Below are 144179 nucleotides of genomic sequence, written 5' to 3' on the forward strand. Positions count from 1 at the left end.
TTGAGCTGCTTGTTGTCAAGGAAGAAGGAGTCTCTCTCCTTCTTTCCCTTTTTCTCTGTCTCTTCTCTCTCTCTGTCTCTCTCTGCTTTCCCTTTTGTTCTATTCTTTTTCCTAAATTAATAAGCAGAAGGCTGAATGGGGTGGCTCATGCCTGTTATCCCAGCACTTTTGGCAGCTGAGGCGGGAGTATTACTTGAGGCCAGAAGTTTGAGACCAGCCTGGACAATATAGTGAGATCCCGTCTCTACAACAAAACAGGACGAAAAATAAAACAATAAGCATGTTTGGGAGGCTCCAGAAAGGCTGTGTCCTAGGCAGGGCTCTGGAGGAAATGGGGTCAGGAAAAGCCCTCATTTCTCCACTCTTTTGTCCCCTTTCCTCACCGCTCCTCTTCCAGCTGGAACGGTCTTTCCCACGGCTCTGTGCTTTTCTTTATCTTTGTTTGTTTGTTTGTTTGTTTGTTTTTGAGACAGAGTCTCGCTCTGTTGCCCAGGCTAGAGTGCAGTGGTGCAATCTCGGCTCACTGCAACCTCTGCCTCCCAGACTCAAGCGATTCTCCTGCCTCAGCCTCCTGAGTAGCTGGGATTACAGGCTTGCACTACCATGCCCAGTTAATTTTTGTATTTTTAGGAGAGATGGGGTTTTGCCATGTTGGCCAGGCTGGTCTTGAACTCCTGACCTCAGGTAATCTGCCCGCCTCAGCCTCCCAAAGTGCTGGGATTACAGGTGTGAGCCACCGCACCTGGCCAGCCCTGTGGTTTTCTAAGGGTGCGTTTTTTTTTTGTTTGTTTGTTTTTTGTTTTTGAGATGGAGTGTGGCTCTGTTGCCCAGGCTGGGGTGCAGTGGCCGGATCTCAGCTCACTGCAAGCTCCGCCTCCCGGGTTTACGCCATTCTCCTGCCTCAGCCTCCCGAGTAGCTGGGACTACAGGCGCCTGCCACCTCGCCCAGCTAGTTTTTTTGTTGTTTTTTTTTTTTGTATTTTTTAGTAGAGACGGGGTTTCACTGTGTTAGCCAGGATGGTCTCGATCTCCTGACCTCGTGATCCGCCCGTCTTGGCCTCCCAAAATGCTGGGATTACAGGCTTGAGCCACCGCACCCGGCCTCTAGGGGTGCTTTTTTATGTCATTCTGAGCCCTTTGGATGGAGAAAGGCTTGTGAAGTGGCAAGCAAAGGAGCATGCTGATGGGCATTCTGGTGATGAATCTTTATGCCGTGTAATAGATCCCTGACGTCAGCGGTTTAAACACACTGTCATTTACTGTGCTTAGGGATCTGAGGGTAAGGACTGTGGCAGGGCAGAGTGGGGAACAAGGCTCTGTTCCCCATGGGGTCGGCTGGGTCCAGGGTAGTCACTCAGCTGCGCTCAGCTAGATGTGGGACCTAGCTGAGACCCTGGGACAAGTGACCCCTCCTACCCTACGTGGCCTTTCCAGCAAAACAGGAGGGTGGGCTTCTTATGTGGCATCTTAGTGCTCCCAAGAGTATAAAAGCGGAAGCGGGCCAGGCACAGGGGATCATGCCTGTAATCCCAGCACTTTGGGAGGCCAAGGTAGGAGGATGGCTTGAGGCCAGGAGTTTGAGACCAGCCTGGGCAACATAGTGACCCCTGCCCCCGATCTCCATAAAAAAATTAAAAAATTAGCCAGGTATGGTGGTGCAAGCTTGTGGTTCTAGCTACTTGGGGGGCTGAGGCAGGAGGACTGCTTGAGCCCATGAAGTCAAGGCCTCAGTGGGCCATGATCACACCACTGCACTCTCCAGCCTGGGTGACAGAGAGAGACCCTGCCTCAAACCATAGAATCAAAGTAGAAGCTGCTAGGCCTTCCAGGCTTAGGCTGAAACCGGCAGAGCATCACTCCTGTTGTATCCCATTGGTTAAAATGAATCTCTGGGCCTGCTCGAATTAAAGAGGAAGGGGTAACCCAAGAGTGTGATTAGTGAGAGGCATGTTTTAGTGAGGTCACCAGCCTGGGCCAGGTCTAGGAGGAAGACGGGGAAGAATTACCCCAGGTTGGACATGACCCCTTTGTCCCAAAGCTGGGGCTTCTGTGTTAATCAGAATTTGGCTCCTGTCCTGGCTCAGTGAGTTGAGCTTCTGCATGGGCCCCTGCACCCTGGTCCTCCTGCCTCTCCAACCCCCAGTGCTGCTCTTTTCCCATCACAGGTGGGCAGGCAGCTGTGTGAACACCTGCCCCGGAGACATGTTTCTAGTCCTTTCCTCCCTCCCACTCTTCTTGTGTCCTACCCTTACCCCAAGTCTTTGCCTGCCTCTTCCCAGATCCCCCAGACTACACTAACCTTCCCCACCTCAGAGGCCTTGTCATCTGCCCCTTATGTGCCCCCTAGGCTGCCTTGCGATTTCAATTTCCTCGTAACATGTCCCTTCTGTCTGTCGCCATCTGAGCAGCAGCCCTCTGGGCCTAGGCTGTGAGCCCGGGATAGTAGGGAAGGTTGTCAAGGGGGCACCAGGTAGGCTGGAACCAAGAAGGCTGGACAGATGGCCATGGTGGTGACTGCACCTGCCCCACCAGGGGGCCCTGGGGCAGTGGCAACTATAGCCATGCTGGTCTTTTGCCAAGAGGCCATATGCGGTAGACCCAGGAGTTGGCTGGTGAGGTGAGCAGCCGGTAGGGCATGCGGTTTGGGCGGGGAGGGGCTATCTTTTGGAGAGGATGCTCTGACTCTACAGGGGCACCTGTCCCTGGGTCCCTTTTCTTCTCATTTCACAGATAAGGTCCCGGGGTAGGTGATGGGGGCAGGGGCCAGCTAAAGCCTATGTGACCCCTGGCCCCCCCTTTCCCACTGCCCTGTGCCGCCTTCCTCACCCCCCTCACTGGTGGAAGGGACGTCATCTTTCCTGTTCCGAGGGAAGAAGTGCCAGGGAGCTGCCACACCATAGCGAGGGGAGAGGAGGGCAGACACATGCGGCTCTAGAGAGCGTGAGAAATGGCATTCTTTATTCATAAATAAAAACATAAAATTGCAACAAATAGTTTACATGGCCAAAAAGTGACATCAAAAATAAAATGAAGCTGTCAAAAGCAAACCAAACCCAACAAGAAACCACAAAGAGAAAAAACAACTATGTACATCTTCCAAATGCTGGTCTGTCCCAGCCTGCCTCTGCTGGGGGCTCCAGCTCTGTCTGCAGGCACAGCACGAAGCCCACTTTGCACAAGAGGTGGGTGAGCAGCCTCGCTGGCCCAGGGGTACAGCCTCTGTCATGGCAGCACCCACTGCATGATGACTCGAGGTCTGCAGGGAAATCCCTCTCCCAAAGCTGCTGCTCCTACAGCCCGGCCTGGCTTAGTTTCGGGCAACTGTCTCACCTAAGACATGGCCCAGGATAGGACCAGACACAGGAGGCTCAGCGAGTGCCTCCTTGGGGAGAGATGCCCCCCACATCCCAGTCTCGTGTGAGCTCAGTGCTATAGGGGCTGCGAGTGCCTGGCAGGAGTTCACCAGGAGAGCTAGGAGGGAACCCCGTGAGAGTCCAGTCATTCCGAGGCCCAGGAGCAGAGTTCGATCCTTGGTGAGGTGGTGCGGAGCACTGCTCTCTCCTGCAGAGATCTATTGGGGACACAGCAGGTTGGTCCATTCGAGTGGGTCAGCGTGCCAGCAGGCGTGCCCAGAGGGAAGGGCAGGAAGCCCACCCCATCTGGGGCCTGGGGCCAGGCTCTGTGCTTGGAGGCCTCTGCTGTCCAGAGCCTCTTTCCAGAGACGCAGAATCTGGCATAGTCCAAGAATAGTGAGGGCGCTTTTGGACAGGGCGGGAAAGAACACCCACAGGAAGATGAGGTTGCGAGGTCGCCGGACACCTGCATTCTAGTGCCACTGTGGGCCACTCTGGGGCCGGGGCTTGTGGCAGCCCAGGGAAGACATCTGCCACCTTGGATGTTGGACAAAGCCTGGGGGGAACACATCTGGGCCGGCCTGGGACAGGGCCATGGAGATACGGAGAAGGCTGCGCTCCCCTGTGTATGGAGGGCACCGGGACACCATGGCAGAGCACAGTCTCATGCCTCAGGGCCTTCCCCTCGGTGTGGCAGCCACTTCTTCTCAGGCAACGTCTGAGGGCAGAGCACTGGACTCTGGCTGCTCTTTCCTGGGGTGGGGGGGGGGGGGGGGTCTCCAGCCTGGGGAGGGGGAGCCAGCCCTTTCCTTTCTCTCCATGGGGCAGTCTCACTGGGAGGAAAAGCTCAAACAAGGCACCGCCTGGTGGAAATGAAGGAAATGAGGGCGGGGGCAAGGAATGGGACATCTCTGACTTGGGTCTGAACTGTGCCCAATGGAGGGTACCGCCCTCAGGCAGGGAGGGACTTTTGGCTTGTAGATTCCAGGTTTAAACCTAGCTTGGGACTAAGAGCAATGGTTTGAAATTCTAGAAAACCTCCTCTGTCATTTGAGGATGGCAGGATGGCAGGCTGGGCAGCGTTTAACCCCAGGGACAGGAAGGTAGAGCCAGCCACAGAAAAGGTGACTCTGGCCTCAGCCCACACTCAGGGAAGGGCTAGGACCCATGAGGGCGGGGGGCAAGGAGAGAAGCATCGCCCCACCCCCACCTCAGGGTCTCTAAGGGCCAGGGGTGGGCGAGGCAGAAATGGGGACTGGCCTCGGACTCGCAAGTTCCCAGACGCTCCCCTCCTCATCTCAGCAGGCAGCAGGCACAGGCATGTGGGAAGGGCTGCTGTCCTGAGAACAGCAGCTGTGGCTACAGTCAAAAATAGAACATGGAACAGCCTGCTAGGTCTGGCTTGCTTCTGAAAAGACAAGAAAGCAAAAAAGAAAGAAAGAAGAATAAAAGAAAAATCTGGCCAGGCACGGTGGCTCACATCTGTAATCTCAGCACTTTGGGAGGCCAAGGCAGGTGGATTGCTTGAGGCCAGAAGTTTGAGACCAGCTTTGGCAACAAAACGAGACCCCGTCCCTACAAAAAAAAAATGAAAAGTTAGCCAGGCATGTTGGTGTGCACCTGTAGTCCCAGCTAGTTGGAAGGCTGAGGCAGGAGGATTGCTTGAGCCCAGAAGTATGAGGCTGCAGTGAGCTATGATCATGCCCCTGCACTCCAGCCTGGGGGACAGAGCAAGACCCTGTCTCATAAAAATAAAAATAAAAATAAAAATAAAATCCCTGAACCAAACAACAGAGAAACTCCCTTTTATCCTTCTCCACCACCTCCAGCTCTGCACATCTACAGAGAAACCCTGGGCCCCCTGGGGCACTGCCCAAGCTCCTGAGAAAGGGAGCTGCTCTCTGGGTCCTTTAGTCTGGGACAAATAGGGGCATGAGGTGGAGGGAGGATGGCTGGTGGCCAGGCTATGCACACTGCTGTGTATATGCCTCTTTTCCTTCCTGCTTGGGGCTCTGGCTCCCTGGCACTCTGAGGAGCCGTCCTAACCTGTAGAAACCCAGAACTCAGCCCTGAAGGCGCTAAGGGGGAAAGGTGTGCCGCCGAACCTGGCTGTAGGCAGAGGAGGAAAATGCCCAGATCACACATGTGCCGTCTTAGTGATATGGGCTCTTCTGGGTCAAGGAAAAGCTTGATTCTGGGGAAGGAAAAACATTCCAGAGTAGCAGCTGGCCACTGTGAACCAGGTAAGGACTCCCAGCCTCTGGCTCCAGCTGGACAGATGGGGAGGCTCCCCGAGGGCAACTGGAAAGCCACACCCTCTGGTTCATGGTGGCTTCAACCCTCCCTTCCCAGCACCCAGCCGGGGGTCTCAGGGTCTATGGCTTAAAGAAGAATGGTCACTGAGGTCAAAGGCCACTGGCTGTCCAGAGGCTGCTCAGCTCCCATTCGCAAGAACCAGTAAACAAGGACTGGGCCCCAGGGGTTGGCCATCACCCGCCACTGGTTCCTAACCCTTGGATTTTCCCTCTGCCCTCCTCTGGCTGTGGCAGCGTCTCCACACTGCGGGCTGCCTGGCTCTTCCCTCCTTCCTGTGGCTTGCCGGGCCCAGGACAGCCCTGAGGTTTCAAAGCCAGCTTCACCACAGCTCATTTCACCCCCACACCTCTGCGGCCAGAGAATAGCTCAGGTTCTGATGGGGCCAGTTCCAAGGCTTCTGGTCATATATGGCTTCTTTCTATTTCCAAGGCATTCCGATGTGTCCAGGAGGAAAAAGAGGTTGGGATGAGAAGCAGAGGGGAGCCCCTGTACTTGCTGTGGCCACCTTCCCTGGAGGAGGGGGAGAGGATATCTATTTTGAACAAAGGCCAAAGTTTAGGGAACCCTTAACCAAAGCAGAGAGACCCCTGGACCCATCTCCTGGGAAAGCCAGAGGAGTCAGGGCCTGAGGCCTGGTGGGCTGCGGGGCTGGTGAACACTGGGAAATCAGAGAGGGAAGGAAAGGCCATCCTGCCCTCCCTCGGGGGTCCTGGGTCTGTGTCCCAGGGAGTGGTGTCTCTCAGAGGGGTCTGAGTTGCTGAGCAAGGGGGAGGCACAGGAGAGCCCTGTCTCCCAGTGCCAGGTCCCCAGACTCGCCTTCCCAGGCAGCCCCTCAGATCTCGGTGGCTATGATGTCCTCGTAGGGGATGTCAGCCCCTTCCAGGTCAACCTCCAAGGGCTCCCCGGCGCTGTCCCCGCGTGCCAGCTGCTGCAGGGCCTTCTCCAGGCGCTGGTTCCGCTGGTACATGGCCACGTAGCTCTGCTGCAGCTGCTTCTGGTACTGAATCACCTTCTCCTTCTCCTCCTTCCACACCAGCCGCTCGTGCTGGAAGCCCGAGGACATCTGGTCATGGCCTTGCCTCTCCTCCCGCAGCTCGGCCCGCAGCCGCTCCAGCTCCCGCTGCAAGGCAGGGACATCCTCGGGGAAGGTGGGTGGCACCATGTCACGGGCCAGCGCGGCCTGGGCCCGCAGCTCCTGCAGCTCCTGCTCCAGCAGGTTCACCTTCTCCCGCAGCAGCTCTGCCTCGTTCTTCTTGCGCTGCAGCTCATTCTCACAGACCTCCAGCTCCAGGCCCTTGGTGCGCAGGGCCCCCTCCAGGTCCTGGGTCCTCAACTCCAGGCCCTCCAGCTTGCCCCGCGTGTCCTTCAGCTGCGCCTTGAGACCCAGGATCTCGCTAGCCTTGGCGTTCACCTCCGTCTGGGACTCCTTCAGCTGCTGCTTCAGGAGGGAGATCTCGCCTGACTTCTGGCACACCTGCCGAGGGCGGGATAGAGACAGAGCGCCAAGAGGTGAGTGTTCTTACCCAGGGAGCTGAAAGCTCAGCTGCCTAAAATAACCAAGCCACTCTGGATGCGGTGGCCTGGTGTTAGGCATTCCAGCCTTTGTCCAATCTGAAAGTAAGCTGGACATTGTTGTGACCCTTTCCCCAGGTTATCGAGCTAGGCTATATAGTAAACTGACAAAATAATCGTCATCATGTATAATGACACATAGTATATAATTATTGTTGCTATTTGAGAAGTCTCACTTTGTCACCCAGGCTGGAGTGCAGTGGCGCGATCTTGGCTCACTGCAACCTCCGCCTCCCCTCCCAATTCTCCTGCCTCAGCCTCCCAAGTAGCTGGGATTACAGGCACCTGCCACCATGGCTGGCTGGTTTTTGTATTTTTAGTAGAGATGGGGTTTCATCATGTTGGCCAGGATGGTCTTGAATTCCTGACCTCAAGTGATCTGGCTGCCTTGGCCTCCCAAAGTGCTGGGATTGCAGGTGTGAGTCACCACGCCTAGCCACACGTAAGTATATTATAAACATACTTTCACTAATAATTTATAGTGTTATTAAGCGCCAAGCCCTACATTTGCTCATCTATTCCTTACAACCCGATGAAGTAGGTACTATTACTAAGCTTCAATTTACATCAATGAAACTGAGGCACAGAGAGGTTAGAGAGCAAATAGCTGGTGAAGTGACCAGCCTGAGGGCATATATATACACACACACACACACACACATACATATATATATATAATATATAAAGTATAAGAGTAAGGGTCTGATCCTAACAGTTTAATCACTACACCCCATTGCCACCATGGCTAATGTATTTAGAATCACCTGGATCATAAGCGGTCAAGCTGAGGTTCAAAGCCAGGCCCATGCCTCAGCCATGACTGTGTCACTCCCTTCATGACATGAATACAGGGTTGGCCTTGGAATGAAATTCTTGGTCCCAAGCAGGCATCCTGGGTAGGGTCGGATTTTCTCCAGGACTGTGCAGTGTTTCACTGAGGGCAAGGGGACATTTCTACTGGGAAAGGAAATGTGAAGGTGGCTTCCAGGCTTGCTCCAAGAATCCATTTTGTAGAGCCACATGCTCTGGCCTTCATTCACTCCTACGATTCAGCCAGACTGGCCTTGGTCTCCCATGACCCCAGATGGCCAAGATCCAGAGACACACAGATCTAACCTGTGGCTTCGGTTTTCATCATTGCTGTTGGCCAAATTTTGATGGGGGATAGGAGTGGAAATAGAGAAGAAGAGCAAGAGGAGGAGACAATGATTCCTCGTTTGGCAGATGTGGACTGGGCTCTGCATCCAAACCGGCATGGTACTAGTCACCGGGTACAGCAGTGAATTTGCAATGTAGTCTTTACCCCAGTAGAGAGGAGAGAGGACGGCTGGGCTGGGTGCATGCAGGGGTGAGGTCAGAGGGTGTGAGTATAAACATGGATGACAGATATCAAGCTGACACAGAGACCAATACAATTGGTGTTAAATGGGGGTGATACAGCTGCCAGCAGTGGGCAAGTTAAACCACTGGTTGTTGACTTGCACATAGACAGGAGTTTGCCTGTAGATTGAGATTTGAACTCTGAACGGGGGGTGAGGCAGGCACGTGGACGGACCAAGCAGGGTGCGAGCATGTGAAGAGCCTCAACGATAGACTTGAACTCCATGGGTCATCCAGACCACCGGGCTGGTGAGAAAAGCTGGCTTCCCGCTAATAGGATGCAGAGGTTATGGGGTTCTCCAGCACGGTCAGGTCCGGATGCCTCATTTCCAAGTGTGACCGGGTGAGTATGTGTGAGTGTGTAAATGTGCGAGCGTGTGACTCTTTCCTTCCTCTCCTACGTTTCCATCTCAGCTCACCAAATAGAAGTTCCACATACATTTCTGCAAAGAGTGGCCACTTCCATCAGTGAAACCTGCCACCAATAGGGTGTCTCTTCTTAGTGGGTGCAGTCCCTCCCTCCAAAGCAACAAATACATTCTGTGCTCTCTTGGGCTCCTGGCCCTGCGTGAACTCAGGCATAGCTTGTGCTTCTTCTGAGCCTCCTGTGAGCAGATTGAAGGGAGGATGGCCCACAGCCTGGCTGAGCCTTGGTCATCTGGCTTCTGGCTTTTTGGTTCATGGCTCACTTGGGGAAATTGAAATCTAGGGGCCATGAGGGTGATGGTGGGGATAGAAGGAAGCTCAGAAGTAAATCGATCCCCCAACATGGTTTGCAGGGAACCCCTTCTTTGGGTGATAAAACCAGCACGTTAGCCTCACTTGCCTACACGGTCTGTGTTTGCACGCTATTGGTCAGCACCAGAAGGAGGGGAGGGGGACTGGCGCCAAACCGCTAACCACCCAAGCCCGTGAGCGCTGCGTGGCCTCACCTCCCACTGGGTCTCCTCCAGCGCGGGGCCGAAGCTGGTCTTCTCCCTCTCGTAGGACCTGAGCTTGGTCTCCAGCAGGTCCTGCTCCTTCATGAGGCTCTCGAGTTCCTGCCGGAGCTGCCGCTTTTCCTGCTGAAGCTGCAGTACCTGCAGATGCAGGACCTGCTGTGCGCGCTGGCTCTTCTGTGAGGCCTGCTTGAGCTTGCTGCCGCCTTTCGGCTCCGGGCCCTCCAGTTCGTCCCTGCAGCGCCGCGGCCGCTCCTCGTAGGCCAGGCTGGAGAGGAGCTCCTTCTCCTCGAAGCTGCGCTGCAGTTTCTGGAGTGCGCCTTCCCTCTCCAATAGCTTCTGCTCCAGCTCCTGGATGCTGCACTCGTCCGTGGAGATGGGGGAGCGGACGCACGAGGGGCCCTTGTCTGCCTTGTTCGGGTGGCCCAGCTTGCTACCTCCGTCAGAGAAAGACAGAGCCTTCAGGCTCATCATGTTGCTGTCCTGGAGGATGATGCCCTGGGTGATGTTGTGGGCAGAGCCCCCAAAACGGCTGGTGGGTCCCACGGGTGTGACCAGCGGGTCCAGCTGGTAGCTGCTGCTGGTGCTGTGTGTGGGCAGGCTGGACATGGAGTTCCGGCCGGAGTCAGACAGCGCCCCAGAGCACAGGCCAGGCTTCAGCTCCTGCTCCTTGGGCTTGTCTGGAGGGGCGGGGTGCAGCTGGTGACTGGCACTCTCCGGGGAGGAGTGCAGGATGGCTCCTGACCGCGGCAGCACAGGTTTGAAGGCTGTGGGCCTCACTGCACCCTTCTCGGAGCCCTGTAGAGGAAAAGGACTGCGGTGATTCATGCCTCCCCTGCACGCGCATTGCACCCTCCCTCCCCCAGCACGTGTGCCCACCTTGAGCCAATCTGGGTTCTCCCAGCACATGTAGAACCCCTCTCGGTCACTTGTCTTAGCATACCTTGCCTGTTGCTTTGAAGCAGCTGAATGTGATAAATCTCTCTTAGGAAAGAAAAAACCCTAATGGTGACTTGGGCACTTTGTTCCATGAAATAGCAACCTGCCACCAGCTTGTTCCAGCCCTCCCGAGGTGATAAACACCATCTTGAAGCTCTAGGTCTCTGTGTGGAGCAGGTTAGGGCATTAGGCTGGCCCAGCTTGCTGTCCCTCTGTAGGTCCGTCCCTTCTTCCTGTTCACTGCTTCTTCCATTAAGCCTGGAGCAAGGACATGGACCTGGTCTCCTTACGGGGTTGGGAGCCTCACTCCAAATCACAATCCTTTCTTAAAACTGTAATTTTCCCTGGTAAAGTGCTTTGCAGTTTACAAGCCCCTCAGTTTGAAAAGCTGGATGCTCTATGCAAACATAAGAGGCTCTTTCCTAGTAAATCAAAACCCGTGATTCATTTCCCCAGGGCAAGGGGCAAAGGACTGAATAGGAAAATGGATTTCAGGGTCCACTCGTGGGACGCATGAGGGCTCGGGCTGGTGTGAGGGCTGGATTTCGGAATGCCTGGGCCTCTTTTGCCCTCATCTCTGGTAAATGGATGACAAAATTCCGGCCTGTATTCAAAGATGCCTCCAGGCGCAGCTTGAGCAAGGAGCTAATGCACACCAGGGCAGCAAACGGGAAGACCCCACCCACCCGCACGAGTCTTCTGGGGAGAGAAGTGGTTAACTCCCCGCCTGCATCCTCTTCATCTGTGCTTCTAGATAACAGGGCTCCCTCTCCTTCCCGAGGCGTCCTGCGCTGACAATCCAGCTACATTCCAGTGGGACTCCGGACAGCTTACATGTCCCCTGTGCTCTTTGCTTATGGGCTGACCTGAGACTTCTGCTTCAGGGGACTGAGCAATGCTCTGATTCCTTTGTGCAACCTTTGATCTCTGCGGTGTGGCCACAGGCTTCTGCCACACCCCTGCCGCTCTGGCTTTTTGGAGTCTAAATGCTCAGGTCACCACTCCCCCTGAACCCCCAGGCTCTCCACCCCCATTTTGCTTTCTCCTGCCTTTCCAACCCACTCACCCTTGCCAGCGACCCCCACTTACCATTTCTAGCTGATTGGAGAAGGGCATGAGCTTGGGGGGTGTGGACGGGTCAAAGTCCACCCCAGCCTGGCCCCCTAAGTCCCCGCTGGACAGCGCTGTGTAATCTGGGTGGTGCGAGCCCCGGGCTTTCTGGCTGACCTTGATGTAGAAGAAGTCTTCGCTCTTGCCCATTTTGGAGCTGGACTTGCCATGACCCGAGTCCTGGGAGAAGCCAAACCTCAGCAGCCCGTCGGAATACCGGTTGAGCTTCTTGAGGTGGGAGGACTTGCGCAGCTTGTACTGCGAAGCCCGGCAATGCTTGCTGTGGAAGCTGTGGCCGGAGATGAGGCTACTGACGCTGCCCATGGTGACCCGGGGCTGAGGATGGGGCAGGGCGAGGCGGGCAACTGGAGAGGCTGCGGCAGCAAGGGGCAGTCCTGGCTCCGCGAGGGGACTGAGGTCATAGCAAAGCCCTCACAGAGCCTGCGAGAGCCGTAGACCTGGAAGAAGACACGAGACAGAAGTCAGCGTGGGTGGGAGTGGTCACAGCACAGTGCTTATTCCGACTTCCAAATCTGGGCAGTAAAGAGACACATGTCAGAGCCCAGCACTGTCTCCACCAGCGGGTGCTCTGTTCCTTCTTCCTTTGTCTGATAATTCAACAAACATCCACCAGGAGCCCCCTTCAGGTGAGCCTCTACTCTCAACACTCAGGACCAGCAAGTGACTAAAACAGTCACAGCCCCTGCATTCCTGGAACTTAGGGTTACAGTGGTATGGAGAGGCCAAGAGCAAACCAATGTATACTATAGCAAGTGGTACCAGTGCTGCGGGGGAAACTGCAGCAGAGAGAACAGAACAGAATTCTGGGAGGCGGCTGTTTTATGCAGGAAGATCTCTTTTGTTGGGGTAGCATTTTAAAAGGCCTCAAGAAAATGAGGGGGGTGCCAGGCATGGTGGTTCATGCCTGTAATCCCAGCACTCTGTGAGGCTAAGGTGGGCAGATTGGTTATGTCCAGGAGTTCGAGACCAGCCTGAGCAATTCAGAGAAACCCCGTTTCTACTAAAAATACAAAAATTAGCTGGGCATGGTGGTGCGCACCCGTCATCCCAGCTACTTGGGAGGGTGAAGTGGGAGAATCATCTGAGCCCCGGGGATCAAGGCTGCAGTGAACCACAATCGTGCCACTGCACTCCAGCCTGGGTGGACAGAGTGACACCCCGACTCAAAAAAAAAAAAAAAAGAAAGAAAAGAAAATGAGGTGCAAGCATATGAAAATCTCAGGGGAGAAGGGTTACCAAAAGAAGCCCAGGTATAAAAGCCTGAGTCCCTGAGGCAGAGGGAGCTTGGCTGTGTGAGACCCACACGGCAAGCAGACTGGCTGGAGAACCATTAGCAAGGCTGGGAAGGAGAAACAGAAACCAGGAACCAGCAGACTCTAGACAACAAGGACGCTGTGCGGCCGTAAGAGCTCTGGCTTTCTTGGGTTGAGACAAGGAGCCCTTGGATGACTTTAAGCAGATGACACCTGGATCTGCCTTAGGTTGGGGAAGGTCACTCTGGCTTCCAGGTGGGGAAGAGGTTTTGAGGAGATGGGGATAGAAGTGTTGGCCGATTACAGACTAATAGAGCTAGTCTAGGGTGGCAGTTGTGGATTAAGTTTTAGATGTGGCGGTGGCTCATGTCTGTAATCCCAGCATTTTGGGAGGCCAAGGCAGGAGGATCACTTGAGGCCAGGAGTTCAAGACCAGTCTGGGTAACAGAGTGAGACCCTGCCTCTAAAAGGCAGTTTTCAATGTAATTTTGAGGTTGAGCTGATAGGACTTGCTAAAGGATCAGATGTAGGGAGTGAACGAAAGAGAGGAGTCAGGGACGATGCCAAAGAGAGGAGTCTGGTTGAAGCCTTCAGTTTGCAAACCCTATCTGGCATCCAGGGAGTGACGGAGAGTAGGCAGGAGGGAGAGTGGGCAGCTGCTGGGAGCTGCAGATGCACTCGTCAGAGCTAGGAGTGTGGAAGTGGCTATGAGACTAGATGGGGTCACCAAAAAGCGGACGCAGAAAGACAAGAGAAGCCTGAGGATGGTTAACGTGGAGTACTCAGCATCCAGAGGTCAGGCAGGTTAGGAGAAGTGAGGAAGAGCAGCAGAGATTTTCAGGGTGATGCGGATATAGAAGACCTAAGAAAGCCAAGTCAAGAAAATGTTTCCTAAAAATGGTGTCAAATGGTCAGACGCAATGGCTCACGCCTGTAATCCTAGCACTTTGGGAGGCCTAGGCAGATGGATCACCTGAGGTCAGGAGTTCAAAGACCAGCCTGACCAACATGGTGAAAGCCCGTCTCTACTAAAAATACAAAAAATTAGCCAGGCAAATTGGGCATGGTGGCATGCACCTGTAGTGCCAGCTACTCAGGAAGCTGAGGAACCCAGGAGGCAGAGGTTGCAGTGAGCTGAGATCACGCCACTGCACTCCAGCCTGGGCAAAAGAGTGAGATCCTGTCTCAAAAAAAAAAAACAAAAAACAAAAAACAAAAAACAAAACAAAACAAAAAAACAAGGTGTCAAGTGCTGTTGAAGTCAGACAACAATTGAGAATTAGTCAATGCATTTGGCCATGTGGAGCTCTTTGGTAACCTTGACAAAAGCAGTCATTATAGCCTGAATGTTGAGAAGTACCCAGCCGACTTGGTGTGCGTTCTAGTTACATCACCTGCCAGCTATGACATGGAAGGTAAACTGTTCAACATCTTTAACCTTCAGTGTTACAAACTAATTCTAATATACCCTTAATTTTTTTTTTTTTTTTTTTTTTTGAGATGGAGTCTCGCTCTGTTGCCCAGACTGGAGTGCGGTGGTGTGATCTTGGCTCACTGCAACCTCTGCCTCCTGTGTTCAAGTGATTCTCCCACCTCAGCCTCCCAGGTTGCTGGGATTACAGGTGAGCACCACCATGCCTAGCTAACCTTTGTATTTTTACTAGAGACGGGGTTTTGCCATGTTGGACAGGCTGCTCTCGAACTCCTAACCTCAGGTGATCCACCTGCCTCAGCCTCCCAAAGTGCCAGGATTGCAGGCATGAGCCACCAGACTGGGCACATTTTTTTTTTAAGTAATAGGATAGCATCTAATAATCAATGCTTAAACAATAACAACCTTGTCAGTCACCAGACAGGAGAAATTGGGATGTCAATGCCAGTACATGTGCAGATTCAGGCAAATCTCTAAGGTTAGATCACACAGTTTTCAAAGCTAGAAAAGGTTGTGTGATTGTCATGCACTGTGAAGTATTTCTTAGTTAAAAGACAGATGATCCAATTAAGAGGAGGAAAGTCACAAGTTTAATAAACCAGGAGATGCGGAAGGAGCCTCTGTTCTTTGCTCAGCTCTAAATTATACCATCCATCCTAAAGGGGCTAAAGAAATCCCAGGTGGAACATGGAGAACCGCATGGACACAGCTGAAAGGGAGCCAGAAACTCTCTGACTCTGTTTTTTAATTTTAATTTTATTTTACATATATTTTGTACAATTAGCAGTTGTGCATGGAGACTCTCTGACTCTGAATATCTAGGCTTTGATTCAAACTTGCATTATTATCCTGAAGAATAAATAAGTTATGTTATGAATGAATATGTTCTATATTTCATTAGGAAAAGCACAAGATAATGAAACTTCATCGTATAAGTTTAATATATGTTTTGATGTGAAAAGCTTTTATTGAATTGATAGCTTTGTAGACTCAAGGAAACACAGTGAAGCCTACCTTATAGGATCATTATGTGAAATTTAAGAAATACCACCATAAGATAACAGCTCTGGAACATTTACTCAATACTTAGTACATAGTAGGCACTCAATAAATGCTAGGCATTCTTGTTGGTATCTGTTATCTATTGTCCTTGCCAGCATCCATCATCCCTATGGATCTTGGGATCTTCAATGTCCACACTCACTTTCCAAAACTAGTCCTTTCCTTCTCAATGGAACCTTTCTGCCTCCCATTCCTGCGAGGAGTGACTTAGGAGCACAGGGTAGCTCTGCTGAAATAACTTGACACTGCCAAAATGTGTTTTCATCCCCCTAGGTCATCCATCTCTAGCTTAGCTGAGACCTCTAGGTCCTATGGGGAGAAAATACTACTCTGGTCCACATGCAGGGGTGTCATTTTGGGTCAAAAGGCCCTCCCACGCCCTGCGCAATACGCTCAGCTCCTTCCATTTTTGTCATGCAATACACATTGACGAGCAGCTCTACCTGCAGTGCTATACAATACACATTGACGAGCAGCTCTACCTGCAGCGCTGTGCAGACTAGACCATAGGCTGCGGCATGGGCAGGAGTTTGATTTGAAAATCAATCTCTCTGAGGTTTCTTCATTTACAAAATGAAAATATTAATATTAAATAGGAACATTAGGGAGATGCAACAAAGGAACAGAAGGAAAATACAATGCCTAGCACGTGGCAGGCGGTCTTCAGATGTGTGCACGGTAGGTGTTGCCTTCAAGCCTGTGACACCGCTGGAGGCTATCGACAACATCGGTGCTGAATGGATCTGTTTATGGCTCTCATCCATCTCCTCTCACCTGGGCCTTTTCCCAGGTGTCTTTCCCCAGTCTGTTCATCAGACACATCTGAAGCGTCCAGGTCATAGCACTTCCTAGTGGAAACCTTGCAGGCTTCCCACTGTGTTAGAGTACAATTCGGACTCCTCACCTTGTCCTGCATGTCCACAGGGACAGCCACACTCATCTCCTTCCTGGTGGGTGAACACACAAAGCCTTGACCCATCTAGAAGCCTCTGCACTTGCTGCTACTTCCCCTGCCTGGAATTCTCCTCCTGGGCTCTTCACATACATCAGCCTTCACATACATCATTTTCTAGTTCTCCACTTGAGTCTCACCTCCGCAAGGTGGCTTTCTCCAGTTACCTTGATACCCCTGCATCCCTCCCCCTTTACTTTCTACCAACCTGTTTATTCCCTACGTAATGCTTGCTCTCACCCGTACTAAACTTGTTATTTTTTATTTATTTTTAAATTTTACAAACAGAGTCTCATTCTGTCATCCAAGCTGGAGTGCAGCAGGTAACAGTGATCACAGCTCACTGCAGCCTCCAACTCCTGGGCTCAAGTGATCCTCCCACCTTAGCCTCCAGAGGAGATGGGATGACGGCACATACCATTACTCGTGGCTAATTAAAAAATTCTTTTGTAGAGATGGGGTCTCTTGCTCTGTTGCCCATGCCAGTCTTAAACTCCTGACCTCAAGCTATCCTCCCACCTTGGCCTCCCAAAGCACCGGGATTACAGGTGTGAGCCACCACATCCAGCCGTATCTTATTTATTTATTTATTTATTTTTAATTGAGACAGAGTCTCACTCTGTTGCCCGGGCTGGAGTGCAGTGGCATAATCTCCGCCTACTGCAAATTTAGGGTTTATTGTGTGTATCTCTACCAGAAAATGAGCTCTCTAAGAACAACGGTTTTTGTGTCTTAGAACAAAAAAAGGGAGGCTGAGGCACAGACTCAAGAGGTAGGATGGCGTGTCCCTGGCCACTCAGTGACCAGTGACAGAGGTGGGATTGGAACCCACGCCCAAATGCCACAATCTCCAAGCTAAAGTCACACGCTGCAACTGGGGACTGTCGGTGAGACCCAGAGATGTCAGGGCTCCTGTTCCAGATAACGAAATGAGCTTCCTGGGTTAGGGAAGAGGAAGCCTAGAGGAGGAATCAAAAGCAGACTTCTCTAGCCGAGCTTCATTTCCCTTTTGGGCCAATGCCAGCAAGGTTGTGGGTACTGGGAAGCTCTATTATTCACCTGGGCAGCTGCCCTGTGCTGCGTCCTAGAGGGTCAAGAGGAAGAAGATGGACAATGCCAGGAGCCCAGGAGAGGGGTGGCTGAAGAATGGCCACCTCCAGGCCTCCTGAGAGCATTTCTATCCCTCAGCCCAGACACCCAGCTTGCCACTCCCCAGGTCTCCACACACAGAGGAGTTCTGAAGTTTGCGGCGACTTTGGGATCCACTTGAAGCTAAGCTCATCACCTTTAAGTGTCTAGACTTGTTTCACTGTCAACTTGGAGATAGCATTACACAAAACTCAGCTGTGTTCCATCCTGGTTCCCAAATCCATCTTCTCACCTGCCCCCATCCACCTTGCTGTCTCTGCCCTCCATAAGAACAGGGTCAACAGACACATTTTTATTTCTGGGAAACAAATTCCCATTGACTGGGAGTACCTATACTTGGGGTGAAAACAAGACATCACATAGATGTTGGGGATTCGGGAAGGGGACAGGAAGAGGGAAGGATGGAGAGAAGGCAAAGGAACGGCAGAGCCTCACACTCCACATGGCATGGTGACCTGCTACGTGAGTTCCTATGGAAGGAATCCAGCTAGAGTTGGACTTTAGACCTTAGGAGAAGAGAGAAAAAGAGAAGAGGAACCCAAAGCAGCTGGTGGAAAGGGACCATCCAGCCTACACTTCTCAGAATCCAGCCCCAGGACCAGTCCCAGCTGACACGATCTCCCCTCTGCTAGCCCACCTGCGCTGTGGGTGGCTGCTCCACCAGAACGGGGAGGGGCCTGGGATATGGTGGGAAGCCCTCACTTTTGAGCGGCTTCTACTCAAAAGTAGTGTGAGCACCTGAGCTGCCCCGTCCCCAACCCCATTCTGCATTTCCCTTCCCAAAAGAAACCAAGGTTCAAGGCAAAGGGACAGCTGCCTCGGAAGGTCCCTTTCTGGAATGTGGAGACAGAGGCATGGAGTTGCAAAGTGTCTTTCTGGATGCAGAGAGGTGTGAACTAACCTGACTCATCCTCCCATCCCAAACCAACAGTCTCCCTTCCCATGAGTTGAAGCAGCTCTGCCTTGGCCCACGCCAAGTCCCGGGTTCTGGCTGGGAAGGAGAGTGGAGGATTCACACAAGCCCTCCTCCTCCTCTGCCGCCATGCAGTGTGAAGAGGTCACTCCCCAAGCCGGAGATGCTCAGCCTCCAGCCACCCTGCCTCCTGCCTCCCACTCAGCTTCTGTTATTTCCCCTCCTGCTCCCTGACATCCTTCCCTCCTTCTCCCCCTCTCCGTCCCACACCTCCTCCCCTAAGCTGTAAGGAGCAGGGGGAAAGGCTGCCAGCACTCGGTGGTGAGCTCACGGCTGTGCTGTGCTTCTGGTATCTCTGCAGTCTGCACTTGCCCCCTCTTTACCCCATCCATTCCCCCCAACACTTTTGCCCTTTGCAGGCCCACAACGATGCAAGTGTTGTGCTGGCCGCTCCCCAAGCCCACCCAGCCAAGTGTGTCCTCAATAACTGCTGTGCCAAGTAGGCTGTTGGCAGGACTGAGCTGATGGGGCTGCACTGTGGGGGTACATTTTGTCATTTATCCAACAAATATTTATTCAGCATCTGACATGGGCTAAGTACTATGCAAAATGTACAGGATCAGGTGAGGAAGAGGGGAGGGGAGAAGGAAGGAGAATAGTTACCAAATGGTAGATAAAACAAAAGCCAAAGAGACAGGGAGGACAGGTGTGTGTGTGTGTGTGTACGTCTCTGTGTGTGCATGTGTGAACGTGTGTGTGTATATCTGTGCATGTGTGTCTGCTACTTTAGATGGAGTGGCCAGGAAAGCCTCTGAGAAGATGACATTTGAGAAGAGCCAACCTGATAAAGTGGTTTTGTAAAATGATCGGCTCATCGGGAACAGCAGGTGCAAAGGCACTGAGGTCTGGATGAACTTGGGCTTGGTGTCAGAGCAGCAGTTCTCAAATGGGGGTAGTTTGGCAGGACCTGGAGACAAGACATTTCTGCTTGTCATGATAGGGGTGCTACTGTTATTCAGTGAGTAGAGGCCAGCGATGCTGTTAAACATCCTACAATGAACACACACGATAGCCCCAAGACAAAGAATGATTTCACCCAAAATGTCAATGGTTCTGTGGTTAAGAAACTTGGTTTGGGGGGAAGAGAAGGAGAATATGAGTTTAAAACCCCAGCTGAGTCACTGATTCAGTGTGACCGTGGGCATGCTATATAACCTCTCTATGCCTCAGTTTCCTCACTTGTAATATGAAGGTAACCACACCGGCTCTGCTACACGACTTCAGTAGGGAGAGGAAAGGAAGCAGGAGCTTAGAAAGCATTTTGAAAAGTCCCCAGTGCTGGTCATTGTTAGTATTCTTTCTCATTATTAGTCCCCAGGAGAGCTCGCTGAGATGCTCTTGATTTGAGAAGCACTGCGGGGCTGGACTCCCAGGGCAGAAGCTGGCCTGGCCATAGAGGTCTCAGTGCCACTGCCTGTACCACGACCACATTGAACTTGGAAGCAGGTGGAGACTGGGCAGGGAGATGTGGGTCTTCCCTTCACTGGTGCAGAGCTTCCAGCCCCCTCTGGGCTGTTTCCAACCACAGCACAAGGGTCTGGATTCATTTCAGTCTTTTTTTTTTTTTTTTTTTGAGACCTCTTAAGAATTTAATGAGAGCTGTCAACCCCCTCTTCAGAAAAATGCACCCGCCTCCAACATTTTGGCTCTGACTTCTAAGGGTTCCCTGACCCCTAATGCCCCTTGACTGACCTAGTTTAAAAACGTTAATACATCCTGCTCTGGGGGATAGAATATGAACTTTGGAGAGGAACAAATAACGTGGTTTTGGATTACTGACTTCACTTTAAGGACTCCCTGCTTCCCTTTAGGAACTGGAGACCATTGGAAGTGAAACCAAAGTAAATGTGTTGCATCCTCCCAAGGCAGCCCTATCCCTCCACAGACTCCAGCCTGCAGCCAGTCCAGTCCCCAAGAGGTGGGCGGACCTTAGACCACTCAAAGTGGGGTACGAGGTGGAAGAAGGGGTCTGGGCGGTCAGATGGGCAGGCCCTCTGGACTAGCAAGCAGGGCTCAGGGAACAGTGTCTCCGGAAGGCTCGCCCCATGCTCATCGGACATCCCTCAGGGCAGCTTCCTTTTCCTTGTGTTTAACAAAATAACCCAAGTACCCCCGGGCAGAATCGACAATTGTTAAAATGTTGCCATACTTGTTTCAGAAATGAAACAAACATCTCGGAGTTGGAGTCCCCATTCCCTATTCCTTCTCCCCGCTCCTAACAGCAATCTCTCTCCCTAGGGGGAAAATTCTCATTATTTGAGTGGGAACATTTTTGGATCATTAAACATATTTTAATGTCTATGATACTATACGTTTTTCACTTTACATAAACGGTATCGTGTCATATGTATCATTCTGCAACCTTGATTGTTTTACTCGACCTTTTATTTGATACTTGGGATCCATTCATGTTGACAGCATGTAGAGCTAGATTTCCCATTTACCCACTGTGTCATATTCCACCTCATTTCTTTTACTATTCCCTATTTAGATGTTTCCATTCTGTTGCAAAAACTCTCTTACATATGATTATTTGTCCACATGTGAAAGCTTCACTAAGATTTATTTTTATTAGGGTCACAGAAGCTGTCAGTTTTCAAAGCCGCCTTCCCTAAATTGTCCAGGTGAGGTGACATCTAGGACCCCTATTAGCCAAGACATCAAAGGAAGGCAGCAGCAGTGAGACAGAGAGCCCCTGAGTCACACTTGGCTGTGTTACCCTAGAGGAGGGGAGGGGAAGTTGCTGTTACTCAGAAGAGTGGCACTGGCAGAATTGAGGCCCAGGGAGGAGCCCTGTGACCAGGTGTGGTGAAGGAGTTTGGCCGAGCAGAGAAGTTGACCTGCTGCTGGTACAGAGGAGCCCGCTGCTCTGCGGCAGCCTGGAACCCGAGGCACAACCAGCCAAGCAGGACCTCGGCTGTCCTCTGCCCCAAATGCTTCACTACACCCTGAGGCCAGAGCGGAAAAGGGATTTGCCAAGCTCGTATCACAAATTCCAGGCTCCAACCCTCTATTCTGTCTATTTGACTAACAGGACAGGGCCCACTGGGTTTCATTTCCAGCTGAGAGGAAGAGGGAGAGGGGAGAAAGAGCAGCCCCTGATCTACCTGGGCACGTGTGGAAAGCGGGGGTGTGGGGTGTGTACGCGTGTGCGTCAGGTTGTCTGATACAAATGGGAGTCCAGCCTGTTGGGCTCACCGTGCTGCTCCAATCAGAGACGGTCACCCTGTGGGTTCAAGTGCCTGGAAGGCAGAGGTGGCTGCAGCTGCAGGCCCAGGTCAGGGAGCAAGCTTTCTCCAGGAATGGCCGGTGGTTGCCGGGCAGGGATCAGAGTTCTGCCTGTAGCTCTCTCCTTCCCACTGGGGCAGCATCACCAGCCCAGGGTGATTTCTAATCTTAGCCATGGGAACCACGCCTTTGCATTTTCATGCTCAGTTCCATCTGTGCAACCTGGAGAACTTCACACTCACTATTATTCATTCACATTGTCCCTCAGGGTAGCGGCATGGCAAGCATCATGTTGACTGCAGAGAAAAAGAGGAGCAAGGCCTCTCATAAAGAACTTGCATCTCAACTAGGCATTAGTGGCTTATGTCTATAATCCCAGCACTTTGGGAGGCCAAGGCAGGAGGATGGCTTGAGGTCAGGAGTTTGAGACCAGCCTGGGAAAAATTGTGAGACCCTCCCTGTCATGTCTACAAAAGATTTTTTTAAAAAAATGAGCCAGGCACAGTGTCACAATGCCTATAGTCCCAGCTATTTGGTAGGCTGAGGTAGGAGGATTGCTTGAGCCTAGGAGTTGGAGGCTGCAGTGAGCTATGATCATGCCACTGCACTCCAGCCTGGGCAACAGAAAGACTCTGTCAAAAAAAAAAAAAAAAAAAAAAAAGCCAGGGAGAAAACAACAAACAAGAATCTCATCATGAAACCTCAGCTTCCTTTCCAAGAAAGAATACAGCCCTGTTTCAGGCCTGGCTCCCATCTCCCTGCTCTGGGCAGAGGGCAGGAAATTCCCTCGGCCACAGTTGCTCCTTAGTGCTCAGCTCCCTTGGCCCTCAGCCTGCAGACAGCTCTTGCATCATCTAACTTTTCAGGGGTGAAAGTCTGTCATCTCACTTATCTTTAAACCCTCTTGAAGGCAGAGATAGGGCTAAAGCTTATTTGTATCACACACAGGGTCAAACACAGTGCTAAGAATACAATAGGTGCTCAATAATTTTTTTTTTTTTTTGGAGACAGAGTTTCACTCTGTTATCCAGGCTGGAGTGCAGTGGTGCAATCATAGCTCACTGCAACCTCAACCTCCCAGGCTCAAGAGATCCTCCTGCCTCTGCCTCCCGAGTAGCTAGGACTACAGGTATAAGCCACCATAACTGTCTAATTTTTAAATTTTGTGTAGAGACAGGGCAGTGCTTGCTATGTTGCCTAGGCTGGTCTCAAACTCCTGGGCTCAAGTGATCCTCCTGCGTTGGCCACCCAAAGTGCTGGAATTACCAGTGTGAGCCACCATGCCTGCCCCTCAAGAAATATTGTTAATAAAATCAGCTCATAAGGAGGCACACTGACTACTGACCTCATTCACAGAAAGGAAGCTGAGGTCCCGGGATGGCATGTGACTTAAACTGAGGTCTCTGTATATGTAGATAACGAAGGCAAGTCTTTACTACCAGAACCCAAATCTGGTTTTCGCCTGAACAGTCATCACTTAGACTTTGAGACAACTGGTCACCCGGGGGGAAGTGCATCCATCCCCTTCCTCAACAACCAATCCTGTTCAGAGTTTTGGACCAAGACAAAAAAAAAAAAAAAAAAAAAATACAAGCAGAGTTTCTGTTTTGGAGGATTTGCTTGAGAGATCTGACAGCTATGTACACCTAAACAAAAAGGGTTTAAAAAGCACCACAAATTTAACTGAAAATACAGCTTTCTTAGGAATTTGCTGAGTTAGAGCCAGTTTGTCTCTGCCTCTAGCAGGTAAGTGGTTTTTAATTTTTTCTTTTGTAGAAAAGGAGCTAAAAGTTACTCTCTCGGCGAAGCGTGGTGGCTCACACCTATAATCCCAGCACTTTGGGATGCCAAGGGGGGCAGATCACCTGAGGTCAGGAGTTCAAGACCAGCCTGGTCAACATATCTCTACTAAAAATACAAAAATTAGCCAGGCATGGTGGTGCGCACCTGTAGTCCCAGCCACTCAGGAGGCTGAGGCAGGAGAACTGCTTGAACCTGGGAGGCAGAGGTTGCAGTGAGCCAAGATTGCACCACTGCACTCCAGCATGGGCAACAAACTGAGACTCCATCTCAAAAAAAAAAAAAAAAAAAAAAAAAGGTTACTCTCTTATCTGCCTCACCTCACAGGTGCCCTGGTGGAAGATGCTGTCTGGGCTGTCAGGTAACCTGGTTTCTGGCATTGTCCTTGTGTTCTTTTCCTCCAGGTTCTTTGTCCCCAGGGTGCTGAGAGCCCAAGAGTGCAGACCTGCTCTCCATGTTGGGAGCTGGATAACAGAGAGGTGCGGGAGTCGGGGGTGCTGCAGTCAGGGAACCAGACACAGTTGTAGGTCCTTAGGAGGAAACCATCAGGCATCATTCATCAGAATTTACACTTGGTTTTTTGCTTGTTTGTTTTTTGAGATGGAGTCTCACTCTGTCGCCAAGCTAGGTGCAGTGGTGGCGATCTCAGCTCACTGCAACCTCTGCCTCTCCGGTTCAAGTAAGTCTCCTGCCTCAGCCTCCCAAGCAGCTGGGACTACCTGCGCGCACCACCACACCCAGCTAATTTTTTTGTTTTTAGTAGAGACGGGGTTTCACCGTGTTAGCCAGGATGGTCTCGATCTCTTGACCCCGTGATCCACCCGCCTCAGCCTCCCAAAGTGCTGGGATTACAGGCGTGAGTCACGGCGACCGGCCCAGACCTCACACATGGCACACACTTTACTTGCATGTTCGCATTAGGCCCTAGACAAAAGATACCAGACCGATGGATCTGCTGTATCATCAGGCATACGATTCAATCTTTCAGGGTCTCCATTTCCTCATGTGTCAGATAAGCACAGTTGATACCAACACCCAGCCACTGACGGGATTAAATGCAATCACAGATATACAAATGTTTGACCAGTGAGAACAGTACAGGTTGGATGCATTGAAACCGAAGTGCACGTGAAATTATAGAGCAGTATGGAAAGATGCTAGAATTAGATCCCCGCATTTCTTGAAGTTAAAAGTGCAGGTCCTTTAGGAAGGACTCCCCACCCCCATCCCCACCCCCACTCCCATTTCACCAGACCTGCCTCTCGGTCTCCAGGAGCGCAGCTGCTCTTGCAGAGATGTGAGAGCCGTCCCCAGGCATCTGCCAGCTGGGGCTGGGGGGTCCAGGCTGCACCAGACTGGTGGGCGGGCCTCCAGCCAGCTCCCCAGCAGAGGTCTCTCTGGGGCTGAATGGGGCACGTGCCCAGGGCTAATTGACTCCCCTCTTATGATGATTCTCCCCGTTCCCCCTCCCCCCATACATACTCTGCCCGATTCAGCTTTCCTTATCTGGAATTCCTCCTCCTGTTTGTATTCCTTGTCCTTGACCCTTCCTCCCATTTGCTGCTCTAGATGAGGGGGAAAGGGGTCGGGGGGCCAGGGCTGGGGCAGGGGTGAGCCTTTGAGCTAGTTAATCATCTCAGCCCAGGCTGCAAACCTCCCCGTGCTCAATTTGCAGACGCCTGAAGGGCTATATGAGCAAAGCTCGATACAGATTTTCTGAGTGAATGCATGAATGAAAAAGAGGCGAGAGTGGAGGAGGAAGGGGGTGGGGGAACGTGGGCAACATGAGGAGGGGCTGAGGTTGCTGAGGTGCTGGGGCGAGAGGCTGCTGGTGGGTTGCGAGCAGGGGCCCACGCAGCTCTCAGTTAAGTGCACTTGGATTCCGTGGAAAGGCAGAAAGTGAAAGGGAAATCGCTGGCAGGCTGAGTCATTCCATCGGGTCGAACAATCGGAAGCAATTCGGCTTCCCACTGCTCTGGAGGAATCAAAAGCCACTCTGCCGGGCGGGCTTTTGTGCGCAGGTTGTCAGCGTTCAGCTGCCGGGGAGCCTTCCTCCGTCCCGGTGGGCAGCTTGTGTCTTAGCAGCGTTGATTGACATTTCTCCCCAGGAACAAGATTACCCACCAATCCCAACCTGCCCTTCCCCCTTCCAAAAATAAAGCCACAGTTACATGCAAAGCTCATGCAAATTTCACCCTGCTGCTGTTTGTGCTGCGGCTGGTCCCACGTGAGAGAGCAGAAGGCAGGCTCATCCGCATTCATGGCTTGGACACCAGGGCCCAAGTGAGCCGGGCACCGCCGGAGGAAGGGAGCCTCTTTCGACCACCCGTGATACGGACCTTAAACCGGGGAGTGGGTGTAATCTCGAGGAAGGCTAGGCGTCTGGCTAGACTCCCTCCCATCTTACCTGGACAGACAGAGACTGGAACCTAGGAGCAGATGGGACTCTGGAGGCCAGAATGTTGGGGGCAGATGGCCCCCTGCCTGGCAGGTTTTTAATACCCAGAGTGGAGACTAAGTGGGCACCCCTGGAAAGTGAATTTAAAGATCCCAGGTCTGAGTCTGAGTGATGAACCGACATGAACCAACAGGGCCTTGGATGGGAATTGAAACATAGGTTTCACCCATTGACCAACTCGGTATTCTGAGGCCAGGTTCAAGTTCAGTAGGGAAGAATCAATGGAAACTGAGCGATGGCATGCATGGGCAAGGAGAAGGGGAGTGGAGCTGCTGTGAGCTCCCTAGGCAGGTTGACACCTGGTTAGCCTTTGGCAAATCCGACAATCCCAGATTGGGTGGGAACTCTCTCAACGGATCTCTGACTTTGTGGGATGCCTTTGTAGCTCCCCTCTCTCCAAAATTCTGATCTTCCTTCACCGTCCCCAGGTCCACACTGTGGTCCTCTTCACTCTCTAGACCAGGGTCTTCCATGGAAAGAAGTACAGCAGGTGCATGACTCTCCATTTCATGCCAGGAGATGGGATGGGCACAGGAGCCTCTCACTAATGGGCACCCTTAAGCAGACAGAGGGTGTTGGGGCCCCTTCAGGGCATCACAGAGGTACCCACCTCCTTACTCCACCTATGCCTGAGGCCCTTCCTGAGCGGGCAGGACCAGGCGTCCCAGGCAGTCAAACGAGTTGGCACCAGATCACAGATGGAACCACAGAATGGAGAAAAGCTGTTAAGGCCAGCGATGCTTCAGTGCTCCACGAGGCCCACAGAGGGTAGGTGACGTGTCCTAGGCCACTCAGCAAGGCAGGGGCAGAGCTGGGCTGGAAGCCTGACCCCCCCTCTCCGGCTGCCTCCCCAGTACTCTTTCCTCTTACATCGTTCTTTCACAACAGAGCAGGAAGGAGGCATAGGTGGAGGGGGAAGATCATTCTATGCTGAGAGGCATTGCTACAAAAATACTCCCATCACCAAGGATGAAGCCAAGTCTCCCGCCCTGCACCCCAGCAGCCTGCGGCTTCCTGTGTCATCAGCCATCAACAGTGGCTGAGAGCAGGTGATAAGTGCTGTCTTTCCACGGAAAATCAAGGGCAATTTGGAGCTTGCGAGTTTGGATGGGGCAAGAGCATGACGAAGGACAGAGGTGGCGAGACAGCGTAGGAAAGAAACAGGCAGCCTGGAAAGCCCTCTGACGCCTCTGCCACCCCTGGAAGGGCTCTGCTTTGGGCAGGGAAGAGGGAGAACTTAGGACTAAAGGCGCAGACTCCTCCAGGAAGTGGGCAGGTGTGGGAGAAGATGAAGGGTGGAGGAAACACAGCACGTTTTAAAGATGCTCCCTCCCCTTCTGGCCTTACCCCTCACCCCTACTGCAGTGTGGCTCACCTTTTAGATGTACTGAGTGTGTGTGGGGGGGGGGCGGGGGGTGAGGGGTGGAGCAGGGAGACCTGGTTGATTTCAGATTTCTGGGTTTTGGAACCCAGAAAGGATTGGAATCGAGGAAGTCCCGGCAGGAGGCACAGCTCAGATTCCTGAGTTTGGGTGCTGGAAATGACCTGGTATGGCACGAAGAGTTTAACCTGGTCCCTCAGCGAGGGCAGCTTTGGGTACCTGGCACTGTCTGTGTGTGCCTGAGTGTATTTTTGTGTACTCAACAGCATGGGAGTCTGTGTGCACAAGCCAGGAAGCCTGTGGCCGTTCCCAACGAGTCTCTGCCTGTCCTGAGTTAAAGCTCTCTTGGTACCCTTTGATGTGTCTGGCTGAGGAATTTTGACTTCTGTGTCACCTCTGCCCTGATTCCTCAAGCTCCCTGCCTCCTCCTCCAAGGCTCCTCGGTGAACTAGAGGCTCACATTTAGTACAGGAGCCACTGAGCCTGGGTTGAGCATCCAGCCATGTCTCCACTCTCCTGGAGCCTGCAGACCCCACAGCCCCTGACAGTGAGATAATTAACCTCTTGTTGGAAGCCCAGGGCTCCTGCAGTGTTGGCCCCCAGCTACCACCTAAGTCACTCAGCTGTGCCCTCTCTGTCTCCGTGAACCTTCCTGGTGAATGTTACCAGCTGGCAAGGCCAGAGGTGCTTAAAGAGGCTCCGAAGAGCCACCTGTAGATGCCAGCACGTCAGGGTCACTCCCGCTTTGCTCCTGAACCTCCTTGCCCTTCTGGCCCCGGTGATGCCAAGTGGCTTATAGGCCCCACATGCCATCGTCTCAGTACTTTCCCACCTACTCTTCCCTCTGCCAGGAACAACCTCCCTGACTGTGGCTGCTTCACCAGTGCAGGGATGGTGGGAAAGTACCTTTCCCTCCCTCTTGCCTTCCCTGACTGTGTCTGAATAAAGCAATACCAGTCTTATGCTCTGTTAAGAATTCAAACCCAAGACTATGCATTTCCATTGCCTGTGGTTTGGTGGGTGCACAGCGGCTGCTGGACAGCCTAGCCATAGGCAAGCAAGGTGAAAGCAGGGCCAGGACCCGGCTTGATGTGCCTGGTGGGGCAGGTGCAGCGGGTGGGGGGGGGGTCATCTCCCAGTACATGTGTCAGCACTAGCTTTGACAGGTAGAGAGCAGCCACTGGAGGGGTGAGCTGCTGGGAGCACCTGTGCATTTTTTCAATATTCACAAGTACTTATGGAACATTTACTGTGCACAGTCTCCATCAGGGCCCTGTAGACACAGCACTGAGTAGAACAGAATCTGCCTTAATAGAATCATGTCATGAATCATGTCAGAGAATGAACACATTCAACTTGGCATCCAAGGTCCGATGCAATCTAAGCCCAACCTGTCTTCCCAGGTCATCCCCCACTATTTCAGGCTAGAATGACTAGGCCTGCTTCTTGACTGGTCCACGACGTGCAGTCACTGATACTCTGGGTCACATCTGACCTCGAGAGTGACCTTACTGGTGTCCCTTGACCACCCTCAAGGGCCTGTCTTGCTTTTTCCCTCCCCTGTGGCTTTGCTCATGCCAAATTTTCCCTGCTGAGCCCGACCCCCTTTCCCAGATCAGGTCCTCATTGGTTTTCCCTGCTGGGTGGACTTTGTATTTTGAAGTGGTGCCTTTGTCCACTAGATGTGGAACTCCTTTTGAGCCCCGATGTCGATGGGGATCCAAGAATCAAAACCTCCTAGCTGACCTGTGCTTCTCTTGCTCCCTTTTGCATTTCTCAAATCCTATCAATCATTTGCCACTTACCAAGCCCTGTACCCAACTCTGCTGCCACACTCCCTGCAGACAACTTCATCTCTATAATACAGAGATAAGCAGAATCGTTGGGAAGAAACTCCCTCAATTCCCTGAACTCATAAACCTGCAACTGACGTGACTGCTGCCTCCTCTGTGCCTGTCACCATGAAACAGAAGTCTGTCTTCATCTCAGACTAATCCTTCCAGCCATGGCGTGACTCTCATCAACGCCAACCTTCTCACTTCCAGTTTTCTATTATTCTCTCCCATGAGCATTTAAACGTGCACAAATCTCCCAGTTCAAAAATAACACACAAGCTCCTGGACTCCATGTTCTTCTCCAGGGACTGCTGTCTTTCCTCCTGTTCACAGCCAAACTTCTCGAGAGACACAGAACATCATACTCACTATTGCTGCTCGCTCATTTCTCACTGGCTCTTCAATCCACAGAGGCCCTGGTTTCTGTCCTCACCAATCCGCTAGAACTGCCCTCCAGGATGTTGCTAAATCCAATGGACCTTCCCAATAGTTCGCAAACTTGACCTCTCAGCGGCTCTGTCTCTTTCTTTTTCAGTCTGTGTTTTCTGAAACACTGCTTCCCTGGCTTTTATGATACTATGATTGCCTGGCTTTCCTCCTGTTGCGCAGCGTCTCCTTCTCTGTCACCTTTACCTCTTTCATTCTCTAAATGTGGATGCTTTTCAGGCTGCATCTGAGACCCTGACCTCTGCCCCTTCTGCACGGCTTCAGCTGCATCCCCATGGGGATGATTTTCAGATAGGTATCTGAAGCCAAATCCTCTCCCCTGAGCTCCTGCCCTAAACATGCAACTGCTCTTCCCTCGGAGGAGCCACATCTCACCCTCGCACATCCACAGTGGAATTATTCATTCTGTCTTCCTTGCCAGGATCCATCTGCCTTCAGCGTGCTCCTCCTTCTGGAATCCCAGTGTTAGTGAACAGCACAACTGTGATCAAGCCAGAAACCGGTCCCACGAAACCTAAGCAAACCAGGAACTTTGGATTCCCACTCAGCCCTCAGCCTACTTCTGACCAGCCACCAAGCCCTGTCTCACCATCGCTTTTCCTCCAAACCAGCATTTCCCTGCGATTCCACAGCCACTGTCTTAGTCTTAAGTTGCTATCATACTTCCCTTGGGAAATTAATAGACCTGTTATTTGGTTTTTTTCTTAGTTCTCCCAAGGATACCCTATGGCCCCCAAAATAAAGCCCAAATGTCCTAACATGGCAGAGAAGGCCTTCATGACTGGGACTCTGTGTATCTTTGTATCTTCATGTCATCCACCACCACTTCCTCTCCTCCTCTCCCCAATCCTGCCCTCTGTCTATTCTGAGACTGGAGTGTGTAAATCTGTCATTTTCTCCCTCGGACCCGGCCCCAGGTTTTCCCACACTCCTCTCTAGGCCCAAAGCCCCTGGGACTTTGCTCAGAAGGCACTCTTCCGCTATGAAGCCTTCCCGTGTCTGTGAGGCCCCTTCTGCGTCTTCTTACAGTGGGCATTAATCACTCTGTAGCACAGCTGCTCTCTACTTTGAGCTCTTTCTCAGTAGATGGCAAGACTGTCTTTCACCCAACACTGTACTCCCAGCCTCGAGCACAGCACCCAGCCCAAGACTCAATGCTTGTTTGTTGAATGAATGGATAAGCATGTGTTTATGCATCATATTTTATTTTATGGTGCCTGGGTTCTACCAGCTACCCTTTCCCAGCTGCAACATCACAAAACACTCTACACGGTGGGTGTTTATGAACTTTTCATCCCTTCTCCCCATCCTAGGGAACCCCTTGGAATACACTAGGTAGCTTGGAGCACAGCGGCAATCATCTCCATCCCAGTGTGTGATGAAGGCTTCTCCATGTGGGCACTCAAGCCTCAGACGCACCCCGGCCTGAGCATTGGGTTCAGGGCTGTGGACGTGTTGGAGTCTGTGGGCCTGAGTGTTAGACCCCCTTTATGTGAAGATAAGATCACAGCTGGACGATGTTACCCACTGGGGTGTATGTGCGTGTACCAGCGTCAACACTCCCTTGGTGTTGAGCTTTTCTGTACTCCAAGCTCCACTTTGTGAAAAGATCTGCCCGGGACTGTGGGAATTTCTGGGACGTGGGATGTCAGTGCTAAATCACCAGGAAAGTCCTAGTGAAGTGGGATGTGTTGGTGGCCCCACCTAAAGTGGACGTTAGGATTTGTACAGAAGAAGATTGAATTAGTTCTCAGTGACCCCTTGACCTAACCCTTGGTCCCTCACTCAGTGGGCTCCCTGGAGCGCTGTGATCAAAAACAAAGATAGAGTGGCTGCCATGAGACTGTGTGCGTGTGTGTGTGTCTCAATGGGATTACCTCTCAGGAGTGTGATCTTGGCTTCCTGGAGGGAAATGTCTGAAGGGCAGTGGGCGGGGGAAAGAGACTAATGTGTGTGGAAGAGATGGATAGGTCATTAACTGGGGACAGAAAGAATTATGGCTGGGCACCGCGGCTCACACCTGTAATCCCAGCATTTTGGGAGGCTGAGGCGGGTGGATCACCTGAGGTCAGGAGTTCGAGACTAGCCTGGCCAACCCCAGGTGAAACCTCGTCTCTACTAAAAATACAAAAATTAGATGGGTGTGGTGGTGGGCACCTATAATCCCAGGTACTCCAGATGCTGAGGCAGGAGAATCGCTTGAACCCGGGAGGCAGAGGTTGCAGTGAGTCGAGATCACGCCACTGCACTCCAGCCTGGGCAACAGAGCAAGTCTTCATCTCAAAAGAAAAAAAAGAATTATGCATGTGGGTTAGCTCCCAGCCTTACCTCCCCTCACCTGGTAGAAGCTTTCCTGTAGACCCCAGAGAGAGGTGGGCTGGGAGTTGGGGAAGGGCCTGAGCAGGAGGAAAAGTCTAAGAAGGCATAGGCGAGGGACTCCTAAAGGGTAAGGGGCAATCTGGGGGTCGTGGAGCAGAAAGAGAAGGAAACAAGGAAGGGCAAGGAAGCTGGAAAGTGCTGTGGGTCCAGTCCTAGCAGCAGAGGGAGGGGTGAGACTTGGACTCCGGAGAGGACCTCCGTTGTGATGTAAATGAGTGACTGGGCAGAGGGAAGGGGCCGTGTGGGAAGGGTGAGGGTGCAGGGCAAGGACAGCAGTAAAAGCTGAATGCGGCGACTGTGTCATAGCTGCTGGTTATGAGGATCGGGTTTCTTTTCTGCAGATGTCGTGCCAGGGTAAGCTGTTATTAACTAAAAGAGGTTAGGGCTTAGCTGCAAGCAAGGAGGTATGTGGTTGAGTGCATTTCAGCATGGGTAGAAGAAATAGTGCAGCCTGCAGAAATGAAGGCAGCTTTTTGGGACCGGAGCACATTTTAACGGGAGGAGAAGTCTATAAAGCTACTAGCCCCCTAGCTACTCCCCCATTATAACTACTTCCAAAAAATAAAGAAAGCAAGAAAATATGTAAGAGGCCCTTAGGTTATCAAGAAATAATGGAATCCTGGGATAGATTCATTTTAAGATATGATGGTTTAATGAATGGATGACTATGATATTATAAAATATATATTTGGTCTTTGACCCCATTTCCTGGCATCCTAAAATCCTTAAGAGTCTCCAGAGTGATTTTTTTTTTTTTTGTAGGCTAATGGTTGACTGTTGGCTGGTAGCTTCAGAGTAGGGCCGGTCACCAGAAAGACCAAGGCAGGATTAGATGGTTGGGACTTTCAGCCCTTGCCCCTAACTTCTGGGGAGGAGAGAGGGGCTGAAGGTTAAGTTGATCACCAATGGCCAATGGCTTAATCAATCATGCTTATGTAATGAAGCCTCCATAAAAACCCAAAAGGACAGGGCTCAGGAAGTTTCTGGATAGTTGAACACCTGGAGGGTCTTGGAGGGTGGCGTGCCCAGAGAGGGCTTGGAAGCACCCCACCTCTTCTCCCCTGCCTTTCTCTATGCATCTCTTCATCCGTATCCTTTGTAATATCCTTTGCAATCAATCAGTAAGTTTATTCTGTGAGCTGCTCTAGCAAATGAATCAAACCTAAGGCTGGGGTCATGGGAAGTCCAATTGATAGCCAGTCAGAAGTACCAGTGAAACGACCTGGTGAATTAATCTCCAGGCAGGTAGTGCCATAAGTGAATCGAATGAGAGGACATCAGAGGGTCCTCTGCAGAGCTGATTGTTTTCTTGTTGGTTGGGAAAACCCCACACATGTGGTAATATAAGTCTTCTGTGTTGTTAGGTTGTGAGATCAGAGGAAAATCGTTTGCTTTTTTCCACTCAATATTTATTAAAGGTGTTCCCAATACTGGACATTAGGATTAACGGTAAGCATGTCAGAGGCATTTGAACCAGAGCAGCTCCATGTTGAATAGGGGCTGGGTAAAATAAGGCTGAGACCTACTGCGCTGCATTGCCAGGAGGTGAAGGCGTTCTAAGTCACGCGATGAGACAGGAAGTAGGCAGAACACACAGGTCATAATGAGACAGGAAGTAGGCAGAACACACAGGTCATAAAGACCTTGCTGATAAAACAGGTTGTGGTAAAGAAGCCGGACTGAACCCACCAAAACCAAGATGCGATGAAGTGACCTCTGGTCGTCCTCTCTGCTCATTATATGCTAATTTAATGTATTAACATGCTAAAAGATATTCCCACCAGTGCCTTGACAGTTTCAAATGCCATGGCAAAGTCGGGAAGTTACCGTATAATGGTCTAAAAAGGGGACGAACTCTCAGTTCTGGGAAGTGCCCACCCCTTTCCCCAAAAGCTCATGAATAATATACCCCTTTTTTAGCATATAATGAAGAATTAATTATAAGTATATTCAGCTGAACAGCCCATACATACTGCTGCTCTGCCTATGGAGTAGCCATTCTTTTGTTTCTTTACTTCTCTGGTAAACTTGCTTTCACTTTATGGACTCGCCCTGAATTCTTTCTTGAGCAAGGTCTAAGAACCCTCTCTTGGGGACTGGATTAGGACTTCTTTCCAGTAACAAGCATATAAGGCTGGTATTAATTCCAACAGGACAAACCAATAAATGGTTTAAGAACTGGGCCTTTAACTGTGGCTTTTCACTTTGTAGGCTAATCTATGAGTTGGAGGAAATAGGGTGGGGTGTCAGAAAATTCCAGCAACTCCAGGTGGGCGAACTGTCCTAAAAGCACCCTTTTCTCTGTTTCTACGCACCATAGTGCCAGGAATCTGGTGCAAGATCCAAAACAGCAGGATTTGTCAGCCTCCTGGCCATTTCCCAGTAGGACTCGCTGTGTCTAATGCCAATTCTAGCTTGGTGTGGAGCTTGGGAAGTCTGGGACTGGAGGGAAGCTGGGAACAGGAGAATGTGTGTATGGAAACAGTCCCATCTACTATGAGCACCTTGGAACGTCTTGCTCATCACTGTATCACTTAGCACAGCGCCTGGCACATAGTTGTGTTACAGTAGGTAATCAGGCAGGCATGAGCAGGGCAGGAGAGTACCCGACCCAGGAAGGCCAGGTGACCATCAGATGGTCAGGCGGTTGTTACAGTGTCTCTCTAAAATAATAATTGGTCACAGCTGGTGCCAGGGAAAGGCCGTCTTCCAGTAGGTAGAAACACCTGAAACTGGTGATCAGCAGTTTCCTGATAGGATCTCAGGATTTAGGTGTGTGGGTTCAACTGCGCGGACTAAGAGGCAAAATGGTACAACTGGTATATGACCTTCGTCTGGGAACGAGACAAGTAAGGAGAGAATTCCTCAAATAAGCTTGTGCACAATGTCAGTAAACACACGGTGCACGCACAGCATTTGCCCCTCAAGTGCTGGCAGGCTGCCGTGCACGTGGACAGCGCACTCCAAGGGAAGAATCAGGGAGGAAATCACACAACCTGGGAAGATGCCAACATAAGACCCCAAGTCAAAGGTCAAACCGTGCACTTGACTCTCTCAAGCCTCCCACCTGGCTCTCTTACAAGCATATTTCACTTCCTTTCATTCCTGCCCTGACACTTTTTAATACACTTTCACTCCTGCTCTAAAACTTGCCTCAGTTTCTCACTCTGTCTTAGGATTCCTCTGTCTAATTCTTTCTTCTGAGGAGTAAGAACTGGGGTTGCCGCAAGCCTGTATGGATGTGCCGCTGCTAACAGCTGGAGCTCAATACATGTTCATCAAATGAATGAATGAATGGACTTTCTACCTTAGTTCTCTCCTAGCTCAAATAGATCTTCCACATTGCAGCGACTGGGCATTGCCTTTCTAAAACACAGACTTGACAGCTTCAGGTTCTTTTCCAGCCTCTCCTCTCTCCAAAAATTGTCTTCATTTCCTTCCTCGGGGATCTCTACTCATTCCCTGCAGTACATTCAGGACCCTTTATGCCCTGGGTCCCAAGTCCAATTGCCAGTTTTGTTTGTCCTGTCACCTGTCACTGCTTTCTCACCATTTCTTCCAAATACCACTCAGCACATAATGCTCTCATGTGCCGCTGGCACAACCTAGAATCTCTTTCACAAAACTTTTCCCTGTATCTCCAGCCTTCTGCCTGTGAAAACCCATCCTTCAAGGTCCAGCTCAAATATCACTTCCTCCAGGAAGCCATCCTACGTTTTCCTTGCTGCCTTGTCTGTCATTGTACAATGGTGGACTGAAACTCTTAGAGCATTGATTTCATTCTGCTCCTTAAGTAGCCTGTTCTTTATCTGTCTATCCCCTCTACTAGTCTTTGGGCTTCTCGAAGACTAACACTGTTTCATTTGTCTCCATTTACCCAGCTAAACAGTCATCCAAGGAAGGAGGGAGGGAAATCAGAGAGGCTCAAAGAAGTTGGAAGATGTGTTAGTGGGCTGGTGACAGGAAAATAAAAAATAACAGACATCTAGCTATTTGCCTTAGAAATTGCTGGACTTTAGAAGTCTGAACTGAGAGGACTGCCTGAGGCCAAGGGTTCGAGACCAGCCTGGGTGACATAGTGAGACACCCTTGTCTACAAAAAATTTAAAAATTAGCTGGGCATGGTGCCATGTGCCTGAAGTCCCAGCTACTTGGGAGGCTGAGGTGGGAGGATCGCTTAAGCCCAGGAGTTCCAGGCTGCAGTGAGCTACAATCGGGTCACTGCATTCCAGCCTGGGTGACAGAGCAAGACCCTATCTCAAAAAAAAAAAAAAAAAAAAAAAAAAAAAAAAAAAAAAAAAAAGAGGCTGAGCATGGTGCCTTATGCCTGTGTAATCCCAGCACTTTGGGAGGCCAAGGTGTGCAGATCGCTTGAGTTCAGGAGTTTAAGACCAGCCTGGGAAACACAGTGAGACCCCATCTCTAATAAAAACAAACAAAAAAATCAGCCGGGCATGGCAGCACATGCCTGTAGTCCCAGCTACTCAGGAGGCTGAGGTGGGAGGATCACCTGAGCCCAGGAGGTTGAGGCTGCAGTTGGCCATGATCTCTGGGCGACAGAGAGAAACCCTGTCTCAAAAAAAAAAAAAAAAAATGCTGAAATTGCCAGTGAATTTTCTTTTCATGATTTCACTTCCATCCCAAGAAGTAGAATTGCTACTGACCAAGAAAAGAGAGGTGAAGGAGGCCTTAGACCATCCTCCTACACAGGAGACAGTGAAAGTGCTCTTATTCCCTTAGGCACCACCCCAACGCCAGATGACGCTGGATTTCCCTCCTTTGCTCAGTTCTTTCTTTCGAAGACTCGGCCCTGATTTTCTTAGAGTAGCTCACAATAAGGGTGCACCCTTCCTTCTGCTTTCATCTGCCCAGTAATAGTGCTAATTGGAAGGACTTTGGCTCTTCCCGCAGCCTGGCTTTGTCAGGCGTAACAGTCCTCTCTCATTCTCTGGATGTGGCTCGTGTTCCTGCTGGCAGTCTTCCTCAGAGTTCACTTGTCATTCAGGCCTCTGTGAAAGGCCCCCTTACAACTTGCTCATTCACTGTACCTCATTGTCCCTGCCCATTCATTGACATTCATGGGGATAATTCCTCCCACTGCCACATGCACAGAGGCGCGTGCACATGTGTTCAGACCCCATGTCCCATTAGCAGTGAGGACACTTGAAATAAAAAGCAGCACCGCCTGAATGCGGAACTGCTTTCCCATTTAATAGCGGGGGAGTCGATTGCGCTAATGTTATTTCGAGAAGTACCAGGAGAATTGGTGGGCACGGCAGAGCAGGGAGGGAGGAAGGGGCCGGGTGGTCTTAATAGTTCCCTTCCTTAAAGCACTGTCAGCGACATCACTCCAGACGGACACAGCTCTCCTCCTCCCATCCTTCCTCCCTAGATCCAGCTAGTTCTGGGAGCTGCACTCCCTACCTTCCACCTGGACATTAGCCTGGCATTCAAGGCTCTCTAAAAAACGCTCACAAGTACCTACCAGACTCACCTTCTACCTCCTCTCTAGGCGGAATTCTTCTCTAACCAGCCAGGTCTATGCCTATGATGTGCAGCTCACACTTTGCTTACATATTCTTTCAAATCATTGCCCAGGGCCTGGGTGGTTGCAATGGCAGCAAGAACAGTTGTTCTCCCTGAGCTACTCAGCAAAGACGGTGTCTACTCAATATTTTGTAACGTAATGGTTAACGAGATGTTGAAGAAAATCATTACAGAAGCAGGATTAGGGTAAGATTGTGAGATGGGAGAGGATATCATTTGGATGTTTGTCCCTTCCAAATCTCATGTTGAAATTTGATCTCTAAGAGTGGAGGTGAGGCGACAATGTATTACCATCTTTTATTCCAAAAATGCCAATGGGGCTGGGGACAGTGGCTCACGCCTGTAATCCCAGCACTTTGGGAGGCCGAGGCAGGTGGATCACCTGAGGTCAGGAGTTCAAGACCAGCCTGGCCAACATGGTGAAACCCAGTCTCTACTATAATTACAAAAAAAAAAAAAAAAAATTAGCTGGGTGTTGTGGTGGGCACCTGTAATCCCAGCTACTGGGGAGCCTGAGGCAGGAGAATTGCTTGTACCTGAGGCGGAAGTTGCAGTAAGCTGAGATCACGCCATTGCACTCCAGCCTGGGCAATAAGAGCGAAACTCTGTCTCAAAAAAAGAAAAAAAAAAAATGGCTGAGTGCCCTCCTTTTTTTTTTTTTTTTTTTGAGGCGGAGTGTAGCTCTGTTGCCCAGGCTGGAGTGCAGTGGCCGGATCTCAGCTCACTGCAAGCTCCGCCTCCCGGGTTCACGCCATTCTCCGGCCTCAGCCTCCCGAGTAGCTGGGACTACAGGCGCCCGCCACCTCGCCCGGCTAGTTTTTTGTATTTTTTAGTAGAGACGGGGTTTCACCGTGTTAACCAGGATGGTCTCGATCTCTTGACCTCGTGATCCGCCCGTCTCGGCCTCCCAAAGTGCTGGGATTACAGGCTTGAGCCACCGCGCCCGGCCTGAGTGCCCTCCTTACAGTTGTGAGTGAGTTCTTGCTGAATTTGTTTGCACAAGAGCTGGTCATTGAAAAGAAGCTGGCACCTCCTCCTCTCTCTGTTGTTCCCTCTCTTACCATGTGATATGTCTGTTCCCCCTTCGCCTTGCACAATGGATAAAAGCTTCCTGAGGCCTCACCAGAGCCGAGCAGATGCTGGGGCCATGCCTGTATAACCAGCAGAATTGTGAGCCAAATAAACCTCTCTTCTGTATAAATTACCCAGTCTCAGGTATATACCTTTATAGCAATGAAAAAAAAAAAAATAGACTAATACAGGAGATAAGAGAGAAAAGAGTTGGTGGAAGGATGGAGCGATCATTATAGTTGAGTCTGCTACCAGCCCCCCAAAGTATAGCTCCTGGCCACCCCCGACCTTCGGGAACAGGCTCCTTTCTCTCCGATGTTAGGACCTGAACTTCTCCTCTGAATACTGCAATCCCCCCACCAGGCCTTCCAAGATTCACTTTAGTTCTGTCTTTCCATGAAGAGGGCCTTCCCTAGTCACTACGAGGGTCCACAGTCCTTTGACAGCCATGGGATTCTTGGCAATACCCTCACTGGCACTTACAAGGCCCTTCATGTGCACATATCATAACGACTCATTAGAGACTTCAAGTTTCAGGGAGGAAGAGGCGGCGGCTCATGCCTCTGTAGCCCTCCAGAGCACTGGTGGGAAAGGCTTGCCTCTGAGCAGCTGCTCTCTGAGCCTGTTGGGCCTCTGATCTGGCAGATGCAGAATGGTGTTTGCTGGCCATGTGGAAAACAATAGAATGCGTTATCTCACAGATATGACAGATATGACCTGCGGGCAGTTGCTTCTGAGCACCAGGAGCATTTGGTAACCAAAGAAGCACAGGCTCTAAGGTCAAACAGATGAGGACTGCAATGTGGCTCCTTCTTGACTGGCTGTAAGAACTGCTACCTAATTGCTTTGAACTGCAGTTTTTCCTTTTGCGTTTAAGTTGTGCTTGGGCTTCTCCACCTTGGCATTATTGACAAAGATTAGGTAATTCCCTGTTGTAAGGGGCTGTCCTGTGTGTGGTAGGACTTTTAGCAGCATCCCTAGCCCCTACATACTATGTGCCAGTTGCACTCACTCCCCTCTTCCACCGGTGGTAACCTTTAAAAATGTCTCTAGATGTTGCCAAACATTCCTTAGGTGGGTGGGTAGGGGGCAAAATCTTTCTCAGTTAAAAATCACTGATCTTTACACCACCTTGAGGTTTTAAAGATGAGAGGATGTGATAGCACATGGGAGTTGTCTGATGATATCTAGCATATAGTAGTAGATACTCATACATGTTGGCCCCACTGGATATTTCAAGAATAGAATTCTTTGAATAGAATAGAATAGAATAGAATAGAATAGAATAGAATAGAATAGAATAGAATAGAATAGGACACTTTCTCTTCCATCCTTAGGCACCATGGAGCATCCCTGGGGGCTCGGAAGTGGGATGGAGCCTGACTGGGCCTGAGTAGAGCTCTGGAGGAGGTATCCCCACCCAGTGATCTCCCCAGTGGCTTCACTGGTCAGGACTGAAAAGAAGACATTTCATGGATGCTCAGAGGTGTTCTGGAACTGTCTCATGGGAAAGGGATGTTCTGTAGCTCACTGTGGTCTGAATGTTTGTGTCCCCCCAAGATGCATATGTCAAAACCCAGTGACCTATGTGATGGTATTAGGAGGTAGGGCCTTTGGGAGGTGATTAGGTCATGAGGGTAGAGCCCTCATAAACGGAATGAGTGTCCTCAGAGAACTACCTTGGCCCTTCTACCATCTGAAGACAGCAAGAAGGCACCTGCTATGAACCAGAAAGTGGGCCCTCACCAGACACTGAATCTGCTGGCACCTTGATCTTGGACTTCTCAGCCTCCAGAACTGTGAGCAATACATTTCTGCTGCCTATGTGCTACCTCGTTCATGGTATTTTTTTTATAGCAGCCAGAACAGACTGGAGTCTGTTCTAGAAACCTGGAGAGGGATGCAATTTCAGCAGTTTACACGGAGAGCCATTTCCAAGCAGACAGCCCGTTTCTACTTCAGTTCTTCCTCCACACCTGGTTGTTCTGGGAAGACAGATGGTCCATTCTAGAGGAGGGAATATGAGTTATGCGGAGTAGCAGCTCCTACCAGCAAGGAGAGAGTGTGAGACACACTGCTGAGATGTCAGCTTGGCTGGAGTGCAGGATGGAGGGACTCAGGGTCTTCTGGCTGCAACTTCAGGTCACAGAGGAGAGACTAACCAGCTGTGGCCACTGCACATCTGGCCTGAACAGCTACAACATCCTGCCTGCCCAAATCCAGGCCTCTCCATTCCTTCAGGCCTAGGATCAATGGAAATCTTCCAAGTCAGCAAATCAGGCTTCTACCAGAGGCAAAACCAACTGAATATAGGAAATTTCAGGGTTGCCCAAGCAATAGATGCCCCAACCCCTCTTTCCTGATGGTGGAGTAGAAATGACAATGGATGGGAGGTCAGGCATCTTGGACTTGAACTTGCTCTGCTGGGCCATTGACTAGTTGTGTGGTCTTGAGTGAGTCATTCTCTCTGGGGCTTCCTTTCATCATCTCCCCTTGGGCAGCTTCATAACCGCTCTTTCCAACTGAGAGACTCTGGCTGGATCAGCAAACAAACACACTTTGAGAAGAGAGAAAGGATTGTTGGCAAATGCCCACCAGCAAGTTCAGCCTCATGTTGAGAAAGCACGGGCCATGCCAGGGCCATTTAAAAGGGAGTCACTGGATGAAGGACTGGGCTAACAGGATGAGCACAGACCAAGGCGGACCATTTCTGGGAGACCAGAGCACAGCTACCCTTCTGAAGATAACCAGATCAGTGTGGAATAAGAGCTGGGAGCCCGCAGCCATCAGAGCAGGGGATGAGAAAGAAGGAGCTTAGTGTTTGTTTTTGTTTTAATCACAGGATTTAGAGAGGGTAAAGGCATGCACATTTCACTTTTTTTTTTTTTTTTTTTTTAAATGGAGAGGGAGTTGAGAACCAAAGCCCAAGGGAGTGTGCTTCACTCATACATGTACATTGTCCATGGATACCTGTAGACCTGACCTCGGGGTACCAGGCCACGCTCTGTGGTTCTCAGCTCTGCATTTGCTCGTTTTCACCCTCTCTGCTCCCTACCTTGGGGCCTGCAACATCTCATGCCTAGCATGTAATGACAACCTCCAAGGCGGCTGGCTTACCTCTTCTGCCTCCAACCCATTCTACACAAAGGTCATTCTAAACACAGATTTCAGCACTTGGGTCACTCATCTGCCTGATAACCTTTTCCTGCTTCCATAGCCTATCTCATCAAGAGTCATGCTCCCATCTGAGAGTCTTAGAAAACCTCTTCATTAAGTGGTGAAATGAAAAGTCTGTGATCGAAACTGATCTTACAACTACTTCCTCATGGGGAGAACTTGGCCAAGCCTCTTTACCCTCTGAGCCCAGTTCCTTATCTCTGAAAATGACATAAAGAGCTCACAGCTGGTGACCTCATAGGCACACAGTGAGGATCAATGATACAAGGGATGCAAAGCGCTTTACAAACTCTACAGTGCAGTACCAACATTCCCATCCATTCAAGTCTCTGCAAGATGGCTTTCTTGTGGTTCTCCCATTGTTTCCCTCTGGAGAGATTCTCCCTCCTTTCAATCATCATGAAAATCCTGCCCTTGTGAGCTCACCAACTTCCACACCTTGATGCCTTCCTTCACCGACCATATCCTTTAGGACTGACCTGCCTCAGTTCTTCCAAGTGTAGATACGAGTTAGTGAGCCCCACTATGTCTCTGGGGCTTACCCATAATCTCATTTACTTCTCACAATAAATTAATATACAAAAACCAACTGAACTTCCATATACTCGCAACAAATAAATCAAAAAAGATATTGAAAAACATATAATTTACAAAATGTGTATGCTTGGGAATGAATATAACCAAAGTGGGGTAGGACCTCTACCCTGAAAACTCTAACGTATTATTGTGATAAATTAAGTAAAATCTATATTAATGCAGAGATCTGCCAGGTTCATGGTTCACAGACTTGATAATCTAAAGATTTACATTTTATACACATTGACCTAGTGACAATACAATCACAATCAACATCCTAGCAGCTTAGACATTAAAGTACAAAGGGGCAAGAACAACCAAGATCATTTGGTAAAGAACTAAGCTGGAGGGTGTAAGTCAACAGACAGCAAGACTTAATGGTAACTAAAACAATGTGGTATTGATACAGGTAAATAAATTGACCAATGGAACCAAATAGAATTCAGAAACAAACCCAAATACATCAGATCACTTGATTTATGAAAAAAGAGACATGGCGGGGCAGTGAGAAAAAAAAAAAATGCTGCTGCGTCAACTAGTGTCCATTTAGGAAAAAGTAAATATTGATTCCTACTTCCTACCACACATGAACATTTCCAGATGAGTGTAGATATAAATGCAAAAGGTAACGCCCTAAAGCTTCTAGAAGAAAACCAAGGATAATATCTTCTTGACCTTTGGATAGGCAAAAATTTCTTGGCCAGGTCATTAAAAAAGCATTATTCTAGAGGAAAAATAGTAATAAATTAAGAATTTCTCTTCATCAAAGGTCTCCACTTGGAATGAAAAGGCATGCCATAGAATAGGATATATCTACAACACACACACCTGACAAAGAACTCATTATCAGAATATAGAAAACAATTCTCGTACATCTCTAATAGAAAAACAGAAACCAAATTTAAAATGAGCAAAAGATTTGAACAGGCACTTCATAAAATAGGACATGCTAATCGACAAAAATATATAAAAAGGTACTCACTGTGAGTACTGATTAGGAAAATGTAAATTAAAATCATAATTAAATACCTACCACTAGGCCACCATTCAATGGCAAAATGAAAAAGTCTCATAATACCAAGTGCTGGTGAGGATGTGAAGCAGGTGAAACTCTCATACACTACTGGAGGGAGTGCAGACATGCTCAGCCACGCTATGAAAATGTTTGGCTGTGTCTATCCAAGTTGAATATAAGTCCAGCAATTCCACTCGTAGATGTACACCTGGCAGAAATGGCCACATGTGTTCAATTAAAGACCTAACAGTTTTGTGAGTAAGAGTCCCAAACTCAGAATGTCTGGAGAACTAAATGCCTATGCACCGTAGAATGAATGGGCTGGGATTCATGTGTAGAGTGAATCCCAGGGAGCAAGGGGCACGAATGACAGCATTGCTGCTACAATCACAACATGGACCAGTTTCACAAATGACATGTTCTGTGCAATTCCATTCAGTAAGTTTAAAAAGAGGTAAAAATTATGGTGTCAGGATGGGGAGTAGTAGGGATTAGCAGAGGAAGACAAGGAGTTTCTGGGGGTACTTTTAATGTTCTATCTCTTGACTAGGCTTCTATTTATATGAAAAATTTGCAAACTTGTCTAGTTGTTCACCTATGGTTTGTGCATACCTCTGTATGAATATTATACTTCAATACATGGATTTTAAAAGATTATCACAATAATCCTACAAGGTGGTTCTTTCTGCCCAATTTACCAATCAGGAAACATGTCTCAGAGAGGACAAGAAAGGTGTTCAGTGCCAGTCACTTGGAAATGAGAGACAGAGCGAGAATTCAAGCCCATGCTGTGTGAGTTCCTAAACACTATCTCCTGACTTATATGGAGTACTGTCCACCCTTTCACGGGGCCCAGCTCCTCACTGGAGCTTCGTGCCCCAGAAGGCAGGGACTCTAAACTCCCATATGTTTGCTGCCAGCACAGAGCTGGACACTGCTGCTCAGTGGATGCTCAGCAAGAAGTAAAAGGTGAGAGTGAAATGTAAGCTCTTGCCCACCTCATTCTTCTTTCACTCTCACCCTCTACTCTCTTTCCCTTCCTGGCTCTAGAGAGGGTCTGTGAGCTTGCCCTGGCTGTTGACCCTGCCTTGCTCCTCTGCAGAATCTGAGCCGTCTCCAGGACAGGGAGACCACAGCAATGCTCCCAGAACTCAGTCCAGAGGGAGAAGAGTGAGTGAAGGGGAGAAAGAATGCTGCTGCCCGGGCCCAGGCATGGTGGCTCATGCCTGTAATTCCAGCACTTTGGGAGGATGAGGCGGGTGGATCACCTGAAATCAGGAGTTCGAGATCAGCCTGATCAACATGGTTGGTGCAACCCCAACTCTACTAAAAATACAAAATTAGCCGAGCATGGTGGCACATGCCTGTAATCCTAGCTACTTGGGAGGCTGAGGCAGGAGAATTGCCTGAGCTTGGGAGGTGGAGGTTGCAGTGAGCTAATTGCGCCACTGCACTCCAGCCAAAAAAAAAAAAAAAATGCCGCCTGGCTTCTTCCCCTCCCCTAGGCCAGCCCACCTGCAGATGGGCCATCCCCAAGCAGAGGGTGGGGTCCTCTACTCCTTTGCTGGGGGTGGTGAATCCCAACTGTGGATCTGCCCAGCCCCCACCTCCTGCCTCTCTCTGCCCCACGTGCAATCCTGACTCCCGCTCCGTCTCAGCCTTACAAGCTCCTTCTCCTTCTCAAAGAGGAGTGAAGCTTTCCTGGTGTTGTCAGCTCAGCCAAGCAGAGCTTGTCTTCCCACTGTCTCCCTCCCTCCCCCACACAGCTGGGAGATTCTGAAATTACCGCCTCCCTGCAGAATCAAGACCTGGATGTTGTCAGGAGCCTCTGCAAAGGCTGACTGCCAGCGTCCCACGTCTCAGGAAGGGGGTGGCCACTGCTCGGGAGAGGCTGCCTAGAGACAGCCTCCCTCCCCCGCCATCACCTCTGGCCAGAGGCGATGCCCAAGTGGAAACAGCAGTGCCCAGTCCAGTGGGGGAGGACACTTTGTCTCGGGCTTCCATTCACTGTGTGTGTCCTGTGCACTAGGTACGGGACTACGTATGACACACACATGATCTGGTGTATGCCTCACCCCAACACTGAGGGGGGGCACTGTTACTACCCTATCTGATGGATGCAAAAAAATGATGCCTCAGGTTTTATATCTGGCCAGTGGCAGTACCCGGCTTCAAACCTAGGTTTTGAACCTACTACTAGGTTGTAGTCAACAGTAGTCCAGCAATACACACAGAGGCATCGAATACATGGCTCTCCCACCACTGGGGCCCCTGGCACCCCTCTCCCCACAGCTCCCCTGCTCCTCTAGAACTCACCCCAACTGTCTCCAGCCCTCCAGCCCTCCCCTCCTCTGCCTCCCCTGTGTCTTCCAACCCTTCCCTCTGGGTTCAGGCAATCCCTTCATTTAATCCTCTTCCCCCAAGTCTTGGGCCACTACTTCCATTTCCTTGTCTGTAAACTGGAGCTACAGGTAGTATCCACCTCATAGGGTTTTGGTAAGTATTGACTAAAATCTTATTTGTAAAAGAAGATATAATTAAGAGCTTAAAAATAGCAGCTGGTTGTTTTTTTTTTTTTTTTTTTTTTTTTTTAGACATATGGGACTTGGTGACTTAAGACACAGTGGGATTGCTGGGACTCAAACGCTTTTTACATTTGTCTCCAACTTCGCAGGGCCCTGGGCTCTATTTCTTCTGGCTCCTTATCTAAAGAACTCACAACAATGCCATTTGGGGGCTTTAGAGATTAGATTTAGCAAAACAGATTCGTAATCACGTATCGATTGTTTGCGGGAATTGCTCTTAAAGTGCTTGGAAGTCACCAATCTAACCAACAGATGAAACATTTCCTGAGGACAGACCCTCCCCTCTGGAGGCATCCTTCTATCATTGGGTATGGAAACAGATTTGCCTGCAAAGGCTGAGCCCTCCCTGATCCTTAGGAGAAGTGAGCCAGGCTCCTGCTACCTCCTCCTGCGGAGTTCTGTCCTGCCCCCTCAGAAGCTCGGGTCTGGGCAAGACCCCGAGACCAGCACTGCAATTAAACCACATCCACAACTGGCAGCTGCCAGTAGATCCCCACCCACCTCCTGGTCCCTCAGCTGCCCCAGGGTCAGGCAATGGAGCACAGTTCTCAGCTGCTGGCAGGAAAGCAGGGAGGGCTCTGGGTTTGCGTTGCCACTTCCTCTTGTCTTCTGTCCTGGGACCTCCCTAAGACCCTCCCGGGTGGAGGCTTATTAAGCAGGGACCCTATCGCAGCACCATGATTTCAACTCTTGGCAGGCTTCCCTGAAAGCATTTTATGCCAAGGCGAGTGAGGCCTAATTCCAGGCTGCCTGAGTTTAACAAGTTCCCCATCTCTCATCAGCTGCCGACTCCCCAAAGCAAGGTCAAGTGGGAGTTTAATAGCTGTTCCTGGGACTGTGCAGAGGGCAGCCCTTTGAACTCGGTGTCTCAATCCCATAGGTGGGAGGTTCCCACCACGGCGTAATTTCGAGGGGGAGGGCCGAGACTGCCTGAGGGGAAGTCCCACGGCTCCTCCGGTTCCAGGCAGCTCTTTGATATCTCCTGGAGCACTCCTGGTCCTAGAACCACACAGCTCTCAACTGAACTGGCACAAATAACAAACGCAGCACCCCCTCTCCTAGGCATTCCTACAAGCCATGCGAGCCCCGTGTTGGTGGAGACGCTGCCTTCTCCCCGGCAGATACCAACATGTTAGGATGGAGAAACCGTCTACGGCCCTACCACGCTGAACACGCCGGATGTCATCTCATCTCGGAAACTAAGCAGGGTCGGGCCTGCTTAGGACTTGGATGGGGGGATGGATAAATCACTGGACTTTTGACGATGCAGGTTTTAACATCAGATCGGAGCCCTAATAGCTGTGTGTCTCAACTGTCTGTAGCTGTGTGTCTCAACTGTCTGGGCCACGGCATTAACAGGGAAAAGTTTCCTCCACTTTAAGAAAGAAAAAGACAAAGAGGAGAAGGAAGGCGATGCAGAGCTCTCCTGGAAGGTACATTAAACCATTAAATGCCAGCACGCCTGCTTCACGTAGGAGGACTCGTATATGTATTCCTGGTAGGGAATGTGTGTCCAAAACACCAGCATCTTCTTCTCAGCCCACCCAGGCTGCCCCCATCTAGTTTGATGCCGTTTAGGCAGAATAACTATTTCTCCAATTTTCCAGTGCAGAATTAGACTATTTAACTTGACTTCTGCGTTCTCCTATGTGAGACTCTGATGGATCTATGTCCTCTCCCACGTGTACAACCCCCATAAACTGAACTAAGGAGAAGTTTCATTGTATTTGTTTTTCTTTCTCTCCCTTTCCTGACCTTATGTGCTACATAATCCAGAAAATGATCCAGATGGGAAAGACATTGGCTTTGAAGCAGGAGGAAGGAGGAAAGAGGAAGGAATAAAGGAAAGGAGAATAACCCTACTTCTGTCCAGCCGCTGACCGTGGGGAGAAATCTCTCTCCCCTAAAGTCCGTCCCATGCACGGGCTCGAGATGGTATTGTGGGGTCCTTCCCGAGGGAGGACAGAAGCCCAGCCGACTTGGATGGCCTCCCAGCCTTCTCCCCTCACCTCCCCTACTCCTGCAGCACATCTGGCGTAAGTCAATCTGAGCACGACACCCACTTTCAGCGCTGAGTCCTGACCTCAGGACACTGAATGGTGTCACAGCCACCTGTTCTACATAACTTCATAGGCTTTCAATCTATTTTAACGTAGTCAGATTGACCACATTGATGGAGATTCAGAGTTATCTAGGTACAAATGACTCCTTCCCATAATGTTTCCAGTTAAACCATCTCCCTTTGCCAGAGTAAGCAGATAACAGGATAAAGGGGTAGCTCCACAGGCAGCACCACCTGACTCTAAAGTTGTCCCTCCCTGACCCCCTGGACACCTGCCTCTACCAAGCACTCATAAACCTCCCGCACAGGCAACTCAGTCGCATGCATGGTTTCCTCCCTTCGGAACTGAGGGGAAGAGGGTGAGACTAATATTAACTGAGCTTCTACTATGCTTCATGTGCTTTCACTTCTACTGGCCACGTAATTTTCATAAAAATTCTATATGAGACACAACACATTTTACAAATGAGAAAATTGAGGCTCAGAGAGGCCAAGTGACTTGCCTGATGTCACACAGTTAACAGGTAGCAGAGCCAGGATGTCTCTCGCCATTGTTCCATCTGCCATTGAGCACCCTTTCTGCAGAAAGTAAAGATTGCCTTGCTGAGAGATCGTCTGTCTCCGTGCTGACTTTTCTTTGCAGCACCAATTATCTATTTCTAACACATTTTACACATGAGAAAACTGAGGCTCAGAGAGGCTAAGTGACTTGCCTGATGTCACACAGCTAACAGGTAGCTGAGCCAGGAATAGGAACCCTGATCTATCTGATTCCCAAAATCATGTTTTTTTCCACCATCCACTCCCAAACTTGGCCTCAAGATCAGCTCACAGGAAAAACCTCATGCCTTGTCTTTAGAACTTACCTGCTCTCTCCACCTGCTTCTGAGACTGCCAGCCGGCTGAGGGTGAGCTCCTCTGGGAGACCAGGGGAGGCTGACATGGGCAGAGGAAGCCTTCCTGAGGAAGGCTCTGCCTCCAGGGGTCCCCTCTCTGGAAACCTCATGGGACACTGCTACAGCTTTGTCCGCTCCCTTGGCTCGCCGGATTTTTAGAAGGCAAGATGAAAACGCCTGAGCAGGTACCAGGCTGAGGAATCTTCCAGAGGAAGGTGGGAGATGCTGTTCTGAGAGTCTCATGGCTGTAGGCAGAGGGACCCCTGGCATCCAGTGTGTCTGAGATTGAGGGATGTCCCACCTCTTCTGCCCTGTCACTGACATCCACCTGGCATTTGGACACACATCTGCCTCCTGTCTGGAAATCTCTCCCTACATGGTGTCACTCTATGGGTGGCTAGCCCTGCTGACTGGCACCCAGCAACCCTTCTGTTTTGTTTGGGTTTGGCTTAAGCTGTGCACATATGAGAGAGGCAGAGAACTTGCTTTTCAGTTTTGAAAGTACCGACTGTTAGCAACTGTGACCAGCACAGCCTTTGCTGTCACAGAACCCTTAGGACAGAAAAGGCAGAGGAACAGACGGAAATAAGATGCCTCCAGCACTCAGCGAAACAAGACAGAAGAGTGGTGGGAAAAATACAGAGCGCTGTATCAGCTGTCGCGAAAGTCCAGGGGCTCCTTTGACTGGGGTAAGGAGAAAAATCCACCAAGATTGAAAGCCTCTCTCTATTGCTGTGTTCTCATATGGCCCCTGGGCAAACCTGCCTACCATTGAGGTCTGAGGGTCTGATGAATTCTGCTGGCTCTTCAGTCCTCATCCACCGGCCCCACAGCACGTTAGTAGAAAGAGCCCTGATGTGAACCATCGATCCTGGCTCTGTCCTGTCCCTCAGACGTGGGACCCTGAGAAAGTCCCTTCCCCTCTCTGGGCCTCTATGTCTTCATCTATATAAAAAACAAAAGCCCTCTGTGATTTCGTTCAGGTCCAAAGCAAGGAGGTATTATCCATCTGTCCCATTAAATAAATAATCCTGGGCCCAACATCTTGACCTTGGATTAGGAACTTCTCTCTCTTTGAAGCCTCGGTCACCCCAAATATTCCCCGGCTACAAGAGGTCTCTGGGAACCTGTGCTATCAACTAGGAGATATGAGATGAACATGGGTATCCTAATAATGGTATTTCTAGAAAGAAGTCTCTCCACCCTTGAATCTGTTCTGTATTCCATTGCTAGATTCACTTTCTAGAACCAGAGTCTGCTCTAGGCTGCCCCTCTGCCTCTGACTTCAGTGGTTCCCTGCTATCTACCAAATAGTATGCACTCTCCCCAGCTGAATATGCAAGGTGGGTATGCAAGGGCCTCCTCAGTCTGACTCCAACGTGCCTTTCTAGACAGGTTTCTTTCCCCACCACCTGCTCTTCCCTATCTTGGCCACCCCTCCACTTCGTCTGCCTGGAAATCACACGCAGCCCTCGGGGCTCTTCTCCAGCTCTGTATCTTCCATGAACACTCGGTGCTGATTCTGTTGTGTAGAATGATGTTTTTCTGGATGTGTTGTCTCACCCCCAATACCGGACAAGTGACTCGTTGTGGCAGGGTCTGTGGTTGCTCATCTTGCTCCTGAGTGTAGCACAGGGCTGGACGTGAACCCAGCCTTCTGTGACTTTAAAAGGATGGAGTTGAAATAGAAAGAGATGGGGGACAGTGGCTCACACCTATAATCCCAGCACTTTGGGAGGTTGAGCTAGGGAGATTTCTTGAAGCCAGGAGTTCAAAACCAGCCTGAGTGATGTAGCAAAACCTCATCTCCACAAACAAATTTTAAAATGGGCCAGGTATGGTGATGCCCACCTGTGGTCCCAGCTACCTGAGAGGCTGACGTGGGAGGACCACTTGAGTCTAGGAATTCGAGGCTGCAACAAGCAGGGATTGCACCATGCACTCCAGCCTGGACAACACAGCATGACTCTGCCTCAAAAGGCCAAAATAAATAAATAAATAAATAAATAAATAAATAAATAAATAAATGAAAAGAAAGAAAAAGAAAAAAGAAAATGGAAAGAACTGGGTTCCTGGGGTATGAAATAAAAGTTCTTGGCAGTGAGTACTTGTATATGTGTGTGTAGGGCAGACAGGGAGAGGATGTGGATAGAGTGGTTTTTAAGCATCCTTTCAACCCTGAAGAGTTGTGTTTGCATGTAGAGTATCTGAAGTTTTTTCAGCACAGGCTCTTTTGTGTCCTGACAAATCTTAGGACCCTAGAGTTGGAAGTCCTGTCTGTGGCTCTAGTATAGAAGTAAGTCCAACATCAAGAAAAAGTTTCTAAGTCAACAGATGTCTGAGGTACTGGTAGAAGCCCAGAGAAAGCCAAATGCCTGGTGCTTCTAGTTTGATAGATGAAGAAATCCTGTCTTGGGAATAGACACACATCCTGCCCACACCTGCCCCACCAACCACCAGCCGGCTGCAGAGCCTTTGAGCGGGGCCAGCTGCGGGCCTGGCAAGGGGAGGAGCCGAAGGCAGCTGGGGAGTCCTTCCCAGGCCTCCTTCAGGGGCTGGCTCGCTTTACAGTGCAGGTGGAGGCTGGGGGCTCCGCCTGGCTCCTCTTGTTTTCCCCACCTGCCTGCAGTGTGGTTTGTCTGCTGGCGCCAGGGAGGCGTTGGGGCTGGGGGAATTTGATAGGCAAGGAGGGGGAGGCTGTCTCCTCAAGATGTGAGTGCCGTTCAGTCCATGCTTCCCTCCCTCCTCCCCTTGCACTGAGGAAATGCCCTTTGCGGTGGCGGGGAGCAGGGAAGAGCTGAAGCTGGAGTGTCTGAAGGTTGCAATAAATAAGGGAAGCTACTCTGAGTGTGCTGATTGTCCTTTTGGACCTCTGCTGCCATTGACCATGGGAGACAGAGGGAAGGGCAGACCCCACACAGGTACCTACAGACACCAGGCATGGGGGTGCCTCTCTGGAAGGTCAAGGGCAGCCTCAGGGCTCATCCCCATATGTCCCCGTCTCCCTAGCTGGGGAGGCTTCTGTTCTTGGCGTTTTCCTATTATCTCCCCCAAGCAGAGTGTGGGAGGCAAGGAGCCTGGGTTGAGGGCCCCAACAGGTCCCAAGCCTGCTTAGGATGGCATGAGTTCCCTTTCTAACCTCTCTCTGGGTGCCTAAACAAATGTTATCAGTGACTCTGAGAGCGTCCTGTCAAGGTCAGTCTGCCCTGCCTGACGCTGTCACTGCTGCCTGATGTGAGAACCGATTCTGCTTCCTACCTCCTGCTAGCCCCGGCACCATGCCTGGGCACTGGGCATTAGATGAGCTATCAGTAGAGCCCGTGTGCCAGGTGGAGATCACCCCGAGCCTTCTGCACGAGGACCACAGGTCTCTTAAGTTTCTGCTTTCCTGGCTGGTCTGTTCTGCAGTGTAACCCTTTCCCTCCTTGGAGCTTCCCACTGACATTGCAGACCAAGCCCTGTAGTTTCCCTTGCAATTCCGTCTCCTTTTGCTTGCCTGGCTTTCCGATTTCTGTAGCCCTTGAGTGGCAAGGAGAGATGTGAAGTGGCTGGGTAGAAAGAAGCACTGTGGGCCTTAGTGCCATCCATCTCAGCCATTTGAGACCGAGCCCTAGACCATCCCCAGATCCTGGTGCTATGTATCAGATGCGGGACACACTTTCTCTTTCAAGGGCCTTATAATCTATGCTGGGAGAGAGGATAGAGATAAAAAGCTAAATACGAATACACGGGAACAAGTGCTCAAATGGGAGTGACAAGTATGTTGTACGCTGCAGAATTCAAGGAACAGGGAGTTCACGGAGGGCAGAACCCTTCTCCTCCCATGGCTAACGTCCTTTCCTGCCTCCAGACCAGGGGTGGGAAGTCACTCAGTAGCAGGTGGACCCGTTTGTCTTCTCCCACTGAGCCAGGACTCACTCACCGATAACGCCCCCCCAATCCAGTGTCACTGGGGTCACCAGGGAAAGGTACTGGCAAACCCCAGGCCTTGTTTCCCTGCCTCCTTCATGCTGTCTTCCCTCCTTCCCTCTCTCCCCTCTCCTTGCATGTCTATACTCAATTCTCTCTCTTTACAGCAGGAATATAATGTTCGGCTGCTTTACACCCACTCTCTGAATGCTGCCAGCGAATAATGACTAAGGTGGTGGGTGGAAGTACAGCAAGTTGAGACCAATTTAGCAGTCCAGGGTGCCAAGAGGAGGGTGATTTAGCAGCAAATGGCTTTGCAGCAGCAAGAAGAGTGAAAATGCCCCCCAAGCCAACAGGTCAGGGAGCCAAGTGCATGGCCCTGCCCTGGTGCCTCGGGCAGGGATGGCCTCAACCACCCGACAGGTTATTCTGTGAGGTCAGATTCATGCACAGGAATGGGAGGGTTTGAGAACAATGCCCACTCCCAACCCCATCTCACCTCCACTTTCAACCTCCTTGAGGGGCCCCAGTTCTTGTACCCCGCTCAGGCTGAACGTCTCACCTAGACTGGTCCATCCTCTTCCCACAGTGTCTGTAACTCTGATGGGCTCATGGCTGCCCAAAGACTACCCCGGGCATGGCATCAGGGAGGGGCTGTCTGAGCTCACCTCAGACCATGCCACAGGTAGGCAGAGGTGTGGATCTCCTGGGTCCTGACATCTTGGGAGTCTCTGAAGATTTGTGTCATGTCATGTACATGGGCTTGTGAGTTTGGGTATCACAAGAAAGCATGTCTCAGAGGGAGAGACGATGAGAGTGGATGAATGAAAAGGATGAATGTGCGTGTGCGTGCATGCGTGTGTGCATGTGTGTGTGCCTGGGCTCTGGCACTGGCCTGAAGGCAGCCCTATCTTCTCACACAATGATTAACTGACATGGAGCACTTCTGTTGGCCATCTCCGTGAGGCAGCTCTTTGCTGTCTTTGTTCCAGGTGCTGGATGCAACCCACATCACATCTGTTCAGACACCAATTTGGCCTGTCACTTAGTAAGAAAAATCACCTCTCTGCTGGACTGATTAGAACAATTAGCTTTAGCTGTTAGCTAACACACACATTCCCTCTCTGCTTGTCTTCTGTCTCCATCTTCCGCCTCCCTTCACTCTTCTCCTTCCCATGACGCTCCATCCAATTCTCTTCTCACCTGGGGGCAGCCTCCATGTGTGATTACCCCTGAAGTCTGGTTTCCACACACTGTTGAGCTACCAGTGAAGAGACTGCTATCCCATTTTAGTTCAGAACTAACTTGCTCACAGACAAGGTGGAAACACTGAAATATATTATGCAATTAAAGTTGGTATTCCAATGAAATGTCGTTAATTCAAATTCTGTGGAGGCAATATTTGTTCTAATTTCAACGTGGAGTGGACTAAACCTTTTGAATAGATAAGCTATAAAGAAAGAACTGATATATGATAATTTTCATTCCCTAAAGCAAATCCCAAGTAGACATTCCATTACCCTAGCTACATCCTAGTTTATTGTGGGTTTTTGTTTGTTTGTTTGTTTCTTTTGAGACAGTGTCTCACTTTGCAGTCCAGGCTGCAGTGCAGTGGCGCGATCTCGGCTCACTGCAACCTCCGCCTCCCGGGTTCAAGTGATTCTCCTGCCTCAGCCTCCTGGGTAGCTGGGACTACAAGCGTGCAACACCATGCCCAGCTAATTTTTTGTATTTTTAGTAGAGATGGGGTTTCGCCATGTTGGCCAGGCTCGTCTGGAACTCCTGACCTCTAGTGATCGGCTCACCTCGGCCTCCTAAATTGCTGGGATTATAGGCATGAGCCATCACACCAGGCTCTAGTTTATTGTTTATTGAACTTAACATATATGCATCACAAGCACTTAGAGAAAAGGGAGATGGGGGGTGAAGAGAGCACAGAAAAAGTGAAGAAGATTCAAATGCCCTCAGCATGCTTGAATTACAATAAATATGAAAGTAACTGCATTCTTGTAATTTTAAAAATCTCTTTTTCCTTCATATTAAACACCAACAATTTGATGAGCCTAAATCCATTTAATTAGTGAACCGCAATGACTTAGTAGTTATAGTCCAAGATTGGGAATCAGAACAGCTGGTGTTCAAATCTCAGCATTCCTCTTAAAAATCTTGCGTAAACTCCTTCACCTTTCTTTTATTTATTTATTTATTTTTGAGACAAAGTCTTGTTCTGTCGCCCGGGCTACAGTGCAGCAGCATGATCTCCACTCACTGCAAACTCCACCTCCCCGGTTCAAGAGATTCTCCTGTCTCAGCCTCCCAAGTAGCTGGAACTACAGGCATGCAGCAACACATACGGCTAATTATTGTACTTTTAGTAGAGACAGGGCTTCATCGTGGTGGCCAGGCTGGTCTTGAACTCCTGACCTCAAATGATAAGCCTGCCTCGGTCTCCCAAAGTGCTAGGATTATAAGCATGAGCTACCATGCCCAGTCTTCCTTCAGCTTTCAAAGGTGCACTGGGTTTCCTCATCTGCCAAATGGCAAAAGGAATCTTCTCACAGGGTTGTTGTGAAGTGTAAATAATAAAAATAATAATTTTATTCCCCTTTTTATAGTGTAAAGTCCTATACAAGTAAAAAGCGCTATTGAAATCATTATTAAGGAAGTCTAGGGATGGTGGAAGTCAGTGTCCAGCAGGAAGCAAGAGTGTGAGGCTCTCTCTGAAATATATTATGCAATTAAGGTTGGTATTCCAATGAAATGTCATTAATTCAAATTCTGTGGAGGCAATATTTGTTCGAATTTCAATGTGGAGTGGACTAAACCTTTCGAATTGACAAACTATAAAGAAAGAACTGATATATGATAAATTGTCATTCCTTAAAGCAAATCCCAAGTAGACATTCCATTATCCTAGCTACATCCTAGCTTACTGTGGGTTTTTGTTTGTTTGTTTGTTTCTTTTGAGACAGTGTCTCACTTTGCAGTCCAGGCTGCAGTGCAGTGGCACCATCTCGGCTCACTGCAACCTCCGCCTCCCGGGTTCAAGTGATTCTCCTGCCTCAGCCTCCTGGGTAGCTGGGACTACAAGTGTGCAACACCATGCCCAGCTAATTTTTTGTATTTTTAGTAGAGATGGGGTTTCGCCATGTTGGCCAGGCTCGTCTGGAACTCCTGACCTCTGGTGATCGGCTCACCTCGGCCTCCTAAATTGCTGGGATTATAGGCATGAGCCATCACACCAGGCTCTAGATTATTGTTTATTGAACTTAACATATATGCATCACAAGCACTTAGAAAAAAGGAAGATGGGGGGTGAAGAGAGCACAGAAAAAGTGAACAAGATTCAAATGCCCTCAGCATGCTTGAATTACTGGGTAATACAATAATTGAATTACTGGGTGCGGTGGCTCACACCTAGAATCCCAACACTGGGAAGCCAAAGTGGGAGGATCACTTGAGGCCAGGAGTTCAAGACCAGCCTGAGTGACATAGTGGGACCCTATCTCTGTAAAAATTAAAAACAATCAGCCGAGTGTACTGGTATGCGCTTGTGGTCCCAGCTACTTGGGAGTCTGAGGAGGGAGGATTGGGGATCACTTGAGCTTAGAAGGTCAAGATTGCAGTGAGCTGAGCCGTGATCACATCACTGCACTCCATCCTGAGAGAAAGAGCAAGATCTTGTCTCTAAAAAATAAAGAAACAAACAAAAAACCAGTGGGAGAGACACAGGATGGAAACTGCAGCAACGCAGTGGGCTTTGCCAAATGGTAAAGGGAGCTAACTAGCCGTAAGCTCACCAGCTATGCCCAATTGTAGCTGACACATCCCCATCAACTTCTCCAATCCTTAGAGGAGGGGATCTGGAGGCTAATCTGCACACTGGCTGGAGGCCGTGGTGAGAGGTGAGAGGTGGAAAACCTCCCATTTCTTATGCACCACCTCTGTTTGGTCTGGGTGGCTGGCCAAACCTGGCATAAGGAGGCAACAGGCTCTGGCTAGGGTTCTTGGAAGAAAGGGCCCTGTTTCCTCAGCTCTCAGCTTGCATCTTGGAGCCGTGAACTTGACTTCTGCTTCGCTGACTCCCTTCCTACCCTCCTCAGGTTCAACTTCGAGGTTCAGTTCACGGCTACCTCCTCCCTGGTAAGGAAGGTTCCGGCTCACCTGCCTCCTGCTGAGAAACTGCTGTATTCAAAGTTAGTATTTTGATTGCAAAAACCACCAATTACTTTTGCACCAACCGAATGCAATCCAGTTTTCAACTTACTTGTTATTGTTTACGCGTGCCAATTCTTCTTCCCAACCGTCATCACACACTTTAGTCTCAAAGCATTATTTATTTCGTCTTTTTTGCTGTTGTTCCCCCCTCCCTGGCACCTCACACGGATAAGACCTTTAATAAATAGTGAAATGCAGAGTTTTTCAAACGTGATCAATGATCTTTAAAAGGAAAACTTACCGTGGACCCCCAAGAACACAGGTTGTAATTCCAATATGAGAAGTAACAGGGCGATGGAAAGGGCATGGGAGGACAATCATCTGACCCCGTGGCCTTGGAGAAATCATGGCCAGATTACCTCCCCAAACATGGTAGCAATTCACTCTCTCCACTGCAAGTCTAGGAGTGTCCACTTCAGGCTTCAAACTGTAGCAGCACAAAGATCTATTCAACAGCAAACTCAAAGAGCTAATATGTAAATCACCTCAAGATTCCCCAGGCAGTTGGATACTTCTTTGTTGGCAAAATCCCAGAAACATCTCATCATTGCCCTGGAACCATCTGGCCCCTGGGGCTCCAAGTGCAGGATTTTAAAACCCCAGGTCTAGGTCACACCTAGAACATCCCCTTCTCCAACTGTGTTTGTGGGTTGATTACCTGGAGATAGAGTAGGTGGGGGCGAGGGTTCCCTCAGGCTCCCCGAACTGTTGGTGGAGCCTGAGATGGCCCCATCTAGGGAGAGGCCTTGAAGGAGCTGGCCCAGTCACAGAGGAAGGAAAGTCAGTGGCCACTCTAGCAAAGGGCAGCCATGCAGAAATCTACTGTTGGGAACAGTGCTCCTGCCAAAGGTCTCTGAGAGCTCTCCTCTTTCCCCTCACCTTATTAAACAAGCATTTACTAAGGGCGTACTCATAGTATCTACAGAAAGCCAACACTATATTTTGAGCTCGGAACTCACGACGCAATCTCTGCTTCTAGGAATTTTGCAGAGTCCTCAGGAGCCAGTGGGTAAATGCTATAATATACTGATATGATGGTAGGGACTCCGAGGGAGGTACCTGACGCAGAATTAAGGAAAAAATAGGGGAAACTTTCTTGGAGGAGTTGATCCCTACGGTTAAAACCCACAATGGGGCTGGGTGTGGTGGCTCATGCTTGTAATCCCAACACTTTGGGAGGCTGAGGCCAATGGATCACTTGAGGTAAGGAGTTCAAGACCAGCTTGAGCAGCATGGCAAAACCCCATCTCTATTAAAAATACAAAAAATTAGCCGGGTGTGGTGGCAGGCGCCTGTAGTCCCAGCTACTTGGGAGGCTGAGGCAGGAGAATTGCTTGAACCCGACAGGTGGAGGTTGCAGTGAGCCAAGAATGCACCACTTCACTCCAGCCTGGGTGACTGAGCAAGACTCCATCTCAAAAAAAAAAAAAAAAAAAAAAAAAAAATTGGGAGCCAGTTAAGTGGAGAAGGTAGAGAGACCAGGCAGGAATATTTTACATAGAAGAAACAGTGTTTCTATGTTCAAAGGTAACAGAATAACATGGACAGAGCCAGGGTCCAGAACCTTACTAAGCTGATCTCAAATCCCTGCCCCTCGGTTTTGTAGCCTGGCTAAATTACCTAACTCTCCTCATCTGATAATTATACATACCCTGCAGGGCTGCAGTGAAAATTAAATGAGATAATGAATAAAAAGTCCCAGGCACACAGTGTATTTAGTGGTTGGTATTAAGTGTTACGCTATTATCCATTACACTAGTCTATAAGGTGCTTACCCATATAGGTTTGTCATCATTACATTATTCATCTTCCTAGCCTCACTGCCTAGCCCAGAGCCCTGCATTTGGTAGGCACCCAATGAATATTTATGAAATGAATGTTGAATAAGCGCAAGGCATATAAATAAGTTTTCAGGATTAGAAAGCCATTTATATACGTCTGGAGCCCATGTATAGCTTTGCTATACATGCTGACCCACGGCTTCTCAAAACTGAAAGGCACATCTTTCCCTCACACACTCCCAAAGCACTGGCTTTCCCCAGCACACCCCACACAGCAGCACTCCTTCTATGATAGCACCCCTGTCCCACATCGACCCAGGCACACACAGTCGGGGGCACTTCCTGCAGACAAACAAATGCACAAGCTGAATTGCTGAGACAGGTTTACTTCATGAAACACACAGTCGCTGCTATAAATGTTAAATAACCACCATCTTCAGCACATCAAATGTCCCATCCTCCCTTTTGCTTGCATATAGACACCCACAGAGATGCCCTTTCTTTTTCTACTAGTTTTCTTCTCTTCTTAAGCAGATCGAGCGCCACACACTCACATCCACCCAGCTGGGACCTCTTACTAGGACTCCCAGTTGCTCCCTCCCATTAGCTGTAGGACCTCAGGGAATGCCTTTCCCTTCTGATGCCTCCGCTTCTTCACTGGCAGGCACAGAGAGCCCACCGCACCAACCTGGTAGTTATGTTGTGAGGATAAAGGAGATAACATATGAGATAACGTCTATGATGAGCAGAAAGCGCCTCCAAAGAAAAGCGCTGGATAAATACAAGGTGTAACGCCACGCCTGATTAGCCTGTATGCTCCCTGCCCGCAGACTCCTACCCACAGACTATGTTCCATTCCACTCTTAAACATAAACACCTTTCCCCTCTGTAAACGCTATCTCTAATACCCATATGCGCACACTCTTCAGACACCTCCATACTCCCTCTGGATGCCTGCAGAAAATTGTTTTTGAACTTAGAGAAAGCTCAGGTTACAAACACCCTCTTGCTCGCAGACTCTTCTCAGAGTCTTGGTGCAGGAACTGCCAAGCAGATAGCTCATCTCTTTGTGGCTGGGCTCCTGGGCTCCCAGCGCTCCTATTAGGCTGCACTTCCAGCAGAGTGTGGGATCCTTATTAGGAGCAGCGCCTGCCCAGCACGGTCCAGAACTCAGTGCCTCCTCAGTAGTTTCCCAGCGCCCAGGACCAGAGAGCAGAGAGACTGATGGCAGCGGGACGGCGTGGAGGGAATAAGCCAGACAGGAAACGCTTTAGGAGGCCAGATCCCTAAGCACTTCTTATTCCTGGGAAATTGAGGACTCCGAAGCTAACAAGTCTGGAGCACTTTCCCAGGCCTGACATACTCGTGGGCGAGCACAACACTCATTTGCTCCACAGTTCAAACCTTTCCACTTGGAGCAGGAAAGAGAAACATCACCTGGCCCGTGGTGTCTCGGGGGTGCCTGTTGCTGCTAAGCTGCGACCTCTGAAGCCTCTCCGGCCAGAGCAAAGCCTGTGGCAGGGTGGAGGGGTGAGGTCTGGCTGCCTAGGGTGACGGTGGAAGAAGTGAAGTTAGCGTGGTGCTCTGTATGTGTGTGCGTGGTGCTTTGATTAAATTCCTGAACTGCACACCCAGGACCGACCCCAGGAACCTGTAGCCCCAGGGAGCCACTTAGACACTCCGATATACCACCTTCCTCTCTAACCACCTCCCTTCGTATGACTTATTCCTTGAGGGAAACCTTTGAAATATCTCGCTGCATCGCACCGGTGTCCTCCCCACCGGCGTGGACACAGCTTATCCGCAAAGTTCCAGGCAGCGAAGTTCAGCGGCCCGGCCCGACCGCCGGACCTTCTTCGTGCGGCCCCTGCCCCTGCGGCCTCGCGTCCCCACGTCCCACTTCTTCACCTCCGACACCAGTGTCACCTAACACTGACGTCCCCGCCAGGATCAGCATCGGGGCTGGAAATAGACGAGCCCCGTCTGCAGGAGACACGGAGACAAAGACAGGAGGACGGACGCACAGTCAGTCACCTCCTCCGGGCCGGGCCGGAGCAGCGGCGCCCACCCTGCACAGGGGAGACCCTGACAGCTCCACGCGGAGACAAAGACACCTCGACAGCCACGGACACAGACAAAGACCGACGGACGCGCGGACGCACGGACGGGCCAGCCCGGCGCGGGGAGCTAGTTTCCCCGCAGCCAGGGCAGCAGACCCTCCAGGGGCGGGGAGACCCCCGGCCACCGCATCTTACCTGCCCCCTGCGCCTCGGGCGCACTTGAGATTTTTTTTTTCCCCCCCAGTGTTTCCCGGTGTGTTCCCGTCTCTCTTTTTCCAGAGCTGCTGAGCGGGCCAGGCCGGTCCCACCGCGCGGGATGCAGCTCCCGGCTCCCACTCGCCGGCCGAGGCGGGCAGAGAAACTTTCGGCCTCCCAGCCCGGCCGCTGCCAACCCGCCAGCTCCAGGCGCGCCGGCCTCTGCGCGGGTCCCGGAGCCGGGGCGGGGCGGGGCGGGGTGGGGCGGGGCCGGGGCGGGGCGGGGCCAGCGCCGGCGCCGCTGATTGGCAGCGAGCTGCCGGCAGCCTGGTTTGTGCCGCTCGGCGGCCTTTGTTCCGGGCTGACAGCTGGGGCTGCTGGCGACCTCGCTGCTCCTTCGAGCCCGCGGCCTGCGCGGGGTCCCCGGTCCGGTCTCTCTGCTCTCACTTCCATCAGCCCCATCGGGCGACCCTGCCCCCTCGGTCTTCCTTTCTTGCCTGGCCCCCTTTCTCCAATTGTTCCTGTCTTGCTCTTATCGCATCCTTTTTTCCCTTTCATTACCTGAAATTCTTATTCCAGTTTTTTTTTAATCCATTCCGTCTCTCGTTCTCTGTATGTTCCCCTTTCTTCATTACCCCTTCCTCTTACTCGCCAGTTTCTTTTTCCTAATACCGTCTCTCCCACTCCCGACTCGCACTAAAGGGCGTGTGTTTTGTTCAAGGACTGGACTAGCACCCAAGTGAGGGGCATTGCACACCACACCGGGATTACAGACTCCAGTCCAGAGCACCGAGACTCCCACTCCCAAAACATTGCAAAAGCAAACTTTTCCAACTCTGAGAGAGCTGAGTTTCAGGTGAAAGCAGAGGCCTGTTTCAAGTTTATAGCTATTAATCTCATCCAGTGCCCTTCTAACGCTATCATTTTCTCCACCACCCTCACTTTTAACTTGTAGCAATTGAGCCAGGAGAGGATACAAGCTTACAGGGTTTTGTAGGACAAAGGGTCAGTTGACCGGAGTGCCAGGTGCTGCCTGAGGCTTGGGGACTTGAGGGTGCACTGAGGCTAATCCGCTAAAACCAGGCTTGATGGGAAGGTGGCAGCTCTGCCCAAGGAGTGTCAGCCTCACCTTGAAAGAAGCCTGTGTGGGGGGAGGTGGGGGAGGGGTTAGATGTAATGGATTAGGATTGACATGACCGATCTCTGATTATAAATAGCATGGGGGCTGGATGCGGTGGCTCATGCCTGTAATCCCAGCACTTCGGGAGGCCGAGGCGGGTGGATCAGTTCAGTCAGGAGTTCGAGACCAGCCTGGCCAACATGGTGAAACTCCGTCTCTACTAAAAAAAAAACATAATAATACAAAAATTAGGTGGGTGTGGCGGCGGGAGCCTGTAATCCCAGCTACTTGGGAGGCTGAGGCTTGGGAATTGCTTGAGCCTGGAAGGCAGAGGTTACAGTGAGCCAAAGTGCCACTGCACTCCAGCCTGGGTGACAGAGTGAGACCTTGTCTCAAAATAAAATAAAATAAAATAAAATTAAATTAAATTAAATAATTAAATAGAATGGTGGGGGGTGGGGAGACAGCTCAAAGGAAAACAAGCCATCTGGTTTCCACCACACCCCTGCTCCCTGCTCAAAACCCCATAGGGGAACCTCACTGCCTTCGGGTCTTGACCCTGAAGACTCTGACCCTCAAATCTAGGCTTCCTGAAAGATGGCACAGCAAGGGGTTTAAGAACACAGGCAGACTTTCTGCTTATTATTTGAGCCAATACCTTCCCCTCCCTCTATCTCAGTTTTTTTCTTCTTTTTTTTTTTTAAATTTGTGAAATGAGGTAACAAGTCCCAGAATGTAAATTCCCTGAAGGCAGGAACTTGTTCTCTTCTACTGGTGGCTGAGGGACTTGGTCTGTTTTATTCATAGATGTATCCCCGACACCTAGAACTTGCCAGGCAACATAGTAGTCACTCAATACGTATTTGTTAAATGAATGAACTTCTCATGTATAGGTTTGTTCTGATGATTAAATGAAACTCACTGCCTTGTGGTAAGTACATACACATGGCAGTGATTACAAGCAATACTACAATTTCTAAGCGTCAACCCCAAAGGCTAATCAGCATTTTTCTGAACATCACCTCCTTTTCCCCACCTTTTTATATGCCTGCGCCTCAGTCTGAAAAGCTTTTCTCCTGCTCTTCTAACTCTACCTCTCAAAATCTGAGACAAAACATGGGACCCTTACTCATACCTTCTCTTACCGTCCTGGGCAAAATAATGCCTTCTTTTTCTAAAGCCCCAGGCTTCTCTGTGTTCCATTCATTGACAGAGAACATGTATTCTTGCTTGCTGGTGAGAGTATCTCAAGAATTTTAGCCGAATGAGTTAATATCGATCAAACATTCCAGCACTTTAAGGAAAGGGCAGATTCTTGGAAGGTAGATTAAGGGATCAGGTGGGCTCCAGACTTCAAACTCATTTTTGTGTCTTCAGAGGTGAGGTTCCATGGAAGAGACAAAGGACTCTGGAAGCCCACTTTTTGTTACGGCCCTACCACTGACTATATGCTGTTGGACAAGCCATGTCCCTGATGAGGCCTCAGTTTCCTCATCTGGAAAGTGGGTGGTTTGGAGTCCCTGATGAGACCTCAGTTTCCTCATCTGGAAAGTGGATGGTTCAGATGAGAAGATACTCCTTAAGGACCCTCCTTCAGCACCAACACCTTTGTCAGTGACATGCTAAGTAAACGCTGGGTATGATGTGATGCCTTCCTGGAATGACTGAGTCGGGCAAAGGGTATGAGAAGTGTGTTGGTTTGTGTATGAGAGGTGGAAATAGGATACTCTATGGAACAACAGAAACACCATTTGGAAGGGATACTTTAGAGACAGAGTAGAATGCATCGAGAGTGGGGGTGGAAATGAGAAGGCAGAATGGAGGAGGAGACCAATGATGGACAGCACAGCATGTGTGTATGTGTTATGGTTCCGCGTGTGTGCATGAAAGCCTCAGGAATGTGGTCTCCAGCAGTACAAAGCCATAATTAGCTCCCTGATTCAGCAGTTGGGTATGGTAATGCAATGGCTGGGTGTGTCTACCCCCAACGCCACCGGTGGGTTCTCAGTGTGGCTCTTTTTCTTCCTTGTCTAGTGAAGGTTCGCTGCCCTTCCTGAGTGTCTGGGTTCCTGAGAGGTGTCTCATGTGAAACTCTGCATCCGTCAGGCTCTCCCTTGTCTGAGTTGAGTCTAGAAAGCTGGGTCACAAAACGTTTCTTCCAACAATCTCCTACCCTCCTCATCTATTCATCACCTGAGATACAGAGCATCTTGCTTCATCTCTAGAACCTAAGATTGGCCACACTGGACCAGATCCATAGACCAGTTAAGCCAGGAGCTTGTTCGGATTACAGACAACTCTGCCTTCCTCAAGGTACTTTCACTTATCACAATTTAATTAATTGCCGGTCTTCTTGTTTGTCTGTTCAACTCTTCTGTAAGTTTCTTGTTCAAAGATCATGTCTGTCTTAGTCAACACTGAATCCCCAGAACTCAGCACATTATTGGTATAAAGCAAGCACTCAAAAAGCTACTAGCAAAAGCTACTAGAATGAGGGGAAGAGGGTGAGGTGATGTTTCAGAGAGATAAACTGACTCGAATTCAGAAAATCCACATGTATTCCTACTTCTTCCAATCTGCAGTCTTCTTACAACCTTTTGGAGGCTTAGTTGGCTATCAGTAAAAGAGGCCTAATAACATTTTCCCTCTCTATCTTTTGGCAACAATACAAAATGAAAAGAATTAATAAAGTCAAAGGTGGTATGAAATGTACAAAATATCAAATAATTGTTTAATATTATTTCAAGTCTATAAAAATCCAGGGCCTTGTGTTAAGAGACAGGAAATGCTGACTATATTTAAGTGAGATTGGATAATCTCCAAAAACCGGTGAAAAAATATGAACCTAGACCACTGAGCAAAGCTTTAAGGAGTCAACTGAGGCCACTACTGATTTCCCAGTGACCCCAGGAAAGGACCAGGAAGACCGGTTTTTCTGCAGCCAGAGCCAATGGTCCCATGACCTTAGAAGATGTCTTACCATCCCTGTCAAAAACAGTTCCGGTGGAGTTGCTGTGAATGTGCAACTTTTAAACAAGAATTTTCATTCCTTACCTGTAGGTCTCTGAGCACCTTGAATCTCTTATCCCTGGGCTTCAGGAAACTTGTCTTTGAATTGGAAGGACCATCTCTTCTCCATCTTCTCTGCGTATTACAAAGACAAATGAGACAAAATGAAAGTAGTATTTCTACTTTCCTCGAAAGTGTTGCATGACTTCAAGAAATTGTTAATCATCATCATCACTAGCATTATTATTCATAACTTCATTCTAAGTTTTCACCTGTATTCAGGTTAGGGAGACCAGAGAAGTTACAGAGAGAGCAAATACCCTTAGATGCCCTGGGAGAACTTGCTGACATACAACATTCAACATTCATAGGTCATTCTTATTCAACAATGACCCGTCCCTACTAAGACGCTCAAGTTATATCAGGAAGTATGTCCACCCTACTCTTTCAGTGAAAGGAAAACTGAGCCAAAGTGCAAGACAAGAAATTGACCCAGCTTCACTGGAGGCGGGACATCAGAGTTTAATGGCATGTGCCTCCCACCTGCCTCAGAAACCTTGTAACTGACACAGGGCCTGAACGTGGTTTGATTTGGGCAGTGCTGACCACAAGCAAGCAGCCTTCTCCTGAGCAGAGAATAGTGAGACAGCTAACTTGGCTAAAGCAATGTGAGGGCTCAAATGGCACTAACGGGCTGCACTCGTGAATCAGCTTTGTTTAGGTACCAGCTGGCAAAGCTCATCTGAAAATTAAGTAGCAAGCCCTTTGATGTAAACTCAGGGTTGAACTAAATTACAGAGAAATGAGAAGGAAGTATTTTGAGTTCACTTCCTCGCTCCATCTTTTTCAATAGTGTATAATAGACTATTTATTTCCTCCCTTTCCTTTTCTTTCTTTTTTTTGTTTTTTTTTTTTTTTTTGAGACAGGGTCTCACTCTATTGTCCAGGCTGGCATGCAGTAGTACAATTTTGGCTCATTGCAGCCTCTGCTTTCCCAGGGCTCGAGTGATCCTCCCACCTCAGCCTCTGCAGCAGCTAGGACTACAGGCATGTGCCACCACCCCTGGCTAATTTTTGTATTTTTTTGTAGAGGCAGTGTTTCGCCATGTTGCCTAGGCTGGTCTCGAACTGCTGAGCTCAAGCAATTCGCTCACCTCAGCCTCCCAAAGTGCTGGAATTAGAGGTGTGAGCCAGTGCGCCTGGCTAACAGACTAGTTCTAATTTAACATCCAGTCTCTGAAAGGTCTGGCCTATCACTTGTTCTGAAATTTATCTCCTCTGTGGTTTTGTCAAGTTTGTCCACAACTATAAATCTTGAGGCTATTTCCACGTACAGGTAACAGAAAAGCTTGACTCAAAATACCTTAAACAATAGAAAAAAACCTCATGGATTAATAAGTTCAGAGATCAGGTCCCAGGTTCCTTTGTACCTTGGCTTCTCAGTGGCATCAGGAATCTGGCCTCGCCATGTCCCTGCTCTGCCATGCTCAGAGCATGGGCTTGGCTTACCCTTGGGATGGTTGCTTCATGATCACAGGTTGAATCTCTTGGTCTAGTCGGGACACCCAGAACTAGCAATTGGCTGAGGAATAAAGGACCTTTGTTCCTACATCTCTTTTTCGAGATCAAGGAAACCTTTCCCAGAAGGCCTTCAGCTGACCCTAAACAGCTTGGCCACGTCATCCAGCAGTCATGGGCACACTCAGTACAATCACCCTGACGGGCTTTGATCATTCCATTGGTGGTAGATAGATACTGGAACATACCTGTGCAGCTCACCTTTGTCTTCAAGAAGGGGGAAGGAAGCCCTGTAGAAAACTAACAGCCGTTGCTTGCCTATCACAGACCACACCTTTGCTGGACATTTTACCTACAGTATCTTACTTAATAATCACAGAAATTATTATCTCTGTTTTCCACATGAAGAAATTGCAGGTCAGCGTGGCTAAACAATTTGCCTCAAATCCCACCACTAGTAGTGGAGGAGAAAGAATTGGAATTCAGGCTTATCCACACCCTTTGCTCTCTCTAGTCTTCCAGGCTCTCTCTCCAGAGTCTACTCTTTTCAGCTCTACCCAAGGCTGGAGACCCCCGTCCCCCACCAAACGAATAAGAGCCTTCTAGGACCACTGTAAGCACAAGGCCTAGAATAGCTTCCCCTCTTCAGCTTTCCCACACCCCCCACCTCCCCAACATACACATCTCCTACGTCACCCCAGAGCTCCACATTGCCTCCCCACCATCAAGGCCACATCCATATCCGTCCCTGTCCTGGCCCTCCTTCAAGCCAGATGGAAGTATCTTTCAAGGCCTTCGCCAGGTCCTGACCCACCCTCCTTAATCTCCCACTCCCACCCCATTGAATGAAGTGTCACTGAACAACACATACATGTCCTACTATTCATTGCTTTATTGCGCACTTTGTAACTTAGGTGCCATTGTTTCAGGTGAATGAATCTCATTTTCCTACTGGTTTTGAAGTGCTCTGCTCAGTGCTCAGTACATAATAGGCACTCAATAAACATTAAAGAAATACATGAGGACAAAGACCACCCCTTATTTTTCTATATCTTTCATAACACCCCGCCTGCTACTGAGCACATGGCTGGTGACTAATGGACTAATTGACTTGGGGCTAATTTCCCCCCAGGGCTAAGGAATGGCACGCAGACAAAGAAGCTGGCAAGGCCTTGTCAGTTCTGAGGGAGGTCTTTTGCAAATGGGCCCTGTCAAACTCACATTTGCTTGTAGCCCTAAACTCATTTAAACAAATAGAGCATATGAGATCATGACTTCTGGGAAATCATTTAGTTCCCCTATGGGGAATGCTGGCATGCTCATTTCCTCTCCCCAGGGGGGAGAAAAAAATAGCAGAGGCTTTGGAAACCCTGTGTGCTGCAATTTAATTTACACATTTACTCAGTGGTTTCTCAGGAAGCGGCTCCAGGAGTCCTAGAGGAGAGGATGCTGCACACAAAGGGCTGGGGAGATCAGAGACTGGTTGTCTGGGGCAAGGAACTGCCGTGGGCTTGGGGTCCTGCAGGCCTGCTTGGTTTTCTAATTGAATCCTCCAGGTCACTGCCCCCCCTCAGTGAGCGTCTCCACTCTTCCCTCATGTCTTCTGGCATTAACTACACTCCCTTTACTCTGCATATCAGATTTTCTAGGTGTTGACCATATATTTTGCTTTTATTCCCAAGACTGACTGTAGTCTCCAAGAGATGGACTCAATCTAATCACTTAATTTGGGAGGAGCATAAGGGGGCAGGCAGTTGCAGAAGGTCATCACTGAGGTCAACACCGAGATCATTTCCAGTGCTCTCTCTCTCCTTCCTTCCTTCCTTCCTTCCTTCCTTCCTTCCTTCCTTCCTTCCTTCCTTCCTTCCTTCCTTCCTTTTCTTTCTCTCTTTCTTTCTGTCTCTTTCTTCTCCCTCCCTGCCTCCCTCCCTTCCTTCCTTCCTTCCTTCCTTCCTTCCTTCCTTCCTTCCTTCCTTCCTTCCTTCCTCTCTCTTTCTTCTCTCTCTCTCTCTCCTTTGTCCATTTCCTTCTGTCACCCAGGCTAGAGTGCAGTGGTACCACCAGAGCTCACTGCAGCCTCAGGCTCCTGACTAGCTGAGACTACAGGTGCTCACCACGATACCCAGCTAATTTTTTGTAGAGATGGAGTCTCGCTGTGTTGCCCAGGCTGATCTGGAACTCCTGGCCTCAAGTAATCTTCCTGCTTCAGCCTCCCAAAGTGCTGGGATTGCAGGCATGAACCACAGTGCCCGGCCTCCAGAATTTTCTGTCTCTTTTCCCCCAGTTTCTAATAACAGAAAAAAAAAAAAAAAAAAAAAAAAAAAGGGCAGCCAGGTTGAGTGGTCCATCCAGAAAGGGCTCTTGGTAAACGCTGACTAATTTTGCCTTCAGGGTTCAATGGAAACAATATTGCGAAGTAGCATCGGTTTGGTTAAGGTTTCCCAGGCATTGTGCCTACCTCACAGTGTTGCGGTGCTGGTTAAATGGGCTAATACTTGTGCAGAGCTCAGGACAAGGAAAATGTACAGGAAAACTCTTAAGTGTTAGTTGTGTTTGTTCTCTTTGCCACTTCTCCCGCAATCATGAACCCAGAGCCCTTTCTACCCTATTTCTTCTAATTAGAAAAGGTCTCATGATTTGGCCTGAAGCCCATTCAGCATGCCGCAGTGGAAAAAAACATTTCGAGTCTATAGACCTGGAGTGGAAGACCTCGGTTGGAATTCTACTCTGCACCTAGCAACTGAGTGACCTTGGCCTAGTCTTTTGACTCCATAAGCTTAAGTTTGTGCCCTCTTGAGTGATATTAACAATAATATTCCACAGGACTGGACGCAGGAAAAATGTACAACAGACTAAAATCTACCACAATCCTCGCTGATAGTGATTGCTATACAATAGAACACTTAGACTAACATCTACCGCAATTCTCAAGGATAGTGACTGCTGTACAATAGAACACTTTCCACTACTGCGAAGCACAGTGACAGTGAAATGTTACTTCCTTCCCAGTTACAGCCCCACCCCTTCCCTAAGGTCTTTTCCTTTCATCAATGGAGATGATCAATTAATCTAAATGAATGAGGCAGCACTGAACTTCCTGGCATTAGCAGTGGGCGGAGGAGGTCCTTGGTTGGACAGTGGAGCTTCATCTTGTCCTTGAAACCCCAAGGTTAGGTACAGAGTGGAGATGGAAGGCAGAGAGCGAAAGCCTTTGCTCCAAGTTAAGAGAGACAGCCAGGGGAACCGATCCAAAATGGCAGCTTGAGAGGAAGCAGTCGGCTGCCTGTTCTGGAACCTCTCGGAGCGGTGTTTAGAATGTTCTCTCTCATTAATCCTATTTAAAGCCCGGCTGCTGAGAGGGGAGGCGGGGAGTCTTGTTTCAACTTGCAGCGGTGAGGTTCGCTGCCGCCACTGCCTCTGCGGTTGATGCAGGGCTGAGCCCAGTGCTGGGAGGGGCGGGGGCATTTCTCGGGGCCACCCCTGCTGACTCTGACAGCCCCTCAGGAGAGCTGCTGAGGCATCCACTCGCCTCAGACCTGCTTCTGACTCGCCCGACCCTGACCCTGAATTTTGTTGCGGGAGAGGCTGTTTGCTAAGAAAGCAGGAGGTGTGGGCTGGCCTGCCGGCTGGTGATAAAGAAGTGTTACAGAAAGGTGACTCTCCATTGAAGTGCCGTGGAGAGTGGGTTAAAAAAAAGCGGGGGCGGGATTTTGTGCAAGAGTGTTTTCTGGGAAATTCCCTCTCCCTCTGGGCATGGGGAGGTCTCTAGCTGGTTTTGAAAACTAGGAACAAGTATTCCCAGCCTTAGTCTTTGAGGTTCTCCTGGAAGAGCCAGATCTAGGGAACTGGGGCCTTCCTCACCTTGAAGGGGAAATGTGTGAGTGTACCTGCGATGAATAATGTAGAGCCAGCGTTTGCAGAGAAAGAATAGTGGACAAATTTACCTCTGTGGCGTTATTTCTGAGAGGCCAAAAAGAGACTATTTTCCCCCCTAAATATTTCCCTGTAATTGATAGTCAATGCTTGGGGTTCATCTATGGATGGGCAGGTGTTATCTGCAGACCGGAGCTCTTGGGCAGCTCTGACATTTACTAGCTACAGTGATGGTGGATAGGTCATTTACTGTGAGCTGACTTCTCTGTAAAGTGGAGAGAAGCCCCTGCTCCTGTAAGTCACTGTGAACACATGGCAGATGCATTCCTTTCACTGGGGAATCTCCTCCTCCCTTGTGCAGATTTTAAGGCTGTGGCTGATACTTTTCCCCAATATACCCATTTGCTTTAAGGGCAAACACTGAAATTTTAACAGAGACAAGCTTGCTGTCCTTGTTTCTTCCTCTTGATTTGGGGACAGTTTCCCTGGATCTGCTTCTGACTGTTTGCAAAGGTACCGTGGAGAAGGTCCCAGCCTTTCTTAGCAAGGCTGGCCTGTGATTGAGACACCTGTGTGCTACAATTATGAGAGTGAATTGGGGGTAGAACTGACCCCCAGGACAGGCAGAATCTTCCAGTGGCATCTGAAGATTTTGTAGCAAAAGTAATTTGCCAAGAGGAAGCCAAACTTGGGTTCGGCACCGGTCAGGCCCAGTGACCTTTGTGCAGGCTCTTCAGGGTTCTGTATCTTGTTTTATCCTCCCAGTAAAATGGGGATGATAAAACTCATCTCGTGTTTCCATTTGGCTTGCATGAGGGTGACAGGAGACTGTGAATGAAATGCTGAAAACGTAAGGTAATTTAGGCTCCTGGGATTGTCAGCTCTCCTTGATAAACGCCCATTTGGCGGTGCTCTTGTTATCTTGAAACACGGCCAACTTCACTCTGATCTGCGTTAAACTCCCACATTGCCAGGCACGATCCTCATTGCCTTGAAAGCAGTAAAGCAGTTGGGTAGAAGATGCTATTTTAGGACTTAAAACTGAAAAGCAAAAAAAAAAAAAAAAAAAAAAAATCAATGTGAGCATAAAGGGATAATTTAACAGGCTTGTACTCGTGAGGGAAGGGAAGAGATATTGTATATGAACTTCTCGTTCTAGTGGAACTTGACATTTATGTAGCAAGTTAAGTCACCACAACTGAAAAACAAGTTAATAGCCCTATTATCACCAAGTAGGGAAAGAGAGAGAGGTTAAGGGAAAAATACCCTTGTTTTGGACTGACAGAATCTTGGCCTGGATATCGGGGGATGTGTCATTGTGAATTTTCTATTCTCCCTGAGGAGCAGAATATTTGTAGAACACTTTATATGTTCAAAGTCCAAACAATCTCTCATTTGATCTTTGCCAACCTTTTAACATAGGGTGGACAGGTGTTACTATCCCCATTTAGCAGATGAGAACACTGAGGCTCAGTAAGATTACGTCACATACCTACAAGTCACAGAATGAGGCAGAAATCACTTATTTCTTTGGTTCCCATTCCTGGCACCAAAACTGAAACACCCATCCTGTAATTAGAATTTCACAGAATCTGACGAGGCTAAATGTCTTCCTGTCCAACTTCTCACCCAATGCAAGAATCCTCACTACCAGGCACACAGCAGGTGGTGTTCCGACTCGGCTGGAAGACGTATATTGACAAAGAACTCACTACTTTATGAGACCGATCATTCTATTTTTTTACATCTGTAAATGTTGGGGAGTTTTGATAAAAAGAAAACAAAAATCTGTCTCCTAGTAATGTTTACCCATCAGTCAGTGGTATATTAAATGTTGAAGCCGAAAGAGATCTTAGAAATGATGCAATGATGGCTCAGGTCTAAGTGATGGGGTTACTATGAGTGGGTGGGTGAGCTGAGGGCTCTGCCTGCCAGTCCAGTCCTCTTAGCCAGGTTAGTTCTGCCCACCTGAGCAACCCTGATGAGCCTACTTTTCACCTGGAAGTCTTGCAGATCTCTTTTTTTTTTTTTTTTTTTTTTTTTTTTTTTTTTTTGAGACGGAGTCTCGCTCTATCGCCCAGGCTGGAGTGCAGTGGCCGGATCTCAGCTCACTGCAAGCGCCGCCTCCCGGGTTCACGCCATTCTCCTGACTCAGCCTCCGAGTAGCTGGAACTACAGGCGCCCGCCACCTCGCCCGGCTAATTTTTTGTATTTTTAGTAGAGACGGGGTTTCACCGTGTTAGCCAGGATGGTCTCGATCTCCCGACCTCGTGATCCACCCGCCTCGTCCTCCCAAAGTGCTGGGATTACAGGCGTGAGCCACCGCGCCCGGCCTTGCAGATCTCTTAAAACCACAATCCAGGCTGGGCGCAGTGTCTCATGCCTGTAATTCCAGCACCTTGGGAGGACAAGGTGGGTGGATCACTTGAGGTCAGGAGTTCAAGACCGGCCTGTCCAACATGATGAAACCCCATCTCTACTACTACAAAAAAAAAAAAAAAAAAAAATAGCCGGGTGTGGCAGCATGCGCCTATACTCCCAGCTACTGAGGAGGCTGAGGCACGAGAATCACTTGAAACAGGATGGCAGAGATTGCAGTGAGCCGAGATTGCACTACTGCACTCCAGCCTGGGCGACAGGGCAAGACTTGGTCTCAAAAAATAATAATAATAATAAAATAAAAATAAATTAAAAAATAAAGAAAACCACAACCCAGTCTACCTTAAAAAAATTTTTTTTTTTTTTAGATTCAGGGGGTACATATGCAAGTTTGTTACATGAATATATCACGTGATGCTGAGGTTTGGGCTTCAGTTGAAACTGTCACCTTAGTAGTGAACATAGTGGCCACTAGGCAGTTTTCCAACCCTTTCCCCAACTCTTTCGCCCCTCTAGCAGTCCCCAGTGCCTATTGTTCCTATCTCATGGGAACAATAAGATATCCCATGTGTACCCAATGTTTATGTCCATATGTACCCAATATTTACTTCCCACTTAAGAGTGAGAACACGTGGCATTTTATTTTCTGTTTCTGAGTTAATTCACTTAGGATAGCGGCCCCCAGCAGTATCACGTTGCTGCAAAGGTCATGATTTCATTTTTTATGGCCAGAGGGTATTGTGTCTGTGTACCACATTTCACATTTTCTTTATCCAACCCACTAATTTTTTTTTTTTTTTTTTTTTTTTGAGACAGCCTCGCTCTGTCTCCCAGGCTGGAGTGCAGTGGCACGATCTCGGCTCACTATAGCCTCTGTCTCCCGGGTTCAAGCAATTCTCCTGCCTCAGCCTCCTGAGTAGCTGGGATTACAGGTGTGTGCCACCATACCCGACTAATTTTTTTGTATTTTTAGTAGAGATGGGGTTTCACCATACTGGCCAGGCTGGTCTTGAACTCCTGACTTCGTGATCCACCCGCCTTGGCCTCCCAAAGTGCTGGGATTACAGGCATGAGTCACCACATCTGGCCTGCAATCCACTATGGATGGAATCAAGGTTGATTCCATGTCTTTGCTATTGTGAATGGCACTGTGACAATCCTGTCTACTGCAGTTTCCTCCTGTCCAAGTTTAGTGTTCCCACTTGATTTCATCCTTACTGTGTGATGTGATTTTCTTATTCATTCAACAGGTACTTCTGGAGAATCAACTGCTCAACATGTGCTATGTGCCAGGAACAGGGTAGTGAACATTCAGGTTTGTCCTTGTCTTCATGAAGCTTACAGTCTGGTGGGGAATGTAGTCATTGAACAGATAAAATAAGATGTGGTGAATGTAATGCTGTAGGATATTAGGGGAGGCAAGTGTTATGCTGTTGGAAGGACGGGGACGTCTAGGAGCCATATTAGGGAAGGCACCCAATCTGTGCTGCTACTAACCATCCTTGTTGCTTATGTACCCACACGCTGTCTCATTAAGGTCTCTTTAATGAGTGGGCCCCTGAAAAGGTTGTGTCAATTCAAATATTTGCTCAAGACAGAGAGCAGCCATTCTCGTCTCTTTCTCTCTTTTGGCACACACCATGCTTTTGTTAAGGCACGCTAAGGCTGAGTTTGCATTTTCCCCAGATGCACAGTATTGCTGGCTTCTAGTAGCCTGAGCTCACCTAAAATCTGTGTGATCTACTCTCCAGTCTGATCTGTTTAATGTTTTTAGTGGCAATGAAGCAATCGACAATTTACACATATTATATTTCATCCTTTTGGTTTGACTCAAGATTCTAGTCTGTAACGATCTCTTCTTGTCTCTGTTTCTGTTAACAAAGATATGTTTGCAAGAACTAGAAACATGCCCAGCTTATCTGAGTTCATGGGAGTTTATTGTAAAGACAAGAAAAGCTTCTGCAGACTCCCATTGAGGGTCCCAGAGAAAGGACTATTATTCATACATGAGGTGGTGACCTCAGCAGTTGCAAAAAAGAGAACGGCCTTGGGACCTGTCTACCACTGAAGTATTCTCCCTCCTTTACCTCTTCTTCCTACTCTATTCTCTGTTCTTTTTCCTCCTCCTTTTTTTTTTTTTTTTTTTTTTTTGAGACAGGGTTTCACTTGTGTTGCCCAAGCTGGAGTGCAATAGCCAGATCTCCACTCACTGCAACCTCCACCTCTCAGGCTCAAGTGATTCTCCTGCCTCAGCCTCCTGAGTAGCTGGGACTACAGGCATGTGCCAACATGCCCAGCTAATTTTTGTATTTTTTTGTAGAGGCGGGGTTCCTCCATGTTGCCCAGGCTGGTCTCGAGCTCCTGAGCTCAAGTGATCTTCCCGCCTCGGCCTCCCAAAGTGTTGGGATTGTAGGCATGAGCCACCTCACCCGGCCCTCTTCCCTCTTCCTTCTCTCTGTGGTTTCTATTCATAATTTAATTTCTTCCTGTTGCCTTTTCCTTCCCCCTGCCCCCCCCTTTTTTTTTAAGAGACAGCATCTCACTCTGTTGCCCAGGCTGGAGTGCAATGGTGCGATCATAGCTCACTGCAGCCTCAAATTCCTGGGCTCAAGCGATCCTCCTGCCTCAGCCTCCTGAGTAGCTGGGACTACAGGCATGAACCATCACACCTGGCCTCTTCCTGTTGTTTTTTATTTTCCTCTTTCCACTTCTATACTCTTCTGTCACTTGTATTTGCTGCTTCTGATGCTCAGAAGATCTGACTGAGTCAGCTACCTGTGTTAAAAATCATGTGTCCACATGGTCCTGGCTATTTGGATCAGGCACTCTCTCTGTTCTGATTAGCTATGGACAGGGCTGTGGCATCGTGGGGCAACTAGCACACTCACTGGCACATAAAGAGTTTCTCAGAAGAAAGATGTGAATCTTGAAACAGGGTCTCGTTCTGTCACCCAGGCTGGAGTACAGTGGCGTGATCACGGCTCACTGCAGACTCTACCTCCCGGGCTCAGTCAATCCTCCTGCTTCAGCCTCCCGAGTAGCTGGGACCACAGGCATGAGCCACCATGCCCAGCCTCCTAAGGTGCTGGGATTACAGGCATGAGCCACCACACCTGGCCAGAACACAGGCTCTTAAATACACTGAAAGTGTCTGAGTGCCTCATAACGAGCTCCTCAGCTATACAGGGATTTAATTTATTTAAATGTTTGTTTTATGTTTCTTAGATTTTATCGTTTTCTGTCTCCATTTCAGACATGGTACCTCCTTTACAAAATAAGTAGTTTTCATGTGTGTGCTGAGAGCCAACAATCATGATCTCAGCCACTCGTCACTTGAACCAGGAGAGATTTATTACTTTTAGTCTAAACGATGCCTGTTATAACAGGTATGTCTTATGCATCAACAAAGATGTTCCCAAACTTGCGGTGGAATTGACAGTCACTTGGTGTCTTGCCCTATTCTTTATCTTTTTTTTTTTTTTTTTTTGGAGACGGGGTTTCACTTGTGTTGCCCAGGCTGGAGTGCAATAGCCAGATCTCCACTCACTGCAACCTCCACCTCTCAGGCTCAAGTGATTCTCCTGCCTCAGCCTCCTGAGTAGCTGGGACTAACCAAGAAGGGAGACAGAGAGCTGGTTCTCTGAAGGGATGGCGATGTATGCGTCTGTGGTCCCTGCAGTCAGCTATTCTAACATCTGCTAGTTTTGACTGAGCTTTATAGTATCATTAGGATTCGAAGTCTGCCACTCAAAATCATACCTCACTAAGGGTCGATTGACTACTCCCTACTTCAAACATGACATACAATTCCTTTTTGAGCTGCTTGCAAGCCAGGAATGAAGGTGAAGCTAACTAGTGCTGGCCTCCATAAAATGTGCGTTTGGCTATAGACATCAAAACATACATTGAGATAGGTAGAGCAGAAGTTCTTTAAGTATGAAATGTAAGTATGGCTGTGAAATCAGTGTGCCCCTATTGTCTATTCTGTGATATTCAACGTATGGAGACTTATTAGAAAATGCAGTATCTCTGCTAGGTTTGATGGCTCACATCTATAACCCCAGCACTTTGAGAGGCTGAAGCGGGCGGATTGCTTAAAGTCAGGAGTGTGAGACCAGCCTGGCCAAAATGTTGAAACCCCAGCTCTACTAAAAATACAAAAATTAGTTGCACGTGATGGTGCTCTCCTGTAATCTTGGGAGGCTGAGACATGAGAACCGCTTAAACCCAGGGTGGAGTGGAAGTGCAGTGAGCCAAGATTGCACCAGCCTGGGTGACCCTGCTGCTTGGGTGTCAGAAAGAGACTCCATCTCAGAAAAAAAAAAAAAAAAAGAAACAAATGCAATATCTCATGCAACTCCCCTACCTGTAGAACCAGAAGCTCTGAGGATGGGGCTACCGATCTGTGTTTTGTTTATTTCTTTCTTTATTTTTGAGACAGGGTCTTCCTCTGTTACCCAGGATAGAGTACAGTGGTGCAATCATAGCTCATTGCAGATTCAACCTCCCTGTCTCAAACAATCTTTTCACCTTAGCCTCCTGAGTAGCCAGGACCAAAGGCATGCACTGCCACGCCCGTCTAATTTTTCTGATTTTTAGTAGAGACGAGGTCTTGTTATGTTGCCTAGGCTGGTCTCAAACCCCTTAGCTCCAGCAATCCTCCCACCTCAGCTTCAAAAAGTACTGGGATTGCAGGCATCAGCCACCATGCCTGCCTCGATCTGTGTTTAAACACGCAGCCTGGATGGTTTTGCGGCACCATTGAAGTTTGAGGATCACTGCTTTTAATCTGAGAAACCAGGGCCAGTTTTACTTTTGCAAATATTGCTTATCAAGATAAAGGGCAAAATAAATGTGTATTGTAGATGTTTATAATTACAAATGACACAATTGTGTGTGTAAGTTTATATAGAAATATATTTATAATTTCATGTATATGTGTACTTGTATTATTATATATTGTGTACTATATTAATATAATTCTCATAGGTACACATATTAGTGTAAGCATCTGAAATAGACCTTGTAAACTACATGCAGTTTGAAGATGATGGTCTTTTGGGAGTTAAATAACACCATTTTTTTTTTTTACTTTGCACTCAGAATCAATTGATTAATATGACAAAGAAACAATGGACGCGCACAAATAATCAAAACTCCACGTTTATTATTCACAAAGACTAGGTTGGAGAATGTGGCTTGAGTCAGTGGGAAAGTATCCCAAAAAATCCTCCTGTGAGGAAATGACAATCAGGAAAGCCACACATCACATGGAAGGAAACATCAAAAACAGGTGCAAAGCATTGCTCCTTAACAAACCCTGGATGCTTAACCCCCAGGGTTTAGCCTTGAAACTGAGGGCCAACTAAGAATATGGCTCTCTCCATCGAGGGTGAAGATCAACACTCAATCAGGGCAGTCCAGCTTCCCAGCTTAGTCCCCACCTCCCAGGTTTCAGCTACAGCGCTGTTGGACATCTTCCTGGTGCTTCTACAGGACAGCTTAGATTTTCCCTGAAGGCTCTGAAATAAATCATAACAGTCCACTGATTAAATAAACCCCAAACTGCTCTGTACCTGTGGTTGAAACTGACTCCCTTTCCCATTCCAAATTATGTCCAACTCCATTTTTCAACATAGTACATCAGAAGTCCTTGAATAAAATTGACTGATCCATTAAGATCCTCTAGTTATTAACTGCATGAAGACAACTCAGTAACAAAATTCCAGCAATCCCCAAATTCAAGTATAAATGCCTCTCATTATCGAGTTCCCAAGGAGAATTCAAAGCTCAAAGTATAAATTCCCTTGGTAAGTCAAAGTTCAAAGAAGCTAATCTCCATAATCAAATTCACTTGCTTGTGTGAGTTAAAGTTCAAGGAAATTAAAGTCTGAAATTCATCCTCTTCGATTTCTTATTCTGCTCAGACTCAGCCAGGAGAGTTCATGATAGCTGGGTGGAGCTGGGATTCTTTCAGCAGCCTCAACCTGGATTCTCACGAGATCATGTAATCCTTGCAGGGCCTTAGGAGTTTTATCAATGCAATGCCAAGTCTTAGATACCTCACTTTTTTTTGTTTTGTTTTGTTTTGAGATGGAGTCTCGCTCTGTCGCCCAGGCTGGAGTGCAGTGGTGCTATCTCAGCTCACTGCAAGCTCCGCCTCCCAGGTTCACGCCATTCTCTTGCCTCAGCTTCCCGAGTAGCTGGGACTATAGGTGCCGCCACCGTGCCCAGCTAATTTTTTGTAGTTTTGATAGAGACGGGGTTTCACCATGTTAGCCAGGATGGTCTCTATCTCCTGACCTCGTGATCCACCCGCCTCCGCCTCCCAAAGTGCTGGGATTACAGGTGTGAGGCACTGTACCTGGCTGCTTTTTTTTTTTTCCTTTTGAGATAGAGTCTCACTTTGTTGCCCAGGTTGGAGTGCAGTGGTGTGATCTTGGCTCACTGCAACCTCTGCCTCCTGAGTTCAAGCAATTCTCCTGCCTCAGCCTCCTAAGTAGCTGGGATTACAGGCATCTGCCACCACGCCCAGCTAATTTGTATATTTTTAGTAGAGACAGGGTTTCACCATGTTGGCCAGGCTGGTCTCAAATTCCTGACCTCAGGTGATTCACCCGCCTCAGCCCCCCAAAGTGCTGGGATTACAGGCATGAGCCACCGTGCCCGGTGGGCGACACTTCACTTTTAAAGAGCTTGATCATTTAACAAGACACATAAGATGATGACAGTTACAGACTTTCCATACTCCTACACCCCCAGTTAAGAAAATCAGCCAACCTTTAGCACTTATCTCGGGTAAAATTACATTCTCAGACTCTAATATTTAGTGCTGTCCCAGGGCCATTCTGAGGGCAGGGGAACAGGCAGAGGAGACCTTGGTTTCCACTTCACTATCATGCCTTTTAGTGGACGTCAGTTGTCTGGGATCCACAACTGAAGAACTTAACCTCAATTGGAAAAAATCTCCTAGCAAAAGGTTAATTTTGGCACTATGCATTTTCAGCACTATAAACTTACCTAAACTGGGGCAGGACTCCATCTGTGTATACCGTCTGCACTGTATGAGAAGGACGTCGAGATGCTTGCGGAGCTTGCAAATTTGCATTTACATTGTCTCTGTAGCCCTGAGTTCTGGAATTTCAGTACTTCACTGAGGGGTGAGCCCTGACGGGTAACATGGTCTCTGTTCTATCCAGTGAGTAGATATTTTCAGTTCTAGGCCACAACAACGGCTGCCACTGATTCTTGTTATGGAATTGTTTAAGACCAAGAACCTTCTGCAGAAGATTTTTACCTCATGTCCACATATTTTTAAGCTGGGAAAATTACCCTCTGATGATTCTGGTGAGGAGCTGCTATGGGCTTTAAAACCCTTTGCCTCCATGACCAAGAAAAAACCAATTCTTCCACCTTGACTTCTCAAGGCATTGCATTTTCTAGACTTCTAAATTCTATACATGTCTTGGACACATGGCCACAGGGCCCAACCAGTGCCCAATGTCTACCTACAATACATGAATTATCTTGAAAGTTGCCTGGAAATACCATTATTTTGTTTTTTGTTTGCACCTTAGAATAAGCCTCATGAATACAAAATTAATTATTCCAGATGCTCCCTCCTTGAACCTGAATGCAAAATGGTATTCAGGAAACCAAATTTGGCTCTGCCAACTTAGGCCTGGAACTAATAATTCCTTCGTTTTGAGTCAGGGTCTTACTTTGTTGCCCAGGCTGGAGTGCAGTCGTGTGATCTCGGCTCACTGCAACCTCTGCCTCCTGGGTTCAAAGGATTCTCCCACCTCAACCTCCCCAGTAGCTGGGATTACAGGTGCATGCCATCACGCCTGGCTAATTTTTGTATTTTTTGGTAGAGATGGGGTTTTGCCGTGTTGGCCAGGCTGGTTTTGAACTCCTGACCTCAGTTGATCTGCCCGCCTTGGCCTCCAAAGTGCTGAGATTACAGGTATGAGCCACCGTGCCTGTCCCTGGCACCAATAATTTAAAATTAGAACCTCAGTAGTACCTTGTAACAAATATAGAACTAAGATACCTTGTTTTCTCAAAGGACCTGATACTGCTCTGCCCTCTAAGGACTGAAAAGATCAAATCTCATCTCAGCCTAGCCTGGGGTACAGGTCTAAGTTGCTTCTGCATAGTAAATTGCAGCAGCCTGCATGGACACTGCTGTTTCTGTGTTGAGGCCACAGCTGACTTACCAGGCTGGTGTTTTCTCTGGCCAATCATATGGCCTGAGTACTTTTGCTTAAGGCAGGTACAGCCTGAGCAGCATTTGCTGGAAGCTGCCCATAATTCAGTCCCTGCAACGCTATTTTTTTTTTTTTTTTTTTTTGAGATGGAATCTTGCTTTGTCGCCCAGGCTGGAGTGCAGTGGCGTGATCTCAGCTCACTGCAACCTCCACCTCCTGGGTTCAAAAGATTCTCCTGCTTCAGCTTTCTGAGTAGCTGGGAGGATAGGTGCCCACCACCGTGCCTGACTGATTTTTGTATTTTTAGTAGAAACGGGGTTTCACCGTGTTGGATAGGCTGGTCTTGAACTCCTGACCTCAAATGATCTGTCTTCCTCGGCCTCCCAAACTGCTGGGATTACAGGTGTGAGCCACTATGTGCCTGGCCCATAATTCAGCTTTGACTCTATAGAAACAGCCTCTCTTCAGTGAACAAAGCCATTATAAACTTTTGCTCAGGGTGTAGTAGTTAAAAGCCAAATGCACAATGGCTAAAAATCTAACTGTTTCAATCTAAACCTCCACAAACACCTAAGGTCCCAGGGTCTTGTCCAGATCAATGCCCATACACCCTGGCCCTACCAAAAAAACCTTTTCATGTGTCATTTTGATTTCAAAACTCCATTTCCTGTTGATATAGTTTGGCTGTGTCCCCACTCAAATCTCATCTTGAATTGTAGCTCCCATAATTCCCATGTGTTGTGGGAGGGACCTGCTGGGGGATAATTGAATCATGGGGGTGGTTTCCCCCACACTGTTCTCAATCGTTTTATAAGAGGTGTCCCTTTTTGCTTGGTTCTCATTCTCTCTTGTCTGCTGCCATGTAAGGCATGCCTTTTGCCTTCCGCTGTGATTGTGAGGCCTCCCCAGCCACGTGGAACTGTGAGTTCATTAAACCTCTTTTTCTTTATAAATTACCCAGTCTCAGGTATGTCTTTATCAGCAGCATAAAAATGGGCTAATACACCTGTCTTACTTCTCAATATTCCTGACTCATGCAACAAATGATGGTGTCTCTGAGTGTGCTCTCCATCAATGACTTCTCCTTTCCCTGCCTCAGTTCTGATACAGATGAAAGCAAAGTCTTAAGACGTGGCTTACATCTTTGGGCAAGTATACTTCCTAACTCCTTAAATTAAAAAACTTCTGCTCCCCACAGGCAGCTCACTCCCAAGATGAAAAAGGGAAGAACTGAGCTGAGCTGAGCATCCTCTGTTTCTTCTCTTCAAATTCCTGAATCCTGTTAAAATATACCTTTTCCCCTGGAAACTGAGAAGTCCAGAGAGTCTAGGAGTGTCATACCTTCCTATGGAAGAAGCATCTTGAATGAGGGTGATGTGCCCCCCATCCACGTGGAAGAGGTCGCATTAAGTAGGAATGTAAGAGTGGTGTTTGATAAATCTACTGTGCAACAGAGTTTCCAAACTGGGAGTCCATCCCTTCTTTTCTTTAGGTTTTGCTCTAGAGATATGTTAAAAAGAAACAAACCAACAAAGCCCTTTACATTGTCATGCTTGCATATTGTAAGCTTTAGTTTATCTTGACTCTAAACTTTTGCCATTCTTAGCACTGTTTAATCGGACTCTGAAGTATTTAATCATCTGAATGGTTTTTTGTTAAGTCTAACAGCAACACCTATGGCTATCTCAATTCTCATAGGTATCTTGTCTTTTTCAGTGATGTGATGTAACCTGCTCCTCAAACAGGATGGTAAGCTAGTCAACTGATTTTCAGCATAGGTGTCATAACATTTAATAAGGGAAAGAATAGTGTTTTCAGCAAATGGTGCTGGGACAACTAGATATCCACGTGCAAAAAAATAAAAATGGATTTGGACTCTACCTCACACTATACCAAAAAAAAAAAAAAAAAAAGAAAGAAAAACTCAAATTAGTAGATTTAGATGTATGAGCTAAAACTGTAAAACTCTTAGAAGAAAACAGGTAAAATCTTTATGACCTTGGTTTAGGCAATGATTTCTTAGATAGCTGATAAAAGATATCAGAATATTCGGAATATATAAAGAACTCTTACAACTAAATAATAAAATGACAACTCAATTAAAATTAGGCAAAGGATCTAAATAGATATTTCTCCAAAGAGGACACAGAAATGCCCATAAATACATGAAAGTGCTCAATATCGTTTTTCATTAGAAAAATATCAATCATAATGCAATAAAAGGGCTAGGCATGGTGGCTCACACCTGTCATTCTAGCACTTTGGGAAGCCAAGGAAAAAGGATCACTTGAGCCCAGGTATTTGAGACCAGCCTGAGCAACATAGAGAGATCCCATCTCTACAAAAATTAAAACTAAAAAAACTAGCCAGGTACAGTGGTGCACACCTGTGGTCCTAGCTACTCAGGAGGATGAGGTGGGAGGATCATTTGGGCCCCGGAGGTCGAGGCTGCAGTGAGCTGTGGGTACACCACTGCACTCCAGCCTGGGTGACAGAGCAAGACCTGGTCTCAAAAAAAAATTTTTTTAAGTGTTAATAAAAAATGCAATAAAATACCACACTCACTAGGATGGCTAGGAGAAAAGACAGAAAATAATAAGTGTTGGTGAGAATATAGAGAAATTGTAATCTCAAACATTGCTGATGAGTGTAGCCACTTTGGAAAACAGTCTAGTAGTTCCTGAATAAACCTATATAATAGACTTAACATATGACCCAGCAATTTCACTTCTTTTATGTACCCAGAAGGAATTAAAACTTACATCTACACAAAAATTTACGCATGAATGTTCACAGCTACACTATTCATAAGAGCCCCAAGGTGGAAACAATCCAAATGTCTATCGACTGGTGATGGATACACAAAATGTGGTATGTCCATACCATGGAATATGACTCAGTATAAAAAGGAATGAAGTGCTTGCATATGCTACAACATGAATGAGCCTTGAAAACACATGCTCAGTGAAAGAAACCAGTCACAAAAGACCACATATTGTATGATTCCATTGACACAAAATGTTCAGAATACACAAATCTATAGAGACAGAAAGTGGGTCAGTGGTTGCCTAGGACCAGGGAAAGGGGATGATTTGAAGGGAAATGGGGATTGCTTACTAATGGGTACAGGGTTCCTTTTAAAATTGATTGTAGTGATGGCTTCACAATTCTGTGACTACACCAAAAATCGTTAAATGGTACACTTTAATGGGGTGAATTGTGGGGTATGTGAATTACATCTCAGTAAATCTCTTAAAAGACAGACAAAATGATACAAAACAAAAATGCCTGCTTCTTGAAGGTAGAGATCATGTTTCACACTTCTTTGTGCAATGAGAATGAGTAAAGGAGTGTACCTCACTGATTTTGCACGTGATTGAGGTCCTCCAGTCATTCAAGGCTTGACAGCATTGAAAACAATAAAAGGGTCTCCTCAGTGATGCTTCTGAAGACTGCACAGGGCAGAGAAGAGATCACCTCCCCAGGCAGTTTTCTTAAGGCACTTGGGGAAGGCTGGGTCCAGAAATACCAACAACAAGAGGCACTGGAAAGCCAGTCCCCTTCCCTGTATGCCTGTGGCTGTTGGATACTCTGTCACCATTGGATTACCCCACAGACCTGCCCCTGTCCCTGGTGGTCCCTTCTTTTTGTCATTGTCCACCATGGTGTGGGAGCACTGTATAAGTGCCTCGATCTGCAATTGTGTCTGGAAAAGTTAGGAAGCTTCCATGAACTCTGAGCACGAGTTCTCAGAAAGTCTGCCACTTACTCTCAGTTCCTGGAGTACCTCTGCCCAAGACCTTCGTCTACAGATGCAGATACAGAAGACAGATCTTACCACTTTGTGCTGTTCCCTGACCTAAAGGATGCCTCCGGGAAACAAGCTCTATCCTTTTCCAAAGCTGAAACTCTCCCCTTGCTGAACCCAGACTGGATCAATAGCCTTCTCCCTTATACTCCTTCCTGCCTCTGTCATCATCTTCTCCCCTCCTCCACCCTCTTCCTAGAGCTTCCAACTTCTTTTCTGGCAAGCAGTATCAGGAATAGATCAACACAGAATTCGAAGTTAGACAAACCCGATCAGCATCTTCCCTCCTCTTCTTGCTATCTGTGTTAACTGGACCAAGTCACTTCGCTGCTCTCTGCCTTTATTAGAGAGAATGACAGCTCCCTGGAGGGCAATGAGTAGTGGTGGCGTGAAGAGTTAAGGAGATATTGCAACTAAAGCATTTAGCATGGTGTCTGGCCCCTGGTGAGTGGTCTGAAATTGATAGCAGCTGTTCTTATTTCCTCCTTTGGGCAGAAAGCTCACCCCAGATAGTGTGGTGTGGAGGCACCCTACTGTGCTGAACCCCCAGCCTCTTGGCTGTGCTGTCAGGCATGGTCCCATGGGGCTGGACTTGTAACATCTTCCTCTGCTTTTTTGGGAATCTTCTCCCCTGCACGTTTTCATAGGGTAGAGGCAGCTTGCCCAATTGCACAAACACGCAAAACAGTAACTGTGGCCCCCGGAGTTCGGGGCTTCTGGATTTGTTACTGGGGTGGGGGCTGGAGAGGAGTGAGGGATACACAATTGCCACTTCGTTTCTTCCCTCTGCCCCACCTCTTTCTGCGAAAGAGCATTTAGTCCAGGACCATCATCTATACCCTCCAAAGCATTCAGATCTGGAGAAAAGTCCATCCACTGACTAATGACTGATGATGTTGGTTAAGATAAATATTTTTTTCTTTTGCTTTAAGAGATGAAGTCTCACTATTTTGCCATTTTTTAGAGGCTGGTCTTGCACTCCTGACCTCAAGGGATTCTCCCACTTCCACCTCCCGAGAAGCCGAGATTGTAAGTGCATGCCCCTGTGCCCAGGTTAAGGACATGTTGACATGTTTAAATGCAATGCATGAATGCACTGAGGCCCCTTGGTCATAAGCACTTTCCAGCAACCTCCATCCCAGGCCTCTCCCAGCCCCCACACACTCCAACACAGCCAAAGTGTTCTTTCTCAGGGTTTGTGACCTTGTTTAAGGAAGCCGGGGCATGGAGTTCTCATCAAGTCTCCGTACAACTCTAAAGCCCTGGGCGTTCGATGCGTTCTCATGTTTTCTCGTAATGCACAGTACTTGACTAGGGCTCAATAAGTATTTCTTGACTGGTTAGTCAGCGTGGGCTACTTTCCCTCTCCTTCCCTGAGAGCCCAGCTGAGGACGGAATGAAAGGGAAATGAAATAAACATCTCAGGCCCTGCAGCCCACCAGGGTCATGGTATTCTCAGCGCTGTTGTGAGTCAGCGCTGACCCTTCTTTGTCATCGACCGAGGCACCGGAACTAAGAGCATAAACAGAGGCGGAAGAGGAGGAGGGTTGGGAGCGGTGGGATTTGTCCCTGGGTAATGCTCTATCAAAACCCACAGCTTTCAATAATAAACTTCCAGTAGAAGCGCTTCCGAGGCCAGACTGGTTTCTGTGCTCTCATGTACAGTATCACGTTAGATCCTCTTAACGCCCCCACAAGGGAGAGTTTTTGCAAGCTAAAATTCAGTGGGAGCCGTGAGCAAGTCCCCAAAACAATCTGGGTTAGCTTATTTTCAGACAGACTTTCGCTGCATCAGAGAGTGGTGGCCTGTGCTCTGTCTAGTCAGATATGGGGCTGGGGATTAGAAAAACGGAGCAGATGTTGCACCATTAATTGTCTGGGATTAGACAGTCTGGAGGTTCAAGATTTAAAGTTCAGTTTGCAATTTTGCCCACAGGTATTTAATGGAGCAAGGCATTTCCTTGGGGGCTTATGATGGAATTTAAAGCCCCCAAGGGTTTTACATTGAAGCTCGAATGTAAGCTTGAATTTAAAGCTTTTCCTACACACCTTGATTTACAAATGCACCAAAACGGGGACAGAGAGAGGTTAAGTGACTTGTTCAATGCACTGCCGTAAGTTAGGGTCAGTGGTAAGACCAGAAACAAAGTTTTCTGGTTCCCAATTCATGATTCTTGTTAATTCCTCCTTGTCTGGGACTTAGTTCCCATCTAAAGCCTTTGTGTTGAGGCTATGGAGTGCTTGCTGGTCTTTCCTTAATGGGAAGCGGATGATGAGGCAGCTTAAAGCTTAGACACGACTCAGTGTTTTTCAGCATTGAGGATGGATCAGACTCAAAGGAATAAAGATCTAGTCACCTTTTTTTTTTCTGAGACCAAGTCTCACTGTAGCCCAGGCTGGAGTGCAGTGGCGCCATCTCTGCTCACTGCCTCTGCCTCCCGGTTCAAGTGATTCTCCTACCTCAGTAGCTCGGACTACAGGTGCATGCCACCACGCCCGGCCAATTTTTTATTTTTTTAATTTTTTAGTAGAGAAGGGGTTTCGCCATATTGCCCAGGCTGATCTGGAGCTCCTGAGCTCAAGTGATCTGCTCGCTTTGGCCTCCCAAAGTTCTGGGATTCCAAGCATGAACCACCACGTCCGGCCCCAGTCACCTTTCAAGGTGAGCTTTGAAGAACTCTATTTCCAAGTCTTGGCAAGTAGCTCATGCAGGATTTTGTTGGTCTGGTTGCTGCCAATCTTCTGTAGCAAATAATCCCATGCAATAAATAATTCTTTTGCTTCATGTCTATGTCATGTTTTATGATGAAATAACATATATGTTTGCACTTGGATTTGAGGAGAACACCTGCCACAGAGCTTACACGGATTAATGTTTCCAGCGTGTTGATCTTGGTTTCCTAATCAGATGACACCTTTCTGGAATGCAGAGAATAATCCTTAGATTTCTTTGTATTTCTCATAGTATCCATACTATTTTGTATTGTTGAGTGCTAGATTTTGTCGTACAGTCGATACTTTAAAAATATGAATAAAATGGGTCAGGCACGGTGGCTCATGCCTGTAATCCCAGCACTTTGGGAGGCTGAGGCAGGCAGATCACGAGGTCAAGAGATTGAGACCATCCTGGCTAACACGGTGAAACCCTGTCTCTACCAAAAATACACAAAATTAGCCAGGCGCAGTGGCTCAAGCCTGTAATCCCAACACTTTGGGAGGCTGAGACGGATGGATCACGAGGTCAGGAGATCGAGACCATCCTGGCTAACATGATGAAACCCCGTCTCTACTAGAAATAGAAAAAATTAGCCGGGTGTGGTGGCGGGCGCCTGTAGTCCCAGCTACTCGGGAGGCTGAGGCAGGTGAATGGCCTGAACCTGGGAGGCGGAGCTCGCAGTGAACTGAGATTCACTGCCCTCCAGCCTGGATGACAGAGCGAGACTCTGTCTCTAAATAAATAAATAAATGAACGAACAAAATGGATTATAAAGAATTGAGTGAGGCTAAGGCAGGAGGATCACTTGAGTCCAGGAGTTTGAGAGCAGCCTGGGTAACATAGGGAGATCTTGTCTGCAAAAAAACACAAAAATTAGCTGGGTGTTTTGGTGTGTGTCAGAGGTCCTGGCTACTCGGGAAATTGAAGTGGGAGGATCACTCCCCCAGAGGTCGATGCTGCAGTGAGCTGTGATCACAGCACTACACTCCAGCCTAGGGGACAGAGTAAGACCCTGTCTCAAAAAAAGAAAAAATAAAAGAGAAAAACAGAGAAAAAACAAGAGAGAAAAAGCTGAAATGAACTCTCTTGTGTTCAACTATCAACTTGTGCTAATAATTCCACTTCCTTATCTTCCTCTACCTCAGACATTCCGAACAGCAGACCAGCCACCTGCAGACCAACTTTTAAAAACCCTGAGCTGGGTTGGAGAACAAAAAAGAAAGCTTTGGCCTATCTATGGAGATTTATTGAATGAGAAAAGCTAGAGTTAGAAGACGCCGTAGAGATCATCTAGCTTGATGCTCCCTAAACTTTTCCTCTGGTAGCAAAGCTGAGCAGGTGTCTCCCTAGGGGTGGCATACATTTCTTTTAATCTGTGTGCTTTTTCTGTAAAAAATCATGTCTCTCTACCTACTGTCCCTCTCTAGCTACTGGGTTATAAGGCCATCCTCCAGACAGCTCTCTCATCTTCACTAATGCACCAGTGGCCCCATCTATCAGGCTGACTCATTCGGGTGGTCTCCATCAAGAATTCCGAACTCAAACTGAAACAGACTGGAAGTTAGAACTCTAGAAAGAAAAACCCAGGAAGACCTGATGCTGAGGGCTTCAAAGCTGCCCGACTCCACCATTACCAGTGCCACTTGTTCAGAGTCTGAGATGCCCCAGCATCCTGCTGACACTTCACTTGTAGACGTAAGCTAGCTTGAGTTGATCTATCTATTGTTTTGCGTATACACCCCTTTTCTTACTTTTTTGTTTTTGTTTTTTTTTTAGAGATAGAGTCTTGCTATGTTGCCCAGGCTGGTCTCAAAATACTGGGGTCAAGCGATCCTCCTGCCTCAGCCTCCCAAAGTGCTGGGATTACAGGCATGAGCCACTGCACCTACTCTTGTAGGTACATGCTCTTTAATAGATATGTGTCTGTTTTATACTCAGTTCTCCTATTACAGTTATCTCCATAACTGCAAGACTGGGCTAAGTGGCTCCTGTAATGACAACATTTTAATTTAATGAATGAGCATCCTTTGCCCCGATTAATTTAGATATCCTATGAATTAATAATGTAATACAATTTGCTAAACAGTCGTTTCCACTAAAATAGAGTAGAAGATATATCAGGTTGAACCGTTTGAAATTCCTGGTATTCGACTATTTTTTACCTACAGCAATTTCATATGACTCAGATTAATGTATCTCAAGTTAACCAGTAGGAACAGCAAGGAATATAAGGTCATGAGCAAGATAATGACGTTCCAGTCAACAATGGACCTCATATACAATGGAGATCCCTTAAGATGATAAAGAAGCTAAAAAAATCCCACTGCCTAGTGACACTGTAGCTGTCCCTAATGTAGTGCAACACATCACTGAGGTGTTTGTGGTGAGGCTGATGTAAACAAACCTGCCTCACTGCCAGTCATATGAAAATATAGCACACACATTTATGTACAGTACATAATACTTGATAATGCTAATAAACAACTATGTTACTGGTTTATGTATTACTATACTACAGAATTTTTTTTTTTTTTTGAGGCGGAGTCTTGCTCTGTCACCCAGGCTGCAGTACAGTGGTGCGATCTTGGCTCACTGCAACCTCTGCCTCCCAGGTTCAAGCGATTCTCCTGCCTCGGCCTCCCGAGTAGCTGAGACTACAGGCATGTGCCATCACGCCCGGCTAATTTTTGTATTTTTTTTTTGAGATGGAGTCTCGCTTTGTCACCCAGGCTGGAGTGCAGTGGCGCAATCTTGGCTCACTGCAAGCTCCGCCTCCTGGGTTCACGCCATTCTCCTGCCTCAGCCTCCGAGTAGCTGGGACTACAGGCCGCGCACCACCACGCCCGGCTAATTTTTTGTATTTTTAGTAGAGACGGGGTTTCACCGTGTTAGCCAGGATGGTCTCGATCTCCTGACCTCGTGATCTGCCCGTCTCAGCCTCCCAAGGTGCTGGGATTATAGGCGTGAGCCACCGCCTCTGGCTTAATTTTTGTATTTTTAATAGAGATGGGGTTTCACCATATTGGCCAGGCTGGTCTCAAACTCCTGACCTCGTGATCTGCCCGCCTTGGCCTCACAAAGTGCTGGGATTACAGGGGTGAGCCATTGCGCCTGGCCTATACTATAGTTTTTATCCTTGTTCTAGAGTGTATTTCTTCTGCTTATTTGAAAAAAAAAGTTAACTGTAAAGCAGTCTCAGGCAGGTCTTTGAGGAAGTCTTCCTGGAGAAGGCGTTGTTAGCCTAGGAGAGTAAAGCTCCACGCCTGTTACTGCCCCTGAAGACTTTCCACCAGGACAAGATGTGGAGGTGGAAGACAGTGATACTGATGACCCTGACCCCGCATAGGCCTAGGCTAATATGTGTGTTTGTGTCTTAGTTTTTACAAAATGTTAAAAAGTAAAAAAAAAAAAAAAATACAAAAAGACATAGAATAATGATAAAAAAATTTTTTGTACAATTGGACAATATGTTTGTGTTTTAAGCTAAGCATTATTATAAAAGAGAGCTGGAACTCTTTTAAAAATTTTAAAAGATTATACATTTTATAAAATAAAAAAGTAACTGTAGGCTAAGTTTAATTTATTATTGAGGAAAGAAACATTTAAAAAATTAAATGTAGTGTAGCCTAAGTGTACAGTGTTCATAGTCCACAGTAATGCACAGTAATATCCTGGGCCTTCACACACACTCACCACTCACTCAGGGACTCACCCAGGGCAACTTCCAGTCCTGCAAGCTCCATTCATGTTAAGTGCCCAATACATATATACTGTTTTTTAACTTTTATACCATACTTTTACTGTACGATTTCTGTTTAATACACAAATACTTACCATTGTGTTTTAATGACCTTTAGTATTCAGTACAGTGCCATGCTATTTGTTACAGGTTTATAACCTCGCAGCAACAGGCAATACCACACAGCCTTTGTGTGTAGCAGGCTATACCATCGAGGTTTGTGTAAGTGTACTCTGTGACATATTACGTTCCCACAATGACAAAATCGCCTCAACATGCATCTCTCAGAATATATCCCCATCATTTAGCGATTCATGACTGTATTAGGTTTTCAGTTTGCCATTCATTTCACTCACACTCTCAATAAATATTTCATTGAGCACCCTTATGTGAAGATCAGTGCATTCGATGCTTACAGAGCCACAAAGCAGAGTCAGATACAGACTCTATGCTCAAGGGGTTTGCTGGGGTGGTTTTAAAATATAAGATAGACAACGATATGTATAATAAGTAAGATTAAGTACTGTGAGAGAGGAGAGAGAGATTTCTTGTAGCTAAGAATACGAAAAGTTTCTTGAATGCGGTAGTCTTAGAGTGGGGCTTTTATGTTTTTATGTTCAAATATTCAGTTTAAGGAAAGTTTTCCAGAGAGATGGAAAAAAGTATGAGCTGAGAGAGGGAAAGAAAGCCGAGAAATTATGATTCATGCACAGTCACTAGAAATTAATGCTGAAATGCAGTGAAGGAGAACCATGGGACCAAACATGAAAGGAAAAGAAGGTTGTGGCCAAATTGAGGGAGAATTTTATAGCAACGAGGGATGACAAACGTTTTCCAACTAGGCAATAACAAGATTAGAGTTGAATTGTAGAAAACGTGACCACATAGCATGAGGAGGTTGAATTGGAATGGGAATTACTGGTGACCATGGTCCAGGACTAAGGTGACGAAGTAGAGTAAAAGCAGTGCAAGGATTTGTTGAGGTTTAGTCTGGTCTAACCAGGCCAAGATAATCACATAGTGTGAATTCTCTTTGATATTTCAGCAATGAAGACTGGTGATATCACCTTCATTCTGTGATATCCTTACAGAGAAGGCAATTACAACGACTTGCTTCCAACAGGCAGCCAGCTTGTACTAACTTGAAGTAAGGAGTCAGTCTGAAGGACTTATGTTAAGCAAAGAAAAATAAAAATGTTTGGACTCATTTTATCTCACTTTCACCAAATGAAGCCGTAGCTCACTTCTTCTATTTGCTCTTGGGCATTGGAAACCAGGTGTTTGACAGATATTTGAAAACCAAATACTATACAGAGAATTTTGAAGTTTTAGCCAAGAAAAGCTCTCCAGGTAAAAGAGAGAGGCAGTAAAAGCAGCCCTGAATTTTCTCCCTTATATTTCATATTGGGGTTTTCATTTAATCCTGTTGGAGGAGCCATAGTGGATCTCTGGAGCTCTCTGCTGTTCAAATCTAGGAGGGTTTTGTGGCTTAGTTTACAAAACAAACCAAGATTTTCACATCTGTCCTTTTTAGAATATCTGAGACCATGCATACCTTCTTGCTATAAACAACTGGAAAACTGGAAAAATATATGAGACAATAGTTTTTGCACATTGGAAAATAGGTAGCATAAGACTGTGGTCCCAAGAGAAAGGAAACAAGTAAGGTGAGCGCTAAGATTTTCCCAGCTTTCTACCTGGAACACTTTCTGGACATTAGCATGGGGAGGTGATCCCAAGAGAACACAACAGTCTTTCTGAGTGGTACAAACAGAAGATAGAATTTGGGAAGGCTTAGGTAGTCAGAAATTCCAGAGCAATGTGTAGGAGATGAAGTAGCTGCATAAAAAAGGAGATTCAGGCTGGGCTCGGTGGCTCACACCTGTAATCCTAGCACTTTGGGAGGTCGAGGCTGGTGGATCACCTGAGGTAGGGTATTCGAGACCAGCCTGGCCAACCCGGGGAAACCCCGTCTCTACTAAAAATACAAATATCAGCCGGGCATGGTCGCAGGTGCCTGTAATCCCAGGTACTTGGGAGGCTGAGTAACGAGAATCGCTTGAACCCAGGAGGCGGACGTCGTAGTGAGCCGAGATCACTCCACTGCACTCCTGCCTGGGCGACAAGAACAAGACTCTGTCTCAAAAAAACAAAAAAAAAGGAGATTTAGCCAGGCACGGTGGCTCACATCTGTAATCCCAGCACTTTGGGACGCTGAGATGGGCAGATCACTTGAGGTCAGGAGTTCAAGACCAGCCTGGCCAATATGGTGAAACCCATCTCTACTAAAAATATGAAAATTAACTGGGCGTGGTGGCAGGCACCCGTAATCCCAGCTACTCAGGAGGCTGAGGCAGGAGAACTGCTTGAACCCGGGAGCCGGAGGTTGCAGTGAGCCAAGACTGTACCACTGCACTCCAGCCTGGGCAACGAGAGTGAAACTGTGTCTCTAAATAAATAAATAAATAAATAAATAAATAAATAAATAACTCACACAGGAATTCTCCTAAATTTGTTGCTCAATACTGTGCTACAAAGCATAGGGTGAAACTCTTCACAGGCCAGGTAAGGAACGACCAAGGAGCAGGAGATCGAATAGCTGCCAGAGCCAGTCTGGAAGATGTTTTAGTTCTGACCAGCCAGAGGGGAGAGTCCTTACTGAGCCTCCAGGCTCAGTGGAAGCTCCAGAAGGTCTCGTTATAAGAGGGGGCGCAAAACTAGTGCTAATGTAAGGGCTTCTTAAAAATCTGTCTTATAAAGCTTAAAAACAAGCCTCAAAACGAGCATGCCGATCCATAAGGAACTTAACTGTCTGCCAGAATAAAATGCAACAGTCCCAACCCTTTTTAAAGGAATGCAATAAAATTCAGCACACAAAATATAAATTATGATTTCTAGCATCCAATATGAAATTAATAGACGCAGGCAGAAGCAGAAATATGAGACCATAATGGGGAGAAAAATGAGTCAATGGAAGTGGACACAGAAATGACAGAAATGATAAAATTAGTGGACAAGGATATTTATTTATTTATTTATTATTGGAGACAGAGTCTCTCTCTGCCACCCAGAGCTGGAGTGCAATGGTGTGATCATAGCTCACTGCATCTTCAAATTCCTTGGGTCAAGCTATGCTCACATCTCAAAATTAGCATAAAATTGCTCAAAAATTCAAAGGAACATAGGAGGGAAAGAAAGAAATGTACATCTATAAAATAAACAGATGGAATAAAAATAGAAATATGAAATAGAAAATTTACTGAGTAAGATTAAAGAGGTTTAGACTCGATGAAAGAAAATATTAGTGAACTTGAAGACATAACAATAGAAACTATCCTAAATGAGTTACACTTGCACTTTAAGAAGCTAGGGGAAAAAGTAGAAAGTAAATCTTATCCAAAATAAACGCCTAGAAGGAAAAATAAGGAGCAGACATTTTTATTTATTTCAGTGAAAGTAAAATTAGAGAAAATAAAAATCAACAGAAAAGAACAAAAACTTTTTCTTTAAAAAGATAAACATGACTAATCTCTAAGCTAGGCTGATCTCAAGAAATAAAACAGAGAGACATAAATGACCAATGTCAGAAATGAGAGAAGGGATATTAGCACACATACTCATATATTAAAAAGACAAAACAGATTTATATCCCTGCTTTTGTGATGGAGGTGAGGTAAGAAACTCAGGAAATGGATTTTCGGGTGGAGGAAAAAAAGGAAGAGTAGAAACAATATGCATTTGGTCCATGTAGGTGACCCTATGGAGAGAAGCGTGGCTTAGCATTAAGAACAGCTATGGAGGTTAGGAGGGTTGGGGAGATACTGGTCAAAGGACACAAAATTTCAGTCAAATAGAAGGAATAGTCCTATTGCACAACATGGTTACTGTAGTTAACAACAATGTATTATATCCTTGAAAATTGCTAAGAGAGTAGAGTAGGTTTTAAATGTTCTCATCACATGCAAAAAATGGTATTTGAGGAAATGCATATAAAACACTCAATTTAGTTATTCCACAATGTATACATATTTCGTAACAAAAGGTTGTATGCAATAAATAAATAAAACTTTTGTCAATTTAAAAAATAAACTAATGTTTTTAAAAAAACCATCTAGTTAGTCCCTGGTATGAATATTGGAGTGGTTGTGTTGTATTCCATTCTGATTTTTAAAATTTAGGCCTGTTGAGGAAGGCCACACCCTTTGGGTAGGTCTGGAGTCCCCTGCAGTGAGTGCTCATTCTTTGTCAGGAGCAAAACTCTCTTGGGTCTTAGGTGGAAAACAGAAAGGCAGACCTTTAAAAACTGTGAGATTAGAAAAGAGGACTTCCTTCTCTCTTTCTTTCTTGCTTTGCTCGTGAGTCTAGGACTGTGGATGCCTGATGGGCCTACCTGGAGTGGTGTTTGGATGGTCTCTGCCATCATGTGGGAGCAGGTTGAGAGCAGGAAGGATGAGTGACAGTAGTGGCTGCTAGCTAAAGATGAGTAAAGTATGTCGTGCATGACCCATGTAAAAGCCTTAACTGATACAGTCTAGCAGTAGAGTGTTGCATATGAAGAACAATTTAACAGAAAGTCAAATTCTTACTGATGGCTTCCAAACTCATTCAAGGGGATATAAGTACAGTCTAGAGACTCTCTTATTAACATGCTCTGTCTTCACTTATTCTCTTGTGCTCAACAACTCCTGGACACCTCTAACCCAAAAGATCTTCTTCTTCTCTGTATTATCCTGTCTCCTTGTTCTACTCCTCCTATCATCTCTCAATCTGGCCCCGTTCTTCAGAAAACTCTGCTCCAAATACTTGTCCCTCCAACCTCCCATCATATAAAACTCCCTAGGGAATGTGTTTCTTCATCTTTGACTATTTTTTATTTCTAGAATCCAAGTGTGTGGATTATTTTCTTTTACAGTAAGAAAAAAGGCAAAAGGCTATTGTGGTGGTGATGGTGGCATGAAGGGATGAATTTCTGAATCCCTACGCAGACACCTTGAACTCTGCTCATACGTGGAAGCTTGGTTATTTAGTTTGATGTTATTTTAGGCATTTGTTTTCTCTTTATTTTTTATACATTCTTGGGTCTTTATAAATGTTAAATATTTTGTAATTTATCATTTATGCTATCGAGAAAAGTCATATAATATTGATAGAGGAAAATTTAACATTGAATAGAAAAACATTGAAGATAGGTACACTTTTACCAATTTTACTACCAGAAGAAAATCTTGAAATCATTTTCAAGTTGTGCAAAAATTTAGCCAGATGTTTCTATAACCACGTTCATAAAAGTAATGTATTAGAAAGAACCTCATGTCCACTGATATGCACAATATCACTGTGGAAGGAGATCAACAAAATAAATGGTAGTATACACTATCTAAAATAATGCTGTGAAGTACTTCTTGATGAAAAGGTTTACAAGTTTTATAATATATGTTAAATAGTGGAAAATCATACGACTAAAAGATCTCATTTTTATAAAAATGTAACATTTACAAAAATACTGAATCATATGCAACAAACTGTCTGTGGTGGGAGGGGACAGGGCTTTTCATCTTTGTGCTTTTCTCTGTTTTTGACAACGTATGTGTGTATTAGGAATGTGTTTGTCTGCCTGCAAATTACAGAAAGCTGATTTCAGTTGCTCATCAAATAGATTCCCCCCTTCATTTACTGGAAATCTGAGTGTAGATGACACCTGGCCTGGGCTCAGCACTTTGATAATGTCAGTGGGGGAACTGGGAGCCCTTTCCTACTCCCAAGTCTCCTAAAGGGCCGGCTCCTTATCCTGAGGTCTCTGCTCAGCATGTCACCAGCATCTCTGACAGTCTTAGAGCCTTTTCCTCACATTCGCCCCATAAGCCAGAAGATGCTGCAGTTCTAGAGGTCATGGTCATGCCTGCATTCCAGGTAGAATTACTCTGAAGGAGGAAGTGGCAACATGGCAGGTCACCACTTTCGTCTTATCATCAGAACTGGAACCTGTGCCTTCTGCCTCTCCCCAACTCCAAGGGATGCTGCGGACTTGAGTATCTCAGTTATTCCAGCGTTGGCAACAGAGAGATGTCTAGGATTGTGTGGTAGAGTCAACCTCTGACATCTGCCCCAGTATGTATTAATTGACAACAAGGTAACATTTTTAAAAAAGAGATTGCTAATAATCAAGATTATTTTAATGTTCTTTAAAAAGAGATTGCTAACAATCAATAGATTATTTTAATGGAGGCCACATGAATGGTGTAGAGTGTGGAATTTGATGGTACGATTCCAGTTGGTTGGTTTGCTAGTATTTAGATGGTTGTGCAAGACGGTTATAGAGGAAAAGGAAATATCTGAGATGATCAGCCATCCGGAGACTAATACTGCAGTCTAGGAGACATGTCTTATATTCAGAACTCAGTATAATACTGCAGTCTAGGAGATATGTCTTATATTCAGAACTCAGTATAATACTGCAGTCTTGGAGACATGTCTTATATTCAGAGCTTAGTAAAATACTGCAGTCTAGGAGACATGGCTTATATTCAGAGCTTAGTATAATACTGCAGTCTAGGAGACATGGCTTATATTCAGAACTTAGTATAGGGTAGAATACAATAGGAAGAAATATCAAAGCCAATGGTAGAGATAAATATTGCCCTGAGATATCAGCTAAGAAATAAGTGTGTCCAAGGAGTTTCCTGGAGGAGATCACACCCAAGCTGGGCTTTAAAGGATGCGAGGACTCAGAGGAAGGCCTCTTTGAGCATGGCAACAGCATGTGGCCATGCACCTGTCCTGTGGGGGCCAGTGATGAGGTTGGGCAAACTTGAAACCAAGAGTAGGGGGTGCCAGAGCGAGCTTGAAAAGGTTTTCAAACAGATATTGAAGTATGTCCATTCCAAGGTGAAGGAAGCCACATCTTGTTCCAGGAGCTCATAGCTCATCCCTGTGACATTTGTCCTGCTGACTCAGCTTCTCTGCAGGGTGGTTCCTGTCGTTTGCAAGGGGCCTAGATGCCAAGAGCTTGATTCCTGCCGTCAGGCATCTGCCTGCACTTTCTACCCCACTGGGGGCTGCCCTGCTCAGACCTCTGCCTCCTGGTCTCACACACCTACTTTGCCAACTCTGCCGTTTGCTTTCTCCCACCCACCAGCAAGAGTGCTTGGTGATGACTTTGTGAGGCCACCTCAAGTGCAAGCATCTATGAGTTGTGACTTGTGACATGTGGCTGGGGTCATTTACAAGATGCCTCAAGAAGCTGATTTTAGGCAGCCTGGAAACAAGAGATGAATGACAGTTGTAGTATTAACCCAGGAAGCATTGGAAGATGGGGGTACTGTTATCAACGTCCACTGGGAGCGCTGTAGGGGAGATCTGAGTGCTGGAGGACCCATGGGCCAGGGCTCAGTGGTGACCACAGAAAGAGTACTGGATTGAAAGCAGGCTCTGCTACTGACATGCAATGGAAGCTTAGGTCTTGGAACCTTGTATAATCTCTCTGGGCCTCGGCTTCCTCATCTGTTAAATGGAGGTATTAACACTTGCCCTCCTTGGCCGGGCGCGGTGGCTCAAGCCTGTAATCCCAGCACTTTGGGAGGCCGAGACGGGTGGATCACGAGGTCAGGAGATCGAGACCATCCTGGCTAACACGATGAAACCCCGTCTCTACTAAAAAAAAATACAAAAAACTAGCCGGGCGATGTGGCGGACGCCTGTAGTCCCAGCTACTCGGGAGGCTGAGGCGGGAGAATGGCGCGAACCCGGGAGGCGGAGCTTGCAGTGAGCTGAGATCCGGCCACTGCACTCCAGCCTGGGCGACAGAGCGAGACTCCGTCTCAAAAAAAAAAAAAAAAAAAAAAAAAAAAAAAAAACAAAAAAACACTTGCCCTCCTCACTCCAGTTTAACAATCCTTATTTATTGAACACACTTTATATGCCATACTATTTCTAGTCTGAATAAATGAATCAACAAAGCCTCAGGACCCCAGACTCACAGACATACACAAACACACATGCACACACAGAATGGCCATTCTTAGAGGGACCTTGGAGGTGGCGTAGTCCATTGTAGGTAGAAGAAAGGCACAAAGGTTAAGCATGAACGTAATGTATTAATTGGGGAATGAGATATGAGTACCAACCGCCAGGTTTCCTTGCGCGGATCTATCTCAGCACAAGACTTCATCCTTCCCATTCCTCTGCACTCAGTATTCAAATATAAATAAGCCTTAGTTAATGCCTGTCCTCAAGTTGCTCACAGCCTAATGAGGAAGCTGATACAGCTGCAGATAATTGCAATATAAATGGTAAATGCTGCAGCAGTGCTAAGTCAGTGAACCAGTGAAGTCAGGTTCCCAGAGGAGGTGATGTCTGAGCTATGGCATTGTGAAGGGTGGCAGAGTGATGATCAAATCTAAGAGGCAGTTGTTACCTAAAATAGCTGCCAGGGATGTGGATCATTGATACTTTGCTCCCAGTGAGTTATCCTACTTCATCCCTGTAACTTTTCCACCAGTTGCTTCTTGCATGCACAGGTGAGTAGGAAGAATCTGAGTCATTCGGTCAGGAGACCTGGATTCTCATCCCAGCTACTAGTAACTTCCAATGTGGGCATTAGCCACAGTTGTGAGTGCTGTGCTTTGAGAGGTAAAGAGGACATTTGCCATTGAATCCCTTTCTCCATTTAAGGAATCCTCCATCTAAAAATTCTAGGTCAGAAAAAAAGTCCATGTCTCATTGAGAATGTGAAATTTGCCTGTTTCCTGCCCTTTCTTGCAGCTCGGGTGGAGATTGGTGAACTCGGTTCTCCCGATCAGAAGCCCATTGGCCAGAGTATGAGTCAGAAGGGAGTGAGGACCATGGTGAGTCCTCCTGCAGGTGGTAGCTGTCTGAAACAGGGCTGTGCCTCTGAAGTGCAAGCTGCAAAGTCCAGTGTCCACGATAGCAGCACCCACTTTCTACCCTGACCTGCTCAATGGAGTGATGCTGGGCTTTGCTCCTGGACAGTAGTTCTCTAGCTCCCTTACCACACGCATTGTCCTTTGAAGATGCTCCTTTTTTTTTTTTTTTTTTTTTTTTTTTGTAATTTAAGCCTTCCCAGTTTCTGCTGCTTGCTACAAAGCACCTTAATTGCTACCAGTGGTGCAGGATATTTTCATGAGACTCAGGACAGAGGTGCCGTGTTTACTCAGCCGACCATGCTCAGCCATTCACAGGAGGAAGCACACGAGTGAGCGAGTGCAGGAACTGACCAGCTGTTTGGGTGCTGGCAGGAGCAAACTCTGTCCAGGCCCTGTGGCAGCATCCAGGTGGGGGAGCCTGTGACCCCAAGACCCCAGAGGACATGTCACAATACTCTTAGCTCTGAGGTCTGCGGACAGCAATGTGCTTTCAGTTCAATGGGCCCTCTGTCTCATCACGTGGGGTGACTGTCCACTGCCAGTGAGGGCAAAGAGCCAGTGTGACAGCCTTTTTGGGTATCTGCACTTAGTGGCTCCTGAATTCTTGTCCAGTGCCCAAGAAGAATTAGGTAATGCAGGCAATTTGAATAATGGTGAATGCAGACAATTTTATTGACGGATGAAAACGGCTCTCAGTGGAGAGGGGAGCTGGAATTGGGATGGAATGGTGTCACTCTCCCATGAAATCAAGTCGCCTCGCTGCCTCTCTCCTCTGAAGTCAAATCACCTCTTTCTGATGTCCAGTCGCTTCTCTGAAGTCAAGTCACCTCTTCTGATGTCCAGTCACTTTTCTGAAGTCAAGTTGCCTCTCCCCAACATCTAGCCATGTCTCCGAAGTCAAGTCACCTCTCTCCAATGTCCAGTTGCTTCTCTGAAGTCAAGTCGCCGCTTCCCAACATCCAGCTGCTTCTCTTTTCTTACTGGCTGAGTCTTGGGTCTTTATAGGCACAGGATGGGGGCAGGGGGGCATAGGTTGTTTTGGAAAAGGTAACATTCAACTGGTAAAAAGACTTTATTCAGAAAGAACCGATTGGGAGAGAGCAGGCAAACAGGAATAGAAGTTCTCACTTTGGGTTACAGGTTTTAGGCTACTTTTGGCTTGAAGGTGGGGTTTCCACTGGGGACCTGTTCCTGTATGCCCGGAGTTTCTCTGCCTCCTGCCTCTGTCACTAGGGTTTGGACCAGATGCTTTCCAAGGTTCCTTCTAGCTCAGTGTTCTACAACTCTAGAATTTGTCTTTAGATCAACTGGTGCATTGCTGGGCCCTAAATTAATGCTTACCGAGTGAGTGACCAAGGAGGCCAAAGGATCCCTGCCTCGGACGTTCCCCTTGCTGTGCTTTTCACTATCTCACTCAGTGATCACAGATACCCACATGGAGGTAGCAGGAGCCACATCAGCAAGAAGCAGCAACGCCGTTCCACACTGCCCTATGATTTTATTAATGTTTTGAAAAATCGGTCAACATGGAAGCACTGTCTCCCTGCATGGTGTGCATCTGCAGGAGGATGTGCAAGATAAGGAAACCATGGTTTCTGTCCCCAAACAGCAACAGTCTGATAAGGAAGAAGAGGTTAGCACATTTTAAACTTTTAGTGCTAGACAATGTCAAAGAGACATAAAGACTCAGAGAAAGGAGAAATCGGTGAACAGATTAAAAAAAAAAAAAAAAGAAAGTGGGAGGCAGAGTATGAAAGTTTGAGTAGGATTTAGTTAAGCAGAAGGAAGTTCATATTTGGTGGGGAGCCCAGCACAGGTTGGGACCTACAGACAAGAACAAGTTGGAAACTTATTTGTCATTGGGGCATCGAGTTCACATGGGGGAGTGGCAGGAGTAGAGGGGACGTCTTGTTTTCAAGGGCCTTGATTGCTTGGCAGATCCTTCCACATTCTGCTTATAGGTTCAGAAAACAAACAAATGAGCCAGGTATGGTAACACAAGCCTATAATCCCAGCTACTTGGGAGGCTGAGGTGGGAAGATCACTTGAGTCTAGGAGTTCAAGGGTGCAGTGAGCCATGATTGTACCATTTGCACTCCAGCCTGGGCGACAGAGCTGTCTCTAAAAACATTTTAGAGACCCTGTCTCTAAAAAAAAATTTTTTAAATGTTTTTAAAAAATACACCAACAAATAAAGAACACCAACAAACAAAGAACACCAACAAGGGAAATCACTAGACCCAGTTAGGTGGGAATCACTTGAAACCAAAGGAGGAGAATTCAATTCAATAAATGATTTTGCAGACTCTGGCCTAGGCACAGAGATACAGCAATGAACAAAACATAGCCTGTTCTCATAGAGCTATCGTTCTATGAGGATCAAACATATGATATATACACATGCACACACACACATAGCCACATCCATGTCAGGTGGTGATATGCATCTGAAGAAATGGAGCCAGGGAAGGGTACTCAGGAGTGCGACTTGCAGGGGGAGCATGCAGTGTTTGAGGGGTGTTAAGGGAGAGATCAGGCCACCTCTTGGAGAGGTGAAACCAAAAAGAAGAGTCACTAGGGAAAGAGTCATATAAGCAGATGAAACAGCAGGTGCAAAGGCCCTGAGGCACGAGCCTGTGGGGTGTTCATAGAACAACTGGTTGGCCAGTGCCATAGATAAAAAATGAACTGGGGGCTGGGCGCAGTGGGCCATGCCTGTCATCCCAGCACTTTGGGAGGCCGAAGCAGGTGGATCATTTGAGGTCAGGAGTTCAAGACCAGCCTGGCCAACATGACGAAACCCTGTTGCTATTAAAAATACAAAAATTAGCCAAACGTGGTGGTGGTGGGCGCCTGTAATCCCAGCTACTTGGGAGGCTGAGGCACAAGAATCACTTGAACCCGGGAGGTGGAGGTTGCAGGGAGCCGAGATGGTACCACTGCACTTCATCTTGGGTGACACAGTGAGGCTCTGTCTCAAAAAAAAAAAAAAAAGAAAAAAGAAAAAGAAAAATGATCTGGGCTGGGGAGAATGGAGGGTGGCAGGGGACAAAGTCGGAGAAGTCATGGGAGAGGGTAGATCCTGAGAGGGCTCGGAAAACACGTGAGGAAAATAATCAATGTGGTATACTAGCGTACGTGCTACGCACTACAATCCATGCTCCACTGCGGTTGGTGATTCCCATGGGTGAGCTATGCTGGCTGCAATCAAATCCCAAAAGGGCCTGATGGCGTGGAGAGCTTGTGGCTCCAGCTCCTTTCTTTTTCATGTGAAATATCTTTCAGGAAAGCCCCACTTCTCCTGCTTTTCTATCCTGTGGGCTCATCTCACATCAACAGGCCACGAAGCTGGCTAGGGTTTATACCACCTCTGGCCTTATGCTTGTCTTTGACTACATGAATAAAATGCTGATTTTCCACAAGCGACCATTGTTCCAACAACTGATGAAGGTTTCTCCAAGAGTCTTTGCTTTTGAAAATCTATTTGGGCAATCAGCAATTTTTGCTCTCGCTGAGTTTGCCTGTGGTCCTATTATTCTTGAATCCAGTTCATTTCATGCCTTGCCATTGGCTCGGCCTTAACTAACAGTGGTGGCCTGTGTCTTCATGCTGTCTTAGTGCACAGCTTACCTGCACCAAGCTTTACTGCAAACATAGCTGTAAGCTTCTGCCCTTCTCTTTAAGAATACTCCGAGGATCTCGGTTCCCTACCTGCATGAGGGATGGTGGAAGCCTTGCCTGCCACCCCAGTTTTCTCAGAAGCAAATGCTATGAGCATCTGCTCCTTCTAGCATCTTCTAATGATCTTTCATGTCCCTACTGGATGTGTCCCCTTGCATTGCCACCCATGCCCACAGGACTGAGGAAGCACACTCTGTGGTTGTCACTAGTGATCTGAAGGTGGAGGAGTGGTCTTTCAGGATGTTAGAAGAACTGTATTAGAAATGCAAAGGGTGGGTTTTCAAGAAATCATGAACTCCTGTGTCCAGGGTCTGGTTAATCTCAGGCAGACGAGACTGCCAGGTTGCCCCTAAGAAACCTGTGTCTGTTAAGTCCCAAGGGCAGCTCCCTGGAGAGGCTCAGGATGTCCTTTTAAGGAGAGAGCTCACAGGGGCTAGAGGCAGGGCAGGACCTGGGCATCTTCAGTGTCTGTGACCAAGGTGCTGGCACCCTCCAATTGCCCCCAGCCCACTCGGGCTCTGGAGTTTCTCAGTGATGTCCTCCCCTTCTTGAGTGTCCCTCCACTTCGCACACTGTGTGTGAAGAAATGCCTCCCCATTGAGAAGCATTTCAGTGGGGTGCGCAAGCACACGGGTTCTGAGCCAGAATGCCTGGCTTTCTTCCGGACTCTAACTCCCTAGCAAGAGACCCTGAACAAGTGACTTGACATCTCTGTGCCTCAGTTGCATGATCAATAAATTGGAAGTCATCAGAGTTCCCACTTCAGAAGACAGTCATAAGGATTTTATATGTGAATACGTAAAGCTCTTAGAATTATTAGTGCGTGAAAAGCAGGGAGCACACATTGTTGATATAAATGACCTCACAGGATTTGTTGGTTCTATCCTGAGGTCTGATGGTGCCTCACAGGTACTTGCCCACCTCTGGCCAGATTTCCTTCCACGTGAATTATACTTGGCAGGTATAGGAACTCTTGTCTTCTTAAGGAATTTTAAAAAATGGATAAATGAACATAGAAAGCCTCAGATCTTCAAGCAAGAGAACAAGTTCTCCTTTGTGCCCATCTCCCTGGAGTTACGGCTTCATTTTGCCTGTATATAGAAGAACCCACAACAAGAGAGTTTAGGGTGCATGACAGTACAAGAAAATGGCTTATGCAAACTGTGACCCTCAATGAATACATACAGTTTATATTAGTCTGTTTTCACATTGCTATCAAGAACTACCTGAGACTGGGTGATTTATAAAGAAAAGAGGTTTAATTGACTCACAGTTCCACATGGCTGAGGAAGCCTCAGGAAACTTACAATCATGGTGGAAGGAGAAGGGTAAGCAAGGCCCATCTTATATGGTGGCAGGAGAGACAGCGAGAAGGCGGAAGTGCCAGACACTTATCAAACAACCAGATCTCGTGAGAACTCTTTCATGAGAACAGCATGGGGGAAACCACCCCCATCGTGCAATCACCTCCACCAGGACTCTCCCTTGACACGTAGGGTAACAATTTGAGTGGAGATTTGGGTGGGGACACAGAGCCTAGCCATATCACACTAGTTCTTTCACTAGACCACAAGGAGACTTAAAAATAAACAAGGCATGATTTCTGCCCTCCAAGAACTTACAGTCCTATTAAAAGACAAGATTTTCTAAACGAGATGCTGAGTCACAGGGAAGTATAAAGAAGTAGAGTATCAATGATGGGTGGTCTACTCTTGGGGAGAGTCTTCCCTGCAGAGATGGGACTTCACGAACGGGTACATTGGACAGGTGGAAGGAAGATCATTTCAGCAGGAGGGCGAACCTCAAGGTAAGGATGAGCATAACCTATTTATCCATGGACAGAGCCGGGGAAGCAACTTTACCTCCCAAGGAGATCCCAAACCAAAGGAAGATGCATCCATTCTATTCACCTGCAGGCCTTCCTCTTGGATTGGGGTAGATAAGAAGCCTGGGCTGGGCATGATGGCTCACACCTGTAATATCAGCAGCTTGGGAGGCTGAGATGAGTGGAACACTTGAACCAAGGAATTTGAGACTAGCCTGAGCAACATGGTGAAACCCCGCCACCACAAAATACAAAAAAATTACCCAGGTGTGGTGGCATGCACCTGTAGTCCCAGCTGCCCAGAAGGCTGAGGTGGGAGGATAGCTTGAACCCAGGGAGGTGGAGGCTGCAGTGAGCCGGGATCATGCCGCTGCACTCCAACCTGGGTGACAGAGTGAGACCCTGTCTCAGAAAGAAAAAAAAAAAAAAAAGGTCTGGGGTCTATAGGACAATAGAGAACTCTTAACGCATCCTCAGGTTTAAAGTGTACTGCAAAGGACAGGTTTAACAGTTATCAAGGCAGTATTTTAAAAATAGGTATTATCTTTTATATTCTTCACAATGACACTAAAGTTGGTTCTTCTGCACATATTTTACAGATGGACTTATGAGGTCAATGGGTTTACTTATAAATTCCTGGTTGCTGCTCCTTACGCTTCCTTTACATCTCTCCTCTATCCCCATCCATATCGCCTGCCTGCTTCTAGGAGCTGTAGAACCAGCAATCGAAAGCTTCTTTGCTGCACTAATGCAATTGCATTTCCTCAGGGTGAGTGGTAGGAAATCTCTGGTTCAGGCAGTGGGGAAAGGCAGGGAAATTGCTGGTTATATTTAGTGTCAGAGGCTCTGGGGGAGGAGCCGGGGGCTTGGCAGAATTTCCTCACAGCTTGGAGGCCCCTGGAGGCCCGGGGCACTGCCTGCCCAATTCTCAGTGTTCAGGCACAGATGGCCCTCGTCAGCCCTTGAATTGGTGCGGGTGAGGGGGGAGGGGGGAGGGGGCGCACGGGTTCTCACTCCGGTGAGTCTAGGGGGAGGGATCTCCAGAGGTCCCTACCCAGCTGGCCACCTCCTGCCCAAAACTATTCAGTATAGAAGAGGGAGGGAGAAACACCAGATGGGCCACAGGCTTTGGGCCTCAAGGTGTGAATTCTGTCCTAACCTCAGTCATCTTGGGTACAAGAGGAGAGACACCTCTTTATTACGCAGCTGTTTGTTTTGTGATTAACCTAGGGGGCTTGGAAGGCATCCAGGATAATTGCCAAAGCCGGGCAGCCATCTCTGCTGCTGAGATCCTTGTGGGGTGGGAAGGAGTCCTGGGAGGCAGGGGCGTCTCCCTGGAGTTACAGCTTCATTTTGCCTGTACGTAGAAGAACCCATAAGAAGAGGGTTTAGGGTGAACAAGTGTATGGGAAAATGGTCTTATGCAAACTGATCTCTCAATTAAATATATACACTTGGCCTTTCATAAGACCATGAAGAAATTTGAAAACAAGATAGGATTTCTGCTCTCTAGGAACTTACAGTCCTGTTTAAAGACACGAAGGAAAAAACGAGATGCCAAACCACAGTGGGAGTTCAGAGAAGACGATGATGAGTGTTGGGGCATTCTTGGGGAGTGTTTGCTGCAGAGATGGGACTTGATGCATCAGTACATTCATAAAGTGTCTACGGCTGCACTGGGATGCTGAGCCCCTAGACACCACAGGTGGCATTTCAGCTATGAGTGAGGGGGGCATTTGGAAGGGGAGCCCTGAAGGGGAAGACGATGGCCCAGAGAGAATGAAGCCAGCACTTCCTAGCCTCTGTGTGCTGCAGTCCAAGGCCTTGCGGGGGGCGCACTGCAAAGCAAAGTTCTGAGAGCCACGACTCAGGCTTAGCGGGCCAGAGTGAGCTTGGCAGCTGCCCTCTTCCCAGCAGGCTTTGCCCTCTTCCCAGCAGGCTTTGCTCTCTTCCCAGCACGCTTTGCTCTCTGAGGCAGTCATTCCCACCACACAAAAGCTGTTCTGTGCCTCCAGAAGGTGCTTGGGGCAGGAAATGAAGAGTGGAACAGCCCCTATCAATCCAATAGGATTGTCGTTTCACGCTGGCATGGAACCTCACGCATCAAAAGAGCTGGAGAGTGAAGCCACGCGTGGGCCGTAAAGGTAAGCAGCTCTGCTCTGCCTGTGCTATCAAGCAGGGTGCCTGTCCCGGGACAGCCTGGAAGCTCCCATGGTCATAGCTACGAGGGAATTGAAGGGAGAGGGCGAGAGGGAGTGGCTGGGGAGGTAGAAAGAGAAGGAGTCACACTCAGCCCTGGGGTTTGAGATCTTGTTCTCCCACTCACTAGCTGAGCAACCTTTGGCGAGCTGCTTCAATCTCACCCAGCCTGTTTGTTGACAAAAATGGTGGGCTTATCACCCACTTCCATGCGGTCTATTTGAGCATGAAATGGATAAATACTGGTAAATGTGCAGTGTAGACTGTCAGGTACTAAAATACGTTTTTGCTGTTGAGTTGTTTACTGCTATCGAAAGAAGGTACGGTCAGAACAAATTTGGGCCTTCTATGAGCTCCCCCAGGCCAGGAGAGGGTAGCGTAGCACTGACGATACTGGAGGGAGGATGCTAGCTTGAAATACACAAGAAAGAAAGATGCACCTTACTTTCCAACTACCCGATCTCCCTGGTCCAGTGGGTAGAGAGATTATGGGATGGAAAGAATCTTCAGCCAGTTCCAACCTCTGGGGACTTCGTGCTGAGTTATTTCTAGGGATTTTTCTAATGCGTGGGCACAGGAAGCATTTTAGACAGGGTGAATAGAGCATGATTCCCCATGAGACTGTTTCTCAAATGTGCACAGATACTGTTGTGATTATTAAAATATTAAGTAATTTTAAAGCATCACAGAGTTCGTGGTGGCTTTTGGTTTGAGGAATTTTCTTTTTTTCTTTTCCTCTTTTTTTTTTTTTTTTTTTTGACGGAGTTTCGCTCTTGTTGCCCAGGCTGGAGTGCAGTGGCACAATCTTGGCTCATTGAAACCTCCACCTCCCAGATTCGGGTGATTCTCCTGTCTCAGCCTCCCGAGTAGCTGGGATTACAGGCATGCACCACTACGCCTGGCTGATTTGTATTTTAACTAGAGACGGGTTTCTCCATGTTGGTCAGGCTGGTCTCAAACTCCTGACCTTAGGTGATCCGCCCGCCTCGGCTTCCCGAAGTGCTGGGATTATAGGCGTGAGCCACTGTGCTTGGCCAGTTTGAGTAATTTTTGTTAAACAGGGATGATTTGGTAGGGATGCTGGATTATTTGTTCACTCTACAAGGTGAGTGGGGACCACTATTGTATGGCGGCGCAAATTGTATACAGAATGCATTTGAGTAGTGAGGGGGTGAAGGAACAAATGCATGGGGGACTGAGGGGTGCCATGGAGAGGCGGTGTGAAGCCACACACAGGAAGAGCCTGTGCTTTCGGATCAGTTTGAGCTGGCTTCAATTCCCAGTTCTGCCCCTTATATAGGCCTTGGGTAACAAACACACCCTTTGTGATCTTTATCCTTCATAGAATTCATGAGGATCAAATGAGATATTCTTTTAAAGCCATAGCAAGTCCTTGCAAATATGAGTTGAATAATGAAAAGATGGCATTCCCTCTTTGACAAGATATTTCCCTTCTTGTATTTTCTGTAGTCCACTGTTCCCTACATAAGGATCTCGGAGAAGCAGGTCTAAATCTGGAAGGTTTAATTAAGAAGAAAACCAAAAAACAAGCTATTTGTATTTTAGCTTGTTTTTTCTCTCAAAGGAGCAGGGAAGCTGAGGAATTTCAATGACTTAACTGTAGCCTCACCTTCCTTGAAGAAGGGGACCACAGGATTGCCACTGGATTTTTGGGGCTACCTCTTGGTTGTTGGGTTGAGGGTTCAATACCTGAATTAGACATCACTTCCACCATTAGCAGCTCACAAGACTGCTGGTGCTTAAGGATTATGAGAGCGTCCATTCCCTGAGGTCTGGGACTGCCATTCATCTCCGGCATAGAGCAGATGCTTACGTTACAGAACCCGAGAGAGGGTTCTTGGATCTCACCCAAGAAAGAATTCAGGGTGAGTCCACAGAGTAAAGTGAAAGCAAGTTTATTAAGAAAGTGGAGGGATATAAGAATGGCTCCTCCATAGAGAGAGCAGCACCGAGGGCTGCTGGTTGCTCATTTTTGTAGTTACTTCTTGATTATATGCTAAAGAAGGGGTGGATTATTCATGCCTCCCCCTTTTAAACCATATAGGGTAACTTCCTGACATTGCCATGGCATTTGTAAACTGTCATGGCACTGGTGGTGGTGTGGCAGTAAGGACAACCAGAGGTCACTCTTGTCGTCATCTTGGTTTTGGTGGGTTTTGGCCAGCTTCTTTACTGCAAACTGTTTTATCAGCAAGGTCTCTATGACCTGTATCTTGTGTCAACCTCCTAGCTCATCCTGGGACTTAGCATGCCTTAACTGTCTGGGAGTGCAGTCCGGTAGGTCTCAGACTGATTTTACCCAGCCCCTACTTAAAATGGAGTTGCCCTGGGTTACATGCCTCTGACAATCACAGTTTGTGGCTAAATGAATGAGTGAGTGAGTGATTGAGTGGAGAATTCACACCTTGTCTTGCCCATGCCATCTCACTTCCAGGACAGCTGCTGGGGACTCTGGAGTGGTCTCTGTCTCCTTCTGCTTGGGCACCCAGGCCTCTCCTTCTGCATGGGCAACACCCAGGGTCACCTAAAACTCCAGGTTTGGATCCCAGTTTCTTTCTCAGATGCCAAATATTCGGGAGCAGTGCTTTTCATTGTGTGCCTGATCCTGGGGCCTGAATCTCCACCTTATTCCCTGATAATGGGCAAGGAGATGTCTTTTTCCTGAGGCAAGATGCAGTATGAAAGCCCTGCCAAAATCATGGGCTTCATGTCCCCCTCCCACTCCTCTTCTGTACTCCTTTTGAACCAGATCGAGTTCAATTAAAAGAAAAAAGAAGCATGTTAACCCAATTCACATCCCTCACATTAAGGTGCTAATAACTTGGAGTTAGACCTCCTGGGGAACATTTGCATTTTAATAGAGTGTGCTTAGGGCCATTCATGCTCTGGTCGGGGGACATGTTTTGAACTGGGAGCCTGGAGATTTGGATTTAGTCCCCAAGCTACAATTAGCCATTTGCCCTCGGGTAAGTGATTTCTCTCTCTCTTTCTCTCTCTTTCTCGCTCTCTCTTCGTCTGTCTGACTGCTTAGACTCTCCAACCAGTCCCCAAATTTAAAAGTTTGGACTAGATAATTTATCCCACATACTTTATGAGACAGGTACTATTCATGGTCCCATTTTACGATGAGAAAACTGACGCCCAGGGAAGTCAAGTATCTTAGCTAAGGTCAATCAGTACTAAGGAGCAGAACCAGGATTCAAACTCAGGCAGTATGATGCAAGCATCTTACCCACCTCACACCATTCAGCCCCTCCCTCTCACATTTTCCCAAAATTAACAATCCTGTGTCATCACGAGGAAGAGCTTTGGGATGGGGTGGGGTGAGGGCCAAGGGAAAAGTTGGCTGGGGACCCATCACGGAGCATCACCTCCTCCTCTTCCCTCTTCTGTTTCCTCTCCCCACCCACCGGCCACATAAGCTAGAGCTGGGCCATTTGCTAGACAGAGGGGTGGTGTTTACAGTTTCGTGAAAGGCAATCGCTAACCCCCTTGACCAACCATCACACCCTGTTGAACGTAACAGGTAACATCCTGCACACACATTCAGAGCTGAGTACTTGACAGCAACTGTTTCTAATTTGCAGATGATAGTGGGTTTCATGAAAACAAAGATCTTCCTGCAAATCTTGTAGGTTAAAACTAAATAATGAACTGCATGAAAGTGAAGTACTCAAAATACAATTGGACATCAGATATGGTGATGAAAAGAAACTAAGAAGTGCACCCAGCAGAGTCAGCTGCCCTGCCCTTTCCCCAGATGTCTGGGGATGGGAATCCTACCCTCAGTGGGTTATGGTGCGGGAGCTGTGGGTTGGAGCGATGGTTGTGGGAAGAACTTGGCAGGCATAGTGGTAAAGGGAGTGAAGTGGGAGAGAAAGTCAATTTCCAGTTCTTTGAGACGCCATTTCCATGGAGTTCAGGAGACTGCATGGAACATAGATTTAAACTCAGAAGCTAGGAGTATCCTGAGGACAGACACAAAGAAACCCCATGGTCCGAAGGCCTACCAGAGAACATGCAGTTCAACAGGACTGAAAAGAAAAACAAATGTAAAAGTCGTCTTCTCTGTGTAGATCTCTTAAGACAGAAGTGCCAGCAGCTACAGATCCTTCTAAGGTGCCAGGCAATGCTCTAAGTGGATGTCACCAAGGTCCTGTAGCCAGGAGCTATTTGTATTACTGTCCCTACTTTGTGGAGGACTCAGAGCACTCATGTTAAGACACTTTCTCCTGGTCATAGCTGGAGCCCGTATTTGAAGCAGATAAGCTGGTTTAGGGATCCTACTCAGCTGGTTGAATGTCATGGAGGAAAGGACAGTGGGTGTTAGAGGGATTTTCCTCAGTCCAGATACCTGAGTCCAGCCCCCGGGGACTTCAGGCTGGGTCATTTTGTCCTTAGTCCAATCTTGGAGGACCAGGCACCCCTGCGGATGGGGCAAGGAGGAACCTGGGTCGCAGGTGCTCTGTGTGTAGACTTCATCTGCTCTGCCTGCTTGCTGCCTCTCCTCAGTCACCTGTGCCTCCTGGGTGTCAGGAACCACTCAGCGATTTACTGGCAAATTGTTTATCTGTCTGGCATTCCTCTCAGCAGGCCTTGAGTTGTAAGACTTGTCACCTGATAAATTAATTGCCCTTCCTCCAGACGTTCCTTTTTTTGTGCGTGTGATGATTTTCATCTCTCTCTCTCTTTTTTTTTTAAATTGAGTTCTGGGATACATGTGCAGAACGTGCAGGTTTGTTACATAGGTATACATATGCCATGGTGGTTTGCTGCACCCATCAAGCTGTCATCTACATTAGGCATTTCTCCTAATGCTATCCCTTCCCTTGCCCCCCACTCCCTGACAGGCCCTAGTGTGTGATGTTCCCCTCCCTGCGCTCATATATTCTCATTGTTCAACTCCCATTTATGAGCAAGAACATGCGGTGTTTCGTTTTCTGTTCCTGTGTTAGTTTGCTGAGAGTGATGTTTTCCAGCTTCATCCGTGTCCCTGCAAAGCAAAGGACATGAACTCATTCTTGATGGCTGCACAGTATTCCATGGTGTATATGTGCCACATTTTCTTTATCCAGTTTATTATTGATGGGCATTTGGGTTGGTTCCAAATCTTTGCTATTGTGGATAGTGCTGCAGTAAACATACGTGTGCATGTGTCTTCATAGTAGAATGATTTATAATCCTTTGGGTATATACCCAGTAATGTGATGACTGGATCAGATGGTATTTCTGGTTCTAGATACTTGAGGAATCGCCACACTGTCTTCCACAATGGTTGAACTAATTTACACTCCCACCAACAGTGTGAAAGCGTTCCTATTTCTCCACATTCTCTCCAGCATCTGTTGTTTCCTGACTTGTTAATGATCGCCATTCTAACTGGCATGAGATGATATCTCAGTGTGGTTTTGATTTGCATTTCTCTAATGACCAGTGATGATGAGCTTTTTTTTTCATATGTTTGTTGGCTGCATAAATGTCTTCTTTTGAAAAGTGTCAGGTGTAATTAACATGTTTAGGTGTAATTAACATGTTTAAAATGTGTTCTTCCATATGTTTTGACACATGCATACACCTGTGAAACCATTACTACAATCATAACTGTGACCATGTCCATCACTACCGAAGCTTCGTCATGCAGTTTGGTGACCCTCTGCTCATCCCTCCTACGTCCTCCTCCCCAGGTGATCACCCACCTGCTTTCCATCTCTCTAGACTGGTTGGCAGTTTCTAGGATGTACATATAGGAAATCATACATGCCTGGCATGGTGATTCATGCCTGTAATCTGAGCACTTCGGGAGGCCAAGTTGGAAGGATTCCTTGAGGCTAGGAATTCAAGACCAGCTTGGGCAAAATAGACCTAATCTCTACAAAACACAAATGAAAACTTAGCTGGGCATGTTGGTGCACACCTATAGTCCTAGCTACTTGGGAGGCTGAGGCAGGAGGATTGCTTGAGCCTAGGAATTTAAGGCTGCAGTGAGCTATGATCATGCCATTGCAGTCCAGCCTGGATGACAGAGTAAGACCCTATCTCTAAAAGCAAACAAACAAAAACAAAGCAAAACAAAAAAAGAATTAGAATTATAGGGTATGTAGTTTTTTTTTGGTCAGCTTCCTTCACTCGATACATTACTTTGACAATTCAAATATTTTAATTTTAGAAAACAATGACAATTCAAACATTTTAATTTTAGAAAACAATTTTCTATTTATAATAAAAAGTGAAAGCAAACAATATATCCATTTAATTGGTAAAAAGTTTCATGTCCATTAAATTTGTGTCTGTATCATCCTTACTGTGATTGCTACTGACAAAGAACAGCACATCCCTTTGAGATCCATCCAAATTGTGGTGCACATGAGTAGTCCATTCCTTGTGATAGCTTAGTGTATTAATCTGTTCTTGCTTTGGTATAAAGAACTACCTAGGACTGGGTAATTTATAAAGAAAAGAGGTTGCTTTTTTTTTTGCTTTTGTTTTTTTTTTTTTTTTGAGACGGAGTCTCGCTCTGTCTCCCAGGCTGGAGTGCAGGGGCACGATCTCAGCTCACTGCAAGCTCCGCCTCCCGGGTTTACACCATTCTCCGGCCTCAGCCTCCCGAGTAGCTGGGACTACAGGCGCCCGCCACCGCGCCTGGCTAATTTTTTGTATTTCTTAGTAGAGACGGGGTTTCACCATGTTAGCCAGGATGATCTCGATCTCCTGACCTCGTGATCCACCCGTCTCGGCCTCCCAAAGTGCTGGGATTACAGGCTTGAGCCACCGCGCCCGGCCTAAAGAAAAGAGGTTTAATTGACTCACAGATCCACATGGCTGGGAAGGCCTCAGGAAAATTACAGTCATGGTGGAAGGTGAAGGTGAAGCAAACACGTCTTACACAGCCAGAGAAGGAGGAAGAGAGAGAAGGGGGAGGTGCTACACACTTTTAAATAACCAGATCTCATGAGAATTCACTATCATGAGAACAGCAAGGGGAGATTCACCCCAATGACCTGGTCATCTCTCATCAGGCCCCTCCTCCAACACTGGGGATTACAGTTTAACGTGAGATTTGGGTGGGGACACAAATCCAAAGCTATCACTGAGGATTGCTCCACGGCATGGATGCCCTACCCAGTCTGCCCACCCAGACCCAATCCAGCTGCGTCTGGAGACTGACACTAATCTGCATCTGCAATGCTCCAATCGGCTCATTGTCACCAAGAACTGTTTGTTGGAGGGAGAAAGGCCTAGCCAAAGTTCCTTATTCACCATCAGAGAAATAAAATGTCACAGCTGGAAAGACCCTTGAGACCAGTGGGTCCCTGTTTGGGGCTGAACTGTGTCCCTTTCAAATCTATGTGTTCTCATCCCTAGTACCTCAGAATGTGACTGTATTTGGATACTGGGCCTTTAAGTAGGTAATTAAGTTAAAATGTGGTCAGCAGGGCAGGCCCTAATCCAATATGCCTGATACCCTTCTAAGAAGGGGAGACTAGGGTAAGGATACACACCAGAGGGAAGACTGTGGGAAGGCAAAGGGAGAAGACGGCCATCTGCAAGCCAAGGAGAGGGAGACCTCAGAAGAAACCAATCCTGCTAACACCTCAGTCTTGGACTTCCAGCCTCCAGAATTGTGAGAGTGTCCATTCTGTTGTTGAAGGCACTCAGTCAAATGCTTTCTTATGGCATCCTAAGCACACTAATGCATCCCTCTATTACCCATTCAGTTCAACAAGCATTTGCTGAATGCTTTCTACATGACAGGCTGGGTCGGGGATATCTTAATATAGAGGGAAAAGATGAGGTTTCCATCATTTAGAAACCTCTGGCCTCCTTGTGTCATTTTGCGTTTCAACAAACCAAGGCTCAGATGGCTGAGCTGACTTGCTTGAGATCATAATATCCTACTTCCTCATTCCTTTTGTCGCCTTGCCAAAGGGGACATCACAGTGTGACCCAGTGTGTGGGCGTTGAGAAAAGCTTAGTGTAGTGGTAAAGTGCCCTGAAGCAGGGGTCAAAAAAGCTAAGTTCTAGTCCAGACTCTGTCCTTATTTGTTGTGTTGCCTCTAGCTTTCATCAGGCCTCTATGAAATGGGCATGGTGATCCTCATCCAGCCTTCTCCATGGGTGACCATAAGAACCAAAGGAGAAAATGCAGGCAAAGCTCCTAGTGGAAAGCATAATGATTAGGATGGGAGGAGCCTGCAGGGAAGCCTGCTGGATGCCATCCAGGACACACTTGCTCCAGGTCTGCACTTGCCCTCAGAGCAGGTGTCTGCCATCTGGCTTCGACAAACCCTGCTGTTCTGTGTGTGCTAATGACACAGGCCTGTGGAGCCCTCTTCAGTTATCTTTGGAGACCCAGACACAGGGGCCCTGGCTCTAGAGACAGTGCTGGCCCTTGTGGCACTTTAAGTATATGGAAAGACCCTTGAGACCAGTGGGTCCCTGTTTGGCACTGAATTGTGTCTCTTCCAAATCTAAATGTTCAAATCCCTAGTACCTCAGAATGTGACTGTATTTGGAGATTGGGCCTTTCAGTAGGTAATTAGGTTAAAATGAGGTCAAGCCTGCCATGGAGGTGTACTCTATGTGCCCTGTGAACTTTTGGTCACCCGCTGTGATGGCTGATCTTAGGTCTCAACTTAGCTATGCCATGGTCCCTAGTTAATTGGTGAAACAACAGACTAGTTGCTTCTGAGAGTGTAATTTTTAGATGAGATTAACATTTAAAACAGCAAACTTTGAGTAAAACAGATTACTGTCCATAGGTGGCGGGCCTCATCTGATCCGTTGAAAGCCTTAAGAGAAAACAGACTGAGGTCTCCCAAGAAAGAGAGAATTCCTCCTGGAGACCGCTTTTGGACTTGACCTACAACCTTAACTCTTCCCTGGATCTCCAGCCTGCCAGCCTGCTCTGCAAAATTCAGACTTTCCAGCAACACAATTGTGGGAGCCAGTTCCCTAAAATACACATATCCTGTTGGTTCTGTTTCTCTGGAGAACTCTGACTAATATACCCCACCTTGTATCAGTCAATGTGGGCTGCTATAACAAAATACCACAGATGAGGTGGCTTAAACAACAGAAATTTATTGCTCACAGTTCTAAAGACTGGGTAAGTCTAAGATCAAGATGCCCACAGATTTGGTTTTTCCTGGCTTGCAGATAGCTCCCTTACTGCCTTGCATGGTGGAGAGAAAGTGAGTTTTGGTCTCTTCCTCTCCTTACAAGGGGAGTGATCCTATTATGGCAGCCCCACCCTCATGGCTTCAACTAAACTTAATTACCTCCCAAAGTCCCACCTCCGAATACCATCACACTGGAGGTTAAGAGCTTCAACATATGAATTCTAGGGGAATACAAACTTTCAGTCTGTAACACCCTGTTATCCCCATTCTCAAATAACTCTCATTTATTGAGCACTTACTATGCTTACTAGCCATTGTTCTACACATTTCATATACAACCATACGTGAGTATTATTGTCTCTGTTTTACAGTTGGTGACCCTGAGGCACAGAAAGCTTAGGGAATTTATTCAAAGTCACACAGCTGGTGAGTGTCTTGGAGTCTACTTCCTTGACCTCTGTGCTGTGCTGCCTTTTGGGTCCAAACCCACAAACCTGAACATAAAATGAGTGCTTGCACCAATCCACAGAACAGAGACAGTGCAGCCTGTCAGGTGAGAGCACCGGTCCTCTGGCCACAGGAGGGACAGGCAGATTTCTGGGAATGGTACCCTGTCAGTCATGACATTCCTGCTGAAGCTGCATCAACTGAGAACTGTCTTGCTCCTACTTCTTCCCTGGGCCACTAGGGCCTTGCATGGATGCTGGCGCTCAGGGAGTGCTGATGGGCAATGAGGTAGATGGTCAGACAGGGACCTACAAAAGCAAGCCTAGGCAGTGCCTCCCATTCCAGCCTCCTGTGATGGAGAGGACAAGTCCTTTACATAATCTAAAAGAAATTAGCAACTTCTGGCTCAAGCCTGAGTTTGCATGTTTGCCTCCCTTGCCTCCTGAATCCCACTGACATGACAGCAAAGATATAAAAAGGAAATCAATTCGTAACTGTGCTGAGAACAGCAGGGGTGGCCCTCTGTGCCCAGAGATTCTGGTGAATTTCTGAAAGACGGAAGTAGAAGGGAACATATGGAAGAACAAGCTACAGTTTAGAACATGATCAGGAAAGTGCTGCCGGCAACGAGGGAGCAGATTACCCTCAAACACTGGGTGAAAAATATTTACACCATGTGCAGTATTACTTTTATGATGATGATGATAGATATAACAAATAATACATGTTCTCACTTTCAATCTGCTGATAATGGGCTTGATGACATTGAGATGTTTTTCCTCAAGGTGTGTTAGCTGAGCCCTGGGCAGCTGCTGTCATGCTTCTGTGGGCAGGCGCTTTCAATCTTGGAATCTATGGACTTGGTAAAGGGCCACAAAAAGCTTCTGAGGTCATCTGCGAATATTATTGCTTCTGTGGGCGTTTTCCTGGGGGTACTTGGGTACATTGCTTTGGCCAGATTTGCAAAAAACTTCATGGCCCAAGGCCATCATTCACTGTCAGAGTTTTATGATGACTTTTCCAGTTTCCCATGGGTTGGGCTGTTGGTTTATCCAAAGTCATGTAGCAAGGCCAAGATGGAGCTGTCATGGGGCCACAGATCTCAAGGCTCTGAGTTGGTGCTCTTTGCTGCTTCCTCAGTATCCTCACAAATGAAAAGGGGCACATCCATTCTCTTAATGAGCAAAGCAGCCAAGAGTGGCAATGAGTTCAGACTCCTCTAAAAATCTGGTCCATTCTGGGTGTGGTGGCTCACACCTGTAATCCCAGCACTTGGGAAGACTGAGGCAGGAGGATCACTTGGTGCCAGGGGTTCAAGACCAGCCTGGGCAATATAGTGAGATCCTGTCTCTACAATTTTTTTTTTTTTTAAATAATGGTGGCACGTACCTACAGTGCCAGCTACTTGGGAGTCTGAAGCAAGAGGATGACTTGAGCCCAGTAGTCCCAGGCTGCAGTTAGCTATGATAGCAGTGCTGCAATCCAGCTTGGGTGACAGAGCAAGACCCTGTTAAAAGAAAAAATCTGGTCCAGAAACACAGGGTGTGCCCTCAGAAGAAATCTTGTCCAGATTCCAAATTGCTCACATGTGCCTTGTCTCAAATAAGAACTATCATTACAAAGGGAGTGGCAGAGGCAAAGGACATTCCACTGCTTTTTATTGTTCCCTATGACCTCCCCAAGTGTTTCTTCTCTGCAAATGCCCAGTAAGAGATGGCTTTCCCTCCTCTGTATTACCTCTTGGAGAGTCAACGCGTCCAACTGAGCCTCTCATTGGCACTAATTGATGCCATTGGGTAATCCTTAATTACTGCCCACAGTTCCTCAGCATGTAATGAGTGGTGAGCCAGTGCCACGAGGTTCCAACCAGCAGGCCTTAAAAATCTGAGCTGTTGACACGAGTAACTGGAGCTGCTCTCTCTCTCTCTCTGGGTCCCTCCTTGCCTTGGAGCTGTGTCATGCTGGGGAGATTTGCCCAACATCTGCACACGGACCCGTGGAGGCTGCTGGTGCACATCTGTTGGCCATCCCTGGCCAGAAACCACAGCCATCAGCTGGAATGGGCTTAATGGCCCATGCCTTGTCTCAATCTGTAGGCACGTCTAAAGATTTGGCTTTGGGAGGTTCCTAGCTAATTGGCTGCCAGCTGGCTTCTGGATAGACAACTGTCTTTTGTGGTTATCCCATTCTTGGCCTAGGTGGACATTTTCAAAGTTCTTCTAGCTTTAAATTACTCCTAGGCAGTTGGAGGGAGTCAGGAAGGGTTTGCCTAAGGTGCCATTTTCACTCTAAGTTCTCATTTAAGGCAGGTTGGTGCTAGAGGAAGGTCACGCCCTTTGGGTTCAGACAGACCTTGGCTTATTTGGAGGACTAAATAGGTTAATACAGCAGGCCGCCCCTTATCTTTGGGGGCATGTTCCAAGATCTCCATTGGATGCCTCAGACCATGAATAGTATAGAACCCTATATATATTGTTTTTTCCTATACATATGTAGCTATAATAAAGTTTAATTTATAAATTAGGCACAGTAAGAGATTAGCAACAACTAATAGGAAAAGTATTATAATAATATACTGCAATAAAAGTTATGTGAATATATTCCCTCTCTCAAAATATCTTAGTATTTTCAGATGGTGATTGACTACATTGAACCCATGGGGAACAAAATGTTTTCTGCAGTAACTGAAATGGAAAAAATGGAACCAAAGATAAGGGGAGACTACTGTACACATTTAAGTGCTAGGCAGTATGGCTGCCCTGTAGGAAGCTCTGTGGGTGTAACAATTGTTGTGGAGATTAGAGATTATGCCTCTAAAGCCTGGTAAACAGTAGCTAGTACTATTATAAGCCTAGTTCAGCACAGGCAGCTTCCCAAACAAAAATCACCGCTTTACCCCCACTCTGAGCGTATTGTCAAATTTGTGCGCTTTAGAAACTGGTGCTCTAAAAATCACCTTGGATATGGGAGCAACAGGCCCGAACTCTAGTGTTAGCTCTGCCATTAATCGGTCACGTAAAGGCCAAGTCACTTAATCTTTTTTTTTTTTTTTTAGACTAAGTCTCGCTGTGTCTCACCCAGGCTGGAGTGCAGTGGTGCGATCTCGGCTCACTGCAACCTCTGCCTCCTGGGTTCAAGTGATTCTCTTGCCCCAGCCTCCCAAGTAGCTGGGATTACAGGTGTACGCCACCACGCCCAACTAATTTTGTATTTTTAGTAGAGAGGAGGTTTTACCGTGTTGGTCAGGCTGGTCTCGAACTCCTGACTTCAAATGATCCACCCACCTTAGCCTCCCAAAGTGCTGAGATTACAGATGTGAGCCACCATGCCCGGCCAACTCACTTAATCTTTAGGGCTTACTGTCCTCAGGTGAATTAAACATGGAGGAGTCTGCACTGGGTTAAAGGGTTAAAGGATGTCCTGGCAACATGCATGTCCATCCAGAACCTCAGAATGTGTTCTTATTTGGAAATAGGGTCCTTGCAGATGTAATCAAGTGAAGGTGGGTTCATATTGGATTGAAGTGAGTCATAATCCACTATGACTGGTGTCTTTAGAAGAAAAGGACACATAGAAATTCAGAGACAGAAAGACACACAGGGAGAATGCCATGTGATGACAGAGGCAGAGACTGGAGTGATGGGTCTATAGCCAAGGGACACCAAGGATTCCCAACTACTAGGAGCTGGGAGAGGCAAGAAGGTATGGCCTCCTAGAGCTTTCGGATAGAACAAGTCCCTCCTGATACCTTGATTTTGGACTTCTGACATCCAGAACAGTTAGAGAATAAATTCTTGTTATGTTAAGTCACCCAGTTGTTAGTACTTTGTTTCAGTAGCCACAGGAAAATAATATAGACCCTAAGGAGGCTTCCAGCTCTGCTATTCTTAACTTACTGGGACACAGAAAGCTCTGTCTCCTCATTTGACATTATCCACCTCCTTTCACCACCTTGATCTCTGAAGGTGCTTTAGACTTGGCCTGTCCCCTAAAAAGCACAGAGGGAAAGGAAGGAAAGGAAGTCAGGTGGAAGATGAGGTGCGGTGGTGGAAACAGAGGTCGAAGTGGCAGATGCAGCGCTTCCTGAGTCTGGAAAGGTGGGAGGGAATGAAGAGTCCCAGGGTGGAGGGAGAAGGGCCTGCTTCCTTTGTGGGGCCACTCTCAGAGGCAGTGGGTCACCGAGGCTCAGTCATAAGTGACTGAGGTGATAAGTGGCTCTGTTAAGCAACAGTTGAGGTCTTGGAGCCTCGTCATTTGGAAAGGGATTAGGTTTTGCCATTGAATCAAGTCTGAGGATTTGGGGTTCTTTGGTCCTGTATTTGTCAGTGAATTTATAGGGCAAAATATTTAATAAGCAATTTGTCTCTGGAAGGGGAGGAAGGAACTAATGTTTTGAATTTCAGACGAGATCCTTTCAAGTCCTTTCCTTCGATGAGAAAATAAACAAAGATGAATAGTTATCTCTGCCCATATGGTCTAGAAGTGGATATAGAAGGCAGGACCTTCTGTAGGCTGGACATTGTGCTGGAAATTTTTACAAATTAAACAAACTTTACTCCTGAGAGTAACTATGGTAGCTCCTAAGAACTCCAGCTTGCAGATGAGACTCAGAGCTGTGAATTAGCTCAGTCAGATGACTGACCAGAGATCCATCCAGGGATGAAGCTGACTAACTTCCAAGACCAGACTCAGCCAGCAGCGGTGGCTCACACCTGTAATCCCAGCACCTTAGGAAGCCGAGGTGGGCGGATAACCAGAGGTCAGGAGTTCGAGACCAGCCTGGCCAACATGGTGAAAGCCGGTCTCTACCAAAAGCATCAAAAATTAGCTGGGTATGGTGGAGCATGCCAGTAGTCCCAGCTACTGAGGAGGCTGAGGTGGGAGAATTGTTTGAACCTGGGAGGTGGAGGTTGTAGCGAGCCGAGATTACATTACTGCACTCCAGCCTGGGTGACAGAGCCAGACCCTGCCTCAAAAAACAAAAACAAAAACAAAGCACCAGAAAACCAGGCTCTTAGCATTCAATGTAGCCCATTCTCTCTTTTTTTGTCTCCATACTTCCTCTTCCCTCAAACTTGTATTTATTCACTTAGAGCCCTCACCTGCCATTCTCACTAGCACAGAAAAATTTGAAGAATCATACAAGGTCAGAATAAGAAGGAACTTGCCCACCTTTTCATTTTAAGCATGAAGAAACTCTTTTCTTGCCTCACTTTCCTCAAAGAGAGCTGTTCTTTAATCCTTTAAATCTCTTACAGCCAGGTTGCAGTGGCTCACACCTGCAATCCCAGCTGTTCAGGAGGTTGAGGCAGGATAATTGTTTGAGGCTAGAAGTTTGAGACCAGCCTGGGCAACATAGCCAGATCCTGTCTCTTAAAAAAATAAACAAACAAAACCCACAAACGATTACATCTCTGAAGTGTCTGATTCTCTAAAGACATAGAGAGAGGCAATGACCACGTCAATGACATACAGCCAGTGAGGATGAGCCCCGGCTTGGATGGAGAAATCCAGCTTTATTAGTCCCCTAGACCACACAAGCTTTGGCAGAACTTCATGATCCAAGAAAAGCCAATGAAGAATGGAAAGCTTCCATCTTCTGCATCCTTATAATTTCTAGGAATCAGATGAAATTCTTTTAAGTCCTTTCCCTTGATGAGAAAATAAACAAAGATGAATAGTTTTCTCTGCCTACATGGTCGAGAAAAGGATACAGAAGACAATGCCTAGAAATGGAGCCCATCAAGGTGTAGAGCACATTCACTTGCTTACAAAGCCTGATAATTTAGAAATCATTAATGAGAGGCAAGCCAGGCACAATTTCCCATTGTTCTTTTCCAGAGAAAAATTTCCACTTTTATTTTTGGCATTTTTTTGAGATATTGCTTATAGATAATAAATGGCACCCATAATATGCCATGTAATGGTGGTACATTAAAGCACCATCTAATGTTTTGACTTACATATGCAACCATAAAGCTATCACCATAAATGAGATGCCAGACAGTTTCATCATCCAGCCCCAAAGACTTCCTAGTGTCCCTTTAGAATTTTTCTTTCCCTTTACTCCCAACCCCAGGCAACCACTGATGTGCTTTCTGTCACTGCAGATTACTTTAGTTTGCTTTTTTATTTTTAGTTTTTATTTGAGACAGGGTCTCGCTCTGTCACCCAGGCTAGAGTGCAGTAGCGTGATCATGGCTCACGGCAGCCTCGACCTCCTGGCCTCAAGTAGCTGGAAGTGCAGGTCCGCACCACCACACCTGGCTAATTAAAACACATTTTTTGGCCGGATGCAGTGGCTCACACCCGTAATCCCAGTACTTTGGGAGGTTAACGCAGGGGGATCATTTGAGATCGGGAGCTCGAGACCAGCTTGGCTGGCATGGTGAAACCGCGTCTCTACTAAAAAAAATACAAAAATTAGCTGGGTGTGGTGGCAAATGCCAGTAATCCCAGCTACCCAGGAGGCTGAGGCACAAGAATTGCTTGAACCCGGGAGGCAGAGGTTGCAGTGAGCCAAAATTGCGCCACTCCACTCCAGCCTGGGTGACAGAGCAAGACACCGTCTAAAAACAATTTTTTTTTTTGAGAGATGGGATCTCAGTATGTTGCCTAGGCTGGTCTCGAACTCCTGAGCTCAAGTGATCCTCCCTCCTGGGCCTCCCAAAGTGCCACTGTACCTGGCCTAGTTTGCATTTCTCAGAGTTTTATATACATGAATCATATGATCTGTATTCTTTTTGTTGCTGTTGTCTGGAGTATTTTACTCAGCATAGTCATTTTGAAATTTATTCCTGGTGGTGTCTGTACTGACAGTTTATTCTTTTTAGTTTAGGAGTGGCATTCCATCGTGTGGATATACCACAGTTTGTTTATATGTTTGTCTGTTGATGGGCTTTGGGGTTGTCTTCAGGTTTACTGTTTTTTTTTTGTTTTTTTTTTGAGATGGAGTCTGGCACTGTCACCCAGGCTGGAATGCAGTGGCGCAATCTCAGCTCACTGCAACCTCCGCCTCCTGGGTTCAAGCGATTCTCCTGCCTCAGCCTCCCGGGTAGCTGGGATTACAGGCCGTGCCACCACGCTTGGCTAATTTTTTGTATTTTTAGTAGAGATGGGATTTCACCGTGTTAGCCAGGATGGTCTCGATCTCCTCACCTTGTGATTCACTGGCCTTGGCCTCCCAAAGTGCTGGGTTTACAGGCGTGAGCCACCATGCCCAACCCTACCATTGTTTTCAACATGCTACTCTCAAGCATATTCCCTTTGGTACTCAGGTATGGCTGAGTGCCACTGACCGGAGCACCCTGATTCATTTCCCTCTCTGGGCACCAGGACATGACTTTCCAAGTCCCAGAAAGCCTGAGTTTGCAGAGTCCCCTGGTTCCACCTAGAAACCTGGTAATCAAGTCTCCTTATGAGTAAATAATACAACCTCATATAAGCGATTAGGACAGAACTCCACGTGCTGGACTAAAACAAAAGGATCAAGCAATAGGTCTTGAATGACTGGACAGTTTCCAAAATTTACTTCCAAAGACAGAAACTGAAAAAATAGCCAAACAAAAATCATTATTTCCCAAAGCCTGTTTGAGAAAATCACTTGTTCCTCCAGATGATAATAGATGTTTTGCAAATAAAAGCAAAACCCTAGACTTTTTTATTACTTAAATTTTAGAAATACCAAGTTAATCAAATTTAAGTTTCTTTATGACAGGACCTCTCAGAGCCTTTACCATGTTAATGATGTTCACTATAAATTCTGAGAAGGTTACATTTAATTTGAAATTTCCTCAATGTATTTGATCCCTGAACAGTTTTCCCCTTGTAAACTAGTGTTTCATAAGGACACACTTTGGGAAATGCTCTTTGAGGGACTTAATACTCTCTAAAGAAATTTTAATATGAAGGAAAAGGAAAGTAGGTAATAACATGTAAAAATTAAGGCAAATTAGATTCAGGTTTTGTTTTTTTCCCCCTCCTTCAATAGGTGATCCTGGCCTCAGATAGTTTCTTTCCTTCTTTTTCTTTCTATTATTTTTTTTTCTTTTTTTAAATAGGGTCTTCCTCTGTTACCCAGGCTCTGGAGTGCGTGTCACGATCACAACTCACTGCGGCCTCAATCTCCTGGCTCAAGCGATCCTCCTGCCTCAGCCTCCTGAGTGGCTGGGACTGCAGGTGTGCACTATGATGCCTGACTAATTTTTAATTTTTTTGTAGAAATGGGGTCTTGCTACGTTGCCCAGGCATGTCTTAAACTCCTGGCCTCAAGCAATCCCCTCATCTCAGCCTCCCAAAGTGCTGCGATTACAGGCAAGAACCACCACACCTGACCTTATCATAGTTTTCTAACTCCTTTGCCCCCAATATGACCCCAACATTTACATTAATTTTTCTCATCATAAATGGCTCTTCAGATCCCTTTCCCTATGATCCCAGAACTGTGACAGGCAGTTGTCCTCTCTGCGAGCTTCTCTTGAATTTTGCCCTTTCTCATCACTCCTGGAGGAAGGGGTGGCAGTGGCACTGTGGGGCCACCCCTCGGTGGATGGGGAGCCACTGTGTGCCGTGGTTAGGCTGCCTTCAACAGGTGTGCCTCCGTGAAGCTAGCGTGCTGCTGCTTATGGATTCTATAAAGCACCATCTTTCTGCTTTATAAGCTCTGTACTGTAATCCAAACTCCATAAATGAGCAATTCCTTTGCATAATGAACGGATGAGGCTGTTTTATGCACTTTTATGTTGTTCCAAGTCTGTGGTTTTACTAAATTTCCACCTCAAAGATATGTAATTAGAGCCTCTGCAATCTGCTATCCTGGCCCTTCCCACCCTCCTCTGGAATTCACAATCATCTCGCAGGCTGGTTTCTGACAGGAGCAAACACAGAGTAGGGGACGCGCATGCGTACGTCTGTCTGTAGGTCTCGCGTGGGTAGAGGGACGTGCCTCTGTCTTTTGGAAAGTGGGATGGACGGGGCTGGGTTAGCAGAGGTCTCCCTTTCACTGACCTCCGGCTTTCCAGCTCACTATGGGGCTCTTTGGTTCTCTGCCTCCCAGTCCCCGGAGTGGTCTGTCTCCTCACTGTGCTCTGCAGAAGGCACTCATCCCTCCCACCTAGGCTTTGCCCATGCTGTTCCCACTGCCAGAACAACTTTCCTTCTCTGGCCCAAACACATTTTCCTTCAAGACCCAGCTCAAGTTCCCTATGTTTGTAAAATATTCTTTCTCCTTACTGGGCGACAGAGTGAGACTCCATCTGAAGAAAAAGAAAAATTCTTTTTCCTTAAGGATCTTTTTGTCTTTCCTTCCTTCTCTTTTTCTTTCTCTCTCTCTCCTTCCTTCCTTCCTTTCCTCCTTCCTTCACTCCCTCCCTTTCTTCTTGTTCTCTCATTCTCTCTCTTTCTCCTTCCTCCCCTCCTCCCCTCCTCCCCTCCTTCCCTCCTTTCCTTTCCTTCCCTTCCCTTCCCTTCTTTTTTGAGACAAGGTCTGGCTCTGTCACCCAGGCTGGAGTACAGTGGCATAATCATAGCTCACTATAGCCTTGAACTCTGGGGCTTCAGTGTGATCCTCCTGCCTCAGCCTCCTGAGTAGCTGGGATTACAGGTGCACACTACTACACCCAGCTATTGTAAACTATAGTTTTAAAGATGAGATTTTGCTATGTTGGCCAGGCTGGTTGATACTCCTGGCCTCAAGTGGTCCTCCTGCCTCAGCCTCCCAGAGTGCTGGGATTATGGGTGTGAGCCACTGCGCCAGGCCAGGACCTTTCTTTTCTTATTCTTGTTGCATTAAGTCGGTACCGCAAAGCTCAGCATTGTTAGTTTTGTGTGTATTTGTGTGACTAGAGGTTAAGCTCCTTTACAGCGGGGACCATGTCTTACGCTCCGTTTTAGAAATGCCTGATATGTAGCGGTCGTCTGGCTGCTTTTAGTTTGGGAAGACAGATGGAAATGAGTAGTATCTTACGAGGCTTCAGATAGAAACTCCAAGCTTCTATAGCCCTTTCTGTATCTTTATTCACTGCAATTATACAATTTCTCAGTTTTCTAGTGGAAAAGCATTTGGGAGGAAGTGGAACCAAAGCAGGTCTTATCCAAGGTGAATGACAAGCAGCTATATGAGGATGGCCTTACTCCCAGCCGGCTTAGTTTTCACAACAGGCCCATGTGCCTCGTGCAGTCTTCTGTGCAAAGTCCTTCCATCCCTTGTCCTCAGCTTTGGAAGAAGATCCTGGCAGATCCCATATGGAAGATGGTGCCAGAGGTGGTGAAAAAGGCTGGGAGTTTGGGAAGCAGATATGTTTTGGTTTAGTTCCTTTTTTTTTTAACGGGGTCTCACTCTGTCACCCAGGCTGGAGTGCAGTGGCATGATCTCGACTCACTGCAACCTCCACCTCCCAGATTGAAGTGATTCTCCTGCCTCAGCCTCCCAAGTAGCTGGGATTACAGGCATGTGCCACCACACCCGGCTAATTTTTGTATTTTAGTAGAGATGGGGTTTCACCATGTTGGCCAGGCTGGTCGCGAACTCCTGAGCTCAAGTGATCCACCTGCCTCGGCCTCACAAAGTGCTGGGTTTACAGGTGTGAACCACCGTGCCCAGCCTGGTTTAGTTCTTGAACTTTCTCACTATGAGACATTGGGCAGTTTAACTCACAAGTCTGGGCCCTGCTTTCTTCCAGTTTAAATGAGACCGTAAGATACCCAATGCCTGCAGTGTAAGGTGGCTGGGAAGATGGACCCTCCATAATGGCTGGTCATGACGGTCATCAGGAAAGTGGTGGCCATAGATGAAGTGCAGAGAGAACAGATATGATGGCGCCTTGCTCTTTCCAGTCAGACTCACATCAAGGTGAAGTCGTCTTTTTCCATAGCTATTTCTGAGGCCGACTCAGGATCATCTTACAAAACATCATCTCCTGTGAATTCCAGCTGAAGTGTGCTAGCCAGGTCACTTGAGACCCTTCAGGCACATGGGACCCAGTGTGGCCCAGATGTCCCAGGCCAGTCTCCAACATGCAGCAGTGGTGCCTTTGTTCCATCTCTGGCTTTCTTGCCTTACAGTGTGATCCAGTGGTCTCATCTCCCTTCTCTGAGTCCAATTTTCTGCCCCAGAGGCACTCACCATCCACAGTCAAAAGAGTGTGTATACACATATCACACATACATATATGTGTTTTTGGGATAGGGTCTCGTTCTGTAGTCACCCAGGCTAGAGTGCAGTGGCGTGGTCACAGCTCACTGCAGTCACAACCTCCCAGGCTCAAGTGATCCTCCCACCTCGGCCTTCTGAGTAGTTGGGACTATAGGCTTGCCACGCCCAGCTTATTTTTCTATTTTTGTAGCGATGGAGTCTCACTATGTTGCCGGCGTTGGTCTCAGACTTCTGGTCTCAAGTGATCCTCTTGCCTTAGCCTCCCAAAGTAGAGGGATTACAGGTGTGAGCCACTGCACCCGGTCAAGTTAAGACATTCTTGTCAACAACTCTGATTATTTACTTTTATTTTGGTGCATCCAAGAAAAACTAGCAGAGTGGGCGTTCCTCTAAATCCTTGACATTGCTAAGCACTATGTGAGTTTCTTTCAGTTCCTTAATTTTCTCTCTTGTTGAGAGAAAAGAAAGAATAAAGTCAACTTCACCAAATAAATTCTATGCCAAATGGCTCAGAAAGCAAAAATCTAAAAGTCAAGTGTATTAAAGCTTTGAACTCATTCACTGATTCAATTGTTCACTTCATTAATCCTGATGCTAATATGCACATACTCAATTATGCACACACACATACACGTAACACACAAATATACCTACACACGTATGATAATCTTTTCTTTGTAACAACCACCCTCAAAGCTTGGTAGCTTAAAACAACAACCATTTTATTTTCTCAGAAGTCAGCAGTTCCCCACTCTGGGCAGGGCTCAGCTTTGGACAAAGATCCCTGCAGGAAATAGAAGGTGAGCAGATGGTGCCATGGGGGATACTTTCTCCAGAGGTCACTAACATGGGTGTATTCCTGGCGTGGCTCAGCTGGGCCCCTTGGTCTAAGGTGGCCTCATGGATGCATCTGGTGCTTGGTGTTGACTGTTTTCCATGCCTCTCCCCCTCATGATCTCCCATCCTCAAGGCCAGCCCAGCCTTCATCACACGGCAGTGGAGGAGTTCTGATTTAGGAGAAGAAGAGTGGAAGCTGCAGGTCCTGTTGAGACCTGGACTAGGAAGACACACAATGCCACCTCTGCCACATTCTAGTTGTCATTTCTGGTTGTGAAAGCAAGTCCCAGGGCCAGCCGAGATTCAAGGAAAGGGGAAATAGACTCCAGTACTTGATGGGTGCAGCCAAACAAAGTCATGTTCGAAGGCATGTCCACGGGGGCAGGAGGGATAGTTTTTGTGCTCATTGTCTATTTCTTTATCTATAACTTATATCGACATATAGTCTATACCTATAGATTTATAGATCTGGACATGGATATATAGTTATAGATAGGTGGATAAATAGATCTTTTTTTTTTTTTTTTTTTTTTTTTTGAGACAGGGTCTCACTCTGTTGCCCAGGCTGGAGTGCAGTGCAGTGGTGCAATCACAGCTCACTGCAGCTTCGACCTCCTGGATTCAAGTGATCCTCCCACCTCAGCCTCCCAAGTAGCTCGGACCACAGGCACAGGCCACCGCGCCCTAATTGTTTTATTTTTGTGGAGAGAAAGTCTCACTGTGTTACCCAGGGCTGGTCTCAAACTTTTGGGCTTAAGTAACCCTCCTGCTTCAGCCTCCCAAAGGGTTAGGATTATAGGTGTGAGCCACCATGCCTGCTCAATCTATCAATATTTTGGAATACAGACCGTTCCCTACGACAGTGGTTCAACTTACAATTTGTCGACTTTACAAGGGTATGAATGCAATAGGCACTCAGTATGCTCCTCGACTTACAATGGGGTTAAGTCCTCATAAACCCCTCCTGAGTTGAAATTATTCTAAGTTGAGGAGCATCTGTGTATAAATATTTATATAAATACACACCCGCATCACATCATCTTATCCCTGTGGAGCTTATAGTCTAGTTGAACAGACCTAGTTTGATATTTGAGAAGTGACGTGAGGAAGTTGCTGTGTAAGTAAAAAGCAAAAATGAATGCGGCCCCAAAGTGCTGAATGGGGAAAAAAGTGATCTTTGTGGGCCGAGCGCAGGTGAGAAGTTGCAGAGAGTTTGAGGTTCGCTTTCCAGCATACACGAAGGCAAGACCAGACTAGAGGAGGTGGGGGATAGGCATCAGGAGTGAAATAAATAGGGTGGAAGTTAAATCGGGTCAGGCTAAGGGGAGGGTCTTAAATGCTGAGTGAGGAATTCAGGTCTGGATAAGTGGGAGCCATGGAAGGATATTGAGCAGAGGGGTGATATTTTTCATTTGTTCTGGCAGTGAGCTTCTGGATTATTCCTTCCTTCTTCTTCCTATCCACAGTCACCTGTCCCCTGTCTTCCCCAACCAAGCCTCATGCCTCAGGGAAAGATTCTTCCCTGTTTTTTTTTTTTTTGTTGTTGTTGTTGTTGGTAGAAGGTTGGCAAGTAATCCCTGATTAGTGAACTGAAAATGCTGCTTGCTGGAGCACCCTCTGGCTTGCCCCAAACTGAACTTTTGACTGATCCTGAGATTTGAGGGTCATTCTTTCATCCACTCTTTTAGTTAGCTCACATGTGTTATGTGCCAGCTCTCGGCCAGACATTGTACTATGCCCTATATTTATATTTCCTTATTTAACCCTCAAAACCAAGCATCACCTTGGACGTGAGAAAAAATGGTGGTTGAGGGCATTGAGGAACGTATTCAAGGTCACACAGCATTCTAGATTCAGATGTAGACCTGGCCTTCAGTTACCCCCTCCCACCTTCAAGTCCAGCCTCTTTCCACTTTCCCATCACCCACAGGGAGGAGTTGGCTTGGCCAAGTGAGCTTTTCTAGGATAGCTTCATGAAACAGCTGCTGTTTGAGTGGGTTCTATTCTGGGCATGTTTACAGGACGCTAGGGGGCCACTAGGCTTGTTCTTCCCGCCCTCTGTCCAGTGGCAGTGACAGCAACCTCAGTCCTCTCCCAAGGACAGGTGGCAGCAGCATGCCTGTGCTGGTGAACACTGGAATGAAAGCACTTGGGATGCAGGAGGAGAGGATGGAGGAGGAGGAGGAGGAGGGGGAAGAGTGGGAGGAGGATGGGAAAGAGGAGGAGGAGGAGAAGAAGGAAGGGAAGGAAGGGGAGGAAGAGGAGGAATAGGGGGAAGAGGAGGAGGAAATGGTGGAGGAGAAAGAGGAGGAGGGGAAAGAAGAGGAGGAGGAGGAGGAAGAAAAGGAGGAGGAGGGAAAGGAGGAGGAGGAAGAAAAGGAAGAGGAAGAAAAGGAGGAAGAGGGAAAGGAGGAGGAAGAGGAGGAGGGGGAAAAGGAGGAGGACGAAGGGGAAGAGAAGGAGAAGGAGGAGGGGGAAGAGGAGGAGGAAATGGAGGAGGAGGGAAAGGAGGAGGAGGAGAAAATGGAGGAGGAGGGAAAGGAGGAGGAGGAGGAGTGGGGAGAAGTCGGCGGCGGGAGCAGCCTTCCTAACACCTAGAGGGAATAGTGAGATGGTTTGGCAGCAGCGAGTAAAGAGGCCATTGTGGACAGGCCAAATTGGGTGAAACTGAAGGAGGTTTTTCTCTCAGATTTTTACCTTAGAGATTTACTTTCCTTGGCATGTTCTATCCCGAGGGCCTCATGCATTCGTTTGAGCTCGCTTTCACATTTTACCTACAGACTTTATAGTGCTTTTACATCTATTTTATTATTTTTTCATAAGATCCCTAAGACAAAGCTGGTTGTGGGGACTGTCATTCCTATTTCACTCATGAGGAAACTAAGATGCCACATCAGGAAAAGGTGAAGAGGGAGGGAGGGGAACATATTTAATGAGCACCTACTATGTGCCTGGCCTCTGTCAAGTGTTTTCAAGTAGTGACTCACTCATTCTTCTCCATAATGCCATTGCAATGATTAGAAAACAGAGGCACAGAGAAGGGGAGTCTCCTCAAACAAAGCGTATTCCTTCCAAAACCCGGGTAAAATGCAGCACTGCAGACACCCAGGGTTTGGCTCTGGCCTCCTGGAGGCCCCACCCTGGGCCTCGAGTTTCAGGTAGCCCCTCACTAACCCCGCAAGGCTGGGACAGTAAGGAGGGCAGAGTGCTCTGAGCTGTCTGGGCTGGAGGTGCACCCACTGTTCCACCAAGCCCCTCCCGGCTCCTCTATTGAAAGGACTCCAGCCTTCGTTCCTGCCTCCTCCCACCTGCTCTCTTCCAGAGCAGCCAGCCCTAGCTCCCACAATCCCCTTTGGCAATTGGGGGCACGGATACCTCTAGCTCAAAGGCTCAGGCCTGGGGCTTTCCTCCAGACACAGCTGGGAGGCTCTCCTTCCTCATCAGGGTTGGAACCTCCAGCTGCTTCTTGTAAAGGCCACAGGCTCTCTTACTGATTTGCGCCAGGATCTGGGGTCTCTGAATCCCAGAGTTCTAGATCATTTAGACCCCCAGACACTTCACCTTTCTGTGGCTTAGTCGTCTTCTTTACATGATAGGCCAAAGAACCTCACCCCCCAAAAAACTCGTCAAAAAAGTGAGAGAGAATGAAGTCAAACATGGAAAAATACCACTCATTCCACAAGCTTTTACTAAGCACCTAGAAGCTGCCTAACATGGGCCAGCAGTAGAAAAATCCAGGAAAGTTCAAAGCTTTCTCAACATGCTAAGCAGATCAAATATCCACACAGATAATAAGAATATAGTAATGAAGAAAGTGTTTCAATATCTCACTTCTTTCCCTTTTTGACCCACAGTGGCCAGAATTCATTCATCTGTTCATCTATTCATTGATCCATTCATTTGTCCATCCACCATCCATTCATCCATCCATCCACCCACCCTTTCTTCCTTCCTTCCATCCATTGGGTCACCCAGTCATTATTGGAGTACAAGGTACTAGTCTAAACACTGGGGAAATGAAGAGGATACAACACAGAACCTGCCCTGGGAAGGAGGGAGGTGACAATATAGCCAAGGCAGCAAAATGCAGTGCAATATCAAGCTATGGCTTAAGGGAGAACTGAGGCTATAGAATAATGCTCACTACACTCAGTCGTGGTAATGTCTGTGTGCCTCCGTCCCACTCACCTGAGGTCACACAGTCTCCCTATCCGTACAGCTCAGCATAGTGGCTGGCCCCACGTAACAGCTCAATCAATGCTGAATGAAAGCACTCGTGAAATAAAGCAAAGAGTGTTGTAATTTCCTAAGTCTACTTCCTCATGTGAGAAAATGGGTGCTAATAATAGCCTGGGAGAGATGGAATAAGTTCAGTTCCATATGTGCTTAATGAGATACAGTGCCTGGATCAACAGATATTACATATTCCCTTTTTGCTTCCTTCCATAGCTTGGGCATGTCTCTTTCTCATTTTGAACCAGTTTTTTTTTGTTGTTGTTGTTGTTTGTTTTTGTTTTTATTTTTACAACTGAACAATGAAGGGGTGAACTGAAATCCTGACCATTTGGATTCCAAATACGAGATTTTAGTCTAGTGCTAGTTGTTCCCGAGAAAAGGCTCTCATGTGCATTTCGTAGATATTATTTAGCACTCACTGCATATTAATTATCAATTAAATATGAATCATCTGTGGGATGCTTCAGGCTCCTCAGGGATCATACCTTAGTTGCCTAGACAAGTACAATAGGGAATTTTCCTAACGGTGAATGCAGTACCAACAGCAGAAGTTATTATTATTATATATATTTGTTTCCCAAATATACGCCACTGTTTTTATTGATTTTGGGATGGCTTTTTAACTATTACCTCAGATGTAAGTCCAAGAAGCAAAGATGCTTAGATGAGAGTTTGATGTTAACAAATATGCAGAGGGAATGCTGCTTTTGGTGGTGCAAATGGCATTTGGGGGCCCCCTGCTGTTAGACCTACGGGGTTTGTACAAGAAAACCCTGGTGTTTGGTCTGCATTGCCCCCTGGTGGTGAGACTGATTTTTGATGGCGAGGGAGGGCTACTCCTGGGCCAAGTCACAGAGTCATCCAGCAAAGCTCTTAAGAACGAGGATATGTGGACCAAAAATAAAATTATAAGCCCCCCAACTGATGGAATGGACTCTACTCTCAGCCAAGGGGACCCCAATAAACCTGAAAAACTAGTTCAGGCCATGATGGGAAGCTGGAGGCTTGGCAGTCAGACATGCTTCATTATATCCTCTCCCTTTTGGAGTTTAGACACAACTGACCAGCATTAATATTAAAACAGATCCTAAAACTGATGGAACAGACTCTTTGTAGCAACAAGATCCCAAATTCCAACCTGACTCTAGTATAACATCATATGACAGATAACAAGGCCAAAGAAACCAAAGTATTTACTCCAAAGTGAAAGAAACCAAAGTATTTACTCCAAAATATATTTATTTGATATAAGTTGAAATGTCCCTGCAAAGCTCTCTCTTGTGGGGAAAATTAACATTATAAAATGAATCCCCTTACTTTCTAGGTCTTTGTCTGATTCTGAAGAGATTGACTGAGAGTTTAGCACATTTTAAAGTTCTGAAAAGGAAATATTTGCCACCTATTGACTCTAATGATGCCTCTTATGAGAATTCATCTACATAATAAGAACCTTGGTCTCCACAACCTCTTACCTTAACCCAGACACTTCTTTCAATTGATTCAAGGTCTTTAGACAATAACTTAACTCAACCAATTGCCAATCAGAAAGCCTTTGAATCCACCTATGACCTGTAAGTTCCCCAATCCTTTGAGTTGTCCTGTCTTTCCTGACAGAACCAGTGTATTGATTGATGTCTTATGTCTCCTGAGGACATATAAAACCAAGTGTAGCCTAACTGGCTTGGGGACATGTTCTCAGGACTTCCTGAGGCTGTGTCACCGGTCATGATTCATAATCATGGCAAAATAAGCTTTTAAATTGATTGAGACCTATTTCAGATACTTTTTTGGTTTACAGACATATCAGTTCTGGTAAATTTACTGAATATTTGTTATATAGTCAAAGACATTGTGGAGGTCAGACAAGAAGAGTAAGGGGCTGGGTATAGTGGCTCACACCCATAATCTCAGCATTTTGGGAGGCCAAGGTAGGGGAATCACTTGAGGCCAGGAGTTCAAGACTAGCCTGGTTAACGAAATGAGACAAGCCCCACTCATCCCTACAAAAAAATAAAAACAAATAGACAGGTGTGGTGGTGCATGCCTATAGTCCCTAGCTACTTGGGAGGCTGAGGTGGGAGGATTGCTTGAGCCCAGGAGTGTGAGGCTGCGGTGGACTATGATTGTATCACTGCACTCCAGCTTAGGCATCAGAGCAAGACCTTGTCTCTTAAAAGGAACAAATTCTAACCCCAAGGAATTTTTTTTCTGGCCTTCTGACCTTTTCCAGGGGAATATCACTGTCTTCTGAACTTTTCCTTCATTGTTCATTCAGTCATTAATTTTTTAACAAACATTGAGCACCTTCTATGTTCCAGGCACCATAATGGATGCTGAGGTTATAAGCGTAGATCAAAACCAAACCACAAACTTTATCCTCGGGGATTTTTACGTGCTCAAATACCTATCTTCAGGCTGGCATTCTCATAGTCCTGTAAAACTTTACTTATCACTGGGGCCGAGGAATCCCTTGCCAAAGGCATTGTGTGGCTAGAGCTTAAGATATTTTCCTTTTATGGGGTAATGAGTGCTTATGCAAGAGGGAACTGCAAAAGAGATGATATGGTTTGATTCTGTGTACCCACCCAAATCTCATCTTGAATTGTAATTCCCATCTGTTGAGGGAGGGCCCTGTAATCCCCACATGTGGAGGGAGGGAGGTGATTGCATCATGGGGGCAGTTTCCCCCGTGCTGTTCTCATGATGGTGAGTGAGTTCTTGTGAGATATGATGGTTGTATAAGTGTTTGGAAGTTCCTCCTTCATTCTTCTCCCTCTCACCACCTTGTGAAGAAGGTGTCTGTTTCCCCTTCTGCCATGATTGTAAGTTTCCTGAGGCCTCCCAGCCATGCGGAACTGTGAGTCAATGAAACTGCTTTCCTTTAAAAATTACTCAGTCTCAGGGAGGGTCTTTACAGCAGTGTGAAAGTGGACTAATACCAGAGAGAAATCTCAAAGACTGAAAGGAATGTATTAATAATGATAGAATTTCAGATATTGTGCTGTGTTTTGAGGGTGGGAGATTTGGGAGCATAGTTGGAAAGTTTCTTGCATTCCCCAAAGAATACCACCCAAGCCACTTTCTACTCTGCCTGTGTCCCTGCCTGGCTCTGCCATTTGTGTCTCATACCCAAGGTTGGCTGGGGTTACGCTGAGAGTTGTGGGAGCTGTGAACTTAACCCTGGAGTTCAAAACAGAGCTCCATGGAATTTCTTCTTCCCATATGAAGAAGAAAAAGAATCCCAATTTTAGTTGCTCTTTGCTTCTGTCTTCAAGGAGTTTATAATATTCTGAGAGGAGAGAAATTATACATATATGCACTTACAAGAAAGGCACAGGGAAGGATTAGAGAAATTCTAAGTGTGGAGAGGCTGTTTACAGCTGGAAGAATTGGGAGAGATTTCAGGAGAAGGGCTATTTGATTTGTTACATCATTATTTGGGAAAGTCAGGCCTTGCTTCAGTGAGAAGCTTGGTGATAGAAGAAAATGTTTGAACTGCAATTGGGGAAGTGAAGCTTAATCAATGTTCCAGCACTAAAAGGCTCAAGGGAAGCATTCTCATTTGGCCCCTGGAGACGATCCTGGAAATTGCTAGTCTAATACACAGCATTCATTCACAGCCACCCCACCGCCCTACCTCCACATGCTAGTGGATCTGGTCACTGTGCTGAATGTCACTTTTCTGGATGGCCTCTTCTGCCATCTGCCTTAGACCCAGCAGTCCTATTAAAACCTTGAGTTTCTGTAAAATTTGCATATGGTGGCCTGGTCAGCTCAATAGCCAGTTTCTCCCAAGTCACTTTTCCTTTTTCCCTAGATATTTACCACTGGGCTGTATTTCATGACTGGCGGAAAAAGTGGGAATTAACTTTTGTTTGGGAAAAGCTAATGCTTCAGTTTTGTCTTCTATATTTTGAAACTGTGTTGGGTTGTTGGGGAGTGCAGTCATATTGTTGTGCATCTTGTATGTACACTTTTTGAGAACTGGGAAAAGTGAAAGGTAGCCCAGGCTTCCATGATGAAGAAAGAACCCTAATGAGACCTGTGGTTCTCTCAGAGACCTCACTGGTTGAGACAGGTCACAGGGAGAAACTGGAGTGCAGTTTTAAACCATTGCAATGTTGAACTTCCACAGTCATGACACTAATTGGTCCTTGGCACTTGGGTTTGGTGTTCCTCTTCCTTCTGTCTCAAGAGGGCAGTCTGGCCACAGCTCTTTCCGTGGAATGAGTGGGGTAGGAGTGTGAAGATCTTGATGGTCATATGATGCCCTTCTTTCCCTTAATTTAGGTTTGGGAGCCGAGAGAACAAAAGATCTCACATGGGTCTTCAATTCTAAGTCACATGTTCCTGATTTGGAGTCTACAGGGCTTGCAAAACTGAGAGTCATGCCATTGGTGTGTACACGCTCTCTTGAAGACCTCATGGAGAGAACAAGTGATTTCCTGGGCAGGATTAGGCATTCCTGGATCCTCAGTCACCAGATGTCAACATCTGTTTGTTTCCAATGAACTGTTGATTGAACCTCTTTCTCTCTCTGCAGCTCAGCCTCCTTAGCAGAGGACTTTTAAAATCTGTTCCCAACTGACCAGGCCGTTTTCATCTTCTCTGCCATTGCTGCTGGCCATACAGAACCTCTGAGCATCCTGGACCTTTCCCTAGACTCTTTCAGGATGTCCAGGATGTCCTGCCCCTTTACATGCTATTTCTTCTTCCTGGAATTTCTTTACCATTGTTATTTGATTGGGAAAAAACCCTCATTCAAGATACAGCTCCAATATGTTGGCCTTGGGAAAACTTCTTTAATGGACCCAACTGTACAGGGCTTGATCTTCCCCCGGAGGGTCAGGGACCCTGTCATAGTCATCTGTGTCCCTAGGTCTTAGCATCATGCCAGAGGCACAGTAGATGCCCAATTAATATCTCTTGACTGACCAGTGTGTCTGTCTGTGCAGGTGTACATGTGGCATTCTTAGGGTGAAGGATGATAGAGTGAAGGAGCCTGCAGTGAGAAGGAACATGCTGGGACCCTTTTTTTTGTCAGTGGACTGCATCCTTGATACTTCTTGTTACACTTCAGAATAAAAATTAGCGGGGCAGAAGCTGTCACCTGTGTGTGTACCTCAGGAAAGGCCCACTGTTCCTTGACCTAGCCAGGCGGTCCTGGTGCAGCCCGTCTGTGAATCTTTCTGATGAGTATAAATGGCTGCCATTTAGAACCATCCCAGCCTCCTTGCAGATGTAGCTTGTATTGCTGTCTCCTGGCTGTGGGGCCGGCATCCTCATTTCTGGGGCTGGAGCAGCCTGCAGCTTCCAGCTGTAAGACAGCGAGTTTCCACCAGAGGCTGCTGCTGCCATTCTCTGTCACTCCATCCATTCCTTTTCATTCTGGAGCCCTGACTCCATCATCCATTGCCCCTTTCTGTTGCCTCCAGCTTCCAAGTGACGGATGGTCGTTTACTGACCTGCTGGGGACTTGTGGGTGGAGATAGGGGTCCTGAAACTCACAGATTTGTGAAAAATATACACATATGTGTATATATATATATTTCACCTCAAATATGAGGGTGTATATATATATTTCACCTCAAATATGAGGGGGTATATATATATTTCACCTCAGATATGAGTGTGTATATATATATTTCACCTCAAATATGTATATATGGAAATATATATATGGAAAAAATATATATATATGTTTGAGGTGCTGCTAGAACCTGGACTTCTCATATATATATATGTAGAGATCGAGAGAGAGAGAGAGAGAACCTGGGAAAAGGCCAGGTTCCAGCAGCATCTCGAATATGGGGGGGAAAACGACCTCTGCTTCCATCCTCTACGGAGCGTCTCTCTCACTCCCTGCAAGGGCTGCCAGGTTGGGGTTAGGTCATGGCTGATCCTTAAGTCCCTGATTGCCAGGGAGGATAGGATGCTCCCCTAGATGTGACCCCCTCACTGCAGCTGCAAATGCCTTTGGAAGGACCAGGAATTTTGCTCTGATTTGGAATCTGTTTGAAGGAGACAGAAATTGCACAAATTGCTCCAGGGCACCCACCTGTAACTGATGACTCTTGAGTGTCCTCTCCAAGCCTCAGTAAGGGCTGCTTGGTTGGCTCAGAGCTACTTGCTTCTTCCCATATCGCACCTCCAACCCGTTCTCCAGCCCTGTCCCCTCTGGCCAGCTGTGAGAGCCTCTGGCACAGTGGTATTTCTTCCTAGTTGGAGCCCAGGCTTGTGGCATCGTAGGTTTTCTTCAGGGAGGGTAGTTCGATGCATCTAGTGCCTGGATTACTGTAATTCTATCTGATCTGTTGTCTCTCTGTGTTGCAGCTCCCACCTCCAGCCCCAGACCATTCCAAATTCAGGACGTAAATCACCCACGGTGTGCTGCTTCCCTAGACAAGGGCCTGTGATGGATGTCTATTGCTTTTTGAATCCAAACTGCTGCCTGGCTTTCAAGGTGCTTCATATTCTTCTCCAGTTTTCATATTCATCCAAGTGCATCTCTATCCTCCGCTTTGCCAGCGCCGTTGTCTCAGCCCTTCTCCTGAAGCTCCCATCCCTGAAAAAAAAACCACCTAGAGCCAAAAAGATCAAAGCAAACAAGCAAGCAAGCAAACAAACAAAAAAAACCGCACACAAAGCCATACCAGGCTCATTTTTATGTTCTGGTTTAGAATGCCCCTTCCTGTCTGCTTCTGTAACCCGATGCTACTTAACTTTTGAGTCAGAATTCAAATCCTGCCTCCAGGCAATTTGAATCCACACTGACATCTTTCTTGATGACCCAGAGCACTTTTCTTTGCACCAGACACGTTGGAATGCAATTATGTTTGAGATGCTGATGTTGAATTGTTTTATACTCATTTATCCAGTTGTTCAGTAATCATTCATTGAGTGCTTATTATTATGTTTCAGGCGTTGGGCTTATTCATCAATCTAGGAGTCATTCCTGGTGACTTCCTCTCTCTTCCAGGATGAATCTGTCAATCTGGCTGAGAGATGCTTCCAAAATATGTGCTGTGCCTGGCCTCTTTTCCACTTCTACTGCCTTGCCCAGCATTTCCAGTCCAGATTTTGAAATCGCCTCACTTCCACTATTGCCCCAATGCAATGCATTCTCCATAGAGAGTAATTCTTGAAGGAAGGAAATCAAATCATGTTGGTTAATCACTTTGGTTAAAATCCTCCAGTGGTATTTGTCCTATTGCAATTGGAATCAAATAGATATAGAACCAGAAAATAAAATAGAACCATCCTTCCTCGTGGCTTATGAGAGTGCATGTCACTTCGCCGCTGCCCACCTTTCTGGCCTTGTTTTCTGCTTCTCTCCCTGTCAGTCACTAAGTTCCACCTCCCTGGCCTTCTCTCCATTGCTTCAGCATGAACCAAAGTTGGTTGCAACCTTTGAGCCTCTGCACTTGCTGTCTCTGCCAGGGATTCTCTTTCCAGTTGTTTATGCCATAAACTCTATGTTAGCATTTGGGATTTAGCTCGGAGGTCACCTTAGAGAAGCCTCCCATGACCATACTGTCAAACATTGGCCTCATTGTCAATCCCTTTCTCATTACTTTGTTTCATTTTCTTTATGGCACTTGTCTTATTCATTTATTTTGTTTCTCCCCATCCTCCTCCCTTCACTAGAATGTAAGTTCTAGGAAAGTGAGAGACTGGTCAGTTTTGCTTTCTGCCACACTGCCGGAGACTGGAACAGTGCCTGGCTGGACCCAATATTTGTTTAAATAAAAGAATGCATGAATGGTTAAAAGACCACATGACTGAATATATCCAAGATGAATAAACATAGTCCCTACCTTCAAATAGTTCACAGAATGCTTGTAAAGTAGAGAGACTAATAAACACTTCCAAACCAAGGTAACAAAAGCTATAATAGAGACAGGTATAAAAGCACTATTTGAACACAGATGAGGAAATAATTAAATTTGCTTCATTTGAATGAGTCTTATCTCTTTGCTTGTATAGTAAGCTCCTTAAGGACAAACTGTATGTTATGCTTTTATTACATTTCTTGCTGCGGTGGTTTCCAAATGCCAGGCCCTGGACAAGCTGCAACAGAATCACCTGGGGAGTTAAAAAAAATCATGAATTTCTGATTCTGGATATGTAGATGTGGAGCCCTAGGGTCTGTCTTTGTATAACAGTTCCCTGGGTGGTTCTGAAGCGCATTGGCTTGGGGGCCAGTTTGCTACATTGTCTGAGACAGAGCTGGGCACATTGTGGGCACCCAGCATACTTGACTGAACTGAAATAAATCCATCTCTGTCAGCGCCATTCTTTCTCTGACCAGCTACAGCTGAGCCCAGAGTCAATGACCACGCATGTCTGAGGTTCCCGCCAGTGGGGAGAGCATGAGAAGATAACAGCAATCATTCGTTTTTCCTAGCGTGACGGCTTTAGTGTCGCTCATATCTCTTCACAGGGATGGTTATTACCAGCCTTATGGGTCATTTTATTTTTTTAACTGAACAGCACACAGGCATTCTCCTATTAGCTACCTACCCCTTGTGAATAGTTGCATGGCAGCTGAGAGCCGCAGCCTGGAGACAGCCACCTCCGGGGAGCACGGTCTCCTGGTTCTCAGAGGCACTGGGCCCTGAGCTGAAGGGCAGGTGGGAGTTTGCATGCCCATGCTGGCGTGGACTGATGTCTGCGACTTGGGCCACAAAGCAGGATTGGATTGGCCTCCATAGGTTCTGATGTGATTTCCCTGGAGACCTGGCCTCAGCAGGCTGGTAGCCTGGGGGAAAGATAGGAAATGATCTCCCTTCATCATTGGGAAGCCTCTGGGCATCTTTGATCCTTTAATCTGTCATGGTATCATTTTGATTTTAGGGACAGGGTCTTGTCCTGTCACCCAGGCTGGAGTGAAGGCTCACTGCAGCCTTCACTTCCTGGGCTCAAGCCATCCTCCTGCCTCAGTCTCCTCCAAGTAGCTGGGACTACAGGCCTGAGCCACCACGTCTGGCTAATTTTAGTAAAGATAAGGTTTACTATGTTGCCCAGGTTGGTGTCAAAGTCCTGAGCTCAAGTAGTTCTCTAGTCTTAGCCTCCAAAAGTGCTGGGATTACAGGCGTGTGACCCTGTGCCCAGTCTGTCATGGTATCTTGACTTGTCATTGGGGAGGACCCTATCCAAGAATGGCTGGAAAGCCAGTGACTGACTGGGAAATCTCAATGCTGGTGATTCCAGAATTTTTGTAGAAGACCGGCTTAGGGGTGGCAGTATTTTGAAAGGCAAACTAAAGGCCTTCTAGAAACTCATGTTTTATAGCAAGCCCACTGTTTGTGTTTGCATTACATCTTGGCTAGGGGTAGCCTAGGAGTCTGATGAAGATACAGGGGAAACAGCAGAGTTCAATGCACCCCTCCATGCTGCCTGCTTGTACCTTCATCAAAGTCACCACTGCTCTTGGGGTTTAATCTTGGAAACTAAAGTGCCTCCCAATCTCATCTTCTTGCTCCATTTCTTTCTTTCTTCACTGTCTTACACTGGCCAAGATCTTCACAGCAGGAATACACTCTCAGCTGGTCTTGTTGGTGTGTACTCTAGCTGCAGATGTGCAGACTGTATGTATATCAACTGCTTAGGATGCCTGTAGGAATGAGAAAGGAAGGGAAGTGGCTTTTGAGGAGGCAGTATCGCCGGGTGACCGTGGGCTGAGGCACTCATGCTTCATCTTTGGGACACTTGTTTCCTCTTCTGTAGCATGCTTCAGAGAGATCTTATGTTTGGCCTTCCAGACCATGATGCATAGAAACAGCAGAAAACAGCAGATAAGAAGAGAGCACAGCCCCTGGTGCTGTGGCTCATGCCTATAATTCCAGCACTTTGGGAGGCTGAGGAGAGTAGATCACTTGAGCCCAGGAGTCCGAGACCAGCCTGGGCAACATGATGAAACCCTTTCTCTATAAAAATTACAAAAATTAGCCAGGTGGGATGGTGCACACCTGTGGTCTCAGCTCCCTGGGAGGTTGAGGTGGAAGGACACCTGAGCTAGGGAGGTCAAGTTGGCAGCGAGTCGTGATCAGGTCACTGCACTGCAGCCTGGGTGATAGAGAGAGACCCTGTCTCAAAAGCAAAACCAACCACCCAACCAATGAACCAACCAACCAACCAAACAAACAAACAAACAAAAGAAGGGGGCAGAGGTTGCTAGGAACAGGTATAATGACTATGAGGTGAGGATGGGAGAGAGAGACTGGCTTTTGGTGAACAACATACTGAACTCGGCACTCAGGGGAATTTGCTGAGGGCTCGCATTGCTGGTGGAGGGTATGGGAGCCCAGGAATCAGAGCACCCAGGCTCACACTCTT

At 47.4% G+C, this 144179-nt stretch overlaps 1 protein-coding gene across 1 annotated transcript; it reads right to left on the reverse strand.

Annotated features, from left to right (window-relative positions):
* Positions 1-2930: 2930 nt before the first annotated feature.
* LZTS1 (leucine zipper tumor suppressor 1) lies at positions 2931-61296 on the reverse strand. Its single transcript, XM_007961816.3, has 4 exons — positions 61071-61296; positions 11588-12066; positions 9554-10357; positions 2931-7143 (listed from the first exon to the last, which is right to left on the reverse strand). The coding sequence occupies exons 2-4, from the start codon at positions 11930-11932 to the stop codon at positions 6502-6504; spliced, it is 1791 nt and encodes a 596-aa protein (XP_007960007.3). The 5' UTR covers positions 11933-12066; positions 61071-61296; the 3' UTR covers positions 2931-6501.
* Positions 61297-144179: the final 82883 nt, after the last annotated feature.

The sequence above is a fragment of the Chlorocebus sabaeus genome, chromosome 8 (genome assembly GCF_047675955.1).
Source record: "Chlorocebus sabaeus isolate Y175 chromosome 8, mChlSab1.0.hap1, whole genome shotgun sequence".
In the NCBI taxonomy this organism is placed as follows: Eukaryota; Metazoa; Chordata; class Mammalia; order Primates; family Cercopithecidae; genus Chlorocebus; species Chlorocebus sabaeus.

Excerpts from the sequence above, each read along its gene's own strand:
- LZTS1 (XM_007961816.3), bottom strand. The coding sequence starts at position 11,932 with ATGGGCAGCGTCAGTAGCCTCATCTCCGGCCACAGCTTCCACAGCAAG. Across the intron at positions 10,358-11,587 it reads TCTCCAATCAGCTAGAAATG|GGCTCCGAGAAGGGTGCAGT; the intron begins GTAAGTGGGGGT and ends TTTCCTCTACAG. Across the intron at positions 7,144-9,553 it reads TGGAGGAGACCCAGTGGGAG|GTGTGCCAGAAGTCAGGCGA; the intron begins GTGAGGCCACGC and ends CGCCCTCGGCAG.